The sequence below is a fragment of the Mobula hypostoma genome, chromosome 3 (genome assembly GCF_963921235.1).
Source record: "Mobula hypostoma chromosome 3, sMobHyp1.1, whole genome shotgun sequence".
Classification (NCBI taxonomy): Eukaryota; Metazoa; Chordata; class Chondrichthyes; order Myliobatiformes; family Myliobatidae; genus Mobula; species Mobula hypostoma.
The window spans coordinates 228,434,997-228,579,175 of record NC_086099.1 but is presented as its reverse complement, the minus strand read 5'-3'; the positions used below and the strand labels follow the sequence as shown (position 1 = coordinate 228,579,175).

The window sequence follows — 144,179 nt, the reverse complement described above, 5'->3', positions numbered from 1 at the left end:
TCTCCCTTCGGGCAGAAGATACAAAAGCCTGAAAGTATGTACCACCAGGTTGAGATGCCATTATCATCAGACTATTTACGTTAACATGGACCCTTGACCTCACGACCTACCTTGTTATGGCTTTGTACTTCATTGTCTGCCTGCACTGCACTTTCTCTGTAACTGTGACTCTTTATTCCGCATTCTGTTTGTGTTTTACTTCCTCGATTCACTGCACCTCAGTACATGTGAACACAATAAACCAATTAACTAATTCATTCTCCCACATTTCCATCAACTCCTGATTGCACCCCTCACCCACGCTATGGAGTGGTTGATTGATTCATTTATTTATTCTCACGAGATACAGCATGGGGCAGACCCTTCCAGCCCAACAGGCCTCACCGCCCAACAACCCACCTATTTAACCCTAGCCTAATCACGTGACAATTTACAATGACCACCTAACATAAAACCAACACATCTTTGGATTATGGGAGGAAACCAGAGCACCCAGAGAAAACCCACGCACACATGGTACAAACTTCTTACGGCAGACATCAGAATTGAACTCTGAACTCCGATAACCCAGGCAATAACAGCGTCGCGCTAACCACTGCTCTGCTGTGAATGACTTACAATGCACAATTCACGTACTGGCCCATACATCCTTGGGACACGGAGAGAAACAGGAGTAACCCACACGGAAACTGGGAGAACGTACAAACTCCACACAGCAGAGCTGGAGGTGGGGATCAAACCCGGATCTTTGGGTCTTTGGGGCTGGGGGACAGCAGTTCTATCTGCTGCAACACTGTGCCACAATTTACATCCTGCCATTTATCCTGACGACTTGCTCCCATCCCTCGCACCTTTCCTCCACCTCCTCTGTTACAAGGAGTTATGACTTTTCTTCATCACAATGGGAAGATATCAATAACATTGAAAGAGTGCAGAGAAAATTTACAAGGATGTTGCTGTGACTTGAAGACCCAAATTATAGAGGAAGATTGCATAGGATAGGACTTCATTCCATAGAGCATAGAAGTTTGAGGGGAGATTTGATAGAGGTTTATAAAATTATGAAGGGTATAAATAGGGTGAATGCAAGCAGCTTTTTCCACTGAGGTTGGCTGGGACTAGAACCAGAGGTCATGGGTTAAAGGTGAAAGATGAAATGTTTAAGGGGAACATGACGGGAAACTACTTCACTCAGAGGATGGTGAGAATGCGGGGCAAGCTGTCAGTAGAAGTGGTGGATGCTAGTTCAATTCCAATATTGAAGAGAAGTTTGAAGAGTCGCAATCATCCATTCTCTCCTGATGACCAGTGAACCTCCCAGCCAGGTCAGCGAGTTCCCTCCACATGATCAGCAGGATCAGGTGTCTCTCTGGGCAAGAGGCGGCCTGTGTGTGTGTGTGTGTGTGTGCGCGCGCGCGTGTACACGTGCTTGTGCGTTTGGTTGGATGGGAGGGAAGAAAATGGCTCATTTTGCTGTTCGTAAACACAAGAGATTCTGCAGATGATGGAAATCCAAAACAGCACACACAAAATGCTGGAGGAACTCAGCAGATCAGGTAGCATCTATGCGAAAGTGAATAAACAGTCAATGGTTCAGGCCAAGACTCTTCATCCTGTCCTGTTTATTCCTTTCCATCGATGCTGCCTCAGCTGCTGAGTTCCTCCGGCATTTTGTGTGTGTTGCTCTGCTGCTGCTGTTGTTGCTGGTGTTGTTCACTGAACATGGTGGGCATGCTACGTTGGTGCCAGAATGTGTGGTGACACTGCCCCCAGCACATTCTTAACTCAAACAGCGCATTTCACTGTATGTTTCGATGTGCACGTGACCAGTAAATGAAAGGGAATCAAGCCCTCCGTCCTTGTCTATCTATTCTCCACCATTTCCAGCTTATTAACATCGGAATCAGAATCACGTTATTGCCAGTCTGTGAAACAGACCAGAATTCATCGTGGTTCAGTGCCAAGCATAAAACACAGGACAGTACCAGAACAGACAACACAATAGTGCAAACAGCCATGAGCAATCAACAATCAGCAGAACAGTGACAAGCTCAAACATCAATAACCGAACTTAAATAAACGTGAACATGTGGACAGACTCAATAATTATCAACAGTACACAGAGAGCAGTGAAGACAGTTTAATGGATGTTGTGCAGGGACAGTGAGAGTCTTACACCTGAGTAACCGTTGTTGAGCATCTGGATAGCTACAGGAAAGAAACTTTGGAGAAGACGTGTAGTCCTTCCCATGACCAGAATTGTACACAGTACTCCAAGTGTAGTCTCACCAACATTCTACACAGTTAAGACCATAAGATATAGGAGCAGAAGTAGGCCATTCGGCCCAGCGGGCCTGCTCCGCCATTCAATCATGGGCTGATCCAATTCTTCCAGTCATCCCCACTCCCCTGCCTTCCAACCATACCCTTTGATGCCCTGGCTAATCAAGCACCTAATTGAAACCTAGTTGTAACGTGATATCCCAACCCTTGTACTCAATGCTTCATTTGGACACTGCCTCCTTCTGGGCAAGACCATTGACAACTGACCATTACACAGACCCAGCAACATTCCAGTAATAGAGTTCCTGGAATTTACCTCCTTCAGTTCCTCCTGTTTCTTTATAGTTTCCTCATCTGGCTCTTCTTCTGAGATCTGGGTACGTTCTTGACTGGAAATCAACAACAAGAATATCAAATTAAAAACAGGGCCCTCATCCAGGACATTAACTATCTGAGTCTGGGGCCAGGGAATGGAGACTGGAGACATAGAGGTGGTCTGTCTGTGTGTGTGAGTGGGTGGGTGGGAGGGAGGAAGGAAGGAAAGGGGCTTGTTTTACCATTGTTGCTATTGCTGTTGTTGTCATGGAGTTACAGAACATTACTGCACAGAAACAGGCCCTTCAGCCCATCTAGTCTGTGCCAAAACATTGATCTGCCCAGTCCTATCGACCTTCACCAGACCATGCCATCCATGTGCCTACCAAATTTCTGAAATGTTGAAATCGAACCTGCATTCACCACTGCTACTGGTGACTCCTTCCACACTCTTCACTCTGAGTGAATAAGTTTTCCCTCATGTTCCTCTTAAACATGTCACCTTTCACCCTTAACTCATGACTACTAGTTGTAGACTCACCCAACCTCAGTGGAAAAGCCTGCTTGCAATTATCCTATCTATGCCCCTCATAATTTTGTATTCCTCTACAAAATCTCCACTCATTCTCCTGTGCTGCAGGGATTAAAGTCCTAACCCAAGCGACCGTTCCCTATAACTCTGGTCCTCAGGTCCTGGCAACATTAGTTGCCAGTGTTGTTCTGCTCAGCAATGTGGGCATGCTTGGTTGGCACTGGAATGTGTGGCAACACTTGCAGGCTGCCCCCAGCACATCCTTGGGTGTGCTAGTTGTTAATGCAAACAATGCATTTCACTGCATGTTTCAATATCATCATCACGTGCCGTGTCGAGTGACATAGGCAATCATGGTCTCATGACCATGATTGTTCTTGGCAAATTTTTTGACAGAAGTGGTTTGCCATTGCCCTCTGGGCAGTGTCTTTACAAGACGGGTGACCCTAGCCATTATGAATACTCTTCAGAGACTGTCTGCCTGGCATCAGTGGTCGCATAACCAGGACTTGTGATATGCACCAGCTGCTCTCGTGGCTTCACCTGACCCTGACCGGCAGGCTAAGTGGATGGTACACCTTGCCCAAGGGTTACAATTAGTAACATATGGGCATGCCATGTTCAAGGTTCAAAGTAAATTTATTTTCAGCGTACTTATATGTCACCATATACAACCTCGAGATTTACAAACTGTATTTTCTTGCTGACATTCAAAGTAAGCACAAAGAAACACAGCAGAATCAATGAAAGACCGCACACAACAGGACGGACAAACAACCAATGTACAAAAGATAACAAACTGTGCAAGTACAAAACTAAATAAATAATAATAATAAATAACTAAGCAAAAAATAGAGAACATGAGATGAAGAGTTCTTGAAAGTGAGTCCAGAGGTTGTGGGAACAGTTTCAGTGTTGGGGCGAGTGAAATCATCCCCTCTGGTTTAAGAGCCTGATAGCTGAGGGGTTATATCTGTTCCTGGACCTGGCGGTGAGAGTCCTGAGGCTTCGGTACCTGCATCCTGATGGCAGCGGCAAAACGAGAGCACGTACTGGGTGGTGGGACCGTTGATGATGGATGCTGCTTTTCTGTGTAGATGTTCTCAATGGTGGAGAGGGCCTTAACTGTGATGGACTGGGCCATATGCACTACTTTTTGTAGTTTTTACATTCAATTTGATGGCAGAAGCATGGTGACACTTGTAGGCTGCCCCCAACAAATCATTGGACTATGTTGGTCATTGATGCAAATGAAGTATTTCACTGTAAGTTTCAATGTTTAAATGCATGTGTGACAAATACAGCTAATCTTTAATCATTCATGTCTATGATTGGATATCTTGGAAGGGTATGTGGTAAATGGAACCAGCTGCCAGAGGAAGCGGTGGAGGTAGGTTCAATCAGCATCCATCGTCAATGATCCCACCACCCAGGTCATGCTCTCTTCTCACTAGTGCCATCAGGAAGGAGGTACAGGAGCCTCAGGACCCACACCACCAGGTTCAGGAACTGTTATTATCCTCAACCATGAGGCTCCTGAACCAGAGGGGACAACGTCACTCACCCAAACAGTAAACTGTTCCCTCTGAACTGGACTTACTTTCAGGGACTCTTCATCTCATGTTCTGGATATTTTTTGCTTATCTGATTATTATTATTATTATTATTTTTCTTTTTGTTGCCTTTTGCACTTTGGCTGCTTGTCCATCTCCGTTGTGTGTGGCTTTTCACTGATTCTATTGTGTTTCTTTCTATTTGCTGTGGATGCCAGCAAGACAATGAATCCCAGGGTTGTATATGGTGACCTGTACGCACTTCGATAATAAACTTACTTCGAACATTGGCAGCACGTGAATAGGAAAGGGTTAGAGGATGGGGGAAGGGGCAGGGGAGAGGATGGTGTGTATTAGTCCGAGAACAGAATTACAGTACCACAGAGTCACAGATCAATACAGCACAGACACAGGCCTTTCCGCCCATCCAGTCCATGCCAACCACAATACCCACCCAGCTAGTCCCAATTTCCTGCGCTCGGCACGGAGGAGGTTCACAAGGATGATTCCAGAAATGAAAGGGTTATCAATCGAGGAACGTTTGATGGCCCTAGGTCTGTACTCACTGGAATTCAGACGGATGAGGGAGGATCTCATTGAAACCTTTCCAATGTTGAAAGGCCAAGACAGAGTTGATGTGGAAAGGATGTTTCCCATGGTGGGAGAGTCCAGGACAAGAGGGCACAGCCTCAGGACAGAGGGGTTCCCTTTCAAAACAGAGATGCAGAGAAATTTTTTTTGCTAGAGGATGGTGAATTTGTGGAATTTGTTACTACATGCAACTGTGGAGACCAGGTCGTTGGGTGTATTTAAAGCAGAGATTGATAGGTTCTTGATTGGCCATGGCATCAAAGGTTACGGGGAGAAGGCTGGGGAGTGGTTCTGAGGAGGGAAAAGAAGGATCAGCCATGATGAAATGGCAGAGCAGACCCGATGGGCCAAATGGCCTAATTCTTCCATCCCACTAAACACCACTCCTCCATTGCTTCTTAAATAATACTATCTCATATTTTTTTGTTCAGAGATACAGCACGGTAACAAACGAGCTCACACTGCCCAATTGCACCAATGTGACCAATTAATCTACTAACCTGTATGTATTTGGACTGTGGGAGGAAACCGGAGCACCCGGAGGAAACCCACGCAGTCATGGGGAAAGTGTACAAACTCCTTACCGACAGTGGCAGGAATTGAACCCTGGCTTCTGACGCTGTAAGGCCATGCCCCAGGTACCGACTGTACCTGCCTCAACCATATCCTCTGGCAGCTCGCTCCACGCAGTTGCAGAAGTTGTGGCAAGGCAAGGGTTAAGCAGATAGAGTGCAGTCAGTCCAGGCAAGACGGGTCTTTGAAGAGCAGAGCAGGGACCCGGAGCCATTTCACATACGGAGACAAGATAGGAACTCTGCCGTGGACGGTTCCAAGCCCGGCTACGACAGGAGGAGGTTGTGCCTGGGGCTGGCAACCATGCCCCATAAAAACCCAGCGCTGCAGAATCGAAGCTCCAAGGACTTCACCTCTGGAAAAGGAAGGATCTTCGCCAAGAAAATGTATGAAGTCATGTGGTGAAAGCAGAGGCCACAGTGCCGATCAACTCTCTATCGGCCCAGGAGAGAGGAACTCTGGCCAGCTGCTGTTGGCAGCCTATGCCCCAGTAGGGTGGTGGCCTTAAGAAAGATAAGAAGATGATGACAAGATAAGATTGTAATTGAAAGATTCAAGGCACACACACCAACTAAGGGACAATTACTTAGTAACTTCAAAATATCCTGGGTTGTCAGCTTGTAGTGTCTATTGACTTTTAACACCGGTATTGTGCATGGTGATTGATCTTGCAAGTAAACAGTTCAAACATACACACGGTTTACCAAATGGTCAACATCCATAACTGCTAGATAATTCTGTATAAAAGTGGCATTTCTCTGTTCAGAATTCAGAGGAGTGTGGTGGTGGGGGCCAGGCTGTTCTCGTGCACAAGTAAATAAAATATATTTAAGGAACAAGTGTGAGTTTTCAGAGTCCAGTTCATCAGCGATGACACATCCACCACTCTGTGTCAAAAAGTTACCCCTCAGGTCTCATAGATCATAGAAACTTACAGCACATTACAGGCCCTTCAACCCACAATGTTGTGCTGACCGTGTAACCTACTCTAGAAACTGCCTAGAATTTCCCCAGTGCATAGCCCTCTATTTTTCTAAGCTCCGTGTACCTATCTAAGAGGCTCTTAAAAGACCTGATTGTATCCACTTCCACTACCGTCATCAGCAGCCCATTCCACGCACTCAGCGCTCTCTGCGTAAAAAAATTACCCCTGATATTCCCTCTGTACCTACTTACAAGCACCTTAAAACTGTGCCCACTTGTGTTAGCCATCTCAGCCCCGGGAAAAAGCCTCTGACTATCCACACAATCAATGCCTCTCATCGTCTTATACACCTCTATCAGGTCACCTCTCATCCTCCGTCGCTCCAAGGAGAAAAGGCCAAGTTCACTCAACCTATTCTCATAAGGCATGCGCCCCAATCCAGACAACATCCTTGTAAATCTATTCTGCACTCTCTCTAAAGTATCCACATCCTTCCTGTAGTGAGGTGACCAGAAATGAACACAGTAGAAACGGAGACATAGAAACATAGAAAACCTACAGCACAATACAGGCCCTTCGGCCCACAATGCTGTGCCAAATATGTACTTACTTTAGAAATTACCTAGAGTTACCCATAGCCCTCTATTTTTCCAAGCTCCAGGTACCTATCCAGGAATCTCTTAAAAGACCCTATCATGTCCGTCTCCACCACCGTCACCGGCAGCCCATTCTACATCCTCACCACTCTCTGCGTAAAAAACTTACCCTTGACATCCAAGCACCTTAAAACTGTGCCCTTTTGTGTTAGCCATTTCAGCCCTGGGGAAAAGCCTTTGCCTCTCCACATGATCAATACCTCTCATCATCTATTCTCACATGGCTCATCTTCTTGATCTTCACATACTTGTAGAATGCCTTGGGGTTTTCCTTAACCCTGCTCACCAAGGCCTTCTCATGGCCCCTTCTGGCTCTCCTAATTCCATTCTTGAACTCCTTCCTAGCAACCTTGTAATTTTCTAGAGCTCAGATAGTACCTAGTTTCTTGAAACTTTCGTAAGCTTTTCCTTTCTTCTGAATAGATTTTCTTCATCCTTTGTACACCATGGTTCTTTACCATCCTTTCCCTGCCTCAGTGGAGCATAGCTGTGCAGAACGCCATGCAAATGTTCCCTGAACATTTGCCACATTTCTGCCGTGCATTTCCCTGAGAACATCTGCTCCCAAATTATGTTCTCAAGTTCCTGCCTGATAGCTTCATATTTCCCCTTACTCCAATTAAATGTTTTCCTAAATTGTCTGCTCCTATTCCTCTCCAGTGCTATGGTAAAGGAGATAGAGTTGTGATCTCTACCTCCAAAATGCTCTCCCACAGAGATCCGACACCTGACCAGGTTCATTTCCCAATACCAGATCAAATACAGCCTCTCCTCTAGTTGGCTTATCTACTATATTGCATCAGGAAACCTTCCTGAACACACCTAACAAACTCTACCCTATCTAAACCCCTTGCTCTAAGGAGACACCAATCAATATTAGGAAAGTTAAAATCTACCATCACACCAACCCTATTATTATCGCACCATTCCAGAATCTGCCTCCCAACCTGCCCCTCGATATCCCTGTTACTATTGGAGGGGTCTATAAAAACACCCAGTAGAGTAATTGCCCCTTTCCTGTTTCTGATTTCCACTCACACTGACTCAGTAGACCATCCCTCCATGACTTCCTCCTTTTCTGCAGCCGTGACACTTTCTCTGATTAGCAATGCCACATCCCACCTCTTTTGCCTCCCTCCCTGTCCTTTTTGAAACATCTGAAGCCCGGCACACTCAGCAGCCATTCCTGCCCCCGAGTCATCCAAGTCTCTGTAATGGCCACAATATCACAATTCCACATGTTGATCCACGCTCTAAATTCACCTGCCTTGTTTATGATACTTCTTGTATTAAAATAGACTCATCTCAAACCATCAGGCTGAGCGCATCTTTGCTCTATCACCTGTCTGTCCTTCCTCACAAACTCCCTACAAGCTGTCTCTACTTGTGCGCCAACCTCCCCATCCTCTGCCCCTTCACATTGGTTCCCACCTGCCTGTAAATCTAGCTTAAACCCTCCCCAATAGCCTTAGCAAACCTCCCCGCCAGGATATTGCTCCCCCTCAGAATCAAGTGCAACCCATCCTTTTTGTACAGGACACACCTGCCCCAGAAAAGGTCACAATGATCCAAAAATCTGAATCACTGCCCCTTGCTCCAATCCTTCAGCCACGCATTTATCCTCCACCTCATTCTATTCCTATACTCACTGTCACGTGGCACAGGCAGTAATCCCAAGATGACTACCTTTGTGGTCCTGCCTCTCAGCTTCCTTCCTAGCTCCCTTAATTCTGCTTTCAGGACCTCCACCCTTTTCCTACCTATGTCTTTGGTACCAATATGTACCACAAACTCTAGCTGCTCACCCTCCCATTTCAGGATATTGTGGACACACTCAGAAACACCATGAACCCTGGCATGTAGGAGGCAAACGACCATACTTGTTTCATTTACACATCCACAGAATCACCTATCTGTTCCCCTAACTATAGAGTCCCCTATTACTGTTGCCATCCTCTTCCATTCCCCACCCTTCTGAGTCACAGGGCCAGACTCTGTGCCAGAGGCACAGTCACTGTTGCTTCCCCCAGGTAGGCTGACCCCCCAACAGCACTCAAAATGGAGCACTTATTGTTAAGGGGGACAGCCACAGGGGTGCTCTCCCCTACCTGACGCCCTCCCTTCCCTCTCCTGACTGTTACTCACTTCTCTGTCTCCTGTGGCCAGGGGGTGACTACCTGCCTGTAGCTCCTCTCTATCACCTGCTCACTCTCCCTAACAAGCTGAAGGTCATCGAGCTGCAACTCCAGTTCTCCAGCTTGGTCTCCAAGGAGCTGCAGCTCGATGCACCAGGCACAGATGTGGCCATCAGGGAGGCTGGAAGTCACCCAGACATCCCACGTCTGACACCCAGAATAGAACAGCAGTCTCGCAGTCATACCCACTATTCTAATGTGCCGAGCCCACGAAACGCTCCTTTTCTAAACTCCTCTCCCCGACCTGTGCGAAGCTCTCTCCCTCTTCAAATCGATTGGTCCACTGCTAATGCCTGGTTTAGAACTTCCCCTTCTCACCATAAATATATCCCCCCCTAGTTTTGGACTCCTCTACCCTGGGGAAAAGACTGTTTATCTATGCCTCTCACAATCTTATAGATCTCTGTAAAGTCACCCCCCCCCATTCTCCTACTTTCCGAGCTATAAAGACCTGACCTGATCAACCTCTCCTTGTAGACCATGCAGGAGTGAAGATGCAGCTGTCCCTACCTGTGCTTGAATGAGTGGGCTTGGCCCAGACGCCGGAGATCTGCAGGTGACAGAGATTCTGCAGCAGTCTTTGATATTGGAACCGGATTATCCAACAGAGGATCGGTGAAATCCTGGCACGCTACCTAACCGGAAAGTAAAGAACAATTAATCAAAGAATTCTATTCACCTCTTGACCTCGATATCTACCTCGTTATGACATTGCACCTTATTGTCTAGCTGCACTGCACTCTCTCTGTAATTGTACCTCTTTATTCTGCATTCTGCTATTGTTTTACCTTGCATTTGGGATGGCATGGTAACGTGGTGGCTAGTGTACCGCTATTACAGTCAAGTTCATTGTCATTTGATTATATACATATATAACGTATATAACCTATACAGAATGAGACAACATTTCTCCGTACCAGGGTATAAAGCACAGGAGTACACATGACACACATTACACACGATAACTTATGAAGGTAGGATAAAATCTACAGATGAATCACACATAAATAACAAACTAAAGTCCATTAATATACAAGACCTTGGTCAGAACCCACTTGAAGTACTGTGTTCAGTTCTGGTCACCTCACTACAGGAAGGATATGGGTATTCTAGAGAGAGTGCAGAGGAGATTTACAGGGATGTTGCCTGGATTGGGGAGCATGTCTTATGAAAACAGGTTGAGTGATCTTGGCCTTTTCTCCTTGGAGCGACAGAGGATGAGAAGTGACCTGATAGGATTAACCAGTGATACTCTGAATACAATGCGGCAGGGAGTTCAGAAGCTTAATGGCCTTCTACAGGTCATGTTATCTACAGTACAAGTAATCAGGACACAAACAAGAGAAAATCTGCAGATGCTGGAAATCCAAGCAACACACAAAAAATGCTGGAGGAACTCAGCAGGCCAGGCAGCATCTCTGGAAAAGAGTATGTTTTGGGCCAAGACAATTCGGCAGAACTGGAGAAAAAAAGATGAGGAGTAGATTTAAAAGGTGGGGGGTGGAGAGAAGGGAGGGAGTGACACAAGGCGATGGGTGAAACCTGGATGGGGGGAATGAAGTAAAGAGCTGGGAAGTTGATTGGTGAAAGAGATACAGGGCTGGAGAAGGGGGAGTCTGATAGGAGAGGACAGAAGGCCATGGAAGAAAGAATAGGGGGGGAGGAGCACCAGAGGGAGGCGATTGGTAGGCGAGGAGATAAGGTGAGAGAGGGGAAAGAGGATGGGGAATGGTGAAGGGGGGGGGCATTACCAGAAGTTCGGGAAATCGATATTCATGCCATCAGGTTGAAGGCTAGTCGGACAGAATATAAGGTGTGGTAACTCCAGTGACGTAGATTAGGAGACTGCTCCATCTGCCAGAAAAAGCGGGATCTCCCAGTGGCCACCAATTTTAATTCCACTTCCCATTCCCATTCCCATTCTGATACGTCCATCCATGGCCACACCCAGGTTGGAGGAAGAAATAGTTTACCTGGGCTTGCGGAAGTGCTACACCTGCCCCTACACCACCTCCCTCACTTCCATTCAGGGACCCAAACAGTCCTTCCAGGTGAGGTGACACTTCACCTGAAAATCTTTTGGGGTCATCTGCTGTATCTGGTGCTCCCAAAGCAGCTTCCTCTACATTGGTGAGACCTGATGTAGATTGGGGAAGCATTTTGTTTTCAGATCTCCCCCTCCTCCTCCCACTTTCAAATCTCTTACTAGCTCTTCTTTCAGTTAGTTCTGACGAAGGGTCTCGGCCCAAAATGTCGACTGTACCTCTTCCTAGAGATGCTGCCTGGCCTGCTACGTTCACCAGCAACTTTTATATGTGTTCCTTCAAATAGAACACAAAACACAGAATAGTACAGCACAGTACAGGCCCTTCGGCCCACAATGTTGTGCCGACTCTCAAACCCTGCCTCCCATATAACCCCCCAACTTAAATTCCTCCATATACCTGTCTAGTAGTCTCTTAAACTTCACTTGATCAGAGATTAAGGGAGCTAGGGTTTTACTCTTTGGAGAGGAGGAGGATGAGAGGAGACATGATAGAGGTGTACAAGATAATAAGGGGAATAGATAGAGTGGATAGCCAGTGCCTCTTCCCCAGGGCAGCATTGCTCAATACAAGAGGACATGGCTTTAAGGTAAGGGGTGGGAAGTTCAAGGGGGATATTAGAGGAAGGTTTTTTACTCAGAGAGTGGTTGGTGCGTGGAATGCACTGCCTGAGTCAGTGGTGGAGGCAGATACACTAGTGAAGTTTAAGAGACTACTAGGCAGGTATATGGAGGAATTTAAGGTGGAGGCTTATATGGGAGGCGGGGTTTGAGGGTCGGCACAACATTGTGGGCCGAAGGGCACCTGTACTGTGCTGTACTATTCTATGTTCTATGTTGGATCAGCTGTGATTGAATGGCAGAGCAGACTCGAGGGGCCAGATGGCCTAATTCTGCTCCAATGTCTTATGGTCTTATGGTTCCAAAAGGTCACCCCTCAATTTCGAGGCCATGCCCTCAAGTTCTGGATAGCCCTACCAGAGTGAACATCCTCCCCACGCCCACCCTATCCAGCCCTTTCAACATTTGGTAGGTTTCAATGAGATCCCCCCCCCCACCGCCCACATTCTTCTCAATTCCAGTGAGTACAGGCCCAAAGCTGCCAAACACTGCTCATATGTTAATCCCTTCATTCCCGGAATCATCCTCATAGACTCTCTCCAATGACAACACATCCTTTCTGAGATATAGGACACAAAACTGTCGACAATACTCCAAGACTAGTGTCCTATAAAGCCTCAGCATTATCTTCTTGCTTTTGTATTCTATGCCTCTTGAAATAAATGCCAACATAGCATTTGCCTGCTTCACCACTGAATCAACTGGTGAATTAACTTTCTGGGCTTCTTGAACAAAGACTACCTCTCTGATGTTTGAACCTTCTCCCCATTTAGATAATAGTCCACACAGTTGTTCCTTTTACCAAGTGCATTATCATACATTTCCCAACACTGCATTCTAGTGGCCACTTTTTTGCCCATTCTTCCAATTTTTCTAAGTCCTGCTGCAATCGCTTTGCTTCCTCAGCACTACCTACCCCTCCACCTATCTTCATATCATCCACAAACTTTGCCACAAACCCATCAATTCCATTATCTATATCATTGACAAACAATGTGAAAAGTAGCGGTCCCAATACTGACCCCTGTGGAATACTACGAGTCTCCGGCAGCCAACCAGAAAAAGCCCCTTTTATTCCCACTTGCTGTCTCCTGCCTGTCAGCCATTCCTCTATCCATGTCAGTATCTTTCCTGTAACACCATAGGATTTTATCTTGTTAAGTAGTCTCACGTGAGGCATCTTATCAAATGCCTTCTGAAAATCTAACTAAGTGACATCCACTACCTCTCCTTTGTCCATCCTGCTTATTCCTGCCTCGAAAAACTCTAACAGATTTGTCAGGCAAGATTTCTGTTCACAAAAACCATGTTGATTTTGACTTATTTTATCATTAGTCTCCAAGTACCCCAAAACCTTGTCCTTAATAATGGACTCCAACACTTTCCCAACCACTGAGGTTAGACTAACCAACCTATAATTTCCTCTCTTTTGTCTTCTTCCCTTCTTAAAGAGCGAATTGACATTTGCGGATTCATATTGTAGACCTCGGGGACCATGCCAAAATCAAGTGATTCTTGAAAGATCATGACCAATGCATCGGTTATCTCTTCAGCAACCCCTTTCAGGACTCTGGGATGGGATGTAGTCCATCTGGTCCAGGTGACTTATCCACCTGAAGACCTTTAAGTTTGCCTGGCACTTTTTTCTTTGTAGTAGCAATGACACTCACGGACCTCTGGCACACTGCTAACGTCTTCCACCGTAAATACTGTGCCACGGTCCCGACCGTTGATTCCTCATATTCTCCTAATTCCCTTTTCCCCGTGTTCTCTTGGGCTCCTTGATTGCGGCACCTGATTCTCACCTAGATCTGCAGCATAAAAACCCCGGCTTTGCATCCACTCTTTGCCAGATCGATGTTTTGGCCAGTGTGGTAATTCACGTTCCCGGCTGCTTAGGATTGTGTATTCTAAGTTTTGTTTCAATACTGTTGTTTGCCTGTGTAACTCTGTCTCTCCGTGTCAAGAGAAGCATCGCCTGCCTCCTGCCTTTCCGTTCATCCTCCTGTTTGCCGTTCAGCTCCAGCCACGCTCCGTGTCAAGATGAGTATTACCTGCCTCCTGCCTTTCCGTTCAGCTCCAGCCACGCTCCGTGTCAAGATGAGTATTACCTGCCTCCTGCCTTCCCGTCCAGCTCCAGCCACGCTCCGTGTCAAGATGAGTATTACCTGCCTCCTGCCTTTCCGTTCATCCTGCTGTTTGCCGTTCAGCTCCAGCCACGCTCCGTGTAAAGATAAGTATTACCTGCCTCCTGCCTTTCCGTTCAGCTCCAGCCACGCTCCGTGTCAAGATAAGTATTACCTGCCTCCTGCCTTTCCATTCAGCTCCAGCCACGCTCCGTGTCAAGATGAGTATTACCTGCCTCCTGCCTTTCCGTTCAGCTCCAGCCACGCTCCGTGTCAAGATAAGTATTGCCTGCCTCCTGCCTTTCCATTCATCCTCCTGTTTGCTGTTCAGCTCCAGCAACTCTATCTCCATGCCAGTGTCCTGCATTTGGGTTCACCCATTCTTTACAACAGACTGAAGCAAAGAACTTATTCAGTTCATCTGCCATCCCCCATTACTACCTCACCAGCATCATTTTCCAGTGGTTCAATATCAACTCTCACCTCCCTTTTATGCTTTACATAACTGAAAAAAACTTTTAGTATCCTGATTTTATGTTGTTGGCTAGTTTGCCCTCATATTTCACCTTTTCCCTTCTTATAGTTTTTTGAGTTGCCTTTTGTTAGATTTTAAAAGCTTCCCAATCATCCAACTCCCCCCTCACTTTTGCTACCTTGTGTGCCCTTTCCTTGGCTTTTAAGCAGTCCTTAACTTCCTTTGTCAGCCACGGTTGCCTACCGCTGCCATTTGAGAACTTCTTCCTCTGTAGAACATATCTGTCCTGCGCCTTATGAACTATTCCCAGAAATGTCAGCCACCTCTGTTCTGTAATCATTCCCCCCAGTATCCCCTACCAATCCATCTGGGCAAGCTCCTCTCTCATGCCTCTGTAGTTCCCTTTATTCCATTGTGGTACTGATACATGTGGCTTATGCTTCTCCCTCTCAAACTGCAGTATGAATTCAATCATATTATGATCACTGCCTCCTAAGGGTTCCTTTACGTTAAGCTCCCTAATAAGATCTTGGTTATTACACAACACCCAATCTAAGCTAGCCTTTCCCCTTACAGGTTCGAGCACAAACTGCTCTAAAAAGCCATCTCATGGGCATTCAACAAATTCCCTATCTTCCGATTTGCCACCAACCTGATTTTCCCAAACACATTGCATTTTGAAGTCCCCCATTACAATCATGTCATTATTCTTATTACATGCCTTTTCCAGCTCCCTTTGCAATCTCAATCTCACATTTTGGCTACTATTTGGAGGCCTATAAATGATTCCCATAATGGTTTTTTCACCCTAGCAGTTTCTTAACTCCACCCACAAAGATTCAACATTCTCTGACCCTATGTCACCTCTTACGAAAGATGTAATTCCATCTCTTACCAACATGGCACACCACTGCCTATGCCTTCCAGCCTGTCCTTTTGATTCAAAGTATATCCTTTGATGTTAAACTCCCAACTATGGCAGTATATGACCCCAACAGACTCACAGGTGAAGTGTCACCTCACCTGGAAGAACTGTTTGGGGCCCTGATTGGTAGTGAAGGGGGAGATGTAGCACTTGTTCCACTAGCAAGGATAAGTGCCAGGAGGAAGACCAGTGGGGAGGGATGAATGGACAAGGGAGTCATGTAGGGAACAATCCCTACGGAAAGCAGAAAGTTGGGGGAGCTGGGGGGAGAGAAAGATGTGCTTGGTGGTGGGATCCCGTTGGAGGTGGCGGAAGTTTCAGAGAATTATGTGCTGGATGCGGAGACTGGTGGGGTAGTAGTTGTGGACAAGAGGAACCCTATCCCTGGTAGGGTGGGAAGAGAATGAGGTAGGAGCAGACATGCATAAAATAGAAGAGTTGAGGGCAGTGTTGATGGTGGAGGAAGGGAAGCCCCTTTCTTTGAAAGAGAAGGACATGTCCTTTGTTCCAGAACGGAAAGCCTCATCCTGAGAGCAGATGCGGCAGAGATGGAGGAATAGAAAGAAGGGGATGGCATTTTTACAAGCCCCTACACCTTCTCCATCATTACCATCCGGGGCCACAAACAGTCCTTTCCAGCGAGGCAACATTTCACCTGTGAGCCTGTTGGGGTCAACTCTTGTGTTTGGTGCTCCCGGTGTGGCCTCTTATATATCGGTGAAACCCAACGTAGATTGGGAGGCCGCTTCACCAAGCATCTATGCTCCATCCGCCAGAACAAGCAGGATCTCCCAGTGGCCACCCATTTTAATTCCACTTCCCATTCTGATATGTCCATCCATAGCCTCCTCCACTGTCGTGATAAGGCCACACTTAGGTTGGAGGGACAACACCTTATATTCCATTTGGGTAGCTGCCAACCTGATGGCATGAACCTCAATTTCTCAAACCTCTGCTAATGTCTCCTCACCATTTCCCATCCCCTTTTCCCTCCCTCAACTTATCTTCCTGCCCACCCATCGCCTCCCTCTGGTGGTCCTCCCCCCTTTTCTTTCTTCCATGGTCTTCTATCTCTTTCTCCAATCAACTTCCCAACTTTTTTCTTCATTCTCCACCCTCCAAGTTTCACCTATCATCTTGTTTCTCTCTTCCCTCCCCCACCTTTTAAATCTACTCCTCAGCTTTTTTCCTCCAGTCCCGCCAAAGGGTTTTGGCCCGAAGTGTCGACTGTACTCTTTTCCTAGATACTGCCTGGCCTGCTGAGTTCCTCCAGCATTTTGTGTGTGTTAGAAACATAGAAACATAGAAAATAGGTGCAGGAGTAGGCCATTCGGCCCTTCGAGCCTGCACCGCCATTTATTATGATCATGGCTGATCATCCAACTCAGAACCCCGCCCCAGCCTTCCCTCCATACCCCCTGACCCCGTAGCCACAAGGGCCATATCTAACTCCCTCTTAAACATAGCCAATGAACTGGCCTCAACTGTTTCCTGTGGCAGAGAATTCCACAGATTCACCACTCTGTGTGAAGAAGTTTTTCCTCATCTCGGGCCTAAAAGGCTTCCCCTCTATCCTCAAACTGTGACCCCTCGTTCTGGACATCTCCAACATCGGGAACAATCTTCCTGCATCTAGCCTGTCCAATCCCTTTAGGATCTTATACGTTTCAATCAGATCCCCCCTCAATCTTCTAAATTCCAACGAGTACAAGCCCAGTTCATCCAGTCTTTCTTCATATGAAAGTCCTGCCATCCCAGGAATCAATCTGGTGAACCTTCTTTGTACTCCCTCTATGGCAAAGATGTCTTTCCTCAGATTAGGGGACCAAAACTGCACACAATACTCCAGGTGTGGTCTCACCAAGGCCTTGTACAACTGCAGTAGTACCTCCCTGCTCCTGTACTCGAATCCTCTCGCTATAAATGCCAGCATACCATTCGCCCTCTTCACCGCCTGCTGTACCTGCATGCCCACTTTCAATGACTGGTGTATAATGACACCCAGGTCTCGTTGCACCTCCCCTTTTCCTAATCGGCCACCATTCAGATAATAATCTGTTTTCCTATTTTTGCCACCAAAGTGGATAACTTCACATTTATCCACATTAAATTGCATCTGCCATGAGTTTGCCCACTCACCCAACCTATCCAAGTCACCCTGCATCCTCTTAGCATCCCCCTCACTGCTAACACTGCCACCCAGCTTCGTGTCATCCACAAACTTGGAGATGCTGCATTTAATTCCCTCATCCAAGTCATTAATATATATTGTAAACAACTGGGGTCCCAGCACTGAGCCTTGCAGTACCCCACTAGTCACCGCCTGCCATTCTGAAAAGGTCCCGTTTATTCCCACTCTTTGCTTCCTGTCTGCTAACCAATTCTCCTCCCACACCAATACCTTATCCCAATACCGTGTGCTTTAAGTTTGCACACTAATCTCCTGTGTGGGACCTTGTCAAAAGCCTTTTGAAAATCCAAATATACCACATCCACTGGTTCTCCCCTATCCACTCCACTAGTTACATCCCCAAAAAATTCTATGAGATTCGTCAGACATGATTTTCCTTTCACAAATCCATGCTGACTTTGTCCAATCATTTCACCGCTTTCCAAATGTGCTGTTATCACATCCTTGATAACTGACTCCAGCAGTTTCCCCACCACCGACGTTAGGCTAACCGGTCTATAATTCCCCAGTTTCTCTCTCCCTCCTTTTTTAAAAAGTGGGGTTACATTAGCCACCCTCCAATCCTCAGGAACTAGTCCAGAATCTAACGAGTTTTGAAAAATTATCACTAATGCATCCACTATTTCTTGGGCTACTTCCTTAAGCACTCTAGGATGCAGACCATCTGGCCCTGGGGATTTATCTGCCTTCAATCCCTTCAATTTACCTAACACCACTTCCCTACTAACATGTATTTCACTCAGTTCCTCCATCTCACTGGACCCTCTGTCCCTTACTATTTCAGGAAGATTATTTATGTCCTCCTTAGTGAAGACATAACCAAAGTAATTATTCAATTGGTCTGCCATGTCCTTGCTCCCCATAATCAATTCACCTGTTTCTGTCTGCAGGGGACCTACATTTGTCTTTACCAGTCTTTTCCTTTTTACATATCTATAAAAGCTTTTACAGTCCGTTTTTATGTTCCCCGCCAGTTTTCTCTCATAATCTTTTTTCCCCTTCCTAATTAAGCCCTTTGTCCTCCTCTGCTGAACTCTGAATTTCTCCCAGTCCTCAGGTGAGCCACTTTCTCTGGCTAATTTGTATGCTACTTCTTTGGAATTGATACTATCCCTAATTTCTCTTGTCAGCCACGGGTGCACTACCTTCCTTGATTTATTCTTTTGCCAAACTGGGATGAACAATTGTTGTAGTTCATCCATGCAACCTTTAAATGCTTGCCATTGCATATCCACCGTCAATCCTTTAAGTGTCATTTGCCAGTCTATCTTAGCTAATTCACGTCTCATACCTTCAAAGTTACCCCTCTTTAAGTTCAGAACCTTTGTTTCTGAATTAACTATGTCACTCTCCATATTAATGAAGAATTCCACCATATTATGGTCACTCTTACCCAAGGGGCCTCTCACGACAAGATCGCTAATTAACCCTTCCTCATTGCTCAAAACCCAGTCCAGAATAGCCTGCTCTCTAGTTGGTTCCTCGACATGTTGGTTCAAAAAACCATCCCGCATACATTCCAAGAAATCCTCTTCCTCAGCACCTTTACCAATTTGGTTCACCCAGTCTACATGTAGATTGAAGTCACCCATTACCACCAGGTTCAAGAACAGTTGCTACCCCTCAACCATCAGGCTCTTGTACAAAAGCGGATAACTACACTCATTCCATTTCCGGTGTCCCCACAACAGGTGGTCTCACTGTAAGGACTCTTTTATCTTTTATTTCATGTTCTTGTTATTTATTGCTATTCATATACATTTGCATTTGCAAAGGTTGTTGTCCATTGATCCTATTTAGAAACATAGAAACATAGAAAATCTACAGCCCGTTACAGGCCCTTCGGCCCATAATGTTGTGCTGACCATCTAACCTACTCTAGAAGCTGCCCAAAATTTCCCTACCGCATAGCCCTCTGTTTTCCTAAGCTCCACATACCTGTCTCAGAGTCTCCTAAAAGACCCGATTGTATCCGCCTCCACCACCTTCGCTGGCAGTGCATTCCATGCACCCATCCTGTAATGTGATGTAGATTTCTATGTTCTATATTAATATTATATTCTGTCTTCAGATTTGATCTACCGAAATGAACCACTTCACACTTACTGTTATGGTTCTATAGATTTGCTAAATATGCTCGCAGGAAAAAGAATCTCAGGGTTGTATGTACTCTGATATTAAATTTTACTTTAAACTATCACCCAGTTACACAGTCACACACCCACACACAGATATGCAGATTCACATACACAGTCATACACCCACACACAGATATGCAGATTCACATACACAGTCACACGTAGACACACTCTCTCTGCCTGCACTCATACCTGGAGCAGGTAGGACTGGGTCAGGTACTCACGCAGACACACTCTCTCTGCCTGCACTCATACCTGGAGCAGGTAGGACTGGGTCAGGTACTCACGCAGACACACTCTCTCTGCCTGCACTCATACCTGGAGCAGGTAGGACTGGGTCAGGTACTCACGCAGACACACTCTCTCTGCCTGCACTCATACCTGGAGCAGGTAGGACTGGGTCAGGTATTCATCACTGCTCATGTGATGAAGGTTCTTCTCAATGCCCAGCAGTAGGTCCCCCCGGCTGTTGCAGAACGAGATGCTGTTGGCAACAGCTTTCAGGTGAACAATTCTGTAAGTGTGACAGAGACCAGGAACTTTAAAAGGTCTGGTGAGGACACACATTTATGAACAACATTGGTGGGGGATAAGGTGTCAACATTTCAGGCCAAAGTCCTGTATCAAGATTCAATGGCTATGGATTCTATCAATGACAGTGGATAATATTGTCCGTTCTCCAGTCCTCTGTTAGTTCACCTGTCGCTAGAGAGGATACACAGATTTCTGTCAATGCCCCAACAATCTCCTGCCTCACATCATAGAGTTATTACCCTACGACCATCAGGTTCCTGAACTGGTGTGGCTAACTTCATTAACCTCAACTCTGAACTGATTCTACAACCTACAGACTCACTTTCAAGGACACTTTACACCTCTTGTTCTCAGTATTATTTTGATTTGCAAAGTTAGAATTCTTTTGCACATCGGTTGTCTGTCAGTCTTTGCATTTTTATGCAAAAATTTTCAAAAAATTCTATTCTAATTATTTCTTCCTGTAAAGCCCTCAAGACAATGAATCTCAGGGTTGTATATGATGATGTACTTTGATAATAAATTTACTTTGAACTTTGAGATGTATTCCATCAGGTCCTGGGGACATCCACTTTAAGATTTCTCTTTGGAGTGAAGGAGGATGAGTGGTCTTGCCAGAGGTGTACTACCTGATAACCATCTCAGGTCGAGTGGATAGCTGGAAACTTTATCTAGGACAGAATGGCTAATATGAGGGGGCATAATTTTGAGGTATCTGGAGGAACGCATAGAGGAATGTCAGAGATAGGATTTTTACACAGAGAGTGGTGGGTGCGTGGACATGTTATTTGGCACCAGAAGTATGGCACCATTAGCGGGCTGCCCCCAACACATCCTCAGGCTGTGTTGGTCATTATGCCTTTGCTGTAAGTTCAGTGGAAGATTGCTCTCCTCATTCCATTGTCTGTAGCTCAGGGCCTGCTGTGGGTACCAAGGACTGATGTGTACATTTATTCATTACAAAAGCTAGCAGTGTGATCCTGCCACACCGCGTCTCTGCACCTTATCAGCTGGTTCTTGTGGTCCCAAATGTTCAGCGCTCCTCCTCTGCAGATGGATGCAAATATCTTCAGCTTTGGACAAGAGCTCAACCCTGGAACACACAGAAATGGTTAACAGAGCAGCTGGTTCCGCAGTGCACTGAATATATAATAAATGAGTAAGATTAAGGAACAGAGGTAGTTACATAGAACAGAGAGCATAAACGGTATAGGCCCTTCAGTCCACAATGTTGTGCCAACCTTTCAACCTAATCTACACTAAGATGGATTTAAACATTGCCTCTCACATAGCCCTCCATTTTTCTATCATCCATGTGTCTAAGAGTCACTTAAATCTCCCTAATGTACCTGCCTCTACAATCAGCCCTGGCAGGGTGTTCCACTTACACACCACTCTCTCTCTGTACAGAACCCATTTCTGACATCACCCCCTATGCAGTGTTTTTTCTCTTTTCTCTCTCAATCCCATCTCTGACATCACCCCTTATGCAGTGTTTTTTTCTTTTCTCTCTCTCTCTCTCTCTCTCTCAATCCTATCTCTGACATCACCCCCTATGCAGTGTGCTCCACTCACCCACCACTCTCTGAGTAAAGAACCCATCTCTGACATCACCCCCTATGCATATCTCTCTCTCTCTCCTCCCCCCTCCCCCCCACACACTCACACACCACCCATCTCTGGCATCCCCCCCATGTACTTTCCTCCAATGGACGTTGGAGCATACATCCACAGATCATCGAGCACTACAGCACAGAAACAGGCCCTTCGGCTGATCTAGTCCATGCCGAACTGTTATTGCCTAGTTCCATCAACCCACATCCGGGCCCTAGCCCATTGACACCTCTCCTATCCAGGTAATCATCAAAACCTCTCTTAAATATCACAATCGAACCCTCATCCACTACTTTCACTGGCAGCTCATTCCACACTCATACCACCTGAGTGAAGAAGTTCCCCTTCAGGTTCCCCTCCAATATTTCATCTTTCACCCTTAACCCATGACCTCTAGTTGTAGTCTCACCCAACCTCAATGGAAAAACCCTGTTTTCATTTATCCTATCCATGCCCCTCATAATTTTGTATACCTCTATCAAATCTCCCCTCATTTTCCTACGTTCCAGTGTCCTAATCTTCTTAGTCTTTCCATGTAACACAGTTTCTCAAGTCCCTTTTGAAGGCTGTCCTGCCCTTGCACACTGGGGACCTAGGGTGGAGGGTACTCCATACAGCAGTGCCCTGTAACAAGTTGTTCGGGTTGTACACTGACGTCCCAGTTGCCTGTCCCTTCAGCAGACTGAAAGAGTTTATGTAGAGGTTTGCAAGGCCGCAGCCTCTATTCACATATCTGAGGAGGCTGCTCCTCGCCTTCTGGCTGAACTTTAGCCTCACCCTCTTCATCTTTTGTTCATCCAGTAGGCAGGGAAGACGATGTCTTACTTAACCTGCTCTTCAGACTGGCTAAGAGCTATCTAAGTGTCCTGGCAATTTTGGGGTTTGCTTGTGCTGTGTGACAGGACAGTGTAGATCTGTGGTGACGTATGCTGACTCAGCCCTGGTCTTACCTGTGATCTCATCCTTGTGGTCATGGTCTGGATGGTGGTCTCTGCGTAGCCGCTTCCTCACGTCGTACAGGACGATGGAGTGGACGGCCAAGATGCTGTTCTGAAGGGCCACGATGAATGCACTCTTCAGCAGGCACAGGTGGGTGGGGGTGTGGGCAGCAAAGAAGCTCATTAGAAGCGTAAGAGAGTCCCGGGCGAAAGGAAACACCCGCCACACATTCACCGCCTTGTCCAGACCTGAAACCAGTACCCATCTGTCAGTCTGTGGTTATAGTATAAATTACACTGCCTCAGCTCTCTTGTCTCAGGGTGTATGGGGAGTCTAGGGAGGGATAGCACCTCTGGTGAAGGGGCTTGTTGTGCCCATTCTGCGCAGCTCACTCACCTTTGGTCCCCACCGGACACTCAGCTTTCGCCTGTGACTCCGAGTAGCTGTCTGTATGCGACAGCAGCCACACCCTGGTACACGACTTCGACGGTCGGGCTAAACCAGGCAAGGATAGCTGGCCGGCCTCTTATCCCGGTGAGATAGGGAAATGCCTAATCTAGCACGCAAAGTCAGCTGCAGCAGAATGGATCTGCAATGAGATCCAGTGGCCAGGAAGGTGGCTCTGCAACACACCATAGAGAGCGAAGGGCACGACAAAGCACAGAAGTCATAGTCACCCACTGCAACCGAGGAAGGCTCCACACCACTGGACCTGGACATCCAATGTCGAAAGAGTGGATCTGCCCCAGTGCAAAGGCGTTTCCACTTTAAAAACTCTCCTGCACAGGTTTCCTGTGATTGGTGCGTATGATGGACAACCACCACTCTTGTCTCTGATTGTTGTGACTCTTCCTCCCCTCCCAGCACATCAGGGGAACTGCCTTCCCCTCTCAGCAGATCAGTTAAACCTGTCTTCCATCCCAGCATATCAGAGGAACTGACTTCCCCTCCCAGCACATCAGTTAAACCTGTCTTCCATCCCAGCATATCAGGGGAACTGCCTTCCCCTCTCAGCACATCAGTTAAACCTGTCTTCCATCCCAGCATATCAGGGGAACTGACTTCCCCTCCCAGCACATCAGGGGAATTGGCTTCCCCTCCCAGTACTTCACAGGGACTGGTCTCCCCACAACTCCACCAAACTTGGGTACAAAAGGATGGTTGGGCTTTGGGCCAGCAACCCCATCCCCTAAGAATCCAGTGCTGTAGAAAAGCTAACAAAAGCTCCAAAGATATCATTCCTGGGAGAGGAAGGACCTTTGAAGATGGGTTACACCTGGGGACAACTCAAAAAGCAGGCCCAGGACAGAGGACTCTGGTGGCCTAGGCCCCAGCAGAGGTGATGGGTTCAAGAAGGAAAAGAAGAAACCTCCCCTCCCATCACATCATGGGGACCAGCCTCCCATCTCAGTACATCTTGGAACTAATAGGAGTACATTCCAGATGCAAGTGTGACACCTCCAGAGAACAGAGCCTGAAAAAGAGACATTTATCCTGTTTCCGTTTCTATGTGACAGCCGGGTTTCAGCCCATGGTGATGCACATCCTCCTATATCTTATGTTCCTAATTCATGCACCAGATGGTAATATGGCACCTTGTTAAACACCTTTGGAAATCTAAATACATTACATCTGCAGTTTCCCCTCTATAAACTCTTCCAATTACATTCTCAAATAATATAGGGGAAAAAAATTTCAAAAATGATTTTACCTTTCACAAATTTATTCTGACCAGGTTTGATTATATTTAGCCTTCCTAAATTATTAGTTAGTTCCTCCATTGCTGACTTTAGCATTTTGCCAACAATCATAGTAACAAAATATAGCAAGATGCTATATTTAACTAGGAGTTTAAGCAGACTTGGCAGGTCACTAAATATTCTCCCATATTTCTACAAATGTATCATAGAGAGCGTTCTAACTGGTTACATCACCTTCTGGTATGGTGGGGCCACTGCACGGGATCGTAAAAAGCAGCATCCATCATTAAGGACCCCTAATACCCAGGACATGCCCTCTTCTCATTGCCACCATCAGGGAGGTGGTACAGGAGCGTGAAGGCACCCACTCAACATTCCAGCTTCTTCCCCCTCCCCATCGGGTTTCTGAACGGACAATGTACCCATGAACACTACCTCACTAACTTTTTTCTTGTTTTACTCTCTTTTGCACTACTTATTTAATTATAGAAAAACTGCAAAATAACATACTTTATTATATGTTCAACAAAATTAAACCTGCTTTCATTAGATGTTAAACTGACCTGTCTAATTTCTTCCCCCCTTTTGAAACAAGGGTGTCCCATACATAAGCTGATTTCCAATCTTCTGGTGCCCACTCAGAATTTAACAAGTTTTTTAAAATCTTCAACCCATGGATCCCCAATCTCTGAAGGAATCCCCATTAAAACCTCTGGTCAGGACAATGTGTACCCAGTGTTTTTCCCATCATCTGTCCCTTTGAGGTTCCGTAATATTTATCACTTGTGTTTGAGAGTATTGCAAGTTCGTCCAGGTTACTGTTGGATTGCAGAGCCGAATTGTTATTTTTGTAACACACACAAAATGCTGGTGAAACGCAGCAGGCCAGGCAGCATCTATTGGAAGAGGTACAGTCGACATTTCGGTCCTGACGAAGGGTCTCGGCCCGAAACATCGGCTGTACCTCTTCCAATAGATGCTGCCTGGCCTGCTGCGTTCCACCAGCATTTTGTGTGTGTTGCTTGAATTCCAGAATCTGCAGATTTCCTCGGGTTTGTTATTTTTGTTGTAGTTTAACATTTCCTTGCTTGGTTGTATGTGTATTTTTATATAATCACCTATATAATTGTTCAGTGGATTTTCCAGTATTTAGGGTACAATTACTTCTGTTTTTTCGAGAAACTTCTTAGTTTACAGTATCAGGCTTCACACCAGTGGAATCTGACTATCTTATAGATTAATTGTTACCACTCGATTTGTGTTATCTCTCATCTGAATAAAAGTCAACCACAACTACATGTTCCTTTGTATTTTTTTTGTTCATTTGGCTCCTTTTTGTTGTTTATTTTCTGCTCCCAATTATCAGAAAAGCCTCCGGATCTAACGTATTGTTGGGGATATTTGCAGTGTCTCCACAATGAAGACTGATGTAAAAACTGTCTATCTTTGTTTGCTATCATTATTACAACAGCTTCATTTTCATGAGATCACAGCCTGCTCATGGTCCTACTCCCATCAACGAGGAGGCTACGTAGCAACCACATTAGGACCACCAGATTCAAACAGTTACTTTCCCCAAGCAGCAAGGCTGATCAACACCTTCACCCACTAACACACCCCATCACACCTCCAACCACCACCACTTTAACATTTCCTGTCAGAGTCACCTTATGTACACCCCTGTGCCTAGCATCACTTTATGGACGTACAGTCATTGTATACAACTATCTTATGTACTTATTGTTTTTTTAACTATCCTGTTCCTTACATGAAGGGAGAAGCCTAACTCACATGTATCAGTATCACAATGGAGTAAAGGGAATCACAGAGGCATGAGAGAGGAGCTTGCCCAGGTGGATTGGAGGGGAACACTGGCAGGGATGATGGCAGAACAGAGGTGGCTGACGCTTCTGAGAATAGTTCACAGGCACAGGACAGATATGTCCCACAGAAGAACAAGTTCTCAAATGGCAGGGCAGGGCAACCGTGGCAGACAAGGGAAGTTACGGACAGCATAAAAGCCAAGGAAAGGGCATATAAGGTAGCAAAAGTGAGTAGGAAGTTGGATGATTGCTAAGCTTTTAAAATCCAACAAAAGAATTGAAATGAAGTTATTTCTGACATCCTTCATAAATATAAGGAGTAAAAATGTTTACATTACATTTCCATCTAAATGTGCAATGTGCAATTTATAGCAATTTGTAATAAATTGTATGTACAACGGGACAGTCAGTATAACATAGAACTACAATTGTATCAGGGTGAATTCATCAATCTGATAGCCTGGTGGAAGAAGCTGTCCCGGAGCCTGTTGGTCCTGGCTTTATGAAATACGAGGGAATACTAGCCAATCATATAAAGCAGGATACTAGAAGTTTTTTTCAGTTATATAATGAATAAAAGGGAGGTGAGAGTTGATACTGGACCACTGTAAAATGATGCTGGTGAGGTAGTAATGGGGGACAAAGAAATGGCAGATAAATTGAATAAGTACTTTGTTTCAGTCTTCACTGTGGAAGACACAAGGAGTGTGCCAGAGGTCACTGAGTGTCAGGGAGCAGGAGTGAGTGCCATTGGTATCACAAAGGAAAAAGTGCCAGACAAACTGAAAGGTCTTAAGGTGAATAAATCACCTGGTCCAGAGTCCTGAGGGAGGTTGCTGAAGAGATAACGGATGCATTGGTCGTGATCTTTCAAGAATCATTTGATTATGGCATAGACCCAGAGGACTGGAAGATTGCAAGTGTCACTCACTCTTTAAGAAGCAAGAAAGACAAAAGAAAGGAAATTATAGGCTAGTTAGCCTAACGTCAGTGGTTGGGAAAGTGTTGGAGTCCATTATTAAGGACAAGGTTTCGGGGTACTTGGAAACTAATGATAAAATAAGTCAAAGTCAGTATGGTTTCTGTGAAGCAAAATCTTGCCTGACAAAAATGTTAGAATTCTTCGAGGAAGTAACAAGCAGGGGGGGACAAAGGAGAGGCAATGGATGTCATTTACTTGGATTTTCAGGAGGTATTTGATAAGGTGCCTCACATGAGGCTGTTTAACAAGATAAAATGCTGTGGTGTTACAGGAAAGATACTGACATGGATTGAGGAATGGCTGACAGGCAGGAGGCAGAGAGTGGGGAATAAAGGGATCCTTCTCTGGTTGGCTCCCAGTGACTAGTGATGTTCCTCAGGGATCAGTATTGGGACCACAGCTTTTCATATTATTTGTCAGTGATTTAGATGGTGGAGTTGATGGCTTTGTGGCAAAGTTTGCAGATGATACGAAGATAGGTGGAGGGGTAGGTAATGCTAAGGAAGCAATGCAATTGCAGCAGGACTTAGACAAATTGGGAGAATGGGCAAAAATGCGGCAAATGGAATACAGTGTTGGGAAATGTATCATAATGCATTTTGGTAAAAGGAATAATAGTGTGGACTATTATTTAAATGAGGAGAAAATTCAAACATCAGGGGTGTAGAGGGACTTAGGAGTCCCAGAAGGTTAATTCACAGGTTGAGTCTGTGGTAAAGAAGGCAAATGAAATGTTAGCATTTATTTCAAGAGGAATAGAATATAAAAACAAGGAGATAATGCTGAAGCGTTATAAGACAGATCAGGCCACACTTGGATTATTGTCAACAGTTTTGGGTTCCTTATCTCAGAAAGGATGTGTTGTCATTGGAGAGAGTCCAGAGGAGGTTGACGAGGATGATTCTGGGAATGAATGGGTTAATATATGAGGAGCGTTTGGCAGCTTTAGGCCTGTACTGACCGGAATTTAGAAGAATGCCAAACCTACCAAATGTTGAAAGGGCTAGATAAGATGGATGTGGAGAGGATGTTTCCTCTGGTGGGGGTATCCAGAACTAGAGGGTACAGGCTCAAAATTGAGGGGTGACCTTTTGGAACAGAAATAAGGAGGAACTTTTTTTACCCAAAGAGTGGTGAATCTGTGGAATGCTCTGCCACAGACTGCGGTGGAGGCCAAATCCGTGGGTATATTTAAAGCGGAAATTGATAGATTCCTGATGGGTCAGAGCATCAAGAGATATGGTGAGAGAGCAGGCGAATGGGGTTGAATGGGATCTGGAATCGGCCATGATAAAATGGCGGAGCAGACTTGATGGGCTGAATGGCCTAATTCTGCTCCAATATCTTATGGTCTTATGGTTTTGTGTTTTTGTGCTGCATTGGATCCAGAGTAACAATTATTTTGTTCTCCTTTACTGGAAATGACATTGAACAATCTTAAATCCCACACTTATCTTCACCGTTCACCTCCTCTGTATATCTCTATTGAAAATCCTACTCCTTATTTTCAGATTATGCACAAGCTTACTCAGAAATTAATTTTTCTCCCTCACTGTTAGATTCCAAAATCCTTGCAGTCTCCTGTCAATAAGCAGCCATTTTGTAGGCCCAAGTTTCTAATTTAAAATTAACCTTAACATCTTTTGTTATCTGTAGATTGTACTTCTTTCTCATGGAACAGCTCTCTCCAAGTGGGATAAATTCCTGATAAATCACTTTGGTAAGGAAGGCACTGGTGTCATGCTTGCCTTTATCAGTCGAGGCAATGAGTTCAAGAACTGGGAAGTTATGTTGCAGCTTTGTAAAACGCCAGTTAGGCTGCATCTGGAGAATTGCATCCAATTCTGCTCACCTCATCGTAGCGAGATGTGGAGCCTTTGGAGAGGGGGCAGAAGAGGTCACCAGGATGCTGCCTGGATCTGTCAGGAGAAGTTGAACAAATTTGAATTGTTTCCTCTGGAGTGGTGGAAGCTAAGGGGAGATCTGATAGAGGTTTATAAGATTATGAGAGGCACAGATAGAAGGATCCCACCCACTCTGCTCATGGGTTGTTTGCCTCACTCTCATCACTCTCTAAGTCGCAACCATGCCAGAACAAGACTCAAAACAGATACTTTCCCCACCCACTGACCCACCCCTCCACTTCCCCAACCACCTCAATTTATCATTTCCTGTCAGAGTCACCCTATGTACAGACATTCCTGTGCCTAGCATCACCTTATGGACATATAATCAATGTTCTGTATATAGGTTATAGAGTCATCAAAAACTACAGCACAGAGCAGCCCTTCAGCCCATCTAGACCATGCTAACCCATTTAAGCTGTCTAGTCCTATCGACCTGCACCTTGACCATAGCCCTTCATACCCCTCCCGTTAATGTACTTATTCAAACTTCTCTTACTTCCACTGGCAGCTCGATCCACACTCTCACCGCCCTCAGAGTGAAGAAATTCCCTTTCAATATTTCACCTTTCACCTTTAACCCATGACCTCTAGCTGTAGTCTTACCCAATCTCAGTGGAAAGTCACAAACACAATAAAATCTGCAGATGCTGGAAATCCAAGCAACACACACAAACTGCTGGAGGAACTCAGCAGGCCAGGCAGCTTCTGTGGGAAAGAATAAACAGTCGATGTTTTGGGCCGAGACCCTTCATCAGGACATATGAGTGTTGTTGTGTTGTGTGTGTGTTTCCTAGTGTAAAGTCCATGGCCTCCTCGACTGCCACGATGAGGCCACACTCAGGGTGGAGAAGCAACACCTTATATTCCATCTGGGTAGCCTCCAACCTGATAGCATGAACATCGATTTCTCAAACGACCCTTCACCACTCCCTCTCTCACCTTGTCTCCATACCTGCCCGTCACCTCTCTCTGATGCTCTCCTCCTTCCCTTTAGTTCATGGTCTTCGCTCTTCTCCTATCAGATTCCCGTTTCTCCAGCCCTGTATCTCTTTCACCAATCAGCTTCCCAGCTCCTTACTTCACCCCTCTCCTACTCCAGATTTCATCTATCACCTACTACTGTGTATTTCTTCCTCCCATCTCCCACCTTCCCACTCTGACTTCCCTTTCTTTCCAGTCCTGATGAAGGTCTCGGCCCAAAACATCAACAGTTTACTCTTTTCCAGAGATGCTGCCTGGCCTGCTGAGCTCCTCCAGCATTTTGTTGCGCAGCTCAATGGAAGATGCCTGCTTGCATTTACCCTACCTATGCCCCTCATATATACCATATGTTTTTCTATTTATTGTATTTATTTATTATTCTGGTCTTTATCTCGTTGTGTTTTTTGTGCCACATTGGATCTGGAGCAACAATTATTTTGTCCTCTTTTACACCTGTGCACTCCAAGAGGACCACAACTTGTCGTGGTTTGGGGACTTGTGTGCTTCAATGAACCAGAGAGCTATGGTGGCTGGAGTCAGGGTTTTATGCTTTGGCTCTTGGTAGGGTGACCCATGTTGAACCAGTCAAAGGGTAGAGGCCAGGCCAAGAGTAGTCCACTGGTCCTCCAGGTTCAGGGGTTCAACTCAGGACTAACAACCCCGACTGATCAAAAAAAACTGATATGGAAACAGCAATGAAGGATACTTCTACACCAACGTGCTGTGGTTTTCCTGAGTCTCCACCAGGCACTAGCATGCCGGAGGGTAGTGAAATCAGAAAAAGGAAGCCCTGGATTCTGCCAGAGATGGAGGACCTTCATTGCCACCCCAAATGCCAGGGCGTAGCATGCAGTAAGTTACACTTGTGTACAGGAAATGAATTAAACAATCTCAAATGAATGCACACCTGATGAGAAGAGACGTTGGTTACTGGGGTCTGGAACCAGGGTCAGCACTCGGGCAGAGTCGTGAGCTGGTACTGTGTACTGAGTGGTTCCTGAACTCCAGTCCAGCACCGACAGCAATCCATTCTCGTGGCCAGTTATCACCAGGTACCTTCCACACAGGAAACAGAGACAGGGGCCTGTCAGCAGACTGTCCAGAACTCACTCACACCAGTCTCTCCCCGCTTCCCTCAACTCAGTGCTGTCAAACCATTGGACTTTTCTGAGACTGTAGCCACGGAGTGCTCCACTGTGGGAGGGGCGGTACCAAGGGAGGGTCACACTGTGGGGGGTGGTACCGAGGGAGGGTCACACTGTGGGGGGGGTGATACTGAGGGAGGGTCACACTACGGGAGGGGTGGTAATGAGGGAAGGTCACACTGTGGGAGGGGCGGTACCGAGGGAGAGTCACACTGTGGGAGGGGTGATACCAAGGGAGGGGTGGTACTGAGGGAGGGTCACACTGTGGGAGGGGTGGTACTGAGGGAGGGTCACACCGTGGGAGGGGCGGTACCGAGGGAGGGTCACACTATGGGAGGGGTGGTACTGAGGGAAGTCACACTGTGGGAGGGGTGGTACCGAGGGAGGGTCACACTGTGGGAGGGGCGGTACTGAGGGAGGGTCACACTGTGGGAGGGGTGATACCGAGGGGGGGGTCACACTACGGGAGGGGTGGTACCGAGGGGGGGGTCACACTACGGGAGGGGTGGTACCGAGAGTCACACTGTGGGAGGGGTGGTACTGAGGGAGGGTCACACTGTGGGAGGGGTGGTACTGAGAGTCACACTGTGGGAGTGGTGGTACCGACGGAGGGTCACACGTTGGGAGGGGTGGTACCGACGGATGGTCACACTGTGGGAGGGGTGGTACTGAGGGAGGGTCACACTGTGGGAAAGATGGTACTGAGGGAGCTCACACTGTGGGAGGGGTGGTACTGAGGGAGGGTCACACTGTGGGAGGGGTGGTACTGAGGGAGGGTCACACTGAGGGAGGGGTGGTACTGAGGGAGGGTCACACTGAGGGAGGGGTGGTACTGAGGGAGGGTCACACTGAGGGAGGGGTGGTACCGAGGGAGGGTCACACTGAGGGAGGGGTGGTACTGAGGGAGGGTCACACTGTGGGAGGAGTGGTACTGAAGTCACCGAGGGGTGTGTTTTGGCCCTGAGTCGGGGGGGGTTAAAGGTGGGGAGGGTTTTTATGCCGGTGGAGCTGGTGCTGGGCCCTGTGCAGGTGGTAATCCTCTCTGAGAGAAGGCAGGTACAGGGTTCTGAGTTGGATGATCAGCCATGATCATACTGAATGGCGATGCAGGCTCGAAGGGCGGAATGGCCTACTCCTGTACCTATTTCCTATGTTTCTGACATCCACCCCCATCTCCCTGAGAAGGCCCTATTCCCCTATCTGCGCAAGGGGAACCAGAGTAACCCTTAATCGGAGTGTCCAGTCGAGGAGTGTTTACTCCATGAGGGAATGTGTCCCAATGGGTGAGGATGGACGGAACTCTCCCAGTGTTGTTTGCAGGAAGGCTGTGAGGGTGTCGAGCTGGAAACGAACCAGCAAGCTCGTGCCCGGGATGTGGCAGGTTTTCTGGATCCAGAGGTGGAGGGGCTTCCCTCTGTCACTGGTCCTGGGGACGGGGTAGGGCCAGTGGTTGTGTCTACAGTGAGGGTGAGGGGTGAGGGATGGGGTCGACAGTGAGGGTGAGGGGTGAGGGATGGGGTCTACCGTGAGGGTGAGGAGTGAGGGATGGGTCTACAGTGAGAGTGAGGAGTGAGGGATGGGGTCTACAGTGAGGGTGAGGAGTGAGGGATGGGGTCTACAGTGAGGGTGAGGAGTGAGGGATGGGGTCGACAGTGAGGGTGAGGAGTGAGGGATGGGGTCTACGGTGAGGGTGAGGAGGGAGGGATGGGGTCTACAGTGAGGGTGAGAAGTGAGGTGGTCACATCAGGTGTAGATGACGACTACCTGGAGGGGGATGAGAGCGTTGGACCCAGTGAGGGGGAAGAGGGGGACATTTTTGAGGCCGAGGTGGCTGAATTCCTCGACCCCAGCACCGAGTCACAGCCTGTCTCTCTGGAGGAGATCCCACAGTTCATGTGGGATTACTGAACGAAACCTTTCAAGCCCAGTTGGCCACTGATCGTGGGTCGGGTCTGGGAGGGGTCGTCCAGTCGATCCGCGTGATCCTCCAATCGAAGGGGAGGGGAGCTGAGGTGACCCGTGAGGATCGGCGTCAGTTCAAGAGGCTCCTGGAGTCCCTGGAGAGGGTCACAGGGTGAAGGGAGGAGAGGGCTCGAAGGAGAGCTCCGATCCTTCGTCCAGGGGCTCTGGTGAGGGGTCTCAGTAAAATGCACCATGAAGCTGAGTGTTGTGACCCTTAACATCAATGGCGGTAGATTCCACCATCTCTCTGTCCTCTGGGACGGGAGATACGTGGTGAGGATTCCTGCAGGAAACCCACAAGACCATAAGACAAAGGAGCAGAAGTAGGCCATTTGGCCCATCGAGTCTGCTCTGCCATTTTATCATGAGCTGATCCATTTTCTCCCATTTAGTCCCACTCCCCTGCCTTCTCACCATAACCTTTGATGCCCTGGCTACTCAGATACCTATCAATCTCTGCCTTAAATACACCCAATGACTTGGCCTCCACTGCTGCCCGTGGCAACAAATTCCATAGATTCACCACCCTTTGACTAAAAAAATCTCTTCGTATTTCTGTTCTGAAAGGGCGCCCTTCAATCCTTAAGTCATGCCCTCTCGTACTAGACTCGCCCATCATGGGAAACAACTTTGCCACATCCACTCTGTCCATGCCTTTTAACATTCGAAATGTTTCTATGAGGTCTCCCCTCATTCTTCTAAACTCCAAGGAATACAGTCCAAGAGCAGACAAACGTTCCTCATATGTTAACCCTCTCATTCCCGGAATCATTCTAGTGAATCTTCTCTGTACCCTCTCCAACGTCAGCACATCCTTTCTTAAATAAGGAGACCAAAACTGCCCACAGTACTCCAAGTGAGGTCTCACCAGCGCCTTATAGAGCCTCAACATCATATCCCTGCTCCTATACTCTATTCCTCTAGAAATGAATGCCAACATTGCATTCGCCTTCTTCACTACTGACTCAACCTGGAGGTTAACTTTAAGGATATCCTGTACGAGGACTCCCAAGTCCCGTTGCATCTCAGAATTTTGAATTCTTTCTCCATTTAAATAATAGTCTGCCCATTTATTTTTTCTGCCAAAGTGCATAACCATACACTTTCCAACATTGTACTTCATTTGCCACTTCTCTGCCCATTCTTCCAATCTATCCAAGTCTCTCTGCAGACTCTCCGTTTCCTCAGCACTACCGGCCCCTCCACCTATCTTCGTATCGTCAGCAAAACTTAGCCACAAAGCCATCTATTCCATAATCCAAATCGTTGATGTACAATGTAAAAAGAAGCGGCCCCAACACTGATCCCTGCGGAACACCACTGGTAACCAGCAGCCAACCAGAATAGGATCCCTTTATTCCCACTCTCTGTTTCCTGCCAAACAGCCAACGCTCTATCCATGTATGTAACTTTCCCATATTCCATGGGCTCTTATCTTGTTAAGTAGCCTCATGTGTGGCACCTTGTCAAAGGCCTTCTGAAAATCCAAATATACAACATCCACTGCATCTCCCTTGTCTAGCCTACTGGTAATTTCCTCAAAAAATTGTAATAGGTTTGTCAGGCAGGATTTTCCTTTAAGGAATCCATGCTGAGTTCTGCCTATCTTGTCATATGCCTCCAGGTACTCTGTAACCTCACCTTGACAATTGACTCCAACAACTTCCCAACCACGGATGTCAAGCTAACAGGTCTATAATTTCCTTTTTGCTTCTTTTCCCCCTTCTTAAATAGCGGAGTGACATTTGCAATCTTCCAATCCTCCAGAACCATGCCAGAATCTATCGACTTTTGAAAGATCATCGCTAATGCCTCCGCAATCTCCACAGCTACTTCCTTCAGAACACGAGGGTGCATTCCATCTGGTCCGGGAGATTTATCTACCTTTAGCCTATTCAGCTTCCTGAGTACTTTCTCTGTTGTAATTGTGACTGCGCACACTTCTCTTCCCTGCCACCCTTGCGTGTCCGGTATCCTGCTGTCTTCCTCAGTGAAGACTGATGCAAAATACTTGTTCAGTTCCTCCACCATCTCCTCATCTCCCATTACAATTTCTCCAGCATCATTTTCTATCGGTCCTATATCTACTCTCACCTGTCTTTTACTCTTTATATACTTGAAAAAGCTTTTAGTATCCTCTTTGATATTATTTGCTAGCTTCCTTTCATAGTTAATCTTTTCTCTCTTAATGACCTTCTTGGTTTCCTTTTGTAAGGTTTTAAAAACTTCCCAATCCTCTCTCTTCCCACTAATTTTTGCTTCCTTGTATGCCCTTTCTCTTGCCTTAACTTTGGCTTTGACTTCTCTTGTCAACCACGGTTGCATACTTTTCCCATTCGAAAATTTCTTCTTTTTTGGAATATACCTGTCTTGCACCTTCCTCACTTCTCACATAAACTCCAGCCACTGCTGCTCTGCTGTCTTTCCCACCAGTGTCCCTTTCCAGTCAACTTTGGCCAGTTCCTCTCTCATGCCACTGTAATTTCCTTTACTCCACTGAAATACCGACACATCAGATTTCGGCTTCTCTTTTTCTAATTTCAAACCCGTACTGTTCCCGGAGATGAATCCACTTGGCTCCTGGAATGGCGGGGGTGGGGTGGGGGGGGGTGTCCACATGAGACACCTCAGCTCCACTTCCAGCTGGGTGGCCCTCTTGTCAGCCTGAAATAGGAACTCGTACCAGGCCGTCTGCCTCACCTCGCCGCGCGTCAGGACAGTGTGCCAGTGCACTTTGTCGATGTGTACACCCCTGAGCCCGGCCCGATGCAGGCCTGCCTGCTCCCAGAGGTGCCTCCATTGCTGGGGTTCATAGATCGGAGCGAGTGCGTTATCATGGGGGGTGATTTCAACTGTACCCTCGAGGAGAGGGACCACACTGGTCCTCAGAGCAGCTGAACATCAGTGAGGAAGTTACCGTTGGTCGAGTCCTCAGACTTGGTCAATGCCTGGCAGAGCTCTCACCCTGACCTCTGTGCTTTCTCAAGGAGATACAAACGGGGTTGGGGCTTACGGATCAACCAACTCTATATCTCTAGGAAGACAGCCGGTTCCGAGATTCATTCCGGCTGTTCTGGAAGTCCTGGCGGGAGGAGCAGGGGAGTTTCCCCTCCCTGCGGCTCTGGTGGGATGTGGACAAGGCTCACATCCAACTGCTCTGCTAGGAATATGTGCACAGGTCGACCGAGTAGTGGATGTTTGGGATGGATCGGCTTGAGAAGGAGCTGGTCGACCTGGAATCCCGGCTGGAGCTGACCGATGCGGACCAGCCCCTCTGGGATGAGTACAGCAGAGGAAGGAGACTTGGGGGTCTGTCTGAGCTCGACGAGGGAGACCTGGCATGTGAACTGATGGGATTTGGAGACAAAGATCTCTGCCTGGCTTGGGCGCTGATCAGGCCTCCTTCGTGCGATCTCATACGAGGGGAGGGCTTTAGTTATCAGTCAGATGGTCGCCTCCAAGGTGTGGTACAGTGTTTGTGTCCAGGACCCAGAAGAGGCTGGTGGAATTCTTCTGGGGCAATAGAGGGCACTGGGTCTTTGCAGCTGTCTTGAGTCTTCTGATCACGGAGGGCAGTCAGTCCTCGGTGTGCGGGTGCACCCAGCTGGCGGCTCTCTGCCTCAGGACCCTGCAGAGATACCTGTACTGAGACCAGCCTCCGAGGTGGCATGTGCTGGTGATGCACTTTCTCCAGCAGGAACGTTGCCTGCAGGACGGCACACGGATTCCAGCAGACAGCGTCAGCCATTCCACTCTGAGGGAACTATCCCACTTCTACCGGGAACTATGGAGGGCATGGGCTCTGACTTTATCTGGGCAGGGTGCTCCTGTGTCATTGGGGAAAGGTGCTCGGTCTGCTGAGCGGACTGGTCCTGATCCTGATCCTATTACGGTGGGTGTCGGGAGACCATGGGGAAGTGGAGGGGTTCCAGCTACATCACCACCCAACGTGCTCGTCAGACTCAGATCTCAGGAGACCACGTGGGAGAGGGTCCTGAACAACGTGAGCCGTTTCGCAGGGACGCCCAGCGTGCCATTCTGTGATGCTCCAAGGTGCTTCTTGTACGGACTGTTCCTGCACACCTTCCACTTCCTCGCCTTCATCTGCCGACCGGACTCGCCTTGGTGGTCCGTGTTACCGTCCGGCAGTGGAGAGGGTCCCCAGTAGAAGTCTCTGTACACGGGGGTGCTTCCCCTGTATATTGGGGACCTGGCAGTACATCAGGCAGTCCCATTCAACAGTCTCTGTACACAGGAGAGCTTCCCCTGTACACCGGGGACCTGGCAGTACATCAGGCAGTCCCATTCAACAGTCTCTGTACACAGGAGAGCTTCCCCTGTACACCGGGGACCTGGCAGTACATCAGGCAGTCCCATTCAACAGTCTCTGTGCACAGGGGAGCTTCCCCTGTACACCGGGGACCTGGCAGTACATCAGGCAGTCCCATTCAACAGTCTCTGCACACAGGGGAGCTTCCCCTGTACACCGGGGACCTGGCAGTACATCAGGCAGTCCCATTCAACAGTCTCTGCACACAGGGGAGCTTCCCCTGTACACCGGGGACCTGGCAGTACATCAGGCAGTCCCATTCAACAGTCTCTGCACACAGGGGAGCTTCCCCTGTACACTGGGGACCTGGCAGTACATCAGGCAGTCCCATTCAACAGTCTCTGCACACAGGGATGCTTCCCCTGTACACTGGGGACCTGGCAATACATCAGGCAGTCCCATTCAACAGTCTCTGCACACAGGGATGCTTCCCCTGTACACTGGGGATCTGGGGTGGAAGGTACTGCAACAGGCAGTCCCGTTCAACAGGTTCCTGAGCAGGTTTACTGACGCCCCGTCCACCCGTGCATTCTGCGGGCGGGAGGAGTCAGTGTACCATGAGTACACAGAATGTGAGAGGTTGCAGCCCCTGTTTGAGTTTCTCAAGGGGCTGCTGAGGTCCTGGCTGCATTTTAGTCCCACGCTCCTCATGTATGATCACCCAGTTCAGAAGGGGGTGGGCGAGAGGTGGGCCTGGCCATGATGGCCATTCACGGGTCTAGGCGGCGGAAAGCGGAGGCCGACTGCCTGTCCCTTTTCCGAGGATACATCCGTGCCCGGCTGTCCTTGGAGAGGGAGCACGCGGTCACCATGTGCACATTGGGGGATTTCCATGAGCGATGGGCCCCACAGGGTATTGACTATTTTATAGACAGTAGTAAGCATATTTTAATCTGAGTCTACTCACTGTCTTGTAAATACTGAATGTTTGCACCTTGAGTATTTGTGATGTAAACAGACGTTTATAGCTTTGTACACAAATAAAGGGGCTGGTATTGATTGGGGGGGGTCACACTGATACTGAGGCCCATTCAAGAGTCTGAAACGGGATAGAAACTGTCGTGAGCAATTATATCCTGCTGCTAAAGGAGGAGGATTGGACATGGGGTTAGCAACCCCATCCCATAAAAAACCACAACTACAGAAACAAAAAACAGAAGCTCCAAATACCTCATCCCTGGGAGGGAGAAGGACCTTCGCAGATAGCTACTCCTGGGACAACTTGAAGGACTGGCCCGGGACAGTGGATCTGGTGAGCTGCTCTTGGCAGCCTATACCCCAGTCGGGCTGATGGGATAAAGTGCGTTAGTATTTGGGCGCTACAGTGGTGTAACAGCACAATGCTGTTACAGCTAGGGGTGTCGGAGTTCAAAGTTCAATTCCAACGTCACGTGTAAGGAGTTTGTACGTCCTCCCCGTGAAAGCGTAGGTTTACTCTGGATGCCCTGGTTTCCTCCTACAGTCCACAGACATACCGGTTAGTCGGTTAATTGGTCATTATAAATTGTCCTGTGATCAGGCTTGGGTTGCTGGTGACACAGCTCAAAGGGTCGGAGGGGCCTGTTCCACAAGATAGGGAATGAGAATTGGCCATTCGGCCCATCGAGTCTGCTCTGACATTTCATCATGGCTGATCCATTTCACTCTCAGCCTCAATCTCTTGCCTTCTCACTGCATTGCTTCATGCCCTGACCAGTCAAGATCTATCAACCTCACCTTAAATACACCCAGTGCCCTGGCCTCCACTACACAGCTGTCTGTGGCAACGAATTCTACAGATTCACCACCCTCTGGCTAAAAAATTCTGCCCTGTATCTCTAAATAAAATAACTTCAATATACCCTGACGACCATAAACCTGACTGTGACAATAATAGAGCATTTATGATTAATCTGGAAAGCCAGCCCTCCCTGAATGAAGAGCACTGGTCTCTGTTTCTCACCGGTCACTGTCCTTCACACCAAACTGCTGGATCTTCTCCTCACTGCCTCCCTTCACCACTTGCTGCCAGCGAGAGTGAGTGACGCTAACCTGGTCCACGTGTGCGTAGATACAGAGGCAGCGGATGGTTGATGCCTGTCTACCGCGCGGCAGCTTCATCAGCACCTCCATGGGATTGGAGAGGGAGTTGCCTTTCAGAAGGACTCCCTGGTCAGTCAGTGCTACCAGAGCCTCCCTGGGCAAGCAGTAGTCCAGGGCAACCACCCGCCGGCCTGGCTCCAGCAAGAGGGTGGCGATGACGTCTCCTGTCTCCGGGGAGATCAGCCGGGCTGTTCCGTCCACACAGGAGCAAGCTGCCCGCACAGGGAAGTGGCCGGCCAAGGCAATGTTGGTAACATGGATGGCGCTCACATCGCAACCGATGGCCGTGTGCCGGACGTGCAGGCGCGCGATGGTCCAGAAGTCCAGCCTCTGCTGGGCGCAGCTGAAGATGTGGTCCTGGCCCGGCTCCGTGCCCAGGCGGGTGACCGTTACGCCCACCTTGACCTCGTCCACCTGATCCGCCACGTCCACATTCCATACCCGCAAGGTCCTGTCTGTAGAGGCAGAGAGAAGGCAGGGGCCGTCTGGGTAAATTGCAAGTGCAGTGACGGGACCTGTGGGGAGAAAAAGGCAAAGCTCCTCATTACAGAAATGGTGTGGAAGGTTTTGAAAGAGTGCGGAGGAAACTTACCAGGATGCTACCTGCATTAGAGAGCATGACTTTTGAGGATATGTTGAGCAAGGTAAGGCTTTTCTCTTTGAAATTCAAGTTTAATTGTCATTCAACCATGCACATGTATACAGCTAAATGAAACACTGTTCCTCTAGGGCCAAGGTGTAAAACACAGTACGCACACTCACACCAGCACATATAGTCACAAAAAATTAATATTAACACAAGTCCGTGAGTGACATAGCCTGAAGGTTGATGGTGCGTGGGATTGGAGAGAAGGAAACTTGAATGTACTCCTGTGTCCACCCAGTACATTATGTAGTGGATGGTAGACATTGTCCAAGATGGCATGCAACTTAGACAGCATCCTCTTTTCAGACACCACCGTCAGAGAGTCCAGTTCCATCCCCACAACATCACTGGCCTTATGAATGAGACAAGAGACTGCAGGGCTGTAGGCTCAGCTAGCTCGACAATGGGTACCGCCTTCTTCGCCATCGATTACATCTTCAAGAGGCGGTCCCCCAAGAAGACAGAACCCATTACTAATGACCCCCATCACACGGAACAAATCCTCTTTGTGTTACCACCATGGGGAGGAGGCACAGGAGCCTGAAGACCCACACTCAGTGTTCTAGCAACAACTTCTTCCCCTCCGCTGTCAGATTCCTGAACGGTCCATGAACACCACCCCACTGTTCATTTTTCACAGTATGTATTTAACTTTGGAACTTTTCACCTCGCACTGTACCGTTTCACAAAACAAATTCCATCACAAATGTCGACGATAATTATGGGATTCTGACCACTCACCTCTGTGTCCAATGAACATCATCTTCAGGTTCCAATGCTGATCCCAAACTTTTATACTCCCATCCCGAGAGGAGGTGGCCACACATCTCAGCGTTTCCACAATAGCGATTCCTGTGATTTTCCTAATGGGAACATAGAGCATAGAACAGTACGGGAACAGGTCCTTTGGCCCACAGTATTGTGCCAAACATACTAAACTAGTAATCAATGGCAAACTCATCTCTTCTGCCTACACAATGTCCGTATCCTTCCATTTTCCTCACATTCGTGTGTACATCTCTTAAAAGTCTCTCGAGTTTCTGCTTGTACCACCAGGCACCCACTAATCTGTGTGTAAAAGACAAGTCATCATTTGCATCAAATGCACCACTTCAGACTTGTCTGAGTTCATCTCTATCTGCTATTCCTTTGACCACTTTCCCAGATGTGTAACCTTAGACCATCTCCTTCACTATCCACTATACCACTAATTTTTGGTGTCACTCATAAACGCACTACCATGCTACCTACATTTTAGAAGAATGAGGGGGGATCTCATTAAAACTATTGAATATTGCAAGGCCTAGATAGAGTGGATGTGGAGAGGATATTTCCTATCATGGGAAAGTATAAGAACAGAGGGCACAGCCTCAGAATAGAAGGACGTCCATTTGGAACAAAAATGAGAAGGATGTTTTTTAGCCATAGGGTGGTAAATCTGTGGAATTCGTGGTCACAGATGGCTGTGTAGGCCAAGTCATTGGGTATGTTTACAGCAAAGATTGACAAGTCCTTGATTAGTCAGGGTGTTAAAGGTTACGGGGAGAAGCCAGGAGAATGGGGTCGAGATGGATAATAAATCAGTCATGATGGAATGGTTTTCCACGAGGACCACAACCTTATCGTAGTTTGAAGGTTTGTGTGCCTCAGTGAACCAGAGAATGATACTGGTCGGAGTGAGGGCTTTAAGCTTTGGCTCTAGGTAGGGTAACCTGTGCCAAACAGGTCAAAGGGCAGAGACCAGAGGCCAGACTAAGAGTGGTCCATGGGTCCTCCAAGTTCGGGAGTTCAGCTCATGGGCTTACAACCCTAACTGGTAAAACAAGACTGTTACAGAAACAGCAACAAATCCGTCAGTACAGAGGGACAGTATTCCTGAATCTCCACCTGGGACTTGCATGAATGACAGTGAACCGAGAGGAAGCTATTGACATGAGGGAAGCCGTGAATGCCACCAGAGACGAGGACATTCACTGCTGTCCTAAATAACAGTGGTGTAACGGGCAAAAGAAGATGGAGTGGCAGAGCAGTCTCAGTTGGGATAAATATCCTAATTCTGCTCCTGTGTCTTATGGTTTTCATCCATGTCGTTAACGTAAATGACAAACAACTGGGGAACTAAAGATCAAAGTCAACTTTATAGTCATCTGTACAAGTCCATGTTGGCACAGGTGCAATGAAGAATTTTACTTGCAGCATCATCACAGGAACAGAGCGTCAGATAATCAGCATCATCACAGGCACAGAGTGTCAGATAATCAGCATCATCACAGGAACAGAGCGTCAGATAATCAGCATCATCACAGGCACAGAGCGTCAGATAATCAACATCATCACAGGAACAGAGCGTCAGATAATCAGCATCATCACAGGAACAGAGCGTCAGATAATCAGCATCATCACAGGCACAGAGCGTCAGATAATCAGCATCATCACAGGCACAGAGCGTCAGATAATCAGCATCATCACAGGCACAGAGCGTCAGATAATCAGCATCATCACAGGCACAGAGCGTCAGATAATCAGCATCATCACAGGCACAGAGCGTCAGATAATCAGCATCATCACAGGAACAGAGCGTCAGATAATCAGCATCATCACAGGAACAGAGCGTCAGATAATCAGCATCATCACAGGCACAGAGTGTCAGATAATCAGCATCATCACAGGCACAGAGTGTCAGATAATCAGCATCATCACAGGAACAGAGCATCAGATAATCAGCATCATCACAGGAACAGAGCGTCAGATAATCAGCATCATCACAGGAACAGAGCATCAGATAATCAGCATCATCACAGGAACAGAGTGTCAGATAATCAGCATCATCACAGGAACACAGCATCAGATAATCAGCATCATCACAGGCACAGAGCATCAGATAATCAGCATCATCACAGGAACAGAGTGTCAGATAATCAGCATCATCACAGGCACAGAGCGTCAGATAATCAGCATCATCACAGGAACAGAGTGTCAGATAATCAGCATCATCACAGGAACAGAGTGTCAGATAATCAGCATCATCACAGGAACAGAGTGTCAGATAATCAGCATCATCACAGGAACAGAGCGTCAGATAATCAGCATCACAGGCACAGAGTGTCAGATAATCAGCATCATCACAGGCACAGAGTGTCAGATAATCAGCATCATCACAGGAACAGAGCATCAGATAATCAGCATCATCACAGGAACAGAGTGTCAGATAATCAGCATCATCACAGGAACACAGCATCAGATAATCAGCATCATCACAGGCACAGAGCATCAGATAATCAGCATCATCACAGGAACAGAGTGTCAGATAATCAGCATCATCACAGGCACAGAGCATCAGATAATCAGCATCATCACAGGAACAGAGTGTCAGATAATCAGCATCATCACAGGCACAGAGCATCAGATAATCAGCATCATCACAGGAACAGAGCATCAGATAATCAGCATCATCACAGGAACAGAGTGTCAGATAATCAGCATCATCACAGGAACAGAGCGTCAGATAATCAGCATCATCACAGGAACAGAGTGTCAGATAATCAGCATCATCACAGGCACAGAGTGTCAGATAATCAGCATCATCACAGGCACAGAGTGTCAGATAATCAGCATCATCACAGGAACAGAGTGTCAGATAATCAGCATCATCACAGGAACAGAGCGTCAGATAATCAGCATCACAGGCACAGAGCGTCAGATAATCAGCATCATCACAGGAACAGAGCGTCAGATAATCAGCATCATCACAGACACAGAGCGTCAGATAATCAGCATCATCACAGGAACAGAGCGTCAGATAATCAGCATCATCACAGGAACAGAGCGTCAGATAATCAGCATCATCACAGGAACAGAGCGTCAGATAATCAGCATCAACACAGACACATAGCGTCAGATAATTAGCATCATCACAGGCACAGAGCGTCAGATAATCAGCATCATCACAGGAACAGAGTGTCAGATAATCAGCATCATCACAGGAACAGAGCATCAGATAATCAGCATCATCACAGGAACAGAGCATCAGATAATCAGCATCATCACAGGAACAGAGCGTCAGATAATCAGCATCATCACAGGAACAGAGCGTCAGATAATCAGCATCATCACAGGAACAGAGTGTCAGATAATCAGCATCATCACAGGCACAGAGTGTCAGATAATCAGCATCATCACAGGCACAGAGCGTCAGATAATCAGCATCATCACAGGAACAGAGCATCAGATAATCAGCATCATCACAGGAACAGAGCGTCAGATAATCAGCATCATCACAGGAACAGAGTGTCAGATAATCAGCATCATCACAGGAACAGAGCACCAGATAATCAGCATTCACAAAAAATAGAAATTAAACGCATGTTATGCACATTTTTTTTTACAAGAAAGGGCACAATTAAAACAAAACTAAAGCAACACACACACAGAAAGTCCTGGAGGAGCTCAGCAAGGTAGGCAACAACCCCATTTCAGTACAAAGTGGTCATAATGTCACTAAACAACCATAAAACCATAAGATACCAGAGCAGAATTAGGCCATCTGGCCCATTGAGTCTGCTCCACCATTCAATCATGGCTGATCCATTTTTCCTCTCTCCTACCTCCTACCTTCCAATCTCCTACCTTCTCCTCATATCCCTTCATGCCCTGACTAATCAAGAATCTAAGGTTTTGCTGGGAATCAGAGGAGTGTTGTTTTTCCCAAGTTGGACGCCAGCAGCCAGTTGTGTGTCACAGGGATCAGTATTGGTTGGCCTTTAGTCCCACACAAACAGATTCAGCATTAGTCATTTCCCTTCAACCATTTGGTTCTTGAACCAGCTGGCAAAATATAAGAATTTAAGAACTGTCTTTGTATGGTCTCATTAGAACAGAGATGAGAAGGAATTTCTTTAGCCAGGGGGGAGTGAATCTGTGAAATTCATTGCCACAGACAGCTGTGGAGGGCAAGTTATTGGTTATATTTTAATTTAATATTTAGCCAGGGTGTCAAAGGTTACAGGGAGAAGGCAGGAGAAGGGGATTGAGAGGAATAATAAATCAGCCATGATGGAATGGTGGGGGAGACTCTAAATCTGTTCCATGTCTTACGGTCTCTGTAACCCAGGTGTGGGGGTCTCCAGTGGCAGATGTAGGCTTACCTTTCGTGCAGGTGTTTCTCGTAGGCAAGGAGGATCCCCTTAGTCAGGTCAAAGGAGGCAACTCCAGTCTTGCACACAGCATAGCAGCGCTGAACGCGTGCTGCCGGCAGCGTTGAGACGGGACACACTTCCACAACCAAGTCAGTGAAGGCGTCAGTCTCCGCCAAGCCTTGTGTGACGGCGACGTTGCATACCAAGTCCCGACAGCCGAAGTAGAAACGCCAGGAGCAGACGTTGCCCATGCCGGCTGTGACAATCTGGTTCATCTCCCGGTCATAACAGCAGCAGCTGATGCTGTGCCTGGCCTGGTTGACTGAGAGGGTCCTGAAATCTGGGCTCAGCACCTTAAGTTGGGGGCACTGGTTCCAGCCAACGTACTGGTTGACTTTGTGGGAGTACAGCAGGCCCTCCAGGGGCTCTGCCAGGCTCAGCTCCCTGGTCTTGCGCCCATCACAGTGATAGATGCAGATATCTGTACTGGAAAGCATGCAGATGAACTCCTGGGTAACGACATTAAACATCACGTGGTGGACATCTCTCATGAGCTGTGCCCGCTGCACATGCTGTAGTCCATGCTCCAGTTCCCGCGGCTTCCAGTCAGAACGTTTGATCTGCAAGTGGGGCACAGGGAACCAGAGAGTCGTATAAAGACTCAATATTCAAGGCTATTCAATGTCATTTCCAGCTCACAGTGTCAAGGAGAATGAAAAAAACTGTTACTCTAGGTTCGCTGCAGCACAAAAAAACACAATAATAGTTAAAAAAAAACAGTAAGTATAAATATTTATAGTTTGTATACATACATTAATTTTATGTCCATAAGGTGATGCTAGGCACAAGAGTGTCTGTACATAAGGTGACTCTGACAGGAAATGATAAAGTAGTGGTGGTTGGGGGTGTGGAGGGGTGGGTTAGTAGGTGGAGGTGTTGATCAGCCTTACTGCTTGGGGAAAGTAACTGTTTTTGAATCTGGTGATCTTGGCGTGGATGGTATGTAGCCTCCTCCCTAATGGGAGTGGGACAAACAGTCCGTGAGCAGGGTGGGTGTAACTAGCCCCATAAAACCAAAGGTACAAGATACTGTGGTCTAAATCCTGGAGCACCCTCACCACCACAGCCATTGGAGCACCCTCACCGGATCTGTAATTCAACAAGATAGCATCCCCCCACGGAGTTGCAGGTGGATGCTCCACGTGTCCTGAATTACAAGCTACCTGTCCAGACGGCCACAGTATGTGAGATTGCAGAGCTGTGTATCGGATACTGTGGTTAGCAGCACAGGGGCATGTTAGGGGACTGTCCTGTCCCCCTTCCAGTTCGCCGACTATGCCTCGGACGTCAAACACAACTCAGAGCCCTGCCACCAGCAGAAGTTTTCAGATGATTCTGCAGCTGTGGGCTGTGTCGGTCGGGGTCAAGAGGCTGAGTACAGAAGAGAGGTGGACACCTTTGTTGAGTGGTGTGGGCTGAATCACCTGCAGCTCAACATCACTAAGACAAAGGAGTTGGTGATGGACTTCAGGAAGGTGAAAACACCCTGCATTCCCATCTCCGTGAAAGGAATGGATGTGGAAGTTGCCCAGGACTACAAATACCTGGGAACTCACATGGACAATAAAGTGGGCTGGACTAAAAACACGGAGAAGGGACAGAGCTGACTGTACTTGATGAGGAAGCTCCGGTGTTTCAGCTTCTGCAGTACTATGCTGCAGATGTTCTATGACTCAGTGGTGGCCAGCATTCTGTTCTAAGCTGTAGTCTGCTGGGGCAGCAGGGTGAGAGTTCACACCAAGAAGATCGATAAATGCTCGTTGGGAAGGCTGGTTCTGTTCTGGGGGTGGAACTGGATTCCCTGGTGGTTGTGACTGAGAGGAGGATGCGGCAGAAGCTACGGAGCATTATGGACAATCCCTCTCACCCCCTCCATGACGTGCTGGACAAACAGAGGAGCACCTTTAGTAACAGACTGATTCCAGCGAGGCTCACCACTGAACACCACAGGAGATCCTTTCTCCCTGCGGCTATAACACTCTACAACTTCTCCTCCTTAAGTATATGGTTTCATTGCTCATCTTTATTTCACACTATTACTTTTTAATACACATCATATTTTTATCATTCCTCAATGCTTGCATCTTGTACTTTAAAGTATATATTTCTAACTGAGCAACCTTGCAGCAATAATTTCCTTTGGGATAAATAAAGTTTTACCTCATCTTTTTAAGGGCCATATGCTCTGAGGCCACTTTATTAGGCACACCTGCTCATGAATGCAAATATCAGCCAATCATGTGGGAATCTCAGAAATGGTTGATCTGTTGGGATTTTCATGCACAACAATCTCTAGCATTAACAGAGAATGGTGTGAAAAACAAAAAAAACATCCAGTGAGCAGCTATTCTGTGGGCAAAAGAGTCTTGTAAATGAGAGAGGTCAGAGGAGAATGTCCAGACTGGTTCAAGCTGACAGGAAGGCGACAGTAACTCAGATAACCACACATTACAACAGTGGTGTGAGAAGGAGCATCTCTAAACACACAACACGTTGAAACTTGGAGCAGATGGCTATGACAGCAGACCACGATCATAAACTCAGTGGCCACTTTAGTAAGTACAGGAAGTACACAATAAAGTGACCGCTGAGTGTAGATGCTGGCCCTGCTCACATGCTGGAACTTGAGAGGATCTGGTGGAAGATGAAACATTCAGCTGTTTCTCCCTCCACAAATGGTGCCTGGTTGATTTAGTTCAGACTTCCAGCATTTGCAGTTGTTTGGTTTAAAAAAGAACCTCAAGGTTTCTTTAGAAAATAACGTTGGTTCTTTTAATTTAGTGTTGCAAACACTCAAGCCAAGATGTTCTCCTAAGGGGTTGTCTAAGGCTGCTACGGCAGGGAGTCAAAGAGATTGTTGGACAGATGGGAGAGATCATTGACAATGATGGTGCACAGCACTCCTGATAAATATCTCTGATGGGTGGAAGAGGGACCCCGATGATCCTCTCAGCAGTTCCCGTGATCCTTTGTGGGGGCTAGCGGTCAGATGTCTTGGCATTCCAGTACTAAATGGAGATGCAACTGGTCAGGACACTCTTGATGGTACTCCTGTAAAAATTGGTTAGAATGAAGCTCTCCATGTGGTTAAAACAAATATCCATGGACAAGTTCTGCGTGGGAGGGTGAAGGGAACGTGGCAAGACAGAGAGTTGGGCTTGAGGAGATGAAGAAGAGTATGGAAGACCACTCTGGGAGCATAACGAGGGAAGTCTTCGAATGTCAGTCTCACAGAACTTGACAGCAGGGTAAGGAAATACTTGGCATGCTCCCAGTACTGAACTTTTTAGCTTATGGACCTTTCAAAGTTTTGTGAATATCTTGCTACAACTCCTACTTTGAATGTTCCCTTTGCAACTACAACACTAATGAATAATCAAAAGTCTCAAGGTCTATCTCACTGAAACAGAAAGGCTTTCCCGTTGCAATACAGTAGGAGTAGTAATGCGATTACTCAAGTTGAGTATGATGCTCTTGTAACAGCTGTCCATTGGTGGGTCCTCAGGTGGCAGTCGAGGTCAATCCAGGATCCACGTACGCTGGAGCAGTGTGAACATCAGTAACTGGTGTCTGTGGTTAGTGGCTGGGTTTTCTAGCTGTCCAGTCTCTCCTTTCACAGCTGCCGCTTGTTCTCCATGGCACAGCAGAGGTTGCTCTCATGTAGCTCAGCCTCCTCTTGAACAGATTCCCTCCAGCTGTATCTATTGAGTGCAACGTCCTTTCAGTTTTCAGAAGTAAATTAAATTAACCTCCTGGGTATAAGGATCGAGTGGACTTTTTCCCAGGGCAGAAATAACTAATATAAGAGGGCATCAATTTTAGGTGACTGGAAGAAATAACAGGAGGATGTCAGAGGGAGGATTTTTCATACACACGGAGTCATGGGTGTTTCGTCATTGAACTTGTACATACATGTACTTGTGTACAAACTGCAGACAGGGCCTTTCTCTTTCAGAGTGGAGGATAGAGGTGCCCATAGAGGTGTACAAGATGATAAGAGGCAGGGGTAGAGTGGAACCAGAGACCTTTTCCTCAGGTGGAAATGACTAATACCAGAGTGCAGTATTTTAAGATGATTGGAGGAAAGTATAGGGGATATCAGAGGTGGGGTCTTTACTCAGAGCACAGTGGGCGCAGATACACTGTGGACATTTAAGAAACTTTTAGACCCATGGATGAAAAAAACTGGAGAATTATGGAGGAGGGAACAGTTAGATTGATCTTAGTAAGTTCAAGGGTCAGCACGACATTGTGGGCCGAAGGGCCTAGGCTGTGCAGTACTGCTCTCATTCCAGAACCCAATGGCAAAAGTGCAGTGGATTGTACAATGTACATTGCAGAAGGGTCAGTGGGCGCTCTGTACCTTTTCTATCGAGCCGTGAACAGCTGTTCTCAGTGTAGACCACAGGCGGTGAACTTTGTCCTTCATCATCTCTTCTTCACCTGCCCTCAGTGTGTTTAGATGGTGAGACGCGTGGCCGGCCAGTACAGTAGCTTTACAAGAGATTGGGGAAAACAGTGCAGGACTTAGATACATTCACAAAAGTTTCAAGTAAATATAGATTTATTATCCGAATATGCACGTGTCACCACATACTACAGCTGAGATTCATTTTCTCGTAGGCATTCACAGTAGAACAGAGCAATACAATAGAATCGATGAAAAATTACACACAAAGAGTGACAGCCAATGTGCAAAAGAAGACAAATTGTGCACATTTAAAAGTAAATAAATAATATTGACAACATAAGTTGTACCGTCCTTACACATCTGTAGAAGAAGGATGCTTACGTGAGAATGCTGTTCTTGGACTACAGTTCAGCATTCAACACCATAATTCCACCCAGGTTTGACAAGAAGCTCAGAGATCTCGGCCTTGACTCTGCCTTGTGCAGCTGGACCTGGACTTCCTGTCAGATCATCAGCATGTTGTAAGACTGGGCTCCCTCACCTCTGCCCCTCTGACCCTCAACACAGGAACCCCTCAGGGCTGTGTCCTAAGTCCCTCCTTTACTCCCAGTACTATATACCCATGACTGTATCGCCACCCACAGCTCCAATCTGATAATTAAATTTGCCGAAGACAATACATTGATTGGCCTAATCTCAAACAATAACGAGGTGGCCTACAGGGAAGAAGTCATCTCTCTGACACAGTGTTGTCAAGAAAACAACCTCTCCCTCAATGTCGCAAAGACAAAGGAGCTGGTTGTGGACTACAGGAGGAATGGAAATGGGCTAACCCCTATAGACATCAATGGATCTGGGGTTGAGAGGGTGAACAGCTTTAAGTTCCTCGGCAGACACATCACCGAGGATCTCACATGATCTGTACATACCAGCTGTGTGGTGAAAAAACCACAACAGCACCTTTCTCCTCAGACGGTTGAGGAAGTTTGGTATGGGCCCCAAAATCCTAAGACCTTCCTACAGGGACACAATTGAGAGCATCCTGACTGGCTGCATCATTGCCTGGTATGGGAACTGTACCTCCCTCAATCACAGGACTCTGCAGAGAGTGGTGTGGACAGCCCAGTACATCTGTAGATGTGAACTTTCCAAGATTCAGGACATTTACAGAGACAGGTGTGTAAAAAGGGCCCGAAGGATCATTGGGGACCCGAGTCACCCCAACCACAAACTGTTCCAGCTGCTACCATCCGGGAAACGGTACCACAGCATAAAAGCCAGAACCAACAGGCTCCGGGACAGCTTCTTCCACCAGGCCAACAGACTGATGAACTCACACTGATTTTTGTGTATTTCTATGTTACATTGACTGTTCTATTTATTAAAAATTATTATAAATTATTATAAATTACTATGATTGCACATTTAGATGGAGATGTAACGTAAAGATTTTTACGCATTATGTATGTGAAGGATGTAAGAAATAAAGTCAATTCAATTCAAAATTAGAGTCCTTGAAAGTGAGCCCATAGTCAGTGGGATAAATTTAATGATGGGGTGAGTGAAGTTACCCCTCTGGTTCAACAGCCTGATGATTGAGGAGTGATAACTGCTCCTGAGCCTGGTGGTGAGAGTCCTACACCTCCTCTACCCCCTGACAGCAGCGAGAAGAGAGGAAAGCAGAGCTCCCAGAGGAAACCACGTGGTCAGGGGGAGGATCGTACAAACTCCTGACAGATGGTGGTGGAACTGAAGTCTGAACTCGGTTGCCCTAAATTATCATAGACTCACACTAACCACTGCACTACCATAGCGCCCATGATTATATTACAAACGCAGAAAATCCTACCAGCGATAGAGGGGTCCTGACGATAGATGCTGCTTTCCTGTGACAGCACTGCTTGTAGATGTGCTCACTGGAGGGGAGGGCTCTGGTTAAAGGTGAAACTTGAACTGTTTCTCCCTCCACCGATGCTGTCTTACCTGCAGAGTGTTTCCAGCACTAAAACTGGTTCACATTTCCACAACTTGGAGTCATTTTACTTAAGGAAAACATCTCACGATTAAAAAAAAGATAATTTGCAGACAATTGAATGTCTCAGCAAGTCAGAACATGAAAAAAATACATTTAAAAGAAAACTAAAGAGGATTGGGGTAGAGGAGGCAAGTGATCAGGAAAGATCACATACAGAGGGAGACAGGGCGAGGGAAAGAGAGAGAGAGGGAGTAAGAGAGATTGAGCAGAGAGACAGAGGCAGGGAGTCAGAGAGCAGGGTGGTGGGGGGGGAAGGACCAGGGGGGAGGGAGGGGGGGGGGAGAGAGAGAGAGAGAGAGAGAGAGAGAGAGAGAGAGAGAGAGAGAGAGAGAGAGAGCGCACTAGAGAAGGGAGGAAGAGGGTCAGAGAAAGAATGGGATGGTGAGAAAGAGAGGGAGTGAGAGAAACTGGGGGCAGGAGAGAGAGAAAGAGAGAAGCTGGACAGAGAGACAAGGGAGGGAGAAGGTAGGGGTGGGATGGTAGTGGGGGGAGGGGCAGGAATGGAGAGGGGGTAAAGGGGAGAGGGGTGGGGGTGTGTTGGAGAGAGGTGGGTCGACGGAGGGGGAGAGGGGACAGAAAAGTGAAGGAGACAGATGGTGAAGAAACAGAACGAACAATGCTAATGTGTGAGATGATGGTGAAATTGGGAAGTGTGAGGGGCTTTCGGGAGCTGGACAGAGACAAGGCAAAATATTCAGAAACAGTATAACTCGGGGAAAACATGGACACATCGAGTTCCTCCAGCTGATTGTGTGTTGCCACAGATTCCAGCCTCTGCCCTCTTGTGCATCTTCAGTGGGTGGTGGATGGGCTTGAGGACTGAACTCGTTCTGTTTTGTGGGTTACACACTGTCACTGGGAGCAGGCGGAGAGGAGGTGGGGTGGGGACAACAAGCTCACCATTCTGGTCCAACATCTTCATGGGCTCCATGGTGTTTGCACACCTTCTCCTCACTTCATGGTGCTCTGTGCAAAGTGACGTCAGGATTAACACTCGTATCGTCAGTGCGGAGAACACACAGCCGCAGAAAGGGCAAGTTACAAAGCTGAACTGCAACATAAGAGGTTTCCCTTTATTTATTTAGAGATAGAGCGTGGAACAGGCCCTTCGCACTCAAACAGCCACACCTCCCAGCAACCCACCGACTGAACCCCAGCCTAATCACAGGGCAATTCACAGTGACCAGTCAACCTTCACCGACTGAACCCCAGCCTAATCACAGGGCAATTCACAGTGACCAGTCAACCTTCACCTTTGCACTGTGAGAGGAAAGCAGAGCTCGCAGAGGAAACCCACGTGGTCAGGGAGAGGAATGTACGAACTCCTGACAGATGGTGGTGGAAGTGAACTTTGAACTCGGTTGCCCTAAATTCTCAAAGAATCACACTAACCACTGCACTACCACAGCACCCACGATTACATTACAAACACAGAAAATCCTACTAACTCTCGGGCAAAGTCTCCACAGATACTGATGAAGGCCCATCTGTCCTGGATATCAACTGTTATCAATGTCAATTTCCGTGGATGCTGCCTGCCCTGTTGGATTCCTGCAGCATTTTGTGTGTGTTTCTCCACAGTCACTGCCTTCCTGCTCAGTGTTTCCAGAATTTCATAAACACTGTCAGAGCCCGTGTTCTTTTGCTGCACTCAGACTGTGGATCTACCCAGCAGCGTGTTCCCGTTGTTGGAGCTCACTGATCGGCCACGTTTTCAATATCCCCAAGAGCGGCCTGAAGAGGGCAGCCCTGTGGACACGAACTTACACCAGGGTTGCAAAGTGCAGCCTTGCAGGGAACCACACATCAACTGCGACTGTTGGAGCCTCCGCACTGGGGTGTAGCCCACGGTCTCTTTGGGGCTTTGCTGTTGCTTGCAAGGTGGGTGGTGGGAATGCTGATGCTTTCTGCCAGAATGGGGGGAAGGGGGAAGTTGATACTGCTTGTGCATGGGAGCAGGAGGCTTTGGGGTTCATACTTTTTTTATGTCATTAATTCTTTGGGTTTGTTCTGTTTTCAGAATGCCTGTGATGTCTGAGGCATGGTCAAAATGCCTGGTCTTCATCTCCCCCTCATCCTCTCCACTCCTGAGGGCCTGTCCTCTGGTCTTCATCTCCCTCTCATCCTCTCCACTCCTGAGGGCCTGTCCTCTGGTCTTCATCTCCCCCTCATCCTCTCCACTCCTGAGGGCCTGTCCTCTGGTCTTCATCTCCCCCTCATCCTCTCCACTCCTGAGGGCCTGTCCTCTGGTCTTCATCTCCCCCTCATCCTCTCCACTCCTGAGGGCCTGTCCTCTGGTCTTCATCTCCCCCTCATCCTCTCCACTCCTGAGGGCCTGTCCTCTGGTCTTAATCTCTCCCTCATCCTCTCCACTCCTGAGGGCCTGTCCTCTGGTCTTCATCTCCCCCTCATCCTCTCCACTCCTGAGGGTCTGTCCTCTAGTCTTAATCTGTCCGACATCCTCTCCACGCTCACTTTATCCATTGTCAACATGTAGAAAAATACCAAGAGCATGCTGGTGCCTTGCACTATCTGCAATCCATCATCACTCGACACACGCCTCACTCCCCAACCTATCTGCTCTCATCCCATCACTGTTCCACCCCCTCCCTCATTCCATCTGCCTTTGCTGTGTCTGTCCTTCACCAGCCCTTACCCAGCCCAGCCTATCCCCCGCAACTCCGTCTGCCTTTGCTGTCTGTCCTCCCCCAGCCTTTACCCATCTCCATTGCCTTATTGCAAGTTCCTTCTACGAGCTGTGCACCCAGTCAGTCCGCTGGGCTTGCCCTCAGTTTTGGAACAGTCCCCCGTTTTAAACAAGAGTCAGTGGCAACGTGAAGACTGTGAATATCTCCACAGCTGCTCTGCCTGTGTCCACTGGAAAATGCAGAGTTGTGGACCGAGCTCAGCACATCACAGAAACCAGCGTCTCCTTCATGGACTCTCTCACTGCCTCAGTAAAGCCTCACCCCGGACATTCTCTCTTCTCCCTCTCTCACTGGGCAGGAGATACCAAAGCCTGAAGGCACGTCCCACCAGGTTCAACCTCTGCTTGAAATGCACAACTCCCGAACTGTTCCCTAGTACAATACGATGGACTTCTGGTCTCACAATCTACTTCATTAAGACCTTGCATCTAACTGTTACACTTTATTCTGCATTGGTACTGTTTTACCTTGTTCCACCTCAATGCACTGTACAATGATTTGATCTGTATGAAGAGTTTGCAAGACAAGCTTTTCACCGTATCTCAGTACATGTGACAATAATAAACCATTTTACAATGTAATCAGAATCAGGTTTATTATCACCAGCATGTGTCGTGAAATTTGTTAACTTAGCAGCAGCAGTTTGACACAATACATAATCTAGAAGAAAAAAACAAAATAAAATAATAATAAATAAATAATCATATACACATATTGAATAGATTAAAAACAGAAATACTATATATTTAAAAAGTGAGGTAGTGTCCAAGGGTTCAGTGTTCATGTAGGAATCAGATGGCAGAGAGGAAGAGGCAATGTTATTATGTAATGTTATAATCATTGATAAATCTACAACATACCCTCTCTGTAGCATCTCACGGACATGCATTATGCCTCGTTACTTGGTCCTTTATTGGTTATTAACTAATCTTACAGGCCGTTAAATAATCCCGGCCTCTCAAAATTAGCCAACTGTTTTCACTAATTATTAACTAATTTCCCAATCATCAATAATCAGTGTCAGATTCTCAGTTCACCCCTAATCTAACTGCACTCATTTTAATTTTCAACATCTATCCTCTAACCAACCACATCTCTCCAAATTGATCATGTTCAATGTATTAATTATTCCTTTACTCTCCCAGTTTGTCATTAATAATCTCTCATCAATCTCTCACTCTCTTCTCTCAATAAGTACAATCTAATTGGTTAATAATGCTGATATATTAACATATGTCTCACACTTTCCTCAGAAAATATTCTTTCACCAAATCTGATTTCTCGATATTTTGTCTTTGAGCAAACTTTCACTAAAACTTCTATAATCTCTCAATAAATTTCACTTAATTAGGAAGTTCATTAACTATTTTCAATTTGTTAAATAGTTTACTCAGTTAGCAATTAATATTTAATGTATAAACCTGCAACTAATACAGCACTGACAAATTTTGATTAGATGATTTGAATGCCAAACTACTCATTTCTCCAATAACAACTATTTAGCAGATTAAATAATAATCATTGACACTACTCTTAGCCAGCGAATAACTGATGCCTCGACTCCCGCAGATTAGTGTTTCATCACACACTAGCCGCTACAACCCTCCTCACTAACCAGTGTCTTTTCTTTAACTAGCGCTTTGCCAGCCTGCTCGCGAACACGCGGGTATCTTTAACCAGCTGGTGATCAGAGTTCCCGCTAACTAGTGCCTCTCTCTCACTAACTAGTGCCTTACCTTTAACCAGATGGTGGTCGGGATTCTCACTACTAGCCTTTCAATTGACTATCTCTAACCAGTGCCGGGCCGTGATTAACCGATTACTGTCACTAACCAGCGCCCCAGCCTTTCACTAACCAGTCAGTGACCTTCCCCCGAACGATTACCGACCATCCGCCGGTAACTAACGTCCCTGACAACCGGCGGTCGCTAGGAGACGGGCGACGCCGCCGCGCCCGGGATGACCCCTGACCCGGCCTGCCCTCCAATCAGCATCAGCATTACTCCCCGGCCCCGGCCCCGGGGCGGTCCCGCCTTCCTGAGCCGCAGCGCCGTCCCCCCGAGCACGGGCGGGGTCGATGAACCAGGCCCTCGGGGCCTGAACCCACATCTGAGCGTGAGTCGCCCTGTGCACATACGGTCATGCAGCTATCAGCGTCTGCATGCAGGCGCGGTTATGTCATGTGTATGTGTATTGTTGGAATCTGAATCGGGGTCCTCTGTGATAGATATATACATATGTCGTAATATTACTGTGTTTTGTGGCAGCAGTACAGTGCCATGCATAAAAATACCATTAGTTGCAGTAAGATAGATAATTATCAGACAGCAAAGTAGTGAATGCAACCTCACTAACGTTTGCAACTCTTTTTGCTACATATACCCAACCATACATACATATATACACATATACATATTGAATTGACTTTATTTCTTACATTTTTCACGTACAGGAGGAGTAAAAATCTTCATGTTACCTCTTCGTCTAAATCTGCAATCATAGTCCTTTATAATAAATAGAACAATCAGTGTAATATAGAGCATGAGTTCATCAGTCTGATGGCCTGGTGGAGGAAGCTGTCCCTGGAGACTGTTGGTCCTGGCTTTTATGCTGTGGTACCACTTCCTGGATGGTAGCAGCTGGAACAGTTTGTGGTTGGGGTGACTCGGGTCCCCAATGATCCTTCGGGCCCTTTTTACGCACCTGTCTCTGTAAATGTCCTGAATAGTGGGAAGTTCACATCTACAGATGCTCTGGGCTGTCAACACCACGGCCAGTCAGGATGTTCTCAATTGTGCTCCTGTAGAACGTCCTTAGGATTTGGGGGCCCATACCAAATTTCTTCAACTGTCTGAGGTGAAATAGGCGCTGTTGTGGTACAGACCACGTGAGATCCTCGGTGATGTGGATGCCGAGGAACTTAAAGCTGTTCACCCTCTCAACCCCAGATCCATTGATGTTAATAGGGGTTAGCCCATTTCCATTCCTCCTATAATCCACAGCCAGTTCCTTTATTTTTGTGACATTCAGGGAGAGGTTGTTTTCTTGACACCACTGTGACAGGGTGATGACTTCTTCCCTGTAGGCCACCTCGTTATTGTTTGAGATAAGGCCAATCAGTGTAGTATTGTCAGCAAATTTAATTAGCAGATTGGAGCTGTGGGTGGCGACACAGTCATGGGTATACAGAGAGTAAAGGAGGGGACTTAGATACACACACACATACACACACACTATGTATATACACTTATTATAGATTTCTTTTTATTATTATGTATTGCAATGCACTGCTGCCTCAAAACAACAAATCTCAGGACGTATGTCAATGATATTAAACCTGATTCTGGCTTATGTCGTGAAATTTGTTGTTTTACGGTAGCAGTATGTTGCAATATGGTTGGGGAACATGTCGCATCCTTTTCAGGGCAGTTAGTCCACCTTTGGTCCCCACCTGGCACTCAGCTCTCACCTGTGGCTCCCCGTAGCTGTTTGCATGCGACAGCGGCCACACCCCGGGCAACGGCTTCGACAAGCCGGCTAAACCAGGTGAGGATAGCCGACGGGTCTCAAACCCTCGGTGAGATAGGGAGTTGTCTATCCCAGCATGTGAAGACAGACTCCAGCGGATTGAGCGGACGAGACCAATGGAAGGTCCAACGGTCACGAAGGCGGTCTCTGCAAACGTCGTGGAACGTGTAGAGCAGGACGAGACACAGAAGTCGTCCTGGTCATCCACTGCGCCTAGTCCCATCTCCAGCCATCTAGACTCTGTCTTGCCACTGGATCCAGATGGGAATTGGGAAGAGAGAGTGAGGCTGACGCTGCGCAACTCTCCCTCACTTAAATCCAAATCACACGCTAGTCTCGACACCATCATAATGGTGTCGAGGTCCTCATCGACGTCAATGATGGATGAACAACATGTTGCAATACATAATTTAAAAAGAAACTAAATGACAAAAGTGTAATATATATATTTACACACACACACACACACATAATTAAATGGATAGTGCAAAAGAAAGCAAAACAAAAATAAATAGTGTACATGGATTCATTATTTGTTCAGAAATCTGATGGTGGAGGGGAAGAAGCGGTTCCTGAAACATTGAGTGTGTGTCTTCAGGCTCCTGTACCTCCTCCCAGATGGTAGTAATGAGAAGAGGTCCTGTCCTGGATTGTGTGGAGTAAGGGAAATTATTCCTCTGAGAGAGGAGTTGGCCAAAATGAAGGAAGGAGCTGCTGGCAGGGATGTCCGCAGAGCAGCAATGACGTGTGTTTCTGGGGAAAATGAGGAAGGTGCAGGATATGTGTATTCCAAAAATGAAGAACTACTGAATTAGTAAAATAGTACAACTGTGGCTGACAAGAGAAGTCAAAGCTAATGTAAAAGCAAAAGAGTGGGCATACAACAAAGCAAAAATTAGTGGGAAGACAAAGGATTGGGAAACTTTTAAACCCTACAGAGAGCAAATAAAAGAATCATTAGGAGGAAAACGATGAAATATGAAACCAAGCTATGCGGTAGGGAAATTCTAGGCAGTTTCTGGAGTGGGTTACATGGTCGGCACAACATTGTGGGCCTGTAATGTGCTGTAGATTTCTATGTTCTATGTTCAAGCTAGCAAACAGTATCAAAGTGGATGAGAAAGGCTTTTTCAAGTATGTAAAATATAAAAGAGAGATGAGAGAGGATTTCGGACCGCTAGAAAATGGGGTAGAAGAAATAATAATGGGGGACAAGGAGATGGCAGACGAACTAAATGAGTCTTCACTATGGAAGACACTAGCAGTGTGCCAGATGTTGAAGGGTGTGAGGGAAGAGAAGTGGGTGCAGTTACTATTACAAGGGAGAAGGTGCTCAAAAAGCTGAAAGACCTAAGGGTACATAAGTCACCTGGACCAGGCGAACTGCACCCTAGGGTTCAGCAGGAGGCAGTGGTAGAGATTGTGGAGGCATTAGTAATGATCGTTCAAAAATCATTGGACTCTGGCATGGTGCCAGAGGACTGGAAAATTGCAAATGTCACTCCACTCTTTAAGAAAGGAGGAAGGTAGCAGAAAGGAAATTATAGACCAGTTAGCCTGACCTCAGTGGTTGGGATGATGTTGGAGTCAATTGTTAAGGGTGAGTTTATGGAGTACTTGGTGACACAGGACAAGTTAGACAAAGTCAGCATGATTCCCCTGAGGGAAAATTTTGCCTGATGTATCTGTTGGAATTTTTTGAGATTACAAGTAGGATAGATAAAGGGGATGCAATGGATGTTGTAAATTTGGACTTGCAGAAGGCTTTTGACAAGATGCCACACATGAGGCTGCTTACCAAGTTAAGAGCCCATTGCATTACAGGATATTTACTAACATGGTTAGAGCATTGGCTGATTGGTAGGAGGCAGCAAGTGGGAATAAGAGGATCCTTTTCTGGTTGGCTGCCAGAGACTAGTGGTGTTCCACAGGGGTCAATGTTGAGACCACTTCGTTTTATGCTGTATATAAATAATTTAGATGATGGAATAGATGGCTTTGCTGCCAAGTTTGCGGATGATACGGAGATTGGTGGAGGGGCAGGTAGTGTTGAGGAAACAATTAGGCTGCAGAAGGACTTAGACAGATGAGGAGAATGGGCAAGAAAGTGGCAAATGAAATACAATGTTGGAAAATTCATGGTCATGCACTTTGGTAGTAGAAATAAATGTGCAGACTATTTTTTAAATGGGGAGAAAATCCAAAAATCTGAGATGCAAAGGGACTTGGGAGCCCTTGTGCAGAACACCCTAAAGGTCAATTTGCAAGTAGAGTTGGTGGTGAGGAAGGCAAATGCAATGTTAGTACTCATTTCAAAAGGTCTAGAATACAAGAGCAGAGATGTGATGCTGAGGCTTTTTAAGACATTGGTGAGGCCTCACCTTGAGTATTGTGAATAATTTCGGGCTCCTCGTCTAAGAAAAGATGTGCTGGCATTGGAGAGGGTTCAGAGGAGGTTCACAAGGATGATTTCAGGAACAAAAGGGTTATCATACAAGGAACGTTTGATGGCTCTGGGTCTGTACTCGCTGGAATTTAGAAGGATGAGGGGGGGATCTCATTGAAACCTTTTGAATGTTGAAGACCTAAACAGAGTAGATGTGGAAAGGATGTTTCCCATGGTGGGAGAGTCTAGGACAAGAGGGCACAGCCTCAGGATAGAGGGGCATCCATTTAAAACAGAGTTGCGGAGAAATTTCTTTCACCAGAGGGTGGTGATTTTGTGGAATTTGTTGCCACATGCAGCTGTGAAGGCCAGGTTGTTGGGTGTAAGTAAGGAAGCGATTGATAGGTTCTTGATTGGACATGGCATCAAAGGTTATGGGGAGGAGGCCGGGGAGTGGGGCTGAGGAGGAAAAGAAAGGATCAGCCATGATGAAATGGTGGAGCAGACTCGATGGGCCAAATGGCCTGATTCTGCCCCTATGTCTATGATGGGTGCCGGTTTTTTGAAACATCACTTTTTGAAGATGTTCTTGATGGTTGGGAGTCTGGTGCGCATGTGGGAGCTGTCTGTGTCTACAAAACTGCAGCTTTTTCCAATCCAGTGCTTTGGAGCCTCCATACCAGTTGGAATGTTCTCCGCTATACATCCGTAGAAATTTGCTCTTTGGTGACATATCAAAGCTCCTCAAACTCCTAATGAAAGATAGACACTGGCCTGTTTTCTTTGTAATTGCTTCTGAAATAGAGTCTTCAAGTCATAGAGAAGTACATCACAGAGACAGGCCCTTCAGCCCATCTGGTGCGTACCAAAACTATTTAAACTGCTTACTCCAATTGACCTGTACCGGCATCATATCTCTACTATCCATGTACCTATCCAAACTTCTCTTAAATGTTGAGATCGAGATCGCATGCGCCAATTGTGCTGGCAGCTCATTCCACACTCTCACGCACTCTGAGTGAAGAAGTTTCACCTCATGGAACCCTTAAGCTTTTCACCTTTCACCCTTAACCCATGACCCCTAGTCATAGTCTCTCCCAACCTCAGTGGGAAAAGGCCTGCTTGCATTTACCCTATCTATACCCCTCATAATTTTGTATACCTCTATCAAATCTCTCTCAAACTTCTACATTCTAAAGTATACAGTCCTAACCTATCCAATCTTATAACTCAGGTCCTCCAGAGTTATAGTACTCTTTCAACCTTGTTTACATCTTTCCTGTAGGTAAGTGACTAAAAATGGATGCAATACTCCATATTAGGTCTCACCAATATCTTATACAACTTCAACATAACATCCCATCTTCTGTACTCAGTAAGTACACACAAAATGCTGGAGGAACTCTGCAGGCTAGCAGCTTCTATGGAAAAAAGTATAGTCGACGTTTCGGGCCGAGACCCTTTGGCAGGATTTCCAGCATCTGCAAATTTTCTCTTGTTTCTGAACTCAGTACATTGATTTATGAAGGCCAATGTGCCCAAAGCTTTCTTTATGTCCCTGTTTCCTCAGTGGTAGACCTGAGGAGAGCTAAGGTACAGGTGACCCCTGTTTCCATCCAGGGGGGTCAGTGTGGACATGGTAGAGGATTACAAATACCTGGGGATACGAATTGACAATAAACTGGACTGGTCAAAGAACACTGAGTCTGTCTACAAGAAGGGTCAGAGCCGTCTCTATTTTCTGAGGAGACTGAGGTCCTTTAACATCTGTCGGACGATGCTGAGGATGTTCTACGAGTCTGTGGTGGCCAGTGCGATCATGTTTGCTGTTGTGTGCTGGGGCAGCAGACACCAACAGAATCAACAAACTCATTCGTAAGGCCAGTGATGTTGTGGGGATGGAACTGGACTCTCTGACAGTGGTGTCTGAAAAGAGGATGCTGTCCAAGTTGCATGCCATCTTGGACAATGTCTCCCATCCACTACATAATGTACTGGGTGGGCACAGGAGTACATTCAGCCAGAGACTCATTCCTCCGAGATGCAACACAGAGCGTCATAGGAAGTCATTCCTGCCTGTGGCCATCAAACTTTACAACTCCTCCCTTGGAGGGTCAGACACCCTGAGCTAATAGGCTGGTCCTGGACTTATTTCCTGGCATAATTTACATGTTACTATTTAACTATTTATGGTTCTATTACTATTTATTATTTACGGTGCAACTGTAATGAAAACCAATTTCCCCCGGGATCAATAAAGTATGACTATGACTATGACTATGACTTAACTGTGCCGCCACTTTCAATGAATTATGTACCTGTATTCCCAGATCCCTTTGTTCTACCCCACTCCTCCGTGCCCGACCGTTCACTGTGTAACTCCATCCCCGGCTGGTCCTACCGAATTGCAACACCTCGCACATGTCTACGTTAAATTCCATCTGCCAATTTTCCAGCTGACACAGATCCAGGATGCCTTCCTCACTGTCCACTACACTCCCAATCTTGGTGCCATCCACAAATCTGCTGATCCAGTTAACCACGTTATCATCCAGATCATCGATATAGGTGACAAACAACAGTGGACTCAGCACTGATCCCTGTGGCACTCCACCAGTCACGGGCCTCCAGTCAGAGAGACAACTATCTATTGCCACTCTCTGGCTTCTCCCACAAAGCCAATGTCTAATCCAATTTACTACCTCATCCTGAATGCTGAGCGACTGACCCTTCTTCACCAGCCTCCCACTTTCCAAGCACACCTTTGCCAGGAAACAGCTTGTCCCAATCCACACTTGCCAGATCCTTTCTGAGACCATCAAAATTGGCCTTTCTCCGATTTGGAATCTCAACCTGCAGACTAGACATACCTCTTTGCATAGTTACTTTGAAGCTAGTGGCTTGTGGTCACTGGATACAAAGTGTTGCCCTACACAAGCCTCTGTCACCTACCCTGTCTGATTCTCTAACAGCAGATCCGGTATCGCACGCTCTCTCGTCCGGACTTCTATGAACTGATGAAGGAACACCTTAAACAAATTCTATCCCATCTCGTCCTTTTACAGTATGGGATTCCCAGTCTCTATGTGGAAAGTTGAAATCACCTGCTATAAAACCTTATGTTTCTTGCAACAGGAACTTGAAACTGCTCACCCTTCCCACTGCCAATCCCTCGATGAGGACTGATGTGTGCTCCCTCGACTTCCCCTTCCTGAAGTTGCAAGGTGGTTGTTGTGACACCATTCGGACGTTGTGTGTATGTGGTCGTCCTGCCCCTCTCCATCTCCATAGCCCTCTAACCCCTAGATAGGCCATCTTCCTTCGACCTCCAGCAGACTCCGATTCAGAAGGACTCGCATTCGTTGGGCCTTTCACACCCCAGTGGACTCGCAGAGATTCTCACAGGACTCGCGGACATTGGGCCTTTGACTACCCCAGTGGACTCCCAGAGACACACACTGGGACTCGCAGACATTGGGCCTTTCACACCCCAGTGGACTCCCAGAGATTGACACTGGGACTCGCGAACATTGGGCCTTTCACACCCCAGTGGATTCCCAGAGGTTCACACTGGAACTCGCGGACATTGGGCCTTTGTCTACCCCAGTGGACTCGCAGAGGTTCACACTGGGATACGCATTCGTTGGGCCTTTCACGCCCCACTGGACTCGCAGAGACTGACAGATCCAGGTCTCCAGCCAACGGGACTCGACATCTATACTTCTGATTCCAATTCAACCCAGGACCCACCGGTCACCAAACACCAGGCGTCAAGCTCCGGCTCACCGACGATGGGACCCCAAACACTAGGCCTCAAACTGCGGTCTCACCGATTCGCGAACCCAGGAGGTTATTCAGCCTCGTTCCTCCTCCTTGTACAGAACTCTGACTCCAGAAACCGCCACACTGACAACTCGCAGAGCCCGGTGGGTGGCGTGGCGGGGGGAGGGGGGCAGCAGTCACCAGCCGTCATCCATGCTGGTCTGCCTCCCGACATCATAGAATCATAGAACAGTACAGCACAGTACAGGCCCTTCGGCCCACAATGTTGTACCGACCCTCAAACCCTACCTTCCATATAACCCCCCACCTTAAATTCCTCCATATACCTGTCTAGTAGTCTCTTAAACTTCACTAGTGTATCTGCCTCCACCACTGACTCAGGCAGTGCATTCCACGCACCAACCACTCTCTGAGTAAAAAACCTTCCTCTAATATCCCCCTTGAACTTCCCACACCTTACCTTAAAACCATGTCCTCTTGTATTGAGCAGTGGTGGCCTGGGGAAGAGGCACTGGCTATTCACTCTATCTATTCCTCTTAATATCTTGTACACCTCTATCATGTCTCCTCTCATCCTCCTTCTGTCCAAAGAGTAAAGCCCTAGCTCCCTTAATCTCTGATCATAATGCATACTCTCTGAACCAGGCAGCATCCTGGTAAATCTCCTCTGTACCCTTTCCAATGCTTCCACATCCTTCCTATAGTGAGGCGACCAGAACTGGACACAGTACTCCAAGTGTGGCCTAACCAGAGTTTTATAGAGCTGCATCATTACATCGCGACTCTTAAACACTATCCCTCGACTTATGAAAGCTAACACCCCATAAGCTTTCCTAACTACCCTATCCACCTGTGAGGCAACTTTCAGGGATCTCTGGACATGTATCCCCAGATCTGGCCAGACAACCCAGTATGGTCCGTGAATGTCCCACATCCACGTTGCTGGCCTTCAAACACGGAGCATACTCTGACCTGTCCTGTAATTCGCCCTCATCCCTAACCTGACCCCTAATTCTCCTCTGTCTGCAAAACCAAAGCCACAAACCCCATAAGTACTAAAAATAATCAAATAGGATTGAGCCGTGAGCTCAATACAAATAACCGCTGGGCGCAATCTTGAACTATGGTTCACAAAGTCCATCGTCTGCAGCCACTGTGACCTCCATCTCTCACCATCTCTTTCCGTTGCTAGTTTCTCCCTCACCCCCCCATATCAACCTTCTGACCTGAATCCACCGTCCCAAACGGCACGTCCTGGGATCCACGCCTGCAGGAAGCACGAGGGCAGTCTGTTGATGCACCTGGAGTTCGGGATTCCGTCACCACTTAGCCTGGGAGCTTAGGAGACGATGGTACCTAACGGCTTACATCTTTGGAAACAGCTCTATTTCCATCTTTAATATCTCTATTTTCCCCTTTCAGGGATCTTTTGAAGACCCTGACCTGGAGTTACACGCTGACTGCGGCTCTTTGCGGGAATGGGACCCGCTCTCGGGACCCTTGGTATTCAAGATACCGAGGACGCGGCCTAGAAGACTAGCTCGCCTTCAGGGTGCCAGGATCTCGTGGCTCTGGAGGCGGGTGGACTGGAGGTTGGTGACTCCGCAGGAATCCGGTGTGTCGTGGGAGACGGTGGATCGAAAGCAGCGAGCTGGCTGCTGGCTGTGTGCCCAGAGACCTGAGATCTTTGGGCACAGAGCTCAGAAAAAGCGACACAACAGACTTTTAACATCGTATATCAGCAAGTTGCTTGTTATGTCTCCCATCTCACTGTGAAAATGGAGGCATCTCTTTTTCCCTTATTAGGGAGAGAGAGAGCCTGTGGTATGTCGAATACTGGGTGAACAAGTAGTCTTTGGGGTACTGCAAGTCTGTGTCTTTACTGACGCTTTGCTGCACGCTTGAGTGCTCAGTGGTGGGCACCGATGTTTTTGCTGGTGGGCGGAGGGGGGATCATTGCTTGCAGCTGCTAACGCGTGGGGCGCGCTGCGGGGGACTTTGGGGTTCGAACATTTAACTGTCATTCATTCTTTGGGGGCACTCTGTTTTCGTGGATGTTCGTGAAGAAAAAGCATTTCAGGATGTATATTGGATACATTTCTCTGATGTTAAATTGCACCTTTGAAACCTTTTACCGAAGATCAGAACATGAATGTGGATTGGAAGGCTGGAAGTTGAAACCCGAAAACTTCGAGCTCTGATCAGCTCTCTGACACTGAGTACTGAGCACCATCTCTGTCCGAACGATTCGACCTCAGTCTCAGTCACCAACAGCCGGCAAAGCCAGGGATTTTGAGGCCTTCCCTCCGGAAGATTCCCGACCACGCAGTAATGACAGCAGCGGACGAGCGTTTCAGAAACTTCTCCAGATGTTCCTCTGTGCTTTTACGTCCCTTCTCCATCATTAGTCCTGGCTTTTATGCTGCGGTACCATTTCCCGGATGGCGGCAGCTGGAACAGTTTGTGGTTGGGGTGACTCGGGTCCCCAATGATCTTTTGGGCCCTTTTTATGCACCTGTCTCTGTAAATGTCCTGAATAGTGGGAAGTTCACATCTACAGATAGCCGGCTGGACTGGCCCCACCACTCTCTGCAGAGTCCTGTGACTGAGGGAAGTACAGTTCCCATACCAGGCAGTGATGCAGCCAGTCAGGATGCTCTCAATTGTGCCCCTGCAGAAAGCTCTTTGGATCTGGGGGCCAATACCAAACTTCTTCAACCGTCTGAGGTGAAATAGGTGCTGTTGTGCCTTTTTCACCACACAGCCGGTGTGTACAGACCACGTGAGATCCTCGGTGCTGGATATTCCGAGGAACTTAAAGCTGTTCACCCTCTCAACCCCAGATCCATTGACGTCTATAGGGATTAGCCCGTCTCCATTCCTTCTGTAGTCCACAACCAGCTCCTTTGTCTTTGTGACATTGAGGGAGAGGTTGTCTTCTTGACACCACTGTGTCAGGGTGATGACTTCTTCTCTGTAGGCTGCCTCATTATTATTTGAGATTATGATTATTATTATGATTATGAAGACACGTAGTCCTCTTGTCATTTAGTAATGCATGCCTTAAGAGATGATACATTATTTCCTCCGGTGTGATATCACAAAACACAGGACAAACCAAGACTGAAAAAACTGACAAAACCACATAATTATAACATATAGTTACAACAGTGCAACAATACCATAACTTGATGAAGAAGTCCATGAGCACAGTAAAGTTCAAAGTCTCTCAAATGTCCCACATCTCACGCAGACGGGAGAAGGAAGAAAAACTCTCCCTGCCACGCCAACCACGGTCCAATTCTGAGTCGTCCGAAAACTTCGAGCCTCCGATCAGCTCTCCGACACCGAGTACTGAGCGCCATCTCTGTCCGAACGATTCGATCTCCTTCTCATAGAAACATAGAAAATAGGTGCAGGAGTAGGCCATTCAGCACTTCGAGCCTGCACCACCATTTATTATGATCATGGCTGATCATCCAACTCAGAACCCCGCCCCAGCCTTCCCTCCATACCCTCTGATCCCCGTAGCCACAAGGGCCATATCTAACTCCCTCTTAAATATAGCCAATGAACTGGCCTCAACTGTTTCCTGTGGCAGAGAATTCCACAGATTCACCACTCTCTGTGTGAAGAAGTTTTTCCTAATCTCGGTCCTAAAAGGCTTCCCCTTTATCCTCAAACTGTGACCCCTTGTTCTGGACTTCCCCAACATCGGGAACAATCTTCCTGCATCTAGCCTGTCCAATCCCTTTAGGATTTATACGTTTCAATCAGATCCCCCCCCCCATCTTCTAAATTCCAACGAGTACAAGCCCAGTTCATCCAGTCTTTCTTCATATGAAAGTCCTGCCATCCCAGGAATCAATCTGGTGAACCTTCTTTGTACTCCCTCTATGGCAAGGATGTCTTTCCTCAGATTAGGGGACCAAAACTGCACACAATACTCCAGGTGTGGTCTCACCAAGGCCTTGTACAACTGCAGTAGTAAGTCCCTGCTCCTGTACTCGAATCCTCTCGCTATAAATGCCAGCATACCATTCAACTTTTTCACCGCCTGCTGTACCTGCATGCCCACTTTCAATGACTGGTGTATAATGACACCCAGGTCTCGTTGCACCTCCCCTTTTCCTAATTGGCCACCATTCAGATAATAATCTGTTTTCCTATTTTTGCCACCAAAGTGGATAACTTCACATTTATCCACATTAAATTGGCTCTGCCATGAATTTGCCCACTCACCCAACCTATCTAAGTCACCCTGCATCCTCTTAGCATCCCCCTCACAGCTAACACAGCCACCCAGCTTCGTGTCATCCGCAAACTTGGAGATGCTGCATTTAATTCCCTCATCCAAGTCATTAATATATATTGTAAACAACTGGGATCCCAGCACTGAGCCTTGCGGTACCCCACTAGTCACCGCCTGCCATTCTGAAAAGGTCCCGTTTATTCCCACTCTTTGTTTCCTGTCTGCTAACCAATTCTCCGCCCACATCAATACCTTACCCTTAATACCGTGTGCTTTAAGTTTGCACACTAATCTCCTGTGTGGGACCTTGTCAAAAGCCTTTTGAAAATCCAAATATACCACATCCACTGTTTCTCCCCTATCCACTCTACTAGTTACATCCTCAAAAAATTCTATGAGATTCGTCAGACATGATTTTCCTTTCACAAATCCATGCTGACTTTGTCCGATGATTTCACCGCTTTCCAAATGACTCCAGCAGTTTCCCCACCACCGACGTTAGGCTAACCGGTCTATAATTCCCTGGTTTCTCTCTCCCTCCTTTTTTAAAAAGTGGGGTTACATTAGCCACCCTCCAATCCTCAGGAACTAGTCCAGAATCTAACGAGTTTTGAAAAATTATCACTAATGCATCCACTATTTCTTGGGCTACTTCCTTAAGCACTCTAGGATGCAGACCATCTGGCCCTGGGGATTTATCTGCCTTCAATCCCTTCAATTTACCTAACACCACTTCCCTACTAACATGTATTTCGCTCAGTTCCTCCATCTCACTGGACCCTCTGTCCCCTGCTATTTCTGGAAGATTATTTATGTCCTCCTTAGTGAAGACAGAACCAAAGTAATTATTCAATTGGTCTGCCATGTCCTTGCTCCCCATAATCAATTCACCTGTTTCTGTCTGCAGGGGACCTACATTTGTCTTTACCAGTCTTTTCCTTTTTACATATCTATAAAAGCTTTTACAGTCCGTTTTTATGTTCCCTGCCAGTTTTCCCTCATAATCTTTTTTCCCCTTCCTAATTAAGCCCTTTGTCCTCCTCTGCTGAACTCTGAATTTCTCCCAGTCCTCAGGTGAGCCACTTTCTCTGGCTAATTTGTATGCTTCTTCTTTGGAATTGATACTATCCCTAATTTCTCTTGTCAGCCACGGGTGCACTACCTTCCTTGATTTATTCTTTTGCCAAACTGGGATGAACAATTGTTGTAGTTCATCCATGCAACCTTTAAATGCTTGCCATTGCATATCCACCGTCAATCCTTTAAGTGTCATTTGCCAGTCTATCTTAGCTAATTCACGTCTCATACCTTCAAAGTTACCCCTCTTTAAGTTCAGAACCTTTGTTTCTGAATTAACTATGTCACTCTCCATCTTAATGAAGAATTCCACCATATTATGGTCACTCTTACCCAAGGGGCCTCTCACGACAAGATCGCTAATTAACCCTTCCTCATTGCTCAAAACCCAGTCTAGAATAGCCTGCTCTCTAGTTGGTTCCTCGACATGTTGGTTCAAAAAACCATCCCACATACATTCCAAGAAATCCTCTTCCTCAGCACCTTTACCAATTTGGTTCACCCATTCTACATGTAGATTGAAGTCACCCATTATAACTGCTGTTCCTTTATTGCACGCATTTCTAATTTCCTGTTTAATACCATCCCCAACCTCATTACTACTGTTAGGTGGCCTGTACACAACTTCCACCAGCGTCTTCTGCCCCTTAGTGTTACGCAGCTCTACCCATATCGATTCCACATCTTCCCGGCTTATGTCCTTCCTTTCTATTGCGTTAATCTCTTCTTTAACCAGCAACACCACCCCACCTCCCCTTCCTTCATGTCTATCCCTCCTGAATATTGAATATCCCTGAACGTTGAGCTCCCATCCTTGGTCACCCTGGAGCCATGTCTCTGTGATCCCAACTATATCATAATCATTAATAACAATCTGCACTTTCAATTCATCCACCTTATTACGAATGCTCCTTGCATTGACACACAAAGCCTTCAGGCGCTCTTTTACAACTCTCTTAGCCCTTATACAATTATGTTGAAAAGTGGCCCTTTTTAATGCTTGCCCTGGATTTGTCGGCCTGCCACTTTTACTTTTCTCCTTAGTACTTTTTGCTTCTACCTTCACTTTACACCCCTCTGTCTCTCTGCACTGGTTCCCATCCCTCTGTTGTGAACTGACCTCCTCACGCCTAGCCTCTTTAATTTGATTCCCACCCCCCAACCATTCTAGTTTAAAGTCACCTCAGTAGCCCTCGCTAATCTCCCTGCCAGGATATTGGTCCCCCTAGGATTCAAGTGTAACCCGTCCTTTTTGTACAGGTCACGCCTGCGCCAAAAGAGGTCCCAATGATCCAAAAACTTGAATCCCTGCCCCCTGCTCCAATCCCTCAGCCACGCATTTATCCTCCACCTCATCGCATTCCTACTCTCACTGTCGCGTGGCACAGGCAGTAATCCCGAGATTACTACCTTTGCGGTCCTTTTTCTCAACTCCCTTCCTAGCTCCCTATATTCTCCTTTCAGGACCTCATCCCTTTTCCTACCTATGTCATTGGTACCTATATGTACCAGGACCTCTGGCTCCTCACCCTCCCACTTCAGGATATCTTGGACACAATCAGAAATATCCCGGACCCTGGCACCAGGGAGGCAAACTACCATCCGGGTCTCTGGACTGCGTCCACAGAATCGCCTATCTGACCCCCTTACTATCGAGTCCCCTATCACAACTGCCCTCCTCTTCCTTGCCCTCCCCTTCTGAGCTACAGGGCCAGACTCTGTGCCGGAGGCACGGCCACTGTCGCTTCCCCCGGGTAAGCTGTCCCCCCCAACAGTACTCAAACAGGAGTACCTGTTGTTAAGGGGCACAGCCACCGGGGTACTCCCTATTACCTGACTCTTCCCCTTCCCCCTCCTAACCGTGACCCACTTGTCTGCCTCCCGTGGCCCCGGCGTGACCACCTGCCTATAACTCCTCTCTATTAACTCCTCACTCTCCCTGACCAGACGAAGGTCATCGAGCTTCTCAGTCACCAAAAGCAGGCAAGGCCGGGGATTTTGAGGCCTACCCTCCGAAAGATTCCTGACCACACAGTAACGACAGCAGCGAACGGGCGTTTCAGAAATTTCTCCAGATGTTCCTCTGTGTTTTCACGTTCGTCTTCATCAAATCAGAATTGTCCACAGCCCCTATTTAACAGATACGATACCATTTTTCACCGGAGGGCTGCGCACGCGCAGGCGCACAGCCATCTCCTCCTGCCATCATCAATGTAGTATCGTCAGCAAATTTAGTGAGTAGATTGGAGCTGTGGGTATACAGAGAGTAAAGGAGGGGGCTTAGGACACAGCCCTGAGGAGCACCTGTGCTGAGGGTCAGAGGTGAGGGAGCTAAGATGAAACAACATGAAGACAACATAAAACACTAACCCCGGACAGAGGACTGTGGCAAGCTGTTGTCAGTGGCCGGTGGCCCGGTAGGGGAGATGGGCTTAAGTAAACTCTGAGCTCAGACTTTAGAACAGTTGGTGATGAGCCCGGGCAGTTCTGGTGTACAAGTAAATAAAGCGTGATTGAGTTTTTAGAGTGACATGGCTCATGTACCTCACTCGTGATCCCTCAGTTTAAGCCTACAAGTGTAGTGGATACAGCCCCGTCCATCACGGGTAAAGCCCTCCCCACCATTGAGCACGTCTCCACAGGAAAGCAGCATCCACTCTCAGGGAACCCCACTACCCAGAACATGCTCTCTTCTCACTGCTGCCATCAGGATGGAGCCTCAGGACTCACACCACCAGGCTCAGGAACAGTTATCACCCCTCAACCATCAGGCTCCTGAACCAGAGGGGACAACTTCACTCACCCCATCATTAAAATGTTCCCACAATCGGGAAGGTTTAATAGAGCTGTTAGGGAGGGTTTAAACTAATTTGGCAGGGGAATGGGAACCGGAATGACAGAGCGGAGGAAGGGGAAAACAGAAATAAATCTAAAATAGTGAGCAGTAAAGATGTCAGGAAAGACAGGCAGGCGATGGGGCAAATGTGTAGCCATTGGAATGAGTTGCAGTGCAATAAAGTTGCAGTGAAATTAAAGCGAAAAGTACCAAATACTGGCCTTAAGTGTTTATACTTAAATGCAGGCAGCATAAGGAATAAGGTGGATGATCTTGTCGTACAGCTACAGATTGGCAGGTATGATATTGTGGCCATCACTGAGACTTGGCTAAAGGATGCATGTCTCTGGGAGCTGAACGTTCAAGGATACACGGTGTATCGGAAGGATAGGAAGGTAGGCAGAGGGGGAGGCGTGGCTTTATTGGTAAGAAATGATATTAAATCATTAGAAAGAGGTGACATAGGATCAGAAGGTGCAGAATCTTTATGGGTTGAGCTAAGAAATTGAAGGGGTAAAAGGACCCTGATGGCAGTTATATACAGGCCTCCAAACAGCTGCAGTGATGTGGACTACAAATTACAACAGGAAATAGAAAAGGCTTGTCAGAAGGGCAGTGTTATGATAATTGTGGGGGATTTTAACATGCGAGTGGATTGGGAAAATCAGGTCAGCACTGGATCTCAAGAGAGAGAATTCGTAGAATGTCTGCGAGATGGCTTTTTAGAACAGCTTGTTGTTGAGCCCACTAGGGGATCGGCTGTACTGGATTGGGTATTGTGTAATGAACCGGAGGTGATTAGAGAGATTGAGGTGAAGGAACCCTTAAGAGGCAGTGATCATAACATGATTGAGTTCACTGTGAAATTTGAAAAAGAGAAGCTGAAATCTGATGTGTCGGTATTTCAGAGGAGTAAAGGAAATTATAGTGACTTGAGAGAGGAACTGGCCAAAGCTGACTGGAAAGGGACACTGGCAGGAAAGACGGCAGAGCAGCAGTGGCTGGAGTTTATGCGAGAAGTGAGGAAGGTGCAAGACAGGTATATTCCAAAAAAGAAGAAATTTTCAAATGGAAAAAGGATGCAACTATGGCTGACAAGACAAGTCAAAGCCAAAGTTAAAGCAAAGGAGAGAGCATACAAGGAAGCAAAAATTAGTGGGAAGACAGAGGATTGGGAAGTTTTCAAAAGCTTACAAAAGGAAACTAAGAAGGTCATTAAGAGGAAAAAGTTAAACTATGAAAGGAAGCTAGCAAATAATATCAAAGAGGATACTAAAAGCTTTTTCAAGTATATAAGGAGTAAAAGACAGGTGAGAGTGGATATGGGACTGATAGAAAATGATGCTGGAGAAATTGTAATGGGAGATAAGGAGATGGTGGAGGAACTGAACGAGTATTTTGCATCAGTCTTCACTGAGGAAGACATCAGCAGTATACCGGACACTCAAGGGTGGCAGGGAAGAGAAGTGTGCGCAGTCACAATTACGACAGAGAAAGTACTCAGGAAGCTGAATAGTCTAAAGGTAGATAAATCTCCTGGACCAGATGGAATGCACCCTCGTGTTCTGAAGGAAGTAGCTGTGGAGATTGCGGAGGCATTAGCGATGATCTTTCAAAAGTCGATAGATTCTGGCATGGTTCTGGAGGACTGGAAGATTGCAAATGTCACTCCGTTATTTAAGAAGGGGGCAAGGAAGCAAAAAGGTAATTATAGACCTGTTAGCTTGACATCCGTGGTTGGGAAGTTGTTGGAGTCGATTGTCAAGGATGAGGTTACAGAGTACCTGGAGGCATATGACAAGATAGGCAGAACTCAGCTTGGATTCCTTAAAGGAAAATCCTGCCTGACAAACCTATTACAATTTTTTGAGGAAATTACCAGTAGGCTAGACAAGGGAGATGCAGTGGATGTTGTATATTTGGATTTTCAGAAGGCTTTTGACAAGGTGCCACACATGAGGCTACTTAACAAGATAAGAGCCCATGGAATTACGGGAAAGTTACATACATGGATAGAACGTTGGCTGATTGGCAGGAAACAGAGAGTGGGAATAAAGGGATCCTATTCTGGTTGGCTACCGGTTACCTGTGGTGTTCCACAGGGGTCCGTGTTGGGACCGCTTCTTTTTACATTGTGCATCAACGATTTGGATTATGGAATAGATGGCTTTGTGGCTAAGTTTGCTGATGATACGAAGACAGGTGGAGGGGCCAGTAGTGCAGAGGAAACGGAGAGTCTGCAGAGAGACTTGGATAGATTGGAAGAATGGGCAGAGAAGTGGCAAATGAAATACAATGTTGGAAAGTGAATGGTTATGCACTTTGGTAGAAGAAATAAACGGGCAGACTATTATTTAAATGGGGAGAGAATTCAAAGTTCTGAGATGCAACGGGACTTGGGAGTCCTCGTACAGGATACCCTTAAGGTTAACCTCCAAGTTGAGTCGGTGGTGAAGAAGGCGAATGCAATGTTGGCATTCATTTCTAGAGGAATAGAGTATAGGAGCAGGGATGTGATGTTGAGGCTCTATAAGGCGCTGGTGAGACCTCACTTGGAGTACTGTGGGCAGTTTTGGTCTCCTTATTTAAGAAAGGATGTTCTGACGTTGGAGAGGGTACAGAGAAGATTCACTAGAATGATTCCGGGAATGAGAGGGTTAACATATGAGGAACGTTTGTCCGCTCTTGGACTGTATACCTTATACTTTATTGTCGCCAAACAATTGGCACTAGAACATTCAATCATCACAGCAATGTTTGATTCTGCGCTTCACACTCCCTGGATTACAAATATTAAATATTAAAGATATTAAAAATAGTTAAAATTAGTAAATATTAAAAATTTAAATTATAGATCATAAATAGAAAATAGGAAAATGGGAAGTAAGGTAGTGCAAAAAAACCCGGAGGCAGGTCCGGATATTTGGAGGGTACGGCCCAGATCCGGGTCAGGATCCGTTCAGCAGTCTTATCACAGTTGGAAAGAAGCTGTTCCCAAATCTGGCCGTACGAGTCTTCAAGCTCCTGAACCTTCTCCTGGAGGGAAGAAGGATGAAAAGTCTGTTGGCTGGGGGGCGTCGTGTCCTTGATTATCCTGGCAGCACTGCTCCGACAGCGTGCGGTATAAAGTGAGTCCATGGACAGAAGATTGGTTTGTGTGATGTGCTGCGCCGTGTTCACGATCTTCTGCAGCTTCTTTCGGTCTTGGACAGGATTCCTTGGAGTTTAGAAGAATGAGGGGAGACCTCATAGAAACATTTCAAATGTTAAAAGGCATGGACAGAGTGGATGTGGCAAAGTTGTTTCCCATGATGGGGGAGTCTAGTACGAGAGGGAATGACTTAAGGATTGAAGGGCGCCCATTCAGAACAGAGATGCGAAGAAATTTTTTTAGTCAGAGGGTGGTGAATCTATGGAATTTGTTGCCACGGGCAGCAGTGGAGGCCAAGTCATTGGGTGTATTTAAGGCAGAGATTGATAGGCATCTGAGTAGCCAGGGCATCAAAGGTTATGGTGAGAAGGTGGGGGACTGGGACTAAATGGGAGAATGGATCAGCTCATGATAAAATGGCAGAGCAGACTCGATGGGCCGAATAGCCAGCTTCTGCTCCTTTGTCTTATAGTCTATGGAAAGCTGCAATATGGTTTTCCAGGAACATAACCCCTCCGCCAAGCAGGGTACAATCAACGGACTCACTTCCAAGGACTCTGCATCTCATGCTCTCAAGTTTATTGCTTATTTATCAATTAATATTACTAATTTTTTCCATTTTGTCTTTGCACAGTTTGTTGTCTTTTGCACGTTGGTTGTTTGTCCGTTCTGTTGGATGGGTTATTTCACTGCCCACAAGAAAACGAATCTCAGGGTTGTATATGGTGACATATGTGTACTTTGATAATAAATTTACTTTGAACCCCCAGTCACTCCAGTCCTGTGAGACAGCTGTGTTCGGGAAGGGGGCGTCCGGCACTGCCGACCCAGCTGTAACTGCAGCAGAGACTCTCCCAGGCTCTCAGCCAACTTTTGCCTCGTGACCAGCTCAGAATCAAGCCTGCTCATTTTGCATTGCTATTTATAGCAGTTTGTTTTGCAACTTGCTCTGCCAGGTCTCCCGCGTTACCACAGAGAGTGCATTTCAAAAATAAATCAGTGGTCCTAAACAGCCCCAGTTATTTCACAGTCACTCAGCTGCCAGCGAGCACGTTACAGATCTGGGTGCAGGTTCAATTTCAGAGTCAGAATCAATGAGGTTGATGATCACAGACAGACCGCACTGTGTTGTTTAGCTGCAGCAGTACAGTGCAATACTAGATATAAACTACAGGGCACAGTCAGGAAGGGGGACGGGGTTAAAGAACCAGTACAGAGTGCCCTGTGGCCGTCCCCCTCAACAACAGGGATGTCACTTCGGATTCTGTCGGGAGGGGTGACCTGGCAGAGGAAAGTCACTGCAGGCAGGTCTCTGGCACTGGGCCTGGCTCTCTGACTCAGAAGGGAAGGGGGGTGGTAGTTGGAGAAAGAGAAGAGGCAAGGAGTGATGATAGGGGATTCGTTAGTTAGGGGAAAAAGAGGAGAATGAGATTATTGGATAGCACATTCCCTCCCGGGTGCCAGGGTCCGGGCCGCCTTGGATCGAGTCCTCATCATTCTGAAGTAAGAGGGTGAACAGCCAGAGGGAAAAGGGAATGGGGAATGGTGAGGGGGGTGGGGGGCCTTCACCATTCCTTTTTCCCTCTCTCACCTTATTTCTTTGCCTGCCCATCACCTCCCTCTGGTGCTCCTCCCCCCTTTTCTTTCTTCCATGGCCTTTGTCCTCTCTTTGAAACGAAAATCCAGTTTCCCCCAGGATCAATTAAGTATGACTATGACTATGACTGTGTTATCAGATTCCCCCTTCTCCAACCCTGTATCTTTTACCAATCAACTTCCCAGCTCTTTACTTCAGCCCTCCCCCCCACCTTCCTGGTCTCACCTATCACCTTGTGTTTCTCCCTCCCTTCCCCCCACTTTCTAACTCTGACTCCTCTGTTTTTCCCTAGTCCCGACCCGAAACATGAGCTGTACACTTTTCCAAAGATGCTGCCTGGCCTGCTGAGTTCCTCCAGCATTGTGTGTGTGTTGCTCAACACTACATCCTTGCTTTTATATTCTAGGCCTCTTGAAATAAATGCTAACATTGCATTTGCCTTCCTCTCCACAGACTCAACCTGCAAGTTAACCTTCAGGGAATCCTGCACAAGCACTCCAAGTCGCTTTGCACCTCAGTATTTTTGTATTTTCTCTCCATTTAGATAATAGTCAGCCGTTTCACTTCTTCTACCAAAGTGCATGACCATACACTTCCTGACACTGTATTCCATCTGCCACTTCTGTGCCCATTCTCCGAATCTGCCGAAGTCCTTCAGTAGCCTCTCTACTTCCTCAAAACTACCTGTCCTTCTATCTTCATATTGTCTGCAAACTTTGCAACAAAGCCATCAATTCCATTATCCAGATCACTGATATATAGCGTAAAAAGAATCGGTCCCAACACAGACCCCTGTAGAACACCACAAGTCACCAATAAGCCAACCAGAAAAGGCTCCCTTTGTTCCCACTCTTTCTCCTGCCAATCAGCCACTGCTTTATCCTTGCTAGAATCTTTCCTGTAATATCATGGGCTTGTAGCTTGTTAAATAGCCTCATGTGTAGCAGCTTCTCAAAAGCCTTCTGGAAATCCAAGTACAAAACATCAACCAATTCCTTGTCTATCCTGCATTTAATTTCTTCAAAGAATTCCTACAGATTTGTCAGGCAAGATTTCCCCTTAAGGAAACCAGGCTGACTACGGCCTATTTTATCATGTGTCTCCAAGTTCCCTGAGACCTCATCCTTAATAATGGACTCCAATGTTTTCTCAGCCACTGAGGTCAGACTAACTGGCCTACAGTCTCCTTTTTTTCTGCCTCTCTCTCTTCTTGAAGAGTGGAGTGACATTGCAATTTTCCAGTCTTCCAGAACCATTCCAAAATCTAGTGATCCTTGAAAGATCATTACTAATGTCTCCATAATCTCTTCCAGAAACCTCTCGGTTTCTTGTTTAATATTATTGGCTAACTTACTTTAGTATTCCATCTTTACCTCTTAATGACATTTTTAGTTGACTACTGTTGGTTTTTAAAAGCTTCCCACTATTTTTTGCTCTATTATATGCCTTCTCTTTGGCTTTTATGTTTGCCTTGACTTCTCTTGTCAGCCAGGCTGGACTGCAGGGACCCATCAATTTGCGGGACTTGTCACTCAGGGTCTTGGACTCAAAATGTGCTTTCCTGCAGAACTTTGTTCTTTTTTTTCTTTCTCACTATTTTGAATTCACATGTATGTTTTTCCCACCCTGGCCCCAGAGCAACGCTGTCTCATTCGGCTGTATCCATGTATGAATAAATGATTTTTTTAAAATCAGATCAAATGGCAGGGTGGATAAATCTCCTGGACCTGATGGAATGCACCCTCTGGTTCTGAAGGAAGTAGCTGGAGAGATTGCAGAGGCACTAACAATGATCTTTCAAGAATTGATTGATTCTAGCATTGTATCAGATGACTGGAAAATTGCAAATGTTACTCTGCTATTTAAGAAGGGTGGGAGGCAGCAGGAAGGAAACTATAGACCTGTTAGTCTGACATCAGTGGTTGGGAAGTTGATGGAATCAATTATTAGGGATGAGATTACGGAGTACCTGGAGGCACATGACAAGATAGGACAAAGCCAGCATGGTTTCCCAAAAGGAAAATCCAGCCTGACAAACCTGCTGCAATTTTTGAGGAAATTACAAGCAGGGTAGACAAAGGAGATGCAGTAGACATGGTGTACTTGGATTTTCAGAAGGCCTTTGACAAGGTGCTGCACATGAGACTACTTAGCAAGATAAGAGCCCATGGAATTACAGGGAAGTTACTAGCTTGGGTGGAGCATTGGCTAGTTGGCAGAAAACAGAGTGGGAATAAAGGGATCCTATTCTAACTGGCTGCTGGTTACCAGTGGAAGTCTACAGGGGTCGGTGTTGGGACTGCTGCTTTTTACAATGTATGTCAATGATTTGGACTATGGGATTAACGGATTTGTGGCTAAATTTGCCGATGATACAAAGATAGGTGGAGGAGCGGGTGGTTGAGGAAACAGAGAGCCTGCAGAGACTTAGTTTAGGGGAAAGGGCAAAGAAGTGACAAATTAAATACAATGTTGGAAAGTGTATGGTCATGCACTTTGGTGGAAGAAATAAACAGGCAGACTATTATTTAGATGGGGAGAGAAGTCAAAATGCAGAGATGCAAAGGGACTTGGGAGTCCTTGTGCAGGATATCTTAAAGGTTAACCTCCAGGTTGAGTCAGTGGTGAAGAAGTCAAATGCATTGTTGGCATTCATTTCTAGAGATATAGAATACAAGTGCAGGGATGTGATGTTGAGGCTCTATAAGGCACTCGTGAGACCACACTTGGAGTATTGTGTGCAGTTTTGGGCTCCTTATTTTAGAAAGGATATACTGATATTGGAGAGGTTTCGGAGAAGATCCACGGGAATAATTCCAGGAATAAAAGGAAGCTCTTGGGCTGTATTCATAGAAACATAGAAAATAGGTGCAGGAGTAGGCCATTCGGCCCTTTGAGCCTGCACCGCCATTCAGTATGATCATGGCTGATCATCCACCTCAGAACCCTGTACAAGCCTTCCCTCCATACCCCCTGATCCCTTTAGCCACAAGGGCCATATCTAACTCCCTCTTAAATATAGCCAATGAACTGGCCTCAACTGTTTCCTGTGGCAGAGAATTCCACAGATTCTCCACTCTCTGTGTGAAGAAGTTTTTCCTAATCACGGTCCTAAAAGGCTTCCCCTTTATCCTCAAACTGTGACCCCTCGTTCTGGACTTCCCCAACATCGGGAACAATCTTCCTGCATCTAGCCTGTCCAATCCCTTTAGGATTTTATACGTTTCAATCAGATCCCCCCTCAATCTTCTAAATTCCAGAGACTATAAGCCTAGTCGATCCAGCCTTTCATCATCTGAAAGTCCTGCCATCCCAGGAATCAATCTGGTGAACCTTCTTTGTACTCCCTCTATGGCAAGAATGTCTTTCCTCAGATTAGGGGACCAAAACTGCACACAATACTCCAGGTGTGGTCTCACCAAGGCCTTGTATAACTGCAGTAGTCCCTCCCTGCTCCTGTACTTGAATCCTCAGGAGAATGGGGGGGGCGGGATCTCATAGAAATATTCCAAATGTTAAAAGGCTTGAACAGATTAGATATGGCAAAGTTATTTCCCGTGGTAGGGGACTCTAGGACAAGAGGGCATGACTTCAGGATTGAATGACGTCTATTTAGAACAGAGATGTGGAAAATTACTTTGGTCAGAGGGTGGTAAATCTGTGGAATTCGTTGCCATGAGCGGCTGTGGAGACCAAGTCATTGGGCGCATTTAAGGCAGAGATAGATAGGTTCTTGATTAGTCATGGCATCAAGGGGTATGGGGAGAAGGCAGGGGAGTGGGGATGACTGGAAGAATTGGATCAGCCCATGATTGAATCGTGGAGCAGACTGCTCCTATAGCTTGTGGTCTTGTGTGCAAGGAAACCGCTGAAACCATCCAGCACATAGTAGCAGGGTGCAAGATGCAGGCAGGGACAGCATACACTGAAAGGCACAACCAAGGTGCAGGAACTGTGTACAGGAACATCTGTGCTGAGTATGGACTGGACACTTCCAGGTCCGCCTGAGAAGTTGGTGGAGAATGACAGAAGCCCCTGTGGGGCTTCTAAATGCAGACGGATAAGCAGGTATTGGCCAACCAACCAACCAACCATTCAGCAATTCTGGACAAGGAACAGAAGAAAGCAATCGTAATAGATGTGGCGATCCCAAATGATCAGGAAGAAAGAATATGAGAAGCTGGAGAAACATCAGGGCTTGAAAGAGCAGATAAAAGGATGTGCAAGGTTAAAGCCAGAGTAATCCGGGGGGTGATGAAAGCACTTGGAGCTGTGGCATCTGGACTGGGGGAGGAACATCTGAGATCTCGGTCCAGAAGAGTGCACTACGGCAAGGATAATGGCCTGAACCCTCAAGCTCCCAGGCCTCAGGCAGAGGACCCTAGATTAAGGGAAAAGATACACATACGCACCACCCATAAAGAGCGAGAGAAATATATGCATGTATATGTTAATTAAACAAGTAGTGCAAAAAGAGAGGAAAAAATAGCTTAAGTTGTAAGGACTTCCAGCATTTCAGATATAAATACCAAATGCCACGAGTCAACATGGGATGCGCTCGTGTATCTGTTCCAAGTAGAAAGCACACAGCCTCTCTTTTCCCCATCCATGAGTGGAGAGGACAACATTAAGGATCCAGACTCAGGGACAGAAGACCACACCTTTCAGCCCACGGTTCCTGTGCTAGCCCTTTGAGAGCTCATCAGTTAGTCCAATTGAATGGAAAACCTACAAAAAGGAGTCGATGGAGCCCAGTCCATCACGGATTAATCTCTCCCCACCACTGAGCACATCTACATGGAGCGCTGTCACAGGAAAGTGGCACCCAACATCAGGGGACCCCACCACCCAGGTCATGCTCTCCTCTCATTGTTGCCGTCAGGAAGGTAGTACAGGAAACTCAGGACCCACATCTCCAACTTCAGGAACAATTATTACCCCTCTTGAACCAGATGGGATAACTTCACTCACCTCAACACTGAACTGTTCCCACAACCTATGGACTCACTTTTAAGGACACTTCATCTCATGTTCTCAATATTTACTGTTTATTTATTATTATTTTCCTTTTTGTATTTGCACTGTGGTTGTTCATCCGTCCTATTGGGTGCAGTTTTTCATTGACCCTGTTGTGTTTCTTGTATTTACTGTGAATGCCCACAAGAAGATGAAGCTCAAAGTTGTATATGGTACATATATACACTTGGATAATGAATTTACGTTGCGCATTGAACTAGCAGACGGAACATAGCGATCCTGAACATAAAGTGAAGTGGTGGACAATGCTCCATAGATGCTGCCTAACCTGCTGAGCTCCTCCAGCACTTTGTGCATGTAACAGAGGCTCGATTGTACCATACTGAGCTGCAACATTGTGGTCAGTAAGCACACATGGCCAGCTTGGTCATGCAGGTTGAGTACCACTCATCTGAAACGTTTGGGCTCAGAAGTGTTTCACATTTCAGATTTTTTTGTATTTTGGAATATATAGTCCATCATGTCCAGCTCTGAATTTATGTGCTACCAGTAAGCAAGTCTTTGTCTTACATTTGTTCGTAACACACATGTACTTAATGGTAAAAATTATTAAAATGAAAACATAATGTGGACAGGGTAACAAAAGCAGCATCGGGAGAATACCTGAATCAGCTGATGAACAACAGTCTCCACCTCCAATGCCATGTTTTGTTGAAAAGGTTATGGTACATGGTATCTGTATTTTACCTTTTTTTTAAAAAATATTTATGTAAGGTATAAAAACAATCAGCATTGTAGACTTGTTCTGGTGTTACCGGTGACTATCTTCACACACTCAATGAATTTTTCTGCTGTTTTGTGATTTTTAAAAATCTAATGCGGTGCCTTTTCTTAAACTTCTGCAACCAGCCTGCTGAATATTTACAATTAACTTCAATTGTCAGTGTGTCATGAGAGATCATTGATTGCTTCGTGATCAGCAAACTGTTAAGTGGTATATGTTCACTCTGATGCAGTCGATACACGATCGAGACCTTCACTTTGTGTGGTGTTTTTCTATTTTTCATTAGCTTCTGTTCATTACATATGTGAGGTCACTTCTCAGAACTGTGTGTGATGTGCAGAGATCTGTGCGTTGCCTGGGAACCTTCCCAGCGCCTTGTGGAATTTTCCATTTGTGATGTCAGAAAAATTTTGGATTTCAGATTTCAGATAAAGGGAACTCAACCTGTACTATGTATTTATCAGCTTCATTGGCACTATGGTAACATAGTGTAACGGTTAGTGCAACACTATTAAACCTCAGGGCCTCAGAGTCCAGAGTTCAATCCCGGCATCCTCTATAAGCAAGTTTGCATGTTCCTTCGCATGTGTGCCTGGGTTTCCTCCCCCAGTCCAAAGTACCAACGGTTAGTAGGTTCACTGGTCATTGTAAACTGTCCGGTAAATCGGAGGCTCACTGCATCTCTAAATAGATAATGGCAGGACGACTGTTCAGATGCGGCCTCCTATTTCACAGTGTGCAGTACACCATCCTGAGAGTATTGTCAACATGGTCTCTGACAGATGTTGGAATGGTATCATACTGGTCCCAGTAGAGCCACATACAGAGCAAGTTTGGATGTGCACACTCAGTCATCCTTTCCCTGAAATGCATATGGTCATGGTACTCACTAAATCTGTTTAACATGCAGACCGGATTAAACTGCATTGCAGCTAACAGCACAGGTTACATATACATCTGAAGAACGGAAAGGGCTTTGTTTCTTATGTGCGTAGTCACAGATCAATTCAGCACAGATACAGACCCTTCGGCCCAAACAGTCCATGCCAGCCTTGCGTCCACCCATCTAGTCCCAGTTACCTGCATTTGGCCTTTGTCCCGCCCTCCATGTACCCATCCAACTGTTTCTTAAATGATAGTATTGTGCCTACCTCAATCACTTCCTCTGGCAGCTCATTCTATACTCAACACCCTCTGGGTTAAAAAAAAAAATTGCCCCTCACCCTGAATGGATGCCGCTCTACGCAAGGAGTCTGTGCGTCCTTCCCGTGACTGCGTGGATTTCCTCCGGGTGCTCTGCTTTCCTCCCACATTCCAAAGATGTATAGGTTAGTAGGTTAGTCATGTGGGCTGACTGGGCCAGAACGGCCCATTACTGTGCTGTATCTCTAAATTAAATTAAAACTCCAAAGAATAAAGTCCAAGCCTGGCCAAACTCTCCCTATAACTCAGGCCCTCAGTCCTGGCAAAACCCTCAGAGATCTGTTCTGCACTCTTTCCAGTTTCCCATAACAGGGTGACCAACCCGACCCGGAATTAATGCAACCAAGGAGTGATATAACAGCTACTAAGCAGCATAGGAATTCAGTTTCCCTGGACTCCCAGCTCAAACCTGCAGCCCCTTTTCCTGACTGTAGATTCCTGGAAGGGAATTGGAAACCCAAAACAAAGACTATGATCAGAAGCAATTTTGAAGTTTTACAGTTTGGTAGAAACCTCTCTTCGGCCCTTGTAGAGGCCAAGCTTCAATGCAGACAGCAAGGTACAACCCTCAATTATTCTCTCTTCAAAATCAGAAGGTTTTCTTTAATAATTGGTGCAGAGAACAAAAATATATTTTGGTAGCATACTCATTAAAAGGATTTATTATACAACAATCTTTATGCTTTCATAAACCAAAACAAAAAAATTGTAAAAAGGACTGAACAGGACGACACCGTAAGGCTCCTCAAGTGCAAGCTCGAATGTAGAAAGGGATCCAGGGCAGAATAAAAACGCCAGCTTGTCCGCTGACCGGGGAGAACCAAGTGGAGGGTTATGAAGGAGGGTGGTAGGCCTAGGGTGAGCTTAGAGTAGCAGGAAGCACAACTACTTCAGAAGCAGAGTGTGGCGATGATAAATCAGTTGTCCGTGTGCAGAGTTAGTTCCAGACTTGGACAATCGGCTACTTTCCACACCAGCGGCACAGGTCGACAGGTACTTGGGGTGCTCTGTTCAGAGCAGCAGGGTGTCAACAGTGTGCTGATTTTCATCAGTCCGACACGTAATAATGAGACGGATCCTCGGCAACGTCTGTGGTCCGATAAGGGCAAAGCTTACCCTGATCCGCAGAGTGCGCTGGTGAGCCCACTTACAGAAGACAAAGAAAAACGTCAATCACCTTGGTTCTTAAACATGTTTCACAACAAACGGCTCGGTTTCAACAAGAGGTGAATGGCAGCGCTGGAGACAAGCCACAATGATCTACCCACTCCTGCAGGCAGCTATTATAAAACCAGAGCATTGCTCAAAGTTTCCAGTGCAAGCTTCTCGATGAGAAGGGCTTGACTACAGGCCTAGACTGTCAGACGTCCTAATGCCTGAGATTTAAGTGCTGGTCATTCACGCCGAGCTCCACAGAGATGCAGTCAGGTTGCAGGGGTATGGAAGCAGGTGGTATTGAAGGGTGATGATCTGCTTGACGCTTAGACACACACCGTTTGGTACCTGAGGAGACAAACAACAAACTGAGTGCATAGCAACCAGTACTTTATACACTTCATTAGTTACAACTGTACACTTGCTCATTGATGTAAATATCTCATCAGCCAATCCTCCGGCAGCAACTCAACACATAAAAGCATGCAGACATGGTCAAGAGGTTCAGTTGTTGTTCAGACCAAACATCAGAACAGAATGGGGAAGGTTTGTGAAATAAGTAATGTTGCCTGTGGTATGATAGTTGGTGCCAGACAGGGAAGTTTGAGTATCGCAGAAACTGCTGATCTCCTGGCGTTTTCCAAGTGCAACAGTCTCCAGAGTTTAGACAATGGTACAAAAAAACAAAAGCATCCAGTCAACGGCAGCTCTGTGGGCAAAGATGCCTTGTTAATGAGGGAGGTCAGAGGAGAATGGCCAGACAGGTTCAAACTGACAGGAAGGCAACAGGAACTCAAATAACCACACATTACAACAGTTGTGTACAGAAAAAGCATCCCTGAACGCACGAGACGTCAACCCCCCAAGTAGATGGGCTACGGCAGCCGAAGACCACGAACATTCACTCAGTGGCCATTTTTAGGTTTAGGTACAGGAGGTAGATAATAAAGTGGCCACCGAGTGCACACGTACTTACACACGAGGTAGGCATAACCAGAAGCTGCCTGCTTCAACCTCAGCACAGCTGATAGCATTGCCGTGGTTGCCGGCCAGCCTCAGTGCACCGGGGCCGAATCGTAGCGTAGCCCCAACAAGCCAGATTCGGTTCCTGTCGCAGTTTGTAAGCTCTCCCTGTGACCGCGTGGATTTCCAGCGAGTACTCCCGTTTCCTCCCACATTCCAGACGTACAGGTACGGTTAGCAAGTTGTCAGCATGCTAATATTGCGCTGGAAGCACGGAGACACTTTGGGCTGCCCCCAGCACATTGCTCAGACTTGGTTTTTTATCTATATTTATTTAGAGATACAACGTGGAACAGGCTTTTCCGGCTTTTCGAGCTGCGAAGCCAGCAACCCACCTATTTAACCCTAGCCAAATCACAGGACAATTTACAGCAGCCAATTAACCTACTCACCTGTCCATCTTTGGACTGTGGGAGGAAACGCACACAGTCCACAGGGAGAACATACAAACTCTGAACTCCAATGCCCTGAGCTGTAATAGCTCACACTAATCACTACACTACCACTGCACCATGGTTGTTGATACAAATGACACTGCATGTTTCAACGTAATATGACAAATAAAGCTGATCTTAATCTTATTTTAGCATCATTTGCCAGGTTTTAGGCCCAGTGAGGGAAGGAAGAGAATCAAATTTCTCAGTCAGAGTGGTGAGACACTGCTGTCCCATCTCAGAAGGTTGTCCAGGCTGAGCACTCTGTCGATGGATTACTCTGCCTTGCTAGGTGGGAAACAGCAAAGGTTAAAGCTGATACTTTATCCTAGGCAGCGTCATTTTTCTCAGAGTGGAAGGGGGCACAATTTTAAGGTGATCGGAGGCTATGTAACATCCAAGCCAGACACCAGAGTCAAAAGCAGTAAGGCTAATCACCTCCACCCAGTAACCCACCCCTTCTCACCTCCAACTATCACTACTTTATCATTTCCTGTCAGAGTCACCTGATGCACAGACACTCCCGTGCCCAGCATCAGCTTATGGGCACACAATCAATCTACAGTATAGAAGCCATATGATGCATTTATACTTAGTGGGTTTTTATTGTCATTGTGTACTCCACTCATCTGGTGTTTTTATTGTGCTGCATCAGATCCAGAGTAACAATCATTTTGTTCTTCTTAAACACAAAATATTCTGCAGATGCTGGGGTCAAAGCAACACTCACAACACGCTGGAGGAACTCAGCAGGTCGGGCAGCATCCGTGGAAACGATCAGTCAACGTTTCCATGGATGCTGCCCGACCTGCTGAGTTCCTCCAGCGTGTTGTGAATTTTGTTCTTCTTTACAACTGTGTACTGCAAATGACATTGAGCAACCCTGAGTCTTGAATGTGGGGGATGTCTTTACACGGAGAGTGGAGGGTGCATGGACAGGGGTGGTGGTAAAGGCAGATGCGTTACAGGCATTTAAGAGACCCTTAGGCACATGGATGATAGAAGATTGGAGCTTCAAGTCTTCCCCAAGGCAGAAATGGCTAATACCGGGGGGCATAACTAAGGTGAGTGGGGGGAGTGGATGGCAGGTAGTTGTTTTGAAAAGCAGAGGGTGGTGGGTACGTGGAGCACATTGCCAGATACAATCGGGACAGTTCAGAGACATGCATGTAAACAAATACGGAGGGGTGTGTGCCATGGAGAGATTGATCATGGAGTAGGCTGGACATCATGGGCTGAAGACCCTGTACTGTGCTGGACTGTTCCATGTTCTTCAGAACTACGAAGTAACATCGCAGCTCCATAAAACTCTAGTTCGACCACACTAGGGAATATTGTGCTCATTTCTGCTCGTCTCATCACAGGAAGGATGTGGAAGCAGAGAGGAGATTTACCAGGATGTGAGAGCATGTCTTATGAGGAAACTTTGAGCAAGCTCGGGCTTTTCTCTTTGAAGCGACAAAGGATGAGCGGTGACTTGATAGAGATGTATAAATGAGGCATTGATTGAGTGGACTGCCAGAGATTTTCTTCCCAGGGAGGGCACAATGTTAAAGTGATTGGAGTAAAGTATTTCTCACACCTCCCTCCAGTCTCTATCTCTGGAGATAGCTTATCCACTGATGTCTATTATAAACCCACTGACTCTCAACAGCTACCTGGACTATACCTCTTCCACCCTGGTACTTGGAAAAACACCATCCCCTTCTCTCAATTCCTCCGTCTCCACCACATCTGCTCTCAGGATGAAGCTTTTCATTCCAGAATGAAGGAGCTGTTCTCCTTTTTCAAAGAAAGATGCTTTCCTTCCTCCACCAATGATGCACTCAACCACATCACTTCCATTTCACGCATGTCCACCCTCCCGCCACCCTACCAAAGATAGGGTTCCTCTTGTCCTCACCTACCATCTCACCAGCCTCCACGTCCAGCACATAATTCTCCACAATTTCCACCACCTCCAATGGGATCCCACCACCAAGCACATCTTTCCCTCCCCCCCACCCACCTTCTGCAGAGATCATTCCCTCTGCAGCTCCCTTGTCAATTTGTCCCTCCCCACTGATCTCCCTCCTGGTATTTATCCTTGCAAGCGGAACAAGTCCTGCATCTCCTCCCTCTCTACAACTCAGGGACCCAAGCAGTCCTTCCAGGTGAGGCGACACTTCACCTGTGAGTCTGTTTGGGTCATATACTGTGCTCGGTGCTCCCGGTGTGGCCTCCTTTATATCAGTGAGACCCAACATAGATTGGGAGACCGCTTCGCCGAGCACCTACACTCCATCTGCCAGAAAAAGCCATCTGTCACGATCAGGCCACACTCAGGTTGGAGGAGCAACACCTTGTATTCCATCTGGGTAGTCTCCAATCTGATAGCATGAACATCAATTTCCCAAACTTCTGGTAATGATCTCACACCCCCCCACCCCCAACACCACTCCCCATTTCCCTCTCTCACTTTATCTCGTTGCCTGCCCATCGCCTCCCTCTGGTGCTCCTCCCCCTTTTCTTCCTTCCATGGTCTTCTGTCCTTTTCTATCAGACTCCCACTTCTCCAGCCCTGTATCACTTTCACCAATGAACTTCCCAGCTCTTTACTTCACCCCTCCCTCTCCCCTCCCGGTTTCACCAGTCACTGTGTGTTTCTCCCTCCCTTTCCCCCATCTTTTTTCCTCCAGTCCTGCCGAAGTACCTTGGCCTGAAACATTGACTATATTCTTTTTCATAGATGCTGCCGGGCCTGCTGAGTTCTTCCACCTTTTGTGTGTGTTGGAGGAAAGTATAGGAGGAGATGTTAGAGGTAGTTGTTTTTTTAAAATACACACACACACACACACACACACACACACACACACACAGCAGTGAGTGCATGGAAGCTGCTACCAGGGCCGGGGAGAAATAACAGAGGATGATGTGGAACGGAAGGGTAAGATTGATCTTGGGGTTGGCAACATATCATGAGCCAAACAGCCTGTCTATGATCAATAACAGCTTGCAAATTCACACAACACAGATATTTTTCTTCCAAAGCTTGCACGCAGGGATAATCTTTAGTACTTCAGCCCTTGTGGCGAGGACATACCTGGTCTCCTCCATGGCCTCTGCTTCATCTTCATCCTCCTCGTCCTGATCCTGACTGAGGGCCTCTTCATCGTCCAGGTCCATGTCGAAGTTGTTGCTGATTGCTGACTGCTGGCTGTACAAATACCCGCTGTAAAGCAATGCCCAGAGTTACACTCAACAAGTCCATCCTCTCCTGGATATTATCAGTGAATTTACCCACCCATTTTTGCCCCTCTACAATCTTCATTCATTTATTTGGAGACAGTGTAAAACAGGCCATTCTGGCCCTTTTGAGCTGTACCACCCAGCAACTCCCAATTTACCCCGGTCCAATCATAGGACAACTCACAATGGCCAAGAACCTAGCAGCCGGTGTACTATACAGTGTGTTTTATTCTTGTGTATTGCGATGTACACCACAATACAACAAATTTCACCATGTATGCCAGTAACAGTAAACCTGACTCTAATACAGACAGATGCCTACAAGTCAGCACAGACACAGAGTCCTGCCATGAGGCCACAAGTGACGGCTGAACTGCCACTCTGTTATTACTTATTTATTTGGTGATAGAGAACGGGGTAAGGCCATGCCCTCCAGCATGGAGTATGTCTTTAGGGCCGCACCCCCGCCCGCCCCCTGGCACGGAGCAAGCCCTCTGGGCTACACCGCCCAGCTCTAGTGAGGGAGTCTGGGACCAGAGGGCACAGCCTCAGGACAGACAGACATCCATTCAGAACGGAGGTGAGGGGCAATTTCTTTAGCCAGAGAGTGGTGAACCTGTGGAATGAGTTGCCACAGACGGCTGTGGGGACCAAGTCATTGGGTATGTCTAAAGTGGAGGTTGGTAGGCCCTTGATTAGTCAGTGCGTCGAAGATTATAGGGAGAGTCAGAATCAGGTTTATTATCACCGGCGTGTGATGTGAAATTTGTCAACTTAACAGCAGCAGTTCAACAGAATAGAAGAAAAACAAAATAATAATAATAAATAAATCAATCACAAAGGCAGGAGACCACTAATTCCTGCATTCCATAACAAATTCTGCAGACACTGGAAATCCAGAGCAACACATACAAAACCCTGGAGAATCCCAGCAGATCAGGCAGCATCTATGGAGGGGAACTCCAGAAGTAGATTCACAAATACAATAGTCAAAGTTATATAGCACAGAAACAGACCCATTCAACCCATGACCAAGTTGGTGCCTTTTGTCTGTATTTGGCCCTCATCGCTCTAAACCTTTCTCATCCACATACCTGTCCAAGTGTCTTTTTACATGGTAGTTGTACCTGTCTAAACACTCCCTCTGGCAACTCGTTCAATATACCCACTACCCCCTCCCTGGTCTCACCTATCATCACCTGCTCATACACCACTACCTGATTCTGGTTTCTGCCCCTGTTCTTTCCAGTCCTGGTGAAGGATCTCTGCCTGAAACGTTGACTGTTTATTCCCCTCCACGTATGCTGCCGGACCCACACTTTGTGTGTTTCATTGTAATGAACAGAGGCAAACAAGTGTTCCTCTGGGTGCAAGTGCAAAGCACAGTACCAACAGTACACAGCACATAGCACTTAGTTACAATAGCAGAAAAAACAGTCACAAAATCTAATATAGCAAAGTCCATGATGATGATGGTGTGTTCTTGGGACTTTCAGAAGGCCTTTGACAAGGTGCCAAACATGAGGCTGCTTAACAAGCTACGAGCCCATGGAATTACAGGAAAGATTCTGGCATGGATAAAGCAGTGGTTGACTGGCAGAAGGCAAAGAGTGGGAATAAAGGGAGCCTTTTCTGGCTGGCTGCCAGTAACTCATGGTGTTCCACAGGGGTCTGTGTTGGGACCAATTCTTTCTACGTCATACGTCAATGATTGGGATGATGGAATTGATGGCTTTGCTACAAAGTTTGCAGATGATATGAAGATGAGGGGTGACCTAATTTAAACCTATCGAATGGGGAAAAGCCTTGATAGAGTGGATGTGGAGAGGATGCCTCCTGTGGTGGGGGAGTCTAAGACCGGAGGTCACAGCCTCAGAATAGAGGGACGTCCTTTTAGAATGGAGATGAGGAGGAACTCCTCTCGCCAGAGAGTGGTGAATCTGTGGAATGTGTTGCCACAGGCAGCTGTGGAGGCCAAGTCTCATGCATGTTTAAGATAAAGGTCGATAGCTTCATAATTGGTCAGGGCATGAAGGGTTATGGGGTAAAGGAAGGACATTGGAGCTGAGAGGAAAAATGGATCAGCCAATGTGAAATGACAGAGCAGGCTTGATGGGCCAAATGGCCTAACTTTGGTCTTATGGTCCATATGCATGAGTGCCAGGGCCTGTAGCCGGATGGTGCATGGGCCGTCGCTCTGGTCAAGCTTGTTCCTGCACTGAGTGAACCGACGGGAGGGGCCGCCCCCACACACAAACAGAGGCCTCTGCACTCTGCCTCACTGCCTCAGTGTCCCCTCTCCTGGGCAGCTGGGGCACAAGGGCCTGGTCCGTGCAATAACAGAGGCAACACAGGCCCCTCCCCCCACCCCCGGTCTTGCCAATGAACCAGTGAACTGGACTTGCAGTATTCTACATGTGTGCTGCTCAGTTCAACAACACCCCCACCTTCCCCGCTGCCAAGATCTTACCTGATGGAGCGGCAAGTGAAAAATACAATCCTCTTCAGTCTCTTGTTATAGAAGAAATAGTTAAAGGACCAGAGACTGCCCTCCTCACCGTATGGGTCACAGTCCAGATCAGGGTTGTAGCTGGAATGAAAAGCCCAAGTAACTGACTGACTGATAAAATTTCAAACTCTAGTTATACACAAGCACAGGAACAAACAAACCATCTCTACTAATCCCACTTGTCTGCATTAATTAATTCCTCATCCCTCTGAGTTTGTCAGTGGGTGGTGGGAGGGAGAAAAGGGGCTTGTTTTGCTGTTGTTGTTTGTGTTGTTCTGCTGAGCACGTGATGTCAGTGCCAGAATGTGTGGCCACACTCGCAGGCTCCCCCATACATCCCTGCATTTCACTGTATGTTTCAATGTACATGTGATAAATAAATAAACCTGAATTTGCTTGCAGTTACCTGTCCAGGTGCCTCTTCAATGTTGTTACTGTCCTTGACTCCCGCTCCTCCCCAGGCAGCTCAGTCCAGACACCAACAATTGTGTGTGTGAAACATTTACTCCTCAGATCCCCTTTAAACCTTCTCCTTCTCACCTTGAACCTCAAACAGACAGTATCTGACCCATCTATGCCTCTTGTAATGTTACTTCTCTCTATCATTCACCTCTCAGCTTCCTCCGCTCCAGGGATCAGTCCTAACCTTTCTAATCTCCAACTCAAACCATCCCATGCAGGTATCATCCTTATGAGTTTTCTCCATACCCTATAGCTTAATCACGCCTTTTCCTGTAACGTGCCGATCAGAACCGTGCAGCATAGCGGTTAGCACAACACTATTACAGCTCAGGACAAGCTCGGAGTTCAACTTCTGCCACAGTGAATACGTTCTTCCTGTGTGTGCGTGGAGTTCCCCCGGTAATCTGGTTTTCTCCCACAGTCCAGACATACCAATTAGTAGGTTAATTGGTCATTGGAAATTATCCTGTGATTAGGCTAGGGTTAAATAGGTGGGTTGCTGGACAGTGTCTCTCGTTGGGCCAGAAGGGTTTGTTCCACAATGCATCACTCAATAAGTTTGGCTTTATAATTTATAAAAATTACATGACGACTGAGGTCTTGTACTCAGAGTCTCAGCTGATAAGACAAGCATGCCCTACTCCTCCTTCACCACACTGTTATGCTATCTACAGGGAATGATGTACTTGAACACTACATCGCTGTTCTTCTCTCTCGATTTACTGTCCTGCTCTGGTTTAACTTCTCAAAATGCACCACTTCACACTAATCTAATTTTAAAAAAATACAGTGAATTCCAGTTAATTCGACCATTGGTTAATCGGGGCAGCCGCCATTTAGGGCAACTCCTAAAGAACAAAAACCAATTGAGAAAATAGCTGGGATTCCCTTTGTTTATTTGGGACACTATGCTGCTTAATTGGGACAGGAGACCATTGCGGAACATTTTCTAACTAGTGTCAGATGCATGAACATGTACACCTGTTGGGTACTACACTGCAGTTCCACATGCTTGTGTTATGTTATTCATTCGTGCTGACAGTACAGAATTAACAAGCGATGATTTTTGACACTACTTTGTGCAGGAAAGCAGTCCAATGTTTGCACCAGGTGTCTGTGCTGATTGTATTCATTTACAGTCAATTACAAGAACACAGTAGCCTACACTGGATGAATTCCTCCGTCAGTGACTATTGGAAATTACAGTTTTATAGTACTGTAGTATTGAGTGGTCTAATTTGTTCTGTATTGCAATTAAATACATAATTTGTTACTCAGTTAAACGGTAGTTTATCTTATACATTTTTAACTATGACACTTCAGCTAATTGGGCCAAAATGTACTTGTCCTGAAGTGTCCCAATTAACCAGAATCCAATGTATATATTAAACCAATATTTTGTGACTTGGATGAGAAGGTTGAGGACCCAATACCAATCCCTGTGAAACACTGCTTGTCACAGGCCTCCAACCTGATAAGCAATCCTCACCACCCCCTCTGCCTCCTACCATCATGCCCATTTAATATCCAGTTGGCTAGCTCACCCCAAATCCCACATGTTCTTGCAGTGCCTCAAGAAGAGAACATCCATCAAGGACCCTCATCATCAGGACATCACTACCATCAGAGAGGAGGTACAGGAGTCTGAAGACACAAAGTCAACCACGCAGGAACAGCTTCTTCCCCTCCACCATCAGATTTCTGAATCTATGAATCCACCAGCATTACCTCATCATTTATTTTTCTTGCATTGTTTACTATGTTTTAATTTATGGTAATTCACTGATGCTCAGCAACAAATTTCACATCAGATGTCGGTGATAATGAATCTGACTGATCTAGCTTGCCATACAGGACCCTGTAAAAGGCCGTGATAAAGTCCACTCGCTTGCCTTTATCAGTCCTGTCAGTTAGCTCTTCAAAAGCTCCATTTCATGACAATTCCCACACAAGGTCATCCTTAATTAGTGCTTGGTCTTCTATCAGTCCCGTATATCGGAGTGCCCTGCAGGCTCACTGGCCAGCAGATCCCTGACTTGTCCTTGCAGCCCTTCTTGAATAAAACCACAACATTACTCACACCCACCAGTCTTCCGGAACCTCTGGTATTAAAAAGATTCAAGACTCTCTGCCAGAGCCTCAGCAATTGATCTTTATGTTTTATTATTTAGATACACAGTCCCTTCTAGCCTGATGAGCTTGCACCCTCCAAGTAGCCAACTAACCTACTAAGCAGTACGTCTTTGAGACGTGGGAAGAAACTGGAGCACCCAGAGGAAATTCACACGGTCACAAGGAGAACGTACAAACTCCTTACAGATGGCAATGAGAATTGAACCTGGGTCGCTAGCACTGTAGAATGTTCCGCTATTTAACCTCTTATGTTACCTTGCCATTCAATCTCCTCTCTCGCTTCCAAATGACATCTTAGGATACCCCCGGTTAGGCCCAAGGGATTTATCCATCTTTAGGCCTTTCAAGACCTCCAACACCACATCCCGCATTGTGTTGATATGCTCTAGGACATCGCTGTTACCTTCCCTCGACTCATTCACGTTACTAAATACAGAGAAGTATTCAATCAAGACCTTGACCATTTCCTGGGCTCCACAGATGGTTCGAAGTTCACAGTAAATTTATTATCAATGTTGTGGTAGTGCAGTCAAGTATGATGTTCTCCTAAGGAGTTAGTCCCTCAGTGGGGAACACCTGTGTGACTTTAATGTGGGAAGGCTCATGCACGGCAGCCACCACACGAGATACCCTGCCACCACAGAGGTCTTGTCACTAGGACAGCAAGCCGAACACTGTTTACCTGTGTTGTGCACTATGTGCATTTTGAATTATATTTTATTAACTTATTTGTGGTAATATTTTGGTTGATATGCTGTTTGTGATACATGTTTTGTGGGTGCACCAAGGTGTGGAGGAACATTGTTTTGTTTGGTTGTGCAGTCAGTTAACAATCTTGAATTTGAACTTGACAGATTGCAGTCAGGGTCAGTGACAGTGACATGCATTCAAGGTGACTGGGGACCCTTCACTGCTGCAGCCTTCCTCCACCTTCACTGCTGTAGTGTGTGGTGAACCCGTGGAATCTGTTGCCACAGCTGGCTGTGGAGGCCAGGTCATTGGATAAATTTCAGGCAGAGGTTAGTAGATTCTTGATTAGTCAGGGCATGAAGGAATACAGGGAGAAGACAGGAAACTGGGGCCAAGAGGGAAAATGGATCAGCCGTGATGAAATGGCAGAGCAGACTCAATGGGTCAAATGGTCTAATTCTGCTCCTGCACCTCATGGTCTTATGGTGTCATCATCTTACGCAGCTCCACTGCCAAGGTCATGGTTGGATCGCTCTTTGTCTGGAACCTCCCCCTCGACCTTACCGCCATGGGTGACCCTACCAGGAGCCAGGCTCCAGACGGCATCGCTCTTGGGATCTCGGGAACTCACAAGCCTCTCCACCACGACAAGGTGACGATCCTCGGAGAAGTATTATCAAAGCACGCATATGTCACCATATCTACCTTGAGAATAGTTTTCTTGCTGGCATTTGCAGGAAAAATTAAAGGCAAGTAATGGAATTATGAAATTACAAAAGATGACAAATTGGGTAAATTACAATACTGAGTTATAGAGTCTTTGAAAGTGAGTCTGTAGACTGTGCAATCAGTTCAGAGTTGAGGTGGTGAAGCTATCCACACTGTTTATAGGGTAACAACTGTTCCTGAACCTTGTGGTGTGGAACCCAAGACTCCTGCCTGATGGTAGAAGCACAGAAATTAACAAAATAAATCTTAAGGAGACTTACAGTCTCCCTTGTTACCCTTTCAATATATAGTACTTTTACTTATGAAACTTACATACTAATTGAATCTAACAAAGACAGAGAAAACCAGGAGAATCCCCAGCATCTGGCTTACAATTATGCTGGAAGGTTTCCAAGCACAGCACTGTAGTGGGACTCAAACACGAGAGATTGTGCTGGAAATCTTGAGCAACACACAAAATGATGAGGGAATTCAGCAGATCAGGCAGCTTTCATGGAGAGAAATAACCAGTTGACATTTCAGTCCGAGACCCTTAATCAGGACCTAATGAAGGTCTTGGCCCAAAACATCAACTGCTTATTCCTTTCCATAGATGCTTCCTGACCTGCTGAGTTCTTCTAGCATTTTGTGAGTGTTACTATAATGGAACTATCACTTTGGGATGTATAGGATGTCCACAGAGGGGCAGCACCTCTGGTGAAAGGGCTTGTCATGTCCATTGTGGCAGCTCACTCACCTTCGGACCCTACCAGACACTCAGCTCTCACCTGTGGCTCAAGTAGCTTTTTGCTTGCGACAGCAGCAGAACCCCATACACTGCTTTGATAGGAGGGCTGAACCAGGTGAGGGCAGCCTGTGGACCTTATACCCCAGGTGAGACAGGGACATCCCTGTCCTAGCATGTGAAGTCACATTGGGCAGATAAGATTAACAGAGAGATCTGACAAGCAGGAAGACACTCCGTGGAGAGCAAAGGACATGACAAGGCACAGAGAAAGTCATGTCCATCTGCTGCAAACAATGAAGTCCTCAGTGCCACAACTTTCCCACTTTAAAAACTCTCCTGCACAGGTGTCCTGTCATTGGTGGATATGACGGACAACCACCACTATCATATTAAAGTCCGTCTTCTCCGACCAAAACAAAAACGTCTGGTTTTCCATGTCTAGAAAATACCAATCTGTGAAACCACACCTGACGACACAGCAGCAAATCGTTGGCATTATTTCTGTTATGTATATGGTAACATGGGTGTATTCTGATAATAAATTTTACTTTAAGTTTGACTTTGAAGTACCAGCAGGACCATTGCACATAGATCCATAGCATTGGTAAGCACAGCACCAAGTGACCCCAGCAGATGAAGGAATGAAAATAAAGTCAGATGTCAACTTACCTGTAGATGTCACACTCCGAGAGACAGATCTCTTCATCAACAGCATCCCAAAGCTGGGGCTTCAAAGTGTTAAACTCTTCCCCAACAGCAGAAAACAGGCTGGTGTTGACAGCATTCACCACCTGAAGATTCAAGATTCATGATTATTTAACGTCACAGACAGTATACAAGCGTAAAGGAAAATGAAATAATAGCTGTTCCTCCAGATCCAATGCTGCACAAAAAAAACACAGTAAGATAAATAACACCACAAATATAAACACAGAAGATATCAATTGATATTGTTTTAAGACAGACTGACTGATTGTCCATAAAGTGACACTAGACACAGGGGTGTCTGACAGGAAATGATAAAGCAGTGGTGGTTGGGGGTGTGGAGGAGTGGGATCATGGTGGAGGTGATCAGCCTTACTGCTTGGGGAAAGGAACTGTTTTTGAGTCTGGTGGTCCTGGCATGGATGCTACATAGCCTCCTCCCCGGTGGGAGTGGGGCAAACAGTCTATGAGCAGGGTGGGTGGGATCGCTCATTATGTTACTGGCCCTTTCTGTATACACAGTATGTCCTTGATGGCGGGTAGGGAGGTGCTGGCGATACATTGGTCAGTTCTGACTACCTGTTGTAGAGCCTTTCTGAACAGGTTAAACAGGGAAACCAACAGCTTCAAATATGCACCACAGTCTCAGTTTCAAAGAGATTAGTCTAGAAGGGGGTGGGGGTGGTGGTAGAGAGAAAGGGAGATCTGCACAACATAAACAACTTTATCAGCAGCTGCAGTAGTATACTGACACACCCTAAACCATTGAGTTTCAACATTTGCTACAATTTTCCAGATACTTACCCAGTTCAGACTGGGCTCTTTGCTAAATTCATGGCTTTTTGCAGCACTGAAGTCGTAATCAGGACGGAACGATGCGTTGAGTGTTGCGATCAGGTAGAAGAGCGTCTTGCGGCTACACTTGTCGCAGAGAGGACCCTCTCCTTCATCCCCACTCTGACTCTTGCTCAACCTGAAGGACAGACCGCAGGCATCACTTCCACACACACCCATCCAGCACAACAGGAAAGAGCTGCATGCCCACAGTGGACAGCAATACGGTTTATTGTCTCCGGTTCCAGGGGGGCATCTGTAAGTTATCTCTTTGATAGTAAAAATCACCAAGAGGATCCCTCAGCTCCACTTAAACGTTTACTGGGAGCACTGTATGCAAAGCATTGTTGAGGATTCCCGACCACTCATCCCACAACCTGCCACAACTGAGGTGTCAACACTAGGACAGTGAACAGTTTACTGTTTCCTTGTGCTCCACATGACGTGCATTTTGAATACATTTTATTAACTTAATTATTGCAAATCTTTTGGGTTATGTGCTGTGTGTGATATCTCTGTTGTGTGGGTGCACCTTAGTCCGGAGGAACGTTGTTTCATTTAGTTGTATGCACGTATACTCAGAAGATGACAGCAAACTTGAACTTGAAACAGTGATGTGGCTGAATCACCACTGGGGAAGTCAGAGACCCGACACCTGCAGACCCACTAGAGGCCAGAGGAAGCCTGTCCTGGGACTGGTCAACATTACAATAGGTTAAAATTAGCTTTATTTGTCACATGTACATGGAAACACGCAGCAAAATGCATCATTTGTGTCAAACCAAATCAGCAAGGCAGTCCACAAGTGTTGCCATGCTGGAGGTCTGTCTGTCTGCGCGCGAGTGGGTACGGGGGACGAGAGGAAAGGGGCTTGATTTGTTGTGTTTTGTTTTGCTTTCAAAGTACATATATGTCACCATATACAACCGAGATTCATTTTCATGCTCAGTAAATTCATGAAACGTAATAGAATCAATGAAAGACAACACCCAACAGGATGGACGAAGACAAAGGACAAAGTGCAACAGACAACAAACTATGCAATTGTAAAAGAAAACTAATTATAATAAATAAGCAATAAACACTGAGAACATGAGGTGAAAAGTCCTTGAAAGTGAGTTCATCGGCTCTGGGAACATTTCAATGATGGGTAAGTGAAGTTGTCCCCTCTGGTTCAAGAGCCTGATGGTTGAAGGGTAACAACTGTTCCTGAAGCTCGTGGTGAGAGTCCTGGGGCTCCTGTAACTTCTTCCTGATGGCAGCAGTGAGAAGAGAGCATGATCCGATGATGGATGCTGCCATGTTGAGGTCGGAATGTTGTGGTGACACTTGATGGCTGTCCCCAGCACATCCCGAGTTCATCATACACTCAGAGATTTAACAGCAGGGAAACAGGCCCTTCAGCCCAACTCGTCCATGCTGACCGCACAGCCCAGTGAACTACTCCCACCTGCCCACAGCCCTCAAACCTCTACGTGGATGGCTTTAAAATGTTGCTATGGTGTCTGCCTCTATCAGTATTTTTGGCAGTGTTGGTTGTTCATGCAAACACTATGCTTTGATGTACATGGGATAAATAAGCGAATCTGTGCACTGTGTGGAGAGAAACCAGACACTTGGGAAGGGACTTTTCTTACACCTACCTGTTTGGGCTGATTCCAGTGGTCTGAGGTGGAGAAAGGGCTTCCAGGACATGGGGCTGTCCTTCCTGACAGAATTGTTTAAACATCTGCTTGTCATCCCCTGCCATTTTACAGGAATAACTCTCTATCCTTTAGGAAAGAACAAAAAAGCACAATTAGAAACACATCGACAACCACGGAGGGTACTCCATTTCAGAATACAGGAAAGGACAGCATCGTACAGGCACTTCAGCCCACAATATTGTGCCAACATATATAAAACCCACTCCGTGACCAATCTAACTCTTCCCTCCTATGCCCATGACCCTCGACTCTCCAGTTTTCTTACATGTGCCTATTCCAGAGCATCTTCAATATCAATCTAGTTCCAGCCTCCACCACCAACCCAGGAAGCAGCTTCCACGCACACACCGTGTTTTAAAAAAAAAAGCCTCTGACATCTGCCCTGAACTTTCTCCGCACACCATTAAAATGAACATTGTCTGTCTGGCTTTAGAACAGATACAAGGAGGTATGTCTTTAGCCAGAGTGTGGTGAATCAGTTGGCTGTGGAGGCCAAGTCATTGGATCTATTTAAAGCAGAGGTTGATAGGTTCTTGATTAGTCAGGGCATCAAAGGTAACGGGGAGAAGGCAGGAGACTGGGGTTGAGGGGGATAATGAATCAGCATGACGGAATGGCAGAGCAGACTGATGGACCAAATGGCACAATTCTGCTCCTATATCTCATGGTCTTTGCTTTTGCTGCCCTGGGAGAAAAAAGTCACTGTCCTCTCATTATCATAGTGATATTTTCTTTTTATTGTTGAGGGGCTCAGAGGAAGAACAGAACTTGTTTTAGTAGGGTTACAGGGAAAGTCAGATCTCAAAGGGTTAATGAAAATAACTATTTATACAGCACTTTTCATACAGACGATGTTGTTCAAAGTGTTTACAATGAGATTAATGTGCAAATTTGAAAATAAAAGCATGTTTATTAAAAGCAAGGTTAAATAAATAGGTTTTGAGCTGGTGTTTAAAAGTGCCAACTGAGCCTGCATCCCTTATAGTCTTAGGGTGTGAATTCCAGTTTAGGAACGTAGTTCAAAGCGGAAGAAGATCTGAGAGTTCGAACAGGATTAGAAAACAAAAACAATTCTGTGTTGTAACCCGGTCCCAGATCATTGAGAGCTTTTAAAAACAAGTAAACTTTGAAATCAATTCCTAAAGATAGAGAAAGCCGATGCAGAGTGATAGGTCCTCTCGACATGGTTATTGTTAAAACTCCAGCAGTGGCATTCTGAACGTGTTGAAGTTTGTCAATAGATCGGAAGGCCAGTCAAAAGTGCATTGCAGTAATCTAGTCCATTCCATATAAAGCCATGAATTAGTTTCTCAGAATCATCACGTGACAGAAACCTTGCACCTCAGTCACTGGAATGGAAAATAAAACCAGTGGGGTAGCAGGTATGAAATGCAAATCACCAATCTGAGCAGATGATGAAATATCAGAAGGCTGAAGTGAAGGCAGACAAAATTATCGCTGTCTTGAGTGACGAATTGGCTTCCTGTAACATGAACAGAGGTTGAAGCGGAACAGATCCTATCAGAATTATTGAAATTCATGCCCATTTCCACAGACAGCAAGGCAGGTCTGTGAAACAAAGACAACCTTGTCTACTACTATCAGTGCACTCGGCCTGGCCTCCCCTACATCAGTGAGACTCAGCACAAACTAGCCGACTGCTTTGCCCAGCACCTGCACTCTGTCTACCATGGCTCTCTTAGTTGGTGGCTAGACATCTTAATTTCTCTCCTTGTTCCCTCTCCAACATGTCTGTCCTCTGCCTAAAAAGAGTCGAGTATAAAAAGTAAAAGAGTTGAGAGTGGATATCACACTGCTGGAAAACTATGATGGAGAGGTAGTAATGGGGGACAAGGAAATGACAGACAAACTAAATACATATTTTGCATCTGTCTTCACTGTGGAAGACACTAGCAGTACGCCGAGGTTTGAGAGTGTCAGGAAACAGAAGTGAATGTATTTGCTATTAATAGGGAGAAGCTGAAAGGTCTGAAGGTAGAAAAGTCACCTGGACCAGTTGGTATACACTCCAGGGCTCTGAAAGAGGTAGCTGAAGAGATTGCGAAGGCATTAGTAATGATTTTTCAAGAATTATTAGATTCTGGCATGGTTCCAGAGGACTGGAAAATTGCAAATGTCACTCCACTCTTCAAGAAGGGAGGGAAGTAGAGGAAAGGAAATTACAGGCCAGTTGGTCTGACCTCAGTGCTTGGGAAGATGTTGAGTCTATTGTTAAGGATAAGGTTTCAGGGTACTTGGAGGCTCATGATAAAACAGGCCAAAGTCAGCAAGGGAAAATCTTGCCTGATAAATCTGTTGGAGTTATTTGAGGAATTAACAAGCAGAAAAGATGAAGGAGAATCAGTGGATGCTGTGTATTTGGATTTTCATAAGGCCTTTGACAAGGTGCCATACATGACACTGCTTAACAAGATAAGAGCCCAAGGTATTACAGGAAAGATACTAACATGGTTAGAGGATTGGCTGCCTGGCAGGAGGCAAAACAGTGGGATTAAAGGGAGCCTTTTCAGGTTGGCTGCCAGAAACTAGTAGTGTAACGCAGGTATGGGTGTTGGAACCACTTCTTTTAACGTTGTATGACAATGATTTGGATGAAGGAATTGATGGCTTTGTGGCCAAATTTACAGAAGATGGAGGGGCAGGTAGCATTGAGGAGGCAGGGAGTCTGTAGAAGGACCTAGACAGATTAGAAGAATGGGCAAAGAAGTGGAAGACATATTATAGTATAGAGAAGTGTATGATCATGCATTTTGACAGAAGGAATAAAGGTGTGGACTAGTTTCTGAATGGAGGAAAAATTCAAAAATATGAGGTACAAGGGGACTTGGAGTCCATGTGCAGGATTCCCGAAGGGTTAACTTGCAGGTTTAAGTCAGTGGTAAGGAAGGCAATTGCAATGCTAGCATTTATTTCGAGGGGGCAGAATTCAAAAGCAAGGGTGTAATGTTGAGGCTTTATAAGGCACTGGGGAGGCCTCACTCGGAGTATTGTGAGCAGGTTTGGCCTGCTCACAATAAAGATAACATTGGAGAGGTTTCACAGGAGGCTCACAAGAATGATTTCAAGAATGAATGGGTTAACATATCAGGAGCGTTTGATGGCTCTGAGCCTATACTTCCTCAAGTTCACAAGAATTGGAGGGGGGGGGAGAGAATCTCACTGAAAGTATTGAACACTGAAAGGCCTTGATAGAGTGGATGTGGGAGTCTAGAACCAGAAGGCATCACCTCAGAATACCGGGATGTCCATTGAGAACAGACATAAGGAAAAAATTCATTAGCTGGAGGGTGGTGAATCTGTGGAATTCATTGCCACAGAGGGATGTGGAGGCCAACTCATTGGGTATATTTAAGGTGGAGGTTGATAGGCTCTTGATTAGTGATGGTGTCAAAGGTTACGAGGAGAAGGCAGGAGAATGGTTTTACAGACCTGCCTTTAAAACATTAACTTTTACATTTTTAGTTATTACACTTCACTGCTGCAGCAAAACAACAATTTCCACAACATTGGTCAGAGTTAACCTTGGATGTTGCGTCCTAGCTATCTACATGATAAGCAAGCCACTGGAGGTTTGAGATCAGAGTTCCCCTTCTCCCATACTATCCCAGTCAAAGGACCATTCCAATTGACTGCCTACTTACAGCATGTGGCTTTTTTCCCCAGTTCAAGCTAGGGCAGTACGATGTGGAAAGCAAGCCCCATCTGCCCAGAGCGACTGGTTTTAAAGTGCAAGTAACCCATCTTCTCCTGTCAGTTCTGCCAGGCTTGATAGCTAGCCACACATGAAAGCTCAGTACATATGACAATAATTAATTTACTTCAGCCCTGAAGGGATGAGAGAACAGGTCAACTATTGTGGCATGGTTACTCAATGTTGAATTTCCAGGAAATTGAGGGGAAACTGAACTGGGGAATAAAACATGCTGTAAATAGACAGTCAGTTGGTATGACTATAGCAAAAAAAAAGTATAAATTGCAATAAGATAAATGTATACAAAACAAAATTTAATTGAAGTAGTGCTAAACGAGAGGGAAAAATAGTGAGGTAATGTTCATGGGTTCATTGTTCATTCAGGAATCTGATGGCGGAGGGGAAGAAGCTGTTTCTGAATTGTTGAGTATGTGTCTTTAGATTCCTGTACCACCTCATTTATGGTGGCAATGAGAACAGCACATCCTAGGTGATGGGGGTCCTGAATGATAGATGCCGCTTTTTTGAAGCATCGTCTTTTGAAGATGTCCACGATGCTGGGGAGACCAGTGCCCATGCAGAAGCCGGCTGAGTTTCCAATTTTCTGCAATGTTTTCCGATCCTATGCAGTGGCCCCTCAACACCAGTGATGCAACCAATTAAAATGTTCTCCTCAGTACAAGTGCAGAAATGTGCAAGACTCTTTGACGACATGCTAAGTCTCTTCAAACCTCTAATGAAATATAGCTGCTGTCGTACCCTCATTGTAATTGCATCAATATGTTGGGCCCAGGATAGATCCCCACAGCTTACAGCAGGGGATTTAACAGGAACGCATGATACCCGTTTTCCACCCAGAGAGTGGTCAGTATATAGAACGAGCTGCCGGAGGAAGTGGTTGAGGCAAGTGCATTAAGAACATTTAAAAAAAAACACAACAAACAACAAACTAACTTAGAAAGAAGGATAGAAAGGTTTGGAGGGAGACGAGTCAAACGGGACCAACCTCCCCCAGCACAGGACTCCTTCGAGAGACGATGCAGCATCCATCATTTAGGACTCTCATCACCCTCCTCTCATTGCCACCATCAAGGAGGAGGTATAGCTGCCAGCTCAGGTGGTGGATGCGGGGTTGATTTCAACAATTAAGAGAAATTTGGATAGGTACATTGATGAGAGGGGTATGGATGGCTATGATCTGGATAGGACTAGGCAGATTAATGGTTTGGCACAGACTAGAGGGACCAATGGCCCCGTTTCTGTGCCCTGGTGTTCTACGACTCCTAGATGAGAATCCTGATTGTCATGAATTTCCTCTGCACACTCTCCAGTGCTCAGGTATCCTTACTAAGTGTTGACCAGGACTGCACGCAGTATTCCAGCTGACGTCTGACAGAAGTTTTATAAAGTTAGAGTACAATCTCCCTGCTCTTATATTCAGTGCCCCAGCTAATGAAGGCCAACATGCCATACATCTTAAGCACATATCTACCTGCACTGTCACCTTCTAGGATCTTCAGAATGGCAGACCAAGACCCCCATTACTCAATAGGACCCTACCATTCTTGTCCCAGGGTCAGCAGTACTTCTTAGAATGTATTCTAGATTCAAGATTGTTTAATGTCATTTCCAGTACACAAGTGTAAAGGAGAACAAAATAATTGTTACTGTGGCTTATATGCAGATCACAACAAAGCACAATAAGATAAAGAACACAATTATAAAAAAAACAATAAATATAAGTACACAAGATAGATTGTATGCAAATTATGCATCCATAAAGTTACGCTAAGCACAAGAGTGTTTGTCTGTACATAAGGTGACTCTACAGGAAATGATGAAGTGGTGATGGTTGGGGGTGTGGAGGGGTGGGTTAGTGGGTGGAGGTGTTGATCGGCCTTACTGCTTGCGGAAAGTATCTGTCTTTGAGTCTGGTGGTCCTGGTCTGGATGCTACGTAGTCTCCTCCCTGATGGAGTCTATGAACAGGGTGTGTGGGATCCTTCAGGATGTCACTGGCCCTATTCCAACACCTGTCAGTATACATGTCCTTGATGGCATGCAGGTTGGTGCCAGTGATGTGCTGGGTAGTTTTGACGACCCATTGTAGAGCCTCCTGTCTGCCACAGTGCAGTTTCCGTACTATGAAGTGATGCAGCTTGTTATGATGTTCTCTACTGCAGATCTTTACGATGATGTGAGTATTGTTGTGCACAGTCCAGCTCTCTTCAGCCTCCTCAGAAAGCAGCCATCTGCCATTTTTCGGCCGATTTCACCAACATCGTATCACCCTTTCAACCACTCTGTGGGTTGGGGAGGTGAAAGGTGGAAGCTACAAAGGGCTGCAGGTGATGTAACCCAATAAGAGAGGAAGGTGGAGTGTGGAAATATTTGAGGGGGGTGTGGAGGGTAGAAGTGGAGGGGTCCTACTGGGAGGTGGGGGCTTAGGAGGGTAGTTGTGTGTATGAGAGGACATTGGTACTGTAGATCAGAAAGGCAGAAAAGGACAGAGGGGGAAACAAATTACCTGAAATTAGAAACTACCTGAAATTACAAATTAAAGCCACACAACCATCAATTCCTTCATCTAAATTGTTGACATACAACACGAAAAGCACTCCCAACACCAAACACTTTGGAACACCACTAGTCAACCAGAAAAGGCCCCCTTTATTCCCACTCTTTGCCTCTTGCCAGTCAGCCAATCTTCTACCCATGCTAGTATCTTTACTGTAATAGCATGGGCTCTCATCTTGTTAAGCAGCCTGAAGTGCAGCACCCTGTCAAAGGCCTCCTGAAAATCCAAGGGCACAACATCCACTGACCCTTTGTCTATCCTGCCTGTTTTTTTCCTCAAGCAATTGCAACATATTTGTCAGGACAATATTTTGCTGACTGGCCCATTGATCCACCAGATGTTCCATCAACAGCTGCATTTCAGGATTTCCAGCATTTGTAGTTTCTGAGCATAATCCCGCTCAAGGATGTCATATTGCCAGAACTGAACCACCAGCTGTCAGGTGTTGGCACAGAGAAGGTTATGTAACTACAGTGCTTGTGGACCGTCACAAACACAGCTTAGTGAATACAACTCAAAGTTAAACAGGCTGCCAACTGCCTTTTAAAATGGGTTTGGTTTTAGGTAGGGGAAAGATAACAGCTGTTTTTTTCAACAGGTTCAGCACGGGACCAACTGCTATCCCCTCACCCACTTACCCAAACCACACGTCCTCCCTGGCCCCTGAAGATCTCTCCCTCCACCCCTCCGGTGAGTGCTTGTGTTCCAAAGCCCAACTCTGGAGTATCCTGCCTCCATGGGGATGACCACCCTCCCCTGCCTGACTGTGACTGCAAGTCAGGTTAAGGATCAGCTGGAGAGACCACATCAAGACAAGGCTGCTGGATTTGATGGTATCAGCCCCAGGGTACTGAAAGCCTGTGCGAGCCGGATGTCTGGTATTTTGTAGCACTTTTACAGTCCGAGCCTGAGTCAGGAAAGGGTCCAGTACTATGGAAGGCTTTCTGCTTAATTCCTTTCCCCAAGAAGGCTACTTCATTTGAACTCAATGACTACAGACCAATTGCTCTCACATCTCGTGATGAAGCTGCTGGAGAGGCTGGTCCTGACTTACCTGGGACCGCAGGTCAGATCTTCATTGGACCCTCTACAGTTTGCCTACCAACCCCATGTGGGAGTGGAGGATGCCATTATCACCCTGTTGCAGCAAGCTCACTCCCACCTGGATGATGCTGGTGGCATTGTGAGAATCACATTTTTTGATTTCTCTGGTGCCTTCAATACAATCCAGCCACTTCTTCTGAGTGAAAAGCTGCAAAAGATGGGCATAGACAAATTCACTGTCTCCTGGATTACTGACTACCTGACAGATAGACCCAGTTTGTACGGCTGGGTAGTTCTGTGTCTGAGATGGTGGTGAGTAGTGAGTGGGACTGGAGCGTCACAAGGGATTGTCTCTGTCTGTGTTCACACTTTCAGTACAAATCTGAGTCTTGTCACTTGCAGAAGCTTTCCGATGACTCTGCCGTGGTCGGTTGTATCAGAGATGGGCAAGCATCAGTGTACAGACACAAGTTTGTGAAGTGGTGCGGGAGAAATCACCGGCTCCTGAATGCGGCCAACACCAGGGAGATGGTGATTGATTTTAGGAGGAAGAGGACTGTGACGAGTCCTGTATACATTCTGGGAGAAGAGGTTGTGGTGGTGGGGGAGTGCAAATACTTGGGTGTTCACCTCGACAACAGACTTGACTGGAAAACCAACATGAAGGCTGTTTACAAGGAGGGGGATGTGCAGACTCTATTTTCTGAGATTCTTCAATGTGTGCAGCAGGATGTCGGAGATCATTTACCAGTCTGTTGCAGCAAGTGCAGTCTTCTTTGTGGCTTTATGTTGGGGGAGCAGCATCGGCACTGGTGATGCAAAAAAACTAAATAAAGTCATCAGAAAGGCTAGTTCTGTCCTTGGCTACAACCCAGACTCTTGAGTTAATAGTGGAGAGGAGGTCACTAAACAAACTGTTATCCATCGGGGACAATCAGGCACATCCTCTCCGTAACCTACTGAATAAGCAGCAGAGCACCTTTTCAAACAGGCTCGTTCAGCTCCACTGTTACAAAGATTATTACAGAAAACCTTTCCTACAAAATGTAATAAGCATATACAGCAGTTTATCTGTGCAACAGGAGAACACACATCATAGTACATTAGTCGAAGGGCTGAATGGCCTACTTCTGCACCTATTGTCTATTGTCTCTGATTTATTATTTCATACATTATTGTTCAGTATTGCACATTGGTAAATTATTGTGTATATTATTCATTATCATATTTTTTATCTATTACTATCGCCAAGTGTGTTTCCAAATGTTACTACTCTACTAAAATAATTTCCCACTCAAGATCAATAAAATTTGTTATTATTATAGAAACATAGAAAATAGGTGGAGTAGGCCATTCAGCCTGTCGAGCCTGCACCACCATTCAGTATGATCATGGCTGATCATCCAACTCAGAACCCTGTACCAGCCTTCCCTCCATACCCCCGATCCCTTTAGTCACAAGGGCCATATCTAACTCCCTCTTAAATATAGCCAATGAACTGGCCTCAACTGTTTCCTGTGGCAGAGAATTCCACAGATTCACCACTCTATGTGTGAAGAAGTTTCTCCTCATCTCGGTCCTAAAAGGCTTCCCCTTTATCCTCAAACTGTGACCCCTCGTTCTGGACTTCCCCAACATCGGGAACAATCTTCCTGCATCTAGCCTGTCCAATCCCTTTAGGATTTTATACGTTTCAATAAGATCCCCCCTCAATCTTCTAAGTTCCAACAAATATAAGCCTAGTTCATCCAGTCTTTCATCATATGAAAGTCCTGCCATCCCAGGAATCAATCTGGTGAACCTTCTTTGTATTCCCTCTATGGCAAGAATGTCTTTCCTCAGATTAGGGGACCAAAACTGCACATAATACTCCAGGTGTGGTCTCACCAAGGCCTTGTACAACTACAGTAGTACTTCTCTGCTCCTGTACTCGAATCCTCTTGATTATTCATCTCCACATGCCCCAAAACCTCATCCTTAATAGTGGACTCCAACAATTTCCCCAACCACTGAGGTTAGGCTAACTACCCTATAATTTCCTTTCATCTTCCTCGCTTCTTAAAGAGTGGAATGACATTTGCAATTTTCCAGTCCTCTGGGACCAAACCAGAATCAAGTGATTCTTGAAAGATCATGACCAATGCATCCGTTATCTCTTCAGCAACCTCTCCCAGGACTCTGGGACGTCGTCCACCTGGTCCAGGTGACTTATCCACCTGAAGACCTTTCAGTCTGCCTCACACTTTTTCCTTTGCAATAGCAATGGCATTCATGGACCTCTGGCACATTGCTGGTGTCTTCCACAGTGAACACTGAAGCAAAGTACCCATTAAGCTCATCTGCCATTTCTTTGTCCCCCATTACCACCTCACCAACATCATTTTCCAGTGGTCTAATATCAACTCTCACCTCTCTTTTACTCTTTATATAAGTGAAAAAAAATTTAGTATCCTGCTTTATATTATTGGCTAGTTTCCCTTATATTTCATCTTTTCCCTTCTTAAAGCTTTTTTAGTTGCCATTTTATTTACCCCTCGATCGTGACCCCACTAAGGAGCACCAGGCCATTGTCTCCCACACTATCAACGACTTTATCCGCTCAGGGGATCTCCCATCCACTGCTACCAACCTTATAGTTCCCACACCCCGCACTTCCCGTTTCTACCTCCTACCCAAGATCCACAAACCTGCCTGTCCTGGCCGACCTATTGTCTCAGCTTGCTCCTGCCCCACCGAACTCGTTTCTGCATACCTCGACACTGTTTTATCACCCCTTGTTCAATCCCTTCCGACCTATGTTCGTGACACTTCTCACGCTCTTAAACTTTTCGATGATTTTAAGTTCCCTGGCCCCCACCGCTTTATTTTCACCATGGATGTCCAGTCCTTATATACTTCCATCCCCCATCAGGAAGGTCTCAAAGCTCTATGCTTCTTTTTAGATTCCAGACCTAATCAGTTCCCCTCTACCACCACTCTGCTCCGTCTAGCGGAATTAGTCCTTACTCTTAATAATTTCTCCTTTTGCTCCTCCCATTTCCTCCAAACTAAAGGTGTAGCTATGGGCACCCGTATGGGTCCGAGCTATGCCTGCCTTTTTGTTGGGTTTGTGGAACAATCTATGTTCCGTGCCTATTCTGGTATCTGTCCCCCACTTTTCCTTCGCTACATCGACGACTGCATTGGCGCTGCTTCCTGCACGCATGCAGAACTCGTTGACTTTATTAACTTTGCCTCCAACTTTCACCCTGCCCTCAAGTTTACCTGGTCCATTTCCGACACCTCCCTCCCCTTTCTAGATCTTTCTGTCTCTGTCTCTGGAGACAGCTTATCCACTGATGTCTACTATAAGCCTACTGACTCTCACAGCTATCTGGACTATTCCTCTTCTCACCCTGTCTCTTGCAAAAACGCCATCCCCTTCTCGCAATTCCTCCGTCTCCGCCGCATCTGCTCTCAGGATGAGGCTTTTCATTCCAGGACGAGGGAGATGTCTTCATTTTTTAAAGAAAGGGGCTTCCCTTCCTCCACTATCAACTCTGCTCTTAAACGCATCTCCCCCATTTCACGTACATCTGCTCTCACTCCATCCTCCCACCACCCCACTAGGAATAGGGTTCCCCTGGTCCTCACCTACCACCCCACCAGCCTCCGAGTCCAACATATTATTCTCCGTAACTTCCGCCACCTCCAACGGGATCCCACCACTAAGCACATCTTTCCCTCCCCCCCTCTCTCTGCATTCCGCAGGGATCGCTCCCTACACAACTCCCTTGTCCATTCGTCCCCCCCATCCCTCCCCACTGATCTCCCTCCTGGCACTTATCCGTGTAAGCGGAACAAGTCCTACACATGCCCTTACACTTCCTCCCTTACCACCATTCAGGGCCCCAAACAGTCCTTCCAGGTGAGGCATCACTTCACCTGTGAGTCGACTGGGGTGATATACTGCGTCCGGTGCTCCCGATGTGGCCTTTTATATATTGGTGAGACCCGACGCAGACTGGGAGACCGCTTTGCTGAACATCTACGCTCTGTCCGCCAGAGAAAGCAGGATCTCCCAGTGGCCACACATTTTAATTCCACATCCCATTCCCACTCTGACATGTCTATCCACGGCCTCCTCTACTGTAAAGATGAAGCCACACTCAGGTTGGAGGAACAACACCTTATATTCCGACTGGGTAGCCTCCAACCTGATGGCATGAACACTGACTTCTCTAACTTCCGCTAAGGCCCCACCTCCCCCTCGTACCCCATCTGTTACTCATTTTTATGCACACATTCTTTCTCTCACTCTCCTTTTTCTCCCTCTGTCCCTCTGAATATACCTCTTGCCCATCCTCTGGGTCACCCCCCCCCATCTTTCTCCCTAGGCTTCCTGTCCCATGATCCTCTCGTATCCCCTTTTGCCTATCACCTGTCCAGCTCTTGGCTCCATCCCTCCCCCTCCTGTCTTCTCCTATCATTTTGCATCTCCCCCTCCAGCTTTCAAATCCCTCACTCACTCTTCCTTCAGTTAGTCCTGACGAAGGGTCTCGGCCTGAAACGTCGACTGCGCCTCTTCCTATAGATGCTGCTTGGCCTGCTGCGTTCACCAGCAACTTTGATGTATGTTGCTTGAATTTCCAGCATCTGCAGAATTCCTGTTATCTGCAGAATTCCTGTTGTTTTAGTTGCCATTTGCTGGATTCCCAATCATCCAACTTCCCACTCACTTTTGCTACCCTATATGTTCTTTCCTTGGCTTTTGTTCAGTCCTGAACTTCCCCCTTGTCAGCCATGGTTGCCTACCCCTGTCATTTGAGAACAACTTCTTCTATGGGACACATCTATCCTGCACCTTGTGAACCATTCCCAGAAAATTCAGCCACCTCTGCTCTGCCGTCTTCCCCACCAGTATCCCCCTCCAATCTATCTGGGCAAGCTCCTCTCTCAGGCCTCTGTAATTCCCTTTATTCCACTGCAATACTGATACATGTGACTTGTGCTTCTCCCTCTCAAACTGCAGTATGGAATCAATCATATTATGACCACTGCCTCTCAATGGTTCCTTTACGTTAAGCTAATAAAATCTGGACACGAGAAAATCTGCAGATGCTGGAAATTCAAGCAACACACACAAAATGCTGGTGGAACGCAGCAGGCCAGGCAGCATCTATAGGAAGAAGTATGGTCAACAGTACGGGTTTCGACCCATAACATTGTCTGTACTTCTTCCTATAGATGCTGCCTGACCTGCCGTGTTTCACCAGCATTTTGTGTGTGTTACTTTATTAAAATCTGGGTTATTACACAACACCCAATCTAAGATGGACTTTTCCCTGGTAGGCTCAAGCACAAGTTATTCTTAAAATCCATATCAGGCATTCAAGAAATTCTCTGTCTTATGATCCAACACCAACCTGATTTTCCCAATCCCCTTGCATATTGAAATCCCCCCATTACAATTGTGACATTACCCTTATTACATACCTTTTCCAGCTCCCTTTGCAATCCCAACCCCACATCTTGGCTACTATTTAGAAGCCTATATACGATTCCCGAACAACAGGAATTCTGCAGATGCTGGAAATTCAAGCAACACGCATCAAAGTTGCTGGTGAACACAGCAGGCCAGGCAGCATTTCTAGGAAGAGGTACAGTCGCATAATGTTTTTTCCTAACGCTTGCAGGTTCTTAACTCCACCCACAAAGATTCAACATTCTCTGACCCTATGTCACCCCTTTCTAAAGATCTAATTCCATCTCTTAGCAACAGAGCCACACTACTGCCTATGTCTTCCTGCCTGTCCTTTCGATACAAAGTATATCCTTTGATGTTAAGCTCCCAACTACGACCTTCTTTCAGCCACGACTCAGTGATGCCCGCAATGTCATACTGACTAACCTGTAATTGTGCCACGAGTTCGTCCACCTTATTCTGAATGCTCGCACACTTAAATACAGCATCTTCAGTCTGCATTCTTCGTCCTTTTGAATTTTGCCACCGAGGTGCTACCTAACTCTTTGTGCTGTCTGCATTTGTACCCAATCACTGGCTTGTCCTTCCTTACATTCATTACATCCATCATCTACTTGTAAACATGCAGGCTAATCCTCAGCTCTACCTCACTGGCTACCATCCCCTTGCCATACTAGTTTAAACCACTCCCAACAGCTCTAGCAAACCTCCCAACAAGGATATTGGTCCCCCTCTGATCCAAATGCAACCCATCCCTTTTGTATAGGTTCCACCTGCCCCAGTAAAGGTCCCAATTACCCAGAAATCCAAATCCCTGCCCGCTGCTCCAATTCTTCAGTCACGCATTTGTCCACCACCTCACAGGAGGAACGGAGACAGGTTAGCCCCCATCGACATCAATGGGACTGTAGCTGAGAGGATGAGTAGTTTCGAGTTCCTCAGTACACACATCACCGAAGACTCACCTGGACCTTACATAGCCACTGCGCAGAGAAAAAAAACCCAGCACAACAGCGCCTCTTTCACCTCAGAAGGATGAAGAAGTTTGGCACGAGTCCCCAATACTCAGGGCTTTCTACAGGAGCACCATTGAGAGCATCCTGACTGGCTGTGTACCACCTGGTATGGGAACTGTACTACCCTAAATCGCAGGGCACTGCAGAGAGTGGTGCAGACAGCCCAGCACATCTCTGGATGTGAACTTTCCTCAGTTTGGGATATTTAGAGCAGCAGGCACTGAATAGGATCAGCAGGGACTCCAGCCACCCCAACCACAAACTATTCCAGCTGCTACCATCTGGCAAACGGTACTGCAGCATTAAAGCCAGGACCAACAGGCTCCGGGACAGCTTCTTTCACCAGGCCATCAGGTTGATCAGTACACATTGATCTGATTGTGTATCAGACTGTACAGATATATATACAAAACTATTACTATACAAGCTTAGTGTCTGGGCAATATTCCCCACATTCCTTGTACATTGCGATGGAGATGCAACAAAGAATTTTACTCTCTTGGTTGTAAGAGATAAAATAAATACAAATACTATTCCTCTCCTCACTGTCACATGGTACAGGCAGCAATCCTGAGATTACTACCCTTGAGGTTCTGTTTCTCAGCTTCCTTCCCAACTCTTTGTATTCTGCTTTCAGGACCTCCTCCCTTTTCCTACCCATGCCGCTGGAACCAATATGTACCACGACCCTCCCATTTCAAGGTATTGTGGACACATTCAGAAACATCACGAACCCTGGCACCTGGGAGGCAAACTACCACCTGTGTTTCCTTTTCGGATCCACAGAATCGCCTGCTCCCCTGACTATAGAGTCCCCCATTCCTGCTGACATCCTACAATGTTTATAGTCAACCTGGTGACCACACTTACTGCTCAACAGACTGTGCAACAATAGTGAGGGAAAAGAATTAAATTTTCTTTCTTTTGGGTGCAAGTTGGGAACATTCCAAATGTAAATATCAAATAGACGAGTTTACTACAATGCACTTTTTACTGGCCTTCCAAATCAATCTATCGACAAACTTCAACTCATTCAGAATCCCACTACTAGACTTTTAACTCAATCCAAGATGAGAGAAAATCACTCCCATCCTAGCCACTCTGCATTGGCTTTCTGTATCTTTTAGAATTGATTTTAAAGTTCTCTTACTTATTTTAAAAAAACTCTCAAGTTTGGGACTGGAGAATATCATAATTATTTGTTTTATAATCCTGCTTGAGCAGATTTTCAGATCTTCTTCCGCCAGTCTCTTAAATTTAAACAATCTCCCTCAAAAAATAATTGGCAGGTCAGCTTTTTTTGAACTACCTGAACTGTGGAATTCAAACCCTAAAACTACAAGGGATGCAGACTCAGATGACACTTAAACTCCAGCTCAAAACCTATTTAAACTTGCTTTTAACCAACATCTTTGTCCTCTATTTTCATGTTTGTACTTTTATCCCATTTTAAAGCACTTTGAACAGTGCTCGATAAGTTACTATTAAACCAAATCTGCTACCAAGTTGAATCAAAACCCAAGTACATGCCAACACTAATCAATAGTTCAGCAAATTTTTGTTTTGTTTGCGAAAGACTTGGCCATTTACTATTATATATTGTGCAAGGTGACCTTGCCCATCTACGAAACGCTTCCTATTCATGGAGCTCCGTGCTGCTAGCAACAAGCTGGGGTGAAGTCAATGCTAATCAGGTTCACAGCCAATGAGCTGTGAGAAAAACTGAAGCAGCAGGCAACACAGTCAGTTGTAAACAACAGGCTGGACAGCTGATCGGCCCAGCTGCAGAGAGAGATAGCAGCCCAATCACACTCCCTAACTTGTACCACATGGTCTCACATGACAAAACCACATAAAAATACCCCATCATGTGTTTTGCTTCTCCCTTCCAGAAATGTACAACTTTCAACTATCATTCTACAGGTTAGTTCTATTGTAGAGAATGTACTACTTAACATGAGAAGCAGAATTGCTGCTTTACCTCAGAACACCAAACCAAGCCTCAATGTAACCAACAATGAGCCTTCAAGGTATTGGTCAGACTGCTCTTGGAGATTTCGGCTCCTTATCTAAAATGTACTGGCATTGGAGATGGTCCAGAGGAGGATTAAGAGAATGACTCTGAAAATTAAAAGGAGGAGCATGTGATGGCTCAGTGCCTGTACTCACTGGAGTTTAGAAGAATGAAGGGGGAAACCTCATTGAAACATCAAATATTAAAAGGCCTGGATAGAGTGGGTATGGAGAGGATAGTGGGGGAGTGGGTGGGCAGGGGGAAAGAAAGAGTCTAGGGCAGAAGGCACAGTCTCAGAACAGGAAGACTTCCATTTAGAACAGAGATCAGAAGGACTTCCTTTACCCAGAGGTTGGTGAATCTGTAGTACCCAGTGCCACAGGATGCTGTGCAGGCCAAGTTACTATATATATTTAAAGCAGAAATTAAAAGGTTCTTGATTAGTCAGGGCATCAAAAGTTACTGGCAGAAGGCAGGAGAATGGGATTAAGCAACTCAATAGGCCAAATGGCCTAATTCTGTTCCTATCATATCACAGCCTGCACGAGAAGAGGCACAACTTTTATCTTGCTTTCTAATCTGTCACCTACATTGGTTCTATTAAAAGGCATTTTACCACCGTTTCCCTAGAACCACTTCACTCTGATGTGAACCAACATTTTAACTGGAATAAAACAAAGACCAAAAGACAATTAGAGCAGAATTAAGCCATTCAGCCCATCAAGTCTGCTCTACCATCATAGATTATTTATTATCCCTCTCAACCCCATTCTTCTGCCTTCTCCCTGTAACCTTTGATGCCCTGACTAATCAGGAACCTCTTTATTTATTTAGAGATACAGCATGGAATAGGCCATTCGAGCCACGCCATCAGCCACTCCCAATTTAACCCTTGTCTAGTCATTGGGTATACTTAAGGCAGAGGTTGATTGATTCTTGATTGGTCAAGGCATGAAGGGTTATTGGGAGAAGGCAGAAGATTGAGGCTGAGACAGAAATGGATCCAACATTGTGACAGAACAGGTTGGCAATGCCAGTTCTCCCACTAACCTTGCCCCTTTGCCAGGTTAGTCACCCCTCCTCATTCTGTCCCTGGTCTCATTTCCCCAGTAGTTCACACACTTTGCCCTCCCATTCCACAGTTCTTGGGAGTTCACCATTTAAACACCCCGACAAAATGTTCCAATTTTGCATCTGAAATAATTATTTCAGTCTGGTCTTGTGACTTACAAGAGATTCTGCAGATGCTGCAAAACTGGAGCAGGCTCAGCTGATGAGGGGTCTCGGCCTGAAAAGTCAACTGTTTATTCATTTACATCGATGCTGAGCTCCTCCAGCATTTTGTTACAAATTCTTTCTTTCTTCACATTCCCATTCGGATATGTCCATACATGGCCTCCTTTACTGCCATAATGATGCTAAACTCAGGTTGGAGGAGCAACACCTCATATACCGTCTAGGTAGTCTCCAGCCCCTTGGTATGAACACAGAATTCTCCAACTTCTGGTAATTCCCTCCCCCTATCCCAGTTTCACTCTGCCCCCTCCCCCAGCTGCCTATCGCCTCCCTCATGGTTCCGCCTCCTTCTACTACCCATTGTGTTTTCCCCTATTCCTTCTTCACCTTTCCTGCCTATCACCTCCCTGCCTCCCCTCCCCCACCCCTTTATCTTTCCCCTGACTGGTTTTTCACCTGGAACCTACCAGCCTTCTCCTTCCCACCCTCCCCCCACCTTCTTTATAGGGCCTCTGTCCCTTCCCTCTACAGTCCTGACAAAGGGTCTCGGCTCAAAACGTTGACTGATCTTTTCCACGGATGCTGCCCGACCTGCTGAGTTCCTCCAGCGTGTTGTGAGTGTTGCTTTGACCCCAGCATCTGCAGAGTATTTTGTGTTTGTGATTCACTAGTTTAGCTGATCAAAACATTCCCTTCAGTTAACATGCTCTACTGGTTTATAACTCATAAAAGCAAGGATTCTAGACACAGGCATTCCAAACAAGTTTCATTTATTTTCACTCACCCTATGCAAGGCTGTACATGGTGACATGTGAACTTTTGATAATAAATTCACTTTTAACTTTGAATTTGTAACAAAATGCTGGAGGAGCTCTGCATCTATGTAAATGAATAAACAGTTGATTTTTCCGGCCGAGACCCCTCATCCTGCTCCAGCTTTCCAGCATCTGCAGAATCTCGTGTTTAATTTGTAATACTTCAGGAAAATTGAGAAGCTGATCAAAGTGTAGAGAGCATGACATTTATAAAACAGTGGAAGGACTGATGCCTTTTCACATGCAGGCCATCCCCAGTTGCAGCATTGTTTCAGGCTCTGCGACTGTGAACTCACCTTCAGGACTTTGCAGTTCATGTTCCACATGTTTCACTATTTATGCAATAGATAAATAAATACTCTTTTGCATATTGGATGTGTGGCGGTCTTGTGCTTTTAGGGATTTCTAATGCTTCTTTGTTTTCTGGCTGCCTGCAAGAAGTGAAGCTCAAGGCTGTATATGGTGTATACATTTTGATACCAAATTAGAACTTTGACAAGCCAAACTGTTCAAGTTAGAAATGAACAAGTAGTCAGAACGGATGAAGAAATTGGAAGGAAGCACATTAGAAGGGCTGCCAATTTCTCGATAGATTCATGCATGCTAGAAGAATCAAGGAAAATGCAAGATGTTGCTGATTTTGTGATTGGAGCTGGCATGAGATTCCGTGTAATGACAGAGCTACTCAATTCTCTGTATTTGCCTTCAGTTTCACTATGACCAGATACTGACTTCTTTCTGAAAGAACCAGTTTAGAATATTGTACTTGGAGTAGTTCAAAGTTTAGCACTGTAATGTTCAATCTAACACGTCCCTCCCACATAGCCCACCATGTGCCTGTCAACTTCACCACGACCAGCTGCATAAAGAGGGTTGAACATGAACAAACTCCAAAGACTTCATCCCGGGGAGAGGGAAGACCATTCTAACTGACTGCATCACCATCTGGTATGGGATGCAGGAGAGGCCACTGCACAGGATCAAAACAAGCTGCAGAAAGTTGTAACGTAGCCAGCTCCATCATGAGCACTAGCCTCAGGACATTTTCAAGGAGCAATGCTTGAGAAAGATGGCATGCATTCATCGTTAAGGAACACCATCACTCAGGACCTGCCCTTTTCTCGTTGCTTCCCATACAGGTGGTGGTACAGTACAGGAACCTGAAGGCACACACACTCAATTCAGGAACAGCTTCTTCCCCTCCACCACCAGATTTTTGAATGGACAGCGAAACCACGAACACTACCTCACTACTCCCCCCACCCTTTGTCCAACTTATTTATTTATCCTTTTAATATACACACTTGTTATTGCAAATTACAGTTTTCATTATTATGCATTATAATGTTCCACTGCCACATAACAAATTTCATGATATAAAACCCTGATCTGAAGACGTATGACAGGCTACACCTAGGGACAATCTGAAAGACTGGCCCAGGACAGAGGACCCTGGTGAGATGCTTTTGGTAGCCGATGCCACAGTAGGGGTGATGGGCTTAAGCAAGCATGTGCCTGATTAAGAGCTTCTTAAATATCTCCAACGTATCCGCCCGCACCACCACCCCAGGCAACATGTTCCACCACTATTCCAAAAACCTACCTCTGATATCTCTCCGACACTTTCCTCTAAACACCTTAAAGTTAAATCTCTTCACATTAGCAAGTTAGATTTAATGTTTGATAGCTGTCAGAATAGCAATTAGGAGTAATTATTAACCCGGTTGAAAGTAAGCATCAAGTTATTCAGTCATGGCGACTTTCAGAAAAAAAATCACTGTTAGTCTCTTGTCTGCCAATTATTAGAATTAAAATACATTTTTCGAGAATAAAGAACATCTTGTAGATACAACTTGGGGCACTACGGTCATGTAGCTGTTAGTGCGACACTATCACAGCTCAGGGTTCAATTCTATCGTCATCTGTAAGGAGTTTGTACATACTCCCTGTGAACCACAGAAGCTTCCTCCCACATTCCAAAGACAACGGTCCGTAGGTTAATTGATCATTGCAAATTAGTAATCAGGTGGGTCACAAGGTAGCGCACTTGTTGGGCCGCAAGGGCCTGTTCCGCACTGTATCTCTAAATAAAGAAAGCTCGATGCTCGGTGGCGGGGAGATCATGACTGGAAAGGATGATGAAAATCGACTTCAGAACAGTGTTTCAGAGCAATCAGAAAGAGCTACTCAAAGAGAAATGGAACCATCGTATGGGCGGCCCCAGCACATCCCTAGGTGTTGGCTGCTATGCATGTAGTGGTAATGTAATCATTTGACTCGAGGAAGGGGTTGTCTGCTGGTGGGTCTTCAAGAACTCTGATCCAGAATCCATTTAGTCTGGCACAATCCTGCCCCCTTTGCCACTTGCTGATCACCATGGGACTTAATCTGGGATGGCAGTGTGGATTCCCTTAATGGAGAAGGCCTGTGCGTGAATTAGTTTAATGTGGGGAGGCTGACACATGGGAAGCCACTGTGTGATCCTTGACAAATCGGGGTCAGGGTCTAGTGACGTGGAATGGAAGACAACTGGGAACTCTTCTCTGGGAAGGGTCTCCAGTCTTCACTGGAAAGAACCTGCACCCTACCTTTGCTAATGTGATGCGTCATCATGTTCTGCCAGCTTCACTGTTGAGGCCTTGGTTGGATCACTCCGGCTAGAACCTCCCCCTTGCCTTTACCACCATGGGTGACCCTACCAGGAGCCAAGCTCCAGACAGCATCACTCTCATGAACCCACAAGCCTCTCCACCACAACAAGGTGACGATCCTTGGAGAAGTATTATTAATGCAAATAATGCATTTCACTGTATATTTTGATGTACATGTGATAAATCTGAATTGAAACCCTTTTACCAAAGAAACTAAAAAGAAACATTCAATGAACAAGGATGAGTACTGAAAGGTAGATGGAGGTTGGAGCACAGAAACAATGGAGTTAGTGGCAGCACCGGGAAGGCTTCCATTTTGGGTAGCTCCTCTAACTCTGCCATCACACCCAGTAAAAATGGGAATATATATACTCAGTAACCACTATTATTAGATACACCTGCTTGTTAATGCAAATATCTCATCAGCCAATCATGTGGCAGCAACTCAATGCATAAGAACAGACATTGCAAAGAGGTTCAGCTGTTGCTCAGAACAAACATCAGAATAGGAGAGAAATGCAATCTAAGTGACTTTGACCATGGAATGAGTGTTGGTGCCAGACGAGGTGGTTTAAATATCTCAGAATCTGCTGTGCTCAAAAACCCCAAGAAACCAGTCTCTAGAATTTACCGAGTATGGTGTGGGAAGAACAAAAAAAGGTCCAGTGAATGGCGCTTCTGTGAATGAAAATGCCTTGTTGATGAGTGGTCAGTGGAAAATGGCCCAGACTGGTTCAAGCTGACAGGAAGGTGACAACTTGAAGAAGATGGGCTACAGCAGCAGAAGACCACAGAATTCCACTCCTGTACTTACTGAGTGTAGCAAGATACAATGGGAAGACAGAGAGTCACAATTAAATGAGACTTTATAGATCATATAGAAACCACAAGAGAAGGAAGCAGGCTTCCTTTCTACTAACACTGAAATACAAACCACATCAAACACCAGCACTGTTTATAGCCCTTCAATATGTCAGTTACGTTGACACCCACAACACTACATTGGAAACAGCACACAGCACAAAACCAAGGGTAGAAATACAGGAAGCTGGCTTTCTGCTCAAGAGCCAAAAGAAAAGCTTTTTCCTCAAAAATGGACATACTCATCTTTTAGAATCAAATCCAATAAACAGGTCTCTAGCTTACCCTGCCCACGCAATGCCTGAATTATCTCCACAGCCCTCAATGCCCATCCTATCCAAGTACCTGTCCAAATCCCTTTTAAAAGTTGTAAATCTGTCTTGTGTCCACGTCTCGTCTGTTCCAATTATTCACTGAAAAATATAACCCCTGATCTCAGAGTCAAAGAGAGGGCCCTTGAAATTTCTCCCCTCACCCCAAACTTGTGCCTTTCATTCAGGACCTAGGAAAAAGACTGGATGCCACAGTAGCATAGTGCTCTAACAGCTCGGTGCGCCGGAGTATAGAGTTCAATTCCAACGTCATCTGTAAGGATTTTGTACCTCCTTCTTGCATGGGTTTCCTCCACATTCCAAAGGCACACACTTAATGGGTTAACTGGTCACTGTAAATTGTCCCGTGATTTGGCTCGGGTTGAACAGTGGGCTGCTGGGAGGCACCACTTGAAGGGCCAGAAGACCGGCTCTGCACTGTAACTCCAAGTCAGGGGTTCCCAACCTTTATGTCATGGACCCCTTCTATTAACAGATCATTCTTTGGATCCCAGGTTGGGGAACCCTGCTCTAAATAAATTTCTACCCTAAAAAAGATTAGATCCCATCTACGCCCCTCAGTTATAAACCTTCACAAAGGGTCAGTCTCCTCCATCACCTCACCCCAACTCTCCAGTCCAGGCAACATCCTGGTTATTAACAAGTTAATTCTACTAATTTATGAACCTATGAACACTACCTCAGCCCAAAATGTCGACTGTACTCTTTTTCCATAGCTGTTGCCTGGTCTGCTGAGTTCCTCCAGCATTGTGTGCATGTCACTATTTTACAATTTTATATTCTTGTTGCAATTTAGTAATTTTTATGTCTCGCACTATACTGCTGCTGTAAAAACAAATTTCACAATGTACACCATGTCAGTGATAAACCTGATTTGGATCAGATTAGTATTGTGAAAAATGCCTTTCAATGCACAAAATTCACATTTTTTTATTGACCTTCTGTTGGTCAAGGTCAACTGTGGACATTGTGTCCCAGCTGTCCACTTTGGTGGTGCAGTGCCTCTGTCCAACGAGACCCGCTGCACGATGAACAACTTGCTCTCCGCATTGTACTGCCCTGCATATCCCGTAGGCAACTAGGACACAACATCCATGGCCAACCCCAACCAACGGAGGACCTCCACTGAGGAATACCAAAAAACTTTTTCCCCCCATGCTGTTCATACAGATCTATATTATCACAAGGCCTAGGAGCAGATTTAGGCCATTCAGCCCATCAAGTCTGCTCCACCATTCCATTGTGGCTGATTTATTATGCTCTCAACTCCAGTCTCATGTCCTCTCCTAGTAATATTTGACACCCTGACTGATCAAGAACCTATCAAGACTTACTTTACCACTGCTACCTTGATGCACTGCTGAAATAACAGCAAGTGCAGGCATGCACAGTGCAAGGCCATAAGAGGCAGGATGCGAGGTCAAGGGCCCACCATCATGAAAGAGCCATTCAATTGCCCTACAACAGCAGGATACAAGCTGCCCTCAATCCTGGTGATATGCACTTTCAGGATTTTACATCTTCTGCCCAACATCTGGGGTGGGTGCAGTCTTTGACTTTGTTGGCTGCTTTACCAAGGCAGTGAGAAGTGTAGGCAGAGTCTATGGTAGGGAGCCTGGCTTCTGCAGTGTGCTCCACAACTCTCTGAAGTCTCTTGAGATCATGGTAGAACAGCTGCCACACCAAAGTGTGATGCATCTACTTTATGATACATCAGTAGAGGGTCAAGACAATGATTCCAGGAATGAAAGGGTTAATGTGTTAGCAGTGCTTGATGGCTCTAGGCCTGTATTCGTCTGAGTTTTTTTAAAGAATGCAAAGGGACCTTATTGAAACATATTGGAAAGCCTTGATAAAGTGGATGTGGAGAGGATGTTTCCTATAGTGGGGGAGTCTAGGACCAGAGGACACCCCCCAGAACAGAGGGACATACATTGAAACAGATGAGTTTTTTTTTTTAGCTAGAGGATAGTGAACCTATGGAATTCATAGCCACATTCAACAAGTCAAGAGTATATTTAAAGTGAAGGTTGACAGGTTCTTGATTAGCAAGGGTGTCAAAGGCTAGAGGGAGAATAAAGGAGAATGGGGTTGACAGGGTTAATAAATCAGTCATGATGGAATGGTGGAGTGAAATATGATCAGCCAAATGGCCTAATTCTGCTCCTATGGCTATGGTCTTAAGGAATGGGCTACAAAGAGCAAAAGGAGACTACAGACAGTATGGGCAGGTTAAGCTAATGGACTAGAACATAGCAGGTACTATGTAATGTGGAAAACTGAGGATTAGCTAAAGATTATCCTTGTTACACGTACATCAAAACAGTGAAATGCATTGTTCTTACACTGCAAGGATTATGTCGAGCAGCCTGCAAGTGCTACCACGCTTTTGGCATCATAGCATATCTACAACTTCACTATTCCTAACCTGTCGTCTCTCGAATGTGGGAGGAAGCCAGTGCACCCAGAAGAAACCAACATACAATCTCCTAATAGGCAGAGGTGGGAACTGAACCCCGATCTTACAGCTGGTACAATAAAGCACTGTGCTAACTGCTATGCTACCGTATTGGCCACAGGCCATTTAATTTTGCATTGAGGAGGTCACTCTTTCGAGAACTAAACGTTAGCCACAAATATCAGCATGGCTATTCCAGACAGCTGAACAATTTTTTTTACCTAGAGCAAAGGGATTTTAAAAGGTTCTACCCAAGAGTGCTGCGGAGGCAGATTCAGGACAATCAGTCAATTACATAAAGGAATAGAGTTAACTGCAGTGAAATGCAGATGGAAAAAATCAATCTGATATCACACATCTCAAAACCTCTATAAAGTATACTTAGCTTATAGACTCATCTCCAAGGTGGCTGGGAAGCATGGTAGTGTAGCTGTTAGCCTAACACTATTACAGCGGCAGAGTTCACTACCCAGGATTCAGTTCCTGTCACTGTCTCGAAGGGGTTTGTATACTCTCCCCGTGACTGAGTGGGTTTCTTCTGGATGCTCCAGTTCTCCTCTGCACCCCCCCCAACCCCCCAACATCCCAAAGATATACTGGCTAGAGTTGGTAAGTTGTGCGCCTGCTGGAAGTGTGGAGACACTGCCCAGTGCAATCCTCACTGATTTCATTTGAAGCAAATGACACATTTCACTGTATGTTTCAATATCTTTATTTGGAGTCACAGTTTATAACAGACTATTCAGCCTATTGTACCCATCCCAACCCAGAGGCACCATCTGTGCTAATCCCATTTTCAGGCCCTTGGCTTGTAATTTTTGGAATGGTTACTTTGACTGGCTTCTCCCTTATTCTAGAAATTATTTGTTCTGAGCAACTGTGGTGATCAAGCTAATTGCCAAGAGAGCGCTACCACCAATGAGATACACTGAAGACCAACACTCAATGTTTTAGGAACAGCTTCTTCCCCTCTGCCAGATTTTTGAACAGACCGTGAGCACTAACTTTTTTTGCACTACATAATGATGATTTATAAATTACTATAAATGTACTTTAAAAATTATATTATATACTTCAATATACTGCTGCTGCAAAACAAATTTCACAATCTTACTAAAAAAGTTAATTCAAGTTAACAAATAGAACTGCCATGATTTTGAGTTTGACATTGTGAATCATACCCTGTCACTATCCTGTCTTCCAAGTCAATCAATAACTTCAGAACTTTTAACATCCATATTGATTAACCAGACAGTGATGTACAATACTCACCGCCCGATGATGCGAGAATCGCCAGTCTCTATGGTAAGCTGAGAGCTAATAGCCTCAAAACTTGAATTTTCCAACAGCTTCATTGCAGAAGACTTGACTCAATCCAGCTACGGTCTCTGAACCAGGAACTCAAGATAGCAAAACTGTAACCAAAACAGAGGAGAAAAATGTATTTTAAAATTTACCAAAATCTCCAAGGCAAACTCTACGCACAGCACTTGAATACACTCAGTGTATTCATATGGCATACTTGCCTTTAATAGTCTGGGCATCGAGTTCAAAAGTCAGGAAGTTATGTTGCAGGTTTATAAAACTATAAGCCACATCCAGAATTTTGCATACAGTTCTGGTCACTCCATTACAGGAAGGATTGAGACATTGGAGAGGGTGCAGAAGAGGTTTACCAGGATGCTGTCTGGCTTAGAGATTGGACAAACTTGGGTCGTTTTCTCTAGAGCGGCAGATGCTGAGGGGAGATAAGATAAAGAGGCAGATAGAATAGACCAGGGGTTTTACATTCCATGCATCAATATTTTTTCACTCGTGAGTTCAGATGCACCATACAACTCTTGTACCCCCATTCAATTCTTCTAAAAATGTTGATATAGAACTTGTGCTTGGGAAAAAAAAATCGCATCTGAACTCGTGCGTGAAAAAATTGACGCATGGAATGTAAAAGGTTGTCCACCCCTGGAATAGACAGACACCATGTAAAACCAGAGGACATGTACTTTGAGCTGGGTGGGGGGGGGGCAATTTCCAAAGAAATGAAGGGCAGGGACACACCTACCTCCCTACCTGGGGTGGTGGTACAGGCAGAAACATTAGGGACTGGAGACCTTCAGATGCACACATGAACTGAGGGAAAAAGGAAGGATATGGACATTGTGTAGGCAGAAGGGTTTAGTTTGTGTATTTGATTACTAACTGGTTCAGCACAATATTGTGGGCCAAAGGGCCTTCTCTTGTGCTGTACTGGTCTACATTTGATGGGTAATGCTGTACTTGCTGGAGGGGATAAGTGAGTGGACTGAAGAGCAGTTGTAAAGACAGGCTCCTGCTGGACTCATTGTAATCTTTGCTATAACAGAGGCAGTTCTGCAAAATGTTCACATTCAAGCTAGAAATCATAAGTTACAAAATCTCAAATGCTCAACCACAGGACCTCAATGGTCCCCTGCTTCAGTCTGAATTTACTACCCAAACATCAATTTATTTAGACTAGAAAACATTAAATGTTTAGATGAATATACTCATGCTATGTGGAGTCCTAGTGATGAGAACACCAACAAGATCTCATTCCAATCCTAAAAGGGAAATCACATGCCCAATGTCACCTTGTCAGACTCCAGCCAGTAGAAAGCTTCACCACCCTCATCAACTCAATGTTGAAACACTTCCTCATTAATAAGTACCGACAAGACTTAGTTCCTTTGTAGAAATCAGCATGAATGCTACACTACAGTACTGAGGTTTTCATGGCAAATACAAATTGCCTACAATTCTATTCCAAATTCTTTGCAATAAGGGTCAGTGTACAAATTTATCTCTACTTTAATCGACAGGCCAGATGGCCTAGCTCCTATTTCTTGTGTTATTTTTGTATTTTGACCATTCATGTACAAAGCATGTTAACATAACACTGTACAGTACCAGTAATCAACAATTATGGTTCTATAAGGAGTTTGTACATTCTCACCAAATCTGCATGGGTTTCCTCTGGGTTCCTCCCACACTCCAGAGACAGATTAATAAGTTGTGGCCATACTATGTTGGTGCTGGAAGCTTGGCAACACTTGTACGCTGCCCCCAGCTCATCCTCAGACTGTCCCCAATACATCTGAGGGTGCCACAGTGGCATAGCGTTTAGCACAGCGCTATTCAAGGGATCAAAGTTCAGAGTTCAGTTCCAGCATCCTCCAAATCCTCCCTGTGGAATGTGTGGGTTTCCCCAGGTGCTCTGGTTTCCTCCCACAGTCCAAAGACATACCGGGTAGGGTAATTAGTCGTTATAATTTGCCCCATGAGTTGGTTTGGGGCTAAACTGGGGATTGCTGTTTGAAGGGATGGAAGAGCCTACTCCATAATGCATCTATCATAAACATCCCCACACTGTTAATCATTGACACATTTCACCATACATTTTGACTGTGTGAGACAAATGAAGCTAATCTTTATCTAATCTAAACTTTCTCAGTACACCTGAATTTATTTATTTATTTTTAACCGCCACTAAACTGAACCTAGAAACCAGATCTATAGAGGTGATAAAGTTTAAGGGAATGGGGGATTCTCAAGAATCCTGTAAACAATGGATTCAGTACTGACTATGTCTGTGATTGCAGTATGTTTGAATAAAGTCTCACAGCTGCTTTCTTTGGAGCAAGATAAGGGTTAAACTTCACCCAGATCCACATAAGATATCTCTGGGCTTTTGACAAAAAGCAGTACCTGATGGATATTAGACAGAACATTCCTTTCTTAATTAAAGCATAAATTTGACGGATGTTCTTATCTTTGTAATCAAGTTGTGGCTGCAGCAAACCAGGTAGGACATTCCTTTCTTTAATTAAGGTGGCTGGAGTGATTGTACTTTTGTATCAATAGTCCATTGACTTGGCCGGAATGGTGATCAAATTGATTGTTCTTTTCTATCGGTGGCCTTATAACTTCTGACAATTCTGACATCAGGCAGTGAACTTGTAGAACCGCCGGGGAGATGAGAAAGATTCTCTCCCTGATGTTGGGTCCAAATTCACTCGCCGGCTGAGCTCGAAGAAACAAACGGGTGAAAAGATAAGTAACGATCTTTTTGTGCTGTCGTTATTTGATCTAGCGAAGTTACATTTACAGAGGCAGCACCTCCACCACTGGTGAAGGTGAGGAGACAAGATATAAACCCCACCCCCACTGTCACTGCCCCTCCCTCACAGCCCTGACTGCCATGAAAGATTAAACAGCCGTGGGAGAATCCTCCAGCTGTCAGTGGCAAAACAGATCTCAGTTTTGAATTAAAAATGTAATCTTTCCCCTGGTTACTGACCTTGTCCAGCACAAAGTTGTTTCTGGCTGTTGTCAAATTCATATGCCAGTTATTCTCACTTCACTCTGAAACACCCACTCAATGAATTTTCCCTAATTAGGCTCAGTGGTCTAGGTGGACCTTTAGTAAGGGTTTAGCACAAATGCCTCCCCCACCCCCACACTTGGTCAAGTAAGATTAACAGGTTCAAAAGTCCAAAAAGTTTAAAGTAAATTTATTATCAAAGTCCATTTATGTCATCATGTACAAACGGGAGATTCATTTTCTTGCAGGCATTCACAGCAAGTACAAAGAAACACAATAGAATCGATGAAAGACCGCACACAACCAGGACAAACCTCACCTGGTCCCTTAATATCACCCCCGATCAAGGCACAGCAGCGCCTCCACTTGCCAAGGAGACTGAGGCACGCGATGCTCCCCCGCCTGCATTCTGCAGGAGCTCCATTAAGAGCGTTCTGACAAGCTGCATCTCCATCTGGGTTGGGAGCAGTCACGTATCGGACGGAAAGGCCTGTGAGAACAGCTGAGAGGAGCACAGGGGTCTCCCTACCATCCACCAGGGATATTAATCAGGAGCGCTGTGTACACAAGGCCTTGGTATTATCAATTATTCCACCCATCCATCCAGCATCCTCTTTGACTTTCTACCATCAGCAGGAGACTGATGCATAAAAACAAGAACAGTCAGGATGGGGAACAGTTTCTTCCCCCAGGCCATTAGACTTCTGAACTCCCTGCTGCATCGCATTTGAAGTGTCACTGGTTAATCTGTTCTGTACCTTACAATATTTAATTTATGCCTTTTTTTTTTAAAAAAAACAACTTCTGTGTAATCCATCTGTAGATTTCATCCTTTCACAAGTTTTGTTTTATGAGCGGATGAGACCAATGGAAGGTCCAACGGTCACGAAGGCGGTCTCTGCAAGCGTCGTGTAACGCGTAGAGCATGACAAGACACAGAAGATGTCCTGGTCATCCACTATGCCCAGTCCCATCTCCAGCTGTCTCAACTCTTGTCTTGCCACTGGATCCAGATGGGAATTGGGAAGAGAGTGAGGCTGACGCTGCGCAACTCTCCCTCACTTAAATCCAAATCATGCGCTAGTTTCGGCACCATCATATCCCGGCTGGTGGCACAGTGACATCAGCGCCGGACTCCGGAGCAAAGGTTCCCAAGCTCGAATCCAGTCGGACTGCTCCCAGGCACGCTTTCCATCCATGCTGGGTTGAGTGTCAAAGTCTTCATCGATGACGATGGACAAACCTTAATGTTTTATGTGTACTATAGTGCTTTACACCCTGGTGTGGAGAAAATTAGTCTTGTTTGACAGTATACATGTATACAGTTAATGACAATAAACGACTTTTAAAAAAAATTTTACAAATTCAGCATTCTGGCCTCTTCTCACCTGCCAATCACCTCCTCCAATGCCCCTCCTTCCCTTTCTCCAATGGTCCACTCTCCTATCAGATTTCTCCTCCTTCAACCCTTTTCTTTTTGCATCTATCACCTCCCTTATCCCACCCAGCTTCACACATCACCTTCTGGAGCAGGGTCCCAACCTTTATGCTATGGACCTCTACCATTAATTGAGGGGTCCATGGTTCCCAGAGGTTAGGAGCTCCCATTCCAACCCGTCCTGCTTCCTTCCCCCCCCCCCACCGTTTTATTCTGTCTTCCCCCTTACTTTCCAGTCCTGAAGTGTCTTCCCTCAAAACACTGACTGTTTACTCATTTCATAAATGCTGCCTGACCTGCCAAAATCCTCCAGCATTCCGCATTCTCCTCAAGAACCAAAGCTGTGCCGAGGTACTGATCATGAGCAGCAACAATAGCTGCAGGTGTCAAACTGAACACAGGCACATTTACAATCCCAGTACAATTTCATAAATTCCAATCAACACCAAAACGGTCTAGCTTTGAAGGTTTTCCACAGCACTGCCCTCTGAGGAAGAACAAATTGGGCCAAGCCAGCATCCTATGCACCATCATTCTGCAAGCCATGCCATTCAGGGACTTGGGCTACATTATGTTTTTGTGACTGCATGTTTTCTATGTTCACCATATGTGCTGTTGGTAATGTGTTTCACACCTTGGCCTAAGAGGAATGCTCTTTCACTTGGCTATATTCACTCATTCATATTCAATGAGGGCAGAATGGAAATGGAGAAGTAAGGCACTCCTTCCCTACCCTAGCCTGCAGGTCACCCTCGGACAAGGTGTGGCACTGGCCTAGCGCACTGACCAGGGTCACATGAAGCCATGGGAGCAGCTGATACACCCACTAACACCAGACAATCTCTGAAGTGTATTGATAATGGCTGGGACCACTTGTCTTGTGAAAACACTGCCCAGAATGCAGTGGTAAACCACTTCTTTAGAAACATCTGCCAAAACAAAAATTATCATTTAAATAACGGAATTGATGTCTTTCTGGCAAAGTTTGTGGATGATACAAAGATAGGTGGAGGGGTAGGTACTGCTGAGGAAGCAATGTAATTCAACAGGACTTGGACAAACTGGAAGACTGGGCAAAAAAAAATGGCAGATGGGATAGTGTTGGGAAAACATATGGGAATGCATTTTGGTAAAAGGAACAGTAGTGTGGACTATTATCTAACTGGGGAAGGTGGTTCAAACAGAGGTGCAGAGGGACTTAGGAGTTCTCATGCAAGACTTCCAGAAGCTTAATTTACAGGTCAAGTCCGTAGTAAAGGTGGCAAATGCAATGCTGGCATTTATTTCAAGGGGAATAGAATATAAAAGCAAAGAGATAATGCTGAGCCTTTATAAGACACTAGTCAGGCCACACTTGGAGTACTGTCAACAGTTTTGGGCTTCATATCTCAAAGGATGTGTTGACATTGGAGAGGGTCCAGAGTAGGTTCATGAGGACTATTTCGGGAATGAAGGGGTTAACATCTGAGGAGCATTTGGCAGCTTTGGGCCTGTACTCACTGGAATTTAAAAGAATGCGGGGGGGGGGATGTCATCAATTGAGGGGCCCTTTAGAACAGAGATAAGGAGGATTTTATTAGCCAGAGAGAGTAATGAATCTGTGGATACCCTGCCACAGACTGCAGTACAGGCCAAGTCCACGGGCATATTTAAAGCAGAAGTTGATAGTTTCTTGATTGGTCAGGGCATCAAAGGACATGGTGAGAAGGCAGGTGTATGGAATTGATTGGGATCTGGGATCAGCCATGATGGAATGGCAGAGCAGTTTCAGTAGGCTGAATGGCCTCATTCCACTCCTTTGTCTTATGGAGATAGAAAGACAATGATCACCCACGTCATACAACACAGCACATGGTTCATCATGTTCATTCAGCTATGGTTGAATGATAATTATACTGGAACATATTGGTCACTTCTCTGGACAAACTCAACCAAACTAGAGACACTGTCTCCCATGTATAAAGCCATACTGACCAGCTCCAATCAGACTTTGCTCTTCCAAAGTACATCTCGTCTTTGACTGCCCTCCAGTAACTTACCAGCATGAACTCACCAGCCTGGAGCTCCTAGGTTTACCCCCAGCCTTTCTTAACAGCCAGTCACCCAGCACCTCACCCATGGCCAGAGGATAACAATAGTTCTGCAAGGGGTCCCTCAGTGTCTAGTCTGCACTCAGAAGGGACTAGCTCACTGGGCAACAGTCAGCATGGACAGGTTGGGCCAAAGGACCTGTTTCTGAGCTTTGTGACTCCCAGGCACTGGAGATTTGTCCACCTTTAAAACTTCAGTTTCTAAATTCCCTCACAATGTCTTTCATGACAGTAAAGAAACAGCCATTTATCAAGGACCAATGGCTTCATGTCAGAAAAGGATACTTATTTTCAATGTACTTACTCTTATCCCGATGCACTTATGCTTGGGACCTCCCGTATCATATTTGCAAAAGCTATTTCACATTCGTTTTTTGCCCTCCTAATTTTTCAAGCGTCCCCTTTTACCCCCTTACTCCAAGTGGAGTCACAATCCTAGCTGCCTATACCTGACAGGCTAGTGCCTCTGTAATCCAGAGCACTCTATTCTTGTGGGCCCTGGCCTTCACTTTCACTAACAGGAACATGCTGTCCCTGAATTCTTGTACTCCCACTTTTAAATGGCTCCCACCTGCTAAACATCACTCTTCAAACTCCTCCAACCAATACCTGACAGATCCTGTGTAATACCACCTAAATTGGCCTTGCCCCCAAATTGCCACCATCTTGTCCCTCCCTCAGCCATGTTCCTACAACAGATACACCCCAGATGTATTAATCCATGCCCAAAGATCTGCCTTACCCATCTGACAAACAGTTTCTAGGCACTGGTGTAAACAGTTAAGCTCAGTCCTCCCTCACTCCCTGCTGTGCACCCTACTACTATCACACACACCATTACAGCCAGAGTTTGGAGTTCAATTCCAGTGCCATCCTGGAAGAGATCTGTACATCCTCCCTGTGGAATGCAGGGGTTTTCCCCAGTGCCTTGATTTCCTCCCACAGTCCAAAGAGGAACTGGGCAAGTTAAATGGTCATTGTAAATTGTCCTGTGATCAGGCTAGAGTTAAATAGGTGGGTTGCTGAGTGGCGTGGCTCTGGCTCGAAAGGCCTGCTCAGCATTGCATTACTAAAATAATAGTGTCTTCGTCAAGAATCCTGATAAATAGTGAGAGGGGAGCTGGCAAGATGAGAATTCGAAGGCAGTAGAATCCAACTTCCCAAACCAACACGAAAACTGAAAACTGCAGGTAGGGTTGGACCAATTACAGACAAATAAATGGAAAATGGTCCATTGGCCCAGATCCATTGATGTCAATAGGAGTTAGCCCGTCTCCATTCCTCCAGTAATCCACAACCAGCTCCTTTGTTTTTGTGACATTGAGGGAAAGCTTGTTTTCTTGACATCACCGTGTCAGAGAGATGACTTCTTCCTTGTAGGCCACCTCGTTATTGTTTGGGGACCCAAGCCATCCCAACCACAATCTATTCCAGCTGCTACCATCCAGGAAACAGTACCGCAGCATAAAAGCCAGGACTGACAGGCTCCGGGACATCATCTTCCACCAGGCCATCAGACTGATTAACTCACATGATTTGAGTGTACTCTATATTACATTGACTGTTCTATTTATTATAAATTATAAATTGCACATTGAGATAGAGACACAACGTAAAGATTTTTACTCATGTATGTGAAGGATGTAAGAAGTAAAGTCAATTCAATTCCTCAAAGGTGCAAGAACATCTCTAGTAACTAGAGACTGGTCAGTGTTTACGCTTGTAGCAGTTATCTCACGTACTGGAGAAATCGGGTCAGCTGATGGAAAAGGCTGAATAAGGAAGTGGTTGTAGATTTTAAGTGACAAAAAGTTAGTGAACACTTGAGGCTCAGAATACAAGTGTCAGTTGTTAATTTGAATCGAAATCCAGCACAAAGACAAGCAGCAAGCTCAAAACTGACTACTGCAGCAATAGTCAGACTACAGTACTGTACAATACTGCTGTAGGCATTGATTCATCTTTGGCATTTCCAAGCCTCTTCAGCAGCTACAAGACACATCAGGAATGTCTTGGAATGTCCTGGTCAAGCACAGTCCCAATGAACAGCTCAGTACCACCCAGCACAGAGCAGCCTTATCCACCATACTGAAATATTCATTTCCTCCACATGCAACATGTACAAAATGATCTGCAGCTGTTACCCTGGTGACAGAGCACCTTCTCGCTCCATCATCAAGGACACAAGCTTCACCCACAAGGCTATTTGCACTGTCCAATTTCATTCTCAGCTGAATTTTAATTGAATAGCAAGTAAAAATTGCAGGTTAAATATTCACATTAAGTAACAGCATCAAGGGTCTTCAAATCTAACAGCATTTAATCCTTTGGGTTTCCACCTTCACTTGAAGCAGTATGGTAAACTGATTCAGTGACTGCACATCTACTTTGACTGGAATGTAGCTCAGACTCACCAGGAGTCTCTGGCCATGTCGTCGACAAACTGGGGTTGGAAGAAAATGAATCTCAAGGCAGTACAGGTATAAGGTAACCTACGTACTTTGGGGAAGGCACTGCCATCACAGGCAATGCATTTGTAAAGGCACAATAAACTGAACCCTGACAGGTATTGCTGTTGTCCAGGGGACCCAAGGCAGAGTGGAGAGCCAGTGAGATTGCATCCACTGTAGACGTATTGTAGTGATAGGCAAATTGCAGCAGATCCAAGCTTAGACAGGAGTTGATTCACAGTTCATCACAGTTGATGAAGTTGAGACAGCTTACCCTGCTCTCCTGGGGCAATGACATGGTTGTCCTTTTGAGGCAGGTGGGAACCTCTGAATTCAGCAATGAGAGATTGACGACGTCCTTAAATAGTCCTCCCAGTTAGTGACACAGGTTTTCAGTGCCTTACCAGATATACCATCAGGGCCTGATACCTTCCAAGGAGTAAGCAGTATCAGTGGAAGCGTGCAGGGCAAAGACTGGAGGTTAGAAGCCCGATGGAGGGACGATGCCTGCAAGATTGAGATTCTAGGGACAAGTACTGGAGACCAAGAGGGGGCCTGCCCTGGGATTAAAGGCCTGTGTTTCAGAGGGGGTGGGAAAGGGGTCTGATTTGGTGTTGTCTTGTCTCACCATGTTGTTGCTCCTCGTGGTGTTGAACACTGTGGGCATTTTATATTGCCACTGGAATGTATGACAACACTTGCAGGCTGCCCCCAGCACATCCATGGGTGCTGGTTGTTAACACAAATGATGTGCCTCACTGTATGCGTTAATGCACGTGATAAACTTGAATCTGAAATCTGTTAAAAACCAGAATCATATTTAGCTTTATTATCACCAGCATGTGCCATAAAATTTGTTAACTTAGCAGCAGTTCAATGCAATACCTGACAATATAGAAAGAAGAGATCAAAGTACATACATATTAAATAATTAGATTAACAATAGTGCAAAACTAATATATGTATATATAAAAAAACAAGTGAGGTAGTGTGCATGGGTTCCTGAATTGCGGAGTGTGTGCCTTCAGGCTCCTGTATCTCCTCCCTGAGATAGCAATGAGAAGAGCGCCTGTCCTGGGCGATGGGGATCCTTAATGATGGATGAAGCTTTTTTGAGGCATCACCTTTTTTAAGATGTCCTCATTGCTGGGGAGGCTCATGCTCATAATAAAGCTAACGGTTTACAAATTTCTGCAGCCTTTTCCAATTCTGTGCAGTGGCCCTTCCATACCAGGTGGTGATGCAACCAGTTAGAATGCTCTCCGTGGTACATCTGTAGAAATTTGATGGTGTCTTTGGTGACATTCCAACTCTCTCAAACTCCTAATGATATCTAGCCACTGTCATGCCTTCTTTGTAATTGCATCAATATGTGAGCTCAGGATAGATCCTCAGAGATGTTGACACCCAGGAAACTGAAACAGCTCACCCTTTCCACTGCTGATCCCTCACGGAGGACTGGCATGTCCCCTCGACTTGACCATCCTAAAGTCTACAATCAGTTCCTTGGTCTTACCAACACTGAGTGCAAACTTGTTGCTGCGACACCACTCAACCCATGATCTATCTCACTCCCGTACTCCACCTCACAGCCGCCTGAAATTCTGATCTATCTCACTCCCGTACTCCACCTCACCGCCGCCTGAAATTCCGATCCATCTCACTCCCGTACTCCACCTCACCGCCGCCTGAAATTCCGATCTATCTCACTCCCGTACTCCACCTCACAGCCGCCTGAAATTCTGATCTATCTCACTCCCGTACTCCACCTCACAGCCGCCTGAAATTCTGATCTATCTCACTCCCGTACACCTCACCGCCGCCTGAAATTCCGATCTATCTCACTCCCGTACACCACCTCACCGCCGCCTGAAATTCCGATCTATCTCACTCCCGTACTCCACCTCACAGCCGCCTGAAATTCTGATCTATCTCACTCCCGTACACCTCACCGCCGCCTGAAATTCCGATCCATCTCACTCCCGTACTCCACCTCACCGCTGCCTGAAATTCCGATCCATCTCACTCCCGTACTCCACCTCACCGCCGCCTGAAATTACGATCCATCTCACTCCCGTACTCCACCTCACCGCCGCCTGAAATTCCGATCCATCTCATTCCCGTACTCCAACTCACCGCCGCCTGAAATTCCGATCCATCTCACTCCCGTACTCCACCTCACCGCCGCCTGAAATTCCGATCCATCTCACTCCCGTACTCCACCTCACCGCCGCCTGAAATTCCGATCCATCTCACTCCCGTACACCACCTCACCGCCGCCTGAAATTCCGATCCATCTCACTCCCGTACTCCACCTCACCGCCGCCTGAAATTCCGATCCATCTCACTCCCGTACTCCACCTCACCGTCGCCTGAAATTCCGATCCATCTCACTCCCGTACTCCACCTCACCGCCGCCTGAAATTCCGATCCATCTCACTCCCGTACACCACCTCACCGCCGCCTGAAATTCCGATCCATCTCACTCCCGTACTCCACCTCACCGCCGCCTGAAATTCCGATCCATCTCACTCCCGTACACCACCTCACCGCCGCCTGAAATTCCGATCCATCTCACTCCCGTACACCACCTCACCGTCGCCTGAAATTCCGATCCATCTCACTCCCGTACTCCACCTCACCGCCGCCTGAAATTCCGATCCATCTCACTCCCGTACTCCACCTCACCGCCGCCTGAAATTCCGATCTATCTCACTCCCGTACTCCACCTCACCGCCGCCTGAAATTCCGATCCATCTCACTCCCGTACACCACCTCACCGCCGCCTGAAATTCCGATCCATCTCACTCCCGTACTCCACCTCACCGCCGCCAGAAATTCCGATCCATCTCACTCCCGTACTCCACCTCACAGCCGCCTGAAATTCCGATCTATCTCACTCCCGTACACCACCTCACCACCGCCTGAAATTCCGATCCATCTCACTCCCGTACACCACCTCACCGCCGCCTGAAATTCCGATCCATCTCACTCCTGTACTCCACCTCACTGCCGCCTGAAATTCCGATCCATCTCACTCCCGTACACCACCTCACCGCCGCCTGAAATTCCGATCTATCTCACTCCCGTACTCCACCTCACCGCCGCCTGAAATTCCGATCCATCTCACTCCCGTACTCCACCTCACCGCCGCCTGCAATTCCGATCCATCTCACTCCCGTACACCACCTCACCGCCGCCTGAAATTCCGATCCATCTCACTCCTGTACACCAACTCTCCGCCGCCTGAAATTCTGATCCATCTCACTCCCGTACTCCACCTCACCGCCGCCTGAAATTCCGATCCATCTCACTCCCGTACTCCACCTCACCGCCGCCTGAAATTCCGATCCATCTCACTCCCGTACTCCACCTCACCGTCGCCTGAGATTCCGATCCATCTCACTCCCGTACACCACCTCACCGCCGCCTGAAATTCCGATCTATCTCACTCCCGTACACCACCTCACCGCCGCCTGAAATTCTGATCCATCTCACTCCCGTACTCCACCTCACCGCCGCCTGAAATTCTGTAAACAATAGATGCATCATCGGCAAATTTACTGATGACATTTAAATTGTGCCTAGCCACACAGCCATGGTGTTGAGCAATGAGCTAAGCTCACAGCCTTGAAGAGTTGACTGTCAGTGAGATGTTATTTCTGATCTGAATGGACTCCCAGTGTGGAAGTCAAGGATCCAGTTGCAGAGGGAGATAGAGGCCCAGGTTTTGGTGCTTTTTGCATTCATGGTAAAAAAGTCAGAATGCAGTGGCTACAAGACCTTGGTGGTAATTAATGGATGATTATTCCAAATCATTGATAACCTCATTTATAAGCAGGGTGGGTATATTGGGCAAAAAAATAGTTCATTGTCAAAATGCTTTGACTTTGAAAGTCATTTGTATTCAGTATAAAACACCACTCCATTTCAAACCCCATTCTCGCTGCAGGAAGTTAGATTTCTTCAGTCAGACAAACACTACGTGGGACATTCCCTCCCTGATCAATTCCAGTACTGCTTGCAGCAGCAGCAGTATGACCACAGCACTTCCTAAAGCTTCCCTTTTAACCAATGTACAGTACATACCCACTTCTACACCTCCAATATTAAAACAACAAGTGTAAATGCTTTTTTCTACAAATGATCACACCCAGTTCTGTCACCTCCGTCATTTGGCGACAGCTCCCTTTAAAGAATGGTTGCAGTGACATACTCCTCCAACTCCACCAAGGACAGTCCCAAGCCCGGCTACAAAAGGAGGAGGGTTGGCCATGGGGCTAGCTACCCCATCCTGTAAAAACCCAGAGCTACAGAAACATCAAGAGAAGCTCAAAAGAGCGGAAAGTCCATGGAAGCCACAGGGCCTTTCAATCTTCTATCAGGACCACCACCAAACTGGCCCAGGACACAGGACTGGCAAGCTGCTGTCGGCAACCTCTGCCCCAGTAGCAGATGGGCATCAGAGGGAGATATGCCCTTCCATAAACTCAAGAACTTCTTGTACAGTTCAGAAAGCTTGTAACAGTGGTGCCTGCTCGGAATTTACTGTTGAGTTCCACTGCTATCTTCAACACCCCACCCCCCCCCAGCACTAATGCCAAGAAACAGAGCTGTACAGTACCATCATTCCCTACAAAACAAGTCTCTTCATAATTGCAGGGGATTTCAATCATTTACTATGTTTTTTTTATTGTGTTCTTTACGCTTGTTGCATTTTTTTTAAACTGCATCGGAGCAACAATCATTTCATTCTCCTTCACACACTCGTGAGCTGCAGAACTGACAAACTTGAGGCTTGAATTCCATCCTTCCCTCATGTGACAGTTGGTAGAGAGATCCCACCACATCCCACTTTCCAGCACTGGCTCTGAAACACCACAGATCAACACTTCACCACACACTGAATATTTATTTTCAAGCACTGCAACGTAGACTCTGGTAAAAAACTTCTCCGAGAATCACCACCTTGGTGGAGAGATGCTAGTTGCTGAGATCACATGAGTAATGCTATCGCAGCTTAGCTCCTGGTAGGGTCACCCATGGCGGTCAGGTCAGGGGGTAGGGGGTCCCAGACGAACAGTGATCCAACCAAGACCTCAACATTGGAGCTGATGGAAGACGGTAACACATCACAACAGCAGTGAAGGCAGAGGAAGTCCCCAGTCTTTCACTCTATGCCACTGGACCCTGACCCCAGTCTGTCAAAGTCTGTGTGATGCCTGCCCGTGAATCAGCCTCCCCAAGTTACACAACAGGCATTCTCCATTAACGGAACAACCCCAAGGGAGAACATTATACTTGAGTTAGGTGATTGCCTTTCTACCAACCGGCACAACTTGCACAGAAGATCCACCACAGGTATCGTTACAGAACCTGCTCCAGCCCCAAAGGCCTAATGCATATTCAACGATAACTATCACCAATTTCCATCAATGCATCATTATCAATTCACTACCCCGCTTGGTATTACTGTTCAGTAATAACACACACTACAGGACTTTCCCTGCAGGTAAGTGTTCATTTTAAACTCTATTAACACCAGCAAGTGATACCGGGAGAAGTTACCATCCCCCTTGATCCGAGTATTCACACTAACCCATTAAAGTCTATAACCCAGCTGTTAATAAACATGCCTGCAGACAACCCAACAGGAAACATTACCCCAGCTTCCATTCTCACTCACGCCACAACACTGTTATAGATCTGATTACACTGCCCTTGACAGCAAGGACTTTAGACCCACGTATTGCCCATAAATATTACAGTACACTAACGTTGCTGAGGTCCAATTAACCACAGAGTGGGAACACCTGCACTTATTCCTATAGCAAGGACAGCAACACCTATTTAATTGACCCCGTGTAGTCTCCAGGGAGGGTTCGCACCTTCGGTGAAGGGGCTTGTTGCGTCCATTCCAGGACAGCTCACTCCCCTTTGAGCCCCACTGGACACTCAGCTGTCAACTGTGGTTCCAAGTAGCTGTTTGCCTGTGTCAGTGGCCGCGTCCGAGTACGCCACTTTGACAGTCGGACTAAAGTGGGTGAGGGTAGCTGACGTGCCCCATACCCTGGTGAGATTGGGACATGCCTGTCTCAGCATGTGAAGTCAGCTCTGGCAGACTGGGCGGATGAGATCTACAATGAGATCCAACAGCCAGGAAGGTGGCTCTGCAAAACTGCATGGGGAGCGAAGGGCACAACAGAAGACGTCATGGTTATCCACTGCAACCGACCAAGGCCCCAGTTTGTGCCAACTACTCGTACCACTGAGCCCAGACTTCGAGCTCAAGAGAGTGGAATTTTCCCAGTGCAATGGCTTTTCCATTTTAAAGCCCCTCCTGCACATTGACCTTGTCAGATACGACAGATAACCATTTACTTGACCCTAAACTTAAGAACCGCAAGAGGAACAAATGCATTTGTCCCCATAGCAACAAGTCCACCACTTACTTTTTTAAAATCTTTTCACAATTTGTTCTTTTTTTGCACATTGGATGTTTGACCGCCTTTATGTTCTGGGTATTTTATTGGCCTCTACCGAGTTCCTTTGATTTACAGTTGACTGCAAGATGACGAACCTCAAGGTTGTATGTGGAATACATACTTTGACAATGGGAATTGAACACTCCTGCATCTACTGAGTTGACCCTGCACCAGAACAGGCTACCAGCCCTTGGCCCTAGTCTCAAACCCAGACTCACAGACATCAGGGCTCCAACCCCAAGTCTCTGGTCAGCATCCATGTTCGACAGTTGCCTTCCTTAGCAGACCGTGTGCATCTGCAGAGTACACAGTTGTATGGCCTGTGATGGAATGACTTCCCAAAGTCAAAGTAAACTTATTTCCAAAGTAGATCACAAGTGACCACATACGAGATTCCTTCAGTTCCAGTCCCAGTTTGCCAGCGATATGGCCAGGGAGCAGAGGTGTCCGCAGCTGGATTTAACAGTAGCTCTCCGAGGAAGCTGCAAACTCGGCTGGCTCCATAATGGGCACTGGCCTCCCCAGCATCCCGGAAAACTTCAAAATGCAACATGAAATGAAAAACTGCACTGTATCCTAGCAGTGCTGCACAACCCCCCCCACCACCACCATCATCACAGACACTGCACACTGTCCATCAACACCCCCCCCTTTTCACCAGGGACACTGTCCATCAACCTCACCCCCATCACCAGGGACACTGCACACTGTCCATCAACAACCCCCCCCTTTTCACCAGGGACACTGTCCATCAACCCCACCCCCGTCACCAGGGACACTGCACACTGTCCATCAACAACCCCCCCCCCTTTTCACCAGGGACACTGTCCATCAACCCCACCCCCGTCACCAGGGACACTGCACACTGTTCATCAACAACCCCCCCCCCCTTTTCACCAGGGACACTGTCCATCAACACCACCACCACCCCCATCCCAGGGACACACTCCCCCCACCACCTTTTCACCAGGGACACTGTCCATCAACCCCACCCCCCATCCCACGGACACTGTCCATCAACAACCCCCCCCCCTTTTCACCAGGGACACTGTCCATCAACACCACCACCACCCCCATCCCAGGGACACTGTCCATCAACCCCACCCCCCCCATCCCAGGGACACACTCCCCCCACCTTTTCACCAGGGACACTTTATCAACCCCACCCCCGTCACCAGGGACACAGCTGACTGCCCATGAACAACCTGCCAGAGACCCCCCCCCCCCGTGTCTGCAGCCCTGCCAGGTGATGGACATCACCGTCCCGTGTCCCGGCAACACAATCCCCCCCCCCACCCAGTGGCGGTGGTTGTATTTAACAGCAGCCATGGCAGGTTACGGATCCCACTGGACCCCGGGCTCGAGGTAAAGGCCAAGCGTGGTCCACCAGCCCCCCCGCCAGGGCACCGACTCCTAGCCCGGGGCATTGGGCCCACGCCTACCTGCAGGGGCTGCGACGCCCGAGGCCGCTCGGGCCTCGTCCTTCTCCTCCCTTATCCGGTAGCGGGCTGCCCTCAGGCTAAGGCGGGCCGCCGCCAAGCGCCGTGTGCCGGGAGTGAGCCCGCCGCTCTCGGGCTGGAGGAAGGCCGCGGGTGTGAGCCAAGCGAGCGGAGTCGCGGAGCGGCCCGGGGCACCATCACCGCCCGCCTTCCCACGCACATCGGCCCGTCTACTGCTGCTGTCGTCGCCGCCGCCGCCGCCTGATCCTAAACACCCGACTCGCCCCTTTAACCGATTTCCTGCCGGCCGACAATTAACGTCCAAAAAACCCAGCGGCCGCCACTCCCGCCCAACCGTCGCCGCCTTTAAACACAAAGCGGCGAAGTACACGCCCATCCCTTTTATTGACCATTCCTAGACGGGCTTGCCTTTATAGTCTTCCATGACTGGATCAAATTGCCGTCAGTCAACAACGAGGCCAGAAAATCCAGTCGTTAATTGATTCTCACAGTTGTCGGTCAAGATGGATTGTGACGTCTAGTGGATTGACATGGAACAAACCAATTCTCACCCTTTACTTCTTAATATATGTGACTTAGGAAGCCGTGATTGGTTTATAATTCCGTTCCGCCCCTTCTAGGTAGCTCAACTTCTTGCAAGAGTCGGAAGTCTGAAATAAAAGCCAAAAGCGGAGGTACAAAATACTGCAAT

General features: G+C 46.4%; 3 protein-coding genes across 3 annotated transcripts in view; all 3 read right to left on the bottom strand.

Moving 5' to 3' along the window:
* Window positions 1-6,159, bottom strand: part of LOC134343789 (uncharacterized) — an 88,634-nt gene extending 82,475 nt beyond the window's left edge. Inside the window, exons 1-2 of the mRNA XM_063042522.1 lie at window positions 6,071-6,159; window positions 2,600-2,672 (exon numbers count right to left, since the gene is read on the bottom strand). Of these exons, the coding sequence (XP_062898592.1) occupies window positions 2,600-2,672; window positions 6,071-6,159 (162 nt within the window). The remainder of the gene's footprint in view (window positions 1-2,599; window positions 2,673-6,070) is intronic.
* A 31,540-nt stretch (window positions 6,160-37,699) lies between these two features.
* LOC134343788 (WD repeat-containing protein 97-like) lies at window positions 37,700-53,360 on the bottom strand. Its single transcript, XM_063042521.1, has 6 exons — window positions 53,330-53,360; window positions 50,347-50,477; window positions 45,933-46,543; window positions 41,530-41,651; window positions 40,003-40,657; window positions 37,700-37,925 (listed from the first exon to the last, which is right to left on the bottom strand). The coding sequence occupies exons 1-6, from the start codon at window positions 53,358-53,360 to the stop codon at window positions 37,700-37,702; spliced, it is 1,776 nt and encodes a 591-aa protein (XP_062898591.1).
* A 32,115-nt stretch (window positions 53,361-85,475) lies between these two features.
* On the bottom strand, window positions 85,476-143,850 carry LOC134344602 (repressor of RNA polymerase III transcription MAF1 homolog). The gene is made up of 8 exons (XM_063044691.1): window positions 143,471-143,850; window positions 126,499-126,641; window positions 100,984-101,112; window positions 99,311-99,479; window positions 98,471-98,592; window positions 93,022-93,141; window positions 90,406-90,534; window positions 85,476-86,214 (listed from the first exon to the last, which is right to left on the bottom strand). The coding sequence occupies exons 2-8, from the start codon at window positions 126,579-126,581 to the stop codon at window positions 86,193-86,195; spliced, it is 774 nt and encodes a 257-aa protein (XP_062900761.1). The 5' UTR covers window positions 126,582-126,641; window positions 143,471-143,850; the 3' UTR covers window positions 85,476-86,192.
* Window positions 143,851-144,179: the final 329 nt, after the last annotated feature.

Coding starts and splice junctions, on each gene's coding strand:
- LOC134343788 (XM_063042521.1), bottom strand. CDS start 53,360: ATGGAGCCCATGAAGATGTTGGACCAGAATG. Junction 50,478..53,329: donor GAAGATGTTGGACCAGAATG/GTGAGCTTGTTG, acceptor TCTCTTGTAAAG/CTACTGTACTGGCCGGCCAC. Junction 41,652..45,932: donor GAGAAACACCTGCACGAAAG/GTAAGCCTACAT, acceptor TGTTCCCATTAG/GAAAATCACAGGAATCGCTA.
- LOC134344602 (XM_063044691.1), bottom strand. CDS start 126,581: ATGAAGCTGTTGGAAAATTCAAGTTTTGAGGCTATTAGCTCTCAGCTT. Junction 101,113..126,498: donor GATTCTCGCATCATCGGGCG/GTGAGTATTGTA, acceptor TCTTTCCTAAAG/GATAGAGAGTTATTCCTGTA. Junction 93,142..98,470: donor TCGGAGTGTGACATCTACAG/GTAAGTTGACAT, acceptor TTTTCATTCCAG/CTACAACCCTGATCTGGACT.